Raw genomic sequence first — 109,053 nt, forward strand, 5'->3', positions numbered from 1 at the left:
ACAGTCTCAAGCTGCGCCAGGGGAGGCTTAGGTTGGACATTAGGAAGAATTTCTTCACAGAAAAAAACGTGATTAGACATTGGAATGGGCTGCCCAGGGAGGTTGTGGAGTCACCTCCCCTGCACGTGATTAAGCAAAGATCGGACATGGCACTAACTGCCACGGTCCAGCTACCATGGTGACGCTCGGTCATCGGCTGGACGCACTGATCTTTTCCCACCGATGAACTCCGGGATTCCCACCGCCCCCGCCCTGGAATTCCGCGCTGCAATTCCGCCCTCACCCAAGATGGCCGCGCGGCACTCAGCGCCCGCGTGACGTCAGTCGCACGGCCGCCGACGCACGTGACGGCGGTTACCCCGGCAACCGCCACGGCTTCCCGCGCCCACCCACCTCTGCCCCGGCTACGGCGAGCGGCGAGCGGCAGAAAGAGCCGGTGCAGGCGGGGGGCGAACCGCCCCCTGCCCTTCCCTACAGAGCCGGGGTCAGGTGAGGAACAGTCCCCGCCGGGAACTGCTCCCCCCGCTTCCCTGGCTGCACCGCCCCGGCTCGCCCTCTGCCCTTCCCTGCAGAGCCGGGGGCAGGTGAGGAACAGTCCCGGCCACGAACCGCTCCACCGCTTCCCGGGCTGCACCCGGCCCGGCCCGGCCTCCCACCGCCCACCGCCTCCCTTCTGCACGAAGCGATCCCCGTTGTCAACAACCCGTTGTCCCCAGGAACAGCACCCTCCTTCCCAGTTCCAGGAGGGTGAACGCAGCTCCTGCTCCCCCTCGGTGCTCACTCAGCACCCCGCATCAGGCAACATTGGAGCAACCGGGACTCGGTTTGGAAGAAAGAAATAGGGCAAGACTGCCAGCACACAGTCACAGGTCTAGGGATGGGAGTATGGGGCATGGACACAGCACAGTCCACGGCCAGCTGCTCAAGGGGTAGATGGGTAAAGCTTGCACAGATTTCAGCTGCTGCTGTCAGGGAGCAAACCTGGAGCTGGAGCAAGCAGGGAATGAGGCAGGAGCTGAGGGCAGCCACAGTGCAGGCAGCGTGCACATGAGGGGTCACCAACAGTCACAGGCAAGAAAAGGTCACGGGTCGGGTCTGGGATTCATCCAAGGGACTTCCATAGACACAAAGCTACCTAGAATATGCACTCAGAGTGACCCTAGGAAAACTAATCAGTGAGGATCAGGCACAGATACAGCTGCTGCATAGTTTAGACCAGTTCTGAAGGCTGTGGCCAGAGCTTAAGTCTTAAGTAGAGTTCCTGTGATCATACAGAAGGTGCAGGTAGGGCCAGTCACAGAAATAAACCCTATTAGCGCAGGCTTTAAGTGTGGCTGCAACATATTTGCAGAGGATGGAGTAATATGCTGTGTCTAGTCTGTGGAGGTAGACGTTTAAAATACTCTTGTTCTTTATCTGCTAAATATTGTAGCAAGGGTTCGACGATCATTCAGAATCTGAAGTGGAGGAATTGGAGGACCACACACCTATAGTTGAATCCCCACCATCTCTGGATGACTTACCTGACGTGGAAGCACCGGCATCTGCAGCCCAGCCATCTGTAGTGGAATTGCCAGTGTCTGCAGACCAGCTGGCTGTCAAGAAGCCACCACCTTCTAAGCACCACTTCCTGCTCATTGTATAGTCTGCATCCAGGGAAAGCTCACCTGAGATCAGATCACCTGTGGGTGAACTTCCAGGCTTCAAAGTCAAGATGCACACCTCTGAATCCACACAGGATGGCAGTAACACCGTTGAGACTGTGTTGTCAGCAGCAGAGATTACATTTGAATCATTGGAGAATCCAGAGGCTTTTGGAGACCCCTATCAAGTTGCCATGAATTATGTGGAGGAACATAAAATTCTACAGATATTTCAGGTGAAATACATATTTCTCATCTCCTTCCAGAGGCTTATGTGAGGAGCTTGGCCTAAAGTTAGCTTGAACCAAATTATCCCTTCCCCAGACCCCTCCTTGTCCTGTGTTTCTTAAGTATAGACTTAAGAAAAAGCAGTAGAAAAGGACCCTAGATCATCTTTGGTGTCTGAAGAGATTCTTGCTTCTTAAAATGCAGATGGCATTGGAACAGGAAGTGCAGGCACCCATCTTTCCAAAGATCAATAATTCTTTCCTCCTGTTTGTCTCTGTCTCAGGATATCACAGAAAAACTGCTGATCCATAAGCCTGATGACCCCTTGCAGTTCATATTGCTGGAGGTAGGGTGCACTGCTGGGGCTCTGTTGGGGACAGGGTCAGCATTGCTGAGCACACCAGAATCATGGTCAGCCCAGGACTGTTTCCCTGCCTGTGTGTCTGCTGTCTTGGGAGGAAGAAAAGTACAGGCAGCAGCAGAGTGCCTGGGGTGCAAGGGACCATGTGTGCCCTGAGAGAAAGGAAATGTATGGGAGGGTGGGGGAAGAATGGGATGAATGTGCCCTGGAATTACCTGAGAGGTGAGGGAAGCTTAATGACAGAGATCTCTGTGACCCTTCTCTAGCTGCCTCTATCCCAAACTGGGAGGGAGCACTTTTTCTGCCCACACCCCCCTATTCAAGAGAGCTGTCTCTGCTGATCCTGAAGGGTATTAAAACACAGGTAATTCAAAGTCAGTGAGGTGAGACAATAGTTTGGGAGCGAGTTAGAACTGTGGATTGTTTCTTGGGAGAAGGAGGAGGTTAGAAGAAAGAAAGCAGACAGAGGAAAAGAATGCCTTCATTGCCCTCCAGTCAGTCAGGAGAGGCACCATCCTTGAGGTTTGCTGCTGGGTTCATGGTGCACTAAGCACAAAACCTCCAGAGCAATGGCAGAGTCAGTTCTGGGCATCAGTGTGAAAGCAAATAAGCTCCCAAATTACTCTCTTCCTTTTCCTTTTGCCCAGGTGCAGTCTATGATAAATGCCAAGCAAGCAGAACCGGAGAAACTATCGGAATAGAACCAAAGATGTGCAGGTGTTTCCAGAAGACGGCTTGTGCACTCCTTTTCGCCCCCATTGACCTTGCTGTTGTGGTATTGCCACACCATGCCTTCAAAGCACCATGTAGTCATTAGCAATAACTTGGAAAAGATGTACTTGTCTGTCTCTTGCCTGGTTTCTCTGTTTTGTGTGCTTGTGCTTCCCCTTGGGTTTAAATCCTGCAACCAGGTTTTGGTTTGGAATCACAGACTGAGATCTAAGTATGCACGGATCTGCGTGCACATGTGGCACATCTTGAAGAGGCAGGTCTGCTGAACTTCTAGGCATATAAATATATAAATCTCATATTTAGGCCAATCCACACTCTGCCTTTCTGTGCAGAGAAACCTCACAGCTCAGACAGTGCAAAGACAAAAGCAAGTAGAGTTAAAAAGCAGCCCTGGACAACCCACAGCCTTTATTTTTCATGCTGCATTGCTGGTTTGCTGTTTCCAGTTATGCAGCAGCACCAATGCCTATCTCGTACTTTGATAGTTTGTGTCTGGGCTTTGCCACTGCCTCCAGAGCTCCTCTAATGCAAGAAGCTGTCTCTCTGCCTCTTCCACACACTGGATACAGCTGTCTCAGCCTTAATCATGCCTGCTGAACACTGATCACTATGCTTTTTGGGGTGGCCCTGCCTGTATTATTGTAAGTACAGTGTATAACCAGAACAGTAAAGCAACAGTTGCACACACCCTTTATGCTTTCAGGAGACATTGTCACTCAGGAATGTGGGAGGTGAATAAAAGCAAACAAACCAAAACCAAGGACTGGTAGCTCAGAGAATTAAGAGTCAAGGTACATTTCGCAAGCACATCATTTGAGCTGTGTTTGATTTTTGAAACACTTACAATCCAAGTTTTCATATTATCCAAGTGTCTGCTTCTATCCTGTAAAAAAAAACCTTTTTCTCTTTTTTGTCTCTTGCCTGACAATTATTGAAATTGTGCAACAGAGCATACTGTTATTTTGGCTTAATAGCTTGTCTTATGTGCAATAGATGCCAGAAAGAGTTTTCATGTCACTACAGGCTTTTCTCTTTTTTAGGCAAGTGCTCTAATTTCCTGATGAATGGTGGTGTATTCCCAAATGGCTGTTTCTATGGCTATGAAGAGAGCACCATAAAAACTTCCATCTGTCTATTTTTTAAAAAATAGTGTATGATGTTTGGGTTGTGTGATTCTACACAGCACAGCTTGGGCACCAAAAGTCTGGGAATAACAGAGGGGAAGTATTTGGCGTACAAATTCCATGTGTGAGATGAGTTTTCTTTCTATCTGAGTTTCTCAAAAAGCATCAGTTAACTCATGTGTTTCAAGATTGAAAACAGGTAAGCACCCAGTCATTCATAGGGAAGGGAGTTTTTCAAGGTTATAGTGAGCCTAAAGATGGCTCAAGATTCAGATTAAATCTTCATTGGTTTTATAAGAGTTTTAATGTAGACTTAGGCATCTAGGTCCCACTGCCAGCAGTGAGATGCTTTTGAAATCCCTACTTATCTCCAGCAACTGGAAAAATCTGACACTGAGAATCTGAGATTGATCTGCTTGCAAATTCTTGACCAAAAATGTATCAGGCTGAAAAACATTACATACATGCCCTGTCCTAATGTATCTCTGTGGAACAGGAAATGTATGGAAGATGGTGTTTGAAGCCTTCTCATCTCTATGGTCATTTGTCAGCACATTGTCCCAGGAGACGGAGAAGCTGACATGTTTTTGAATTTTGTTGTAGAGCAGGATTAGGGTGCCTTGGGGTACAGCCTTCACTGTGTATTTCCTGTCATTTGGGTATTGCAGTTTGTTTTTGTCTTTTGCTTATGAAAAGCTTTTCACCTGTAATATGTTCTCAGACTATAAGTATATGCCTTCAACTTCATGTCAGCATTAAGAGAGTTATGCAAGGGAAGATCCTTAATTCCTCTCTCAGGTAGGTTGAAATGAGCTGAAAAGGAGTCTTCTTACAGGTGACAGAAGTTTTGCAAGAGAGGCCGTACCCTGTGTTCCTCAGTAATCTCAGGGCTACCATTTTTCCTTTGTAGCCTGGCCACCTCATCTCATGCTAACAAAGTTGCTGTGTGGCAGCAAGAATTCCTCCCCAGTACACTTAAGAGAGAACATCTGTGTTGTCTGTTTCTCAGAAAAGAGAAACAGTGTTTTCTGTTCTTTTCTTTCTATTAAGGAGAGGTCTTTCTCCTTTGAGGAGCAGTTTTCTAGAGATGAATGAGGCTGTACCCAGGACAAGCTCTGTGGGCCTGGAGTTGCATTTGTAGATGGCATGAGACTGGGGAAGGCAGTGGGCTGAGGAAAATCCTTCAGCATTCAGAGTTGGGGGGATGGGGGAGTAGATATATAATCTCTGAGCAAGGACTTAGATCAGAAATCTCAGGGTCCTTACCATGAGCTAAGGAGAAATGTCACTTCCTTCACCTCAAGCTTCTCAGATGATCAAACTTAATTTTATGAAAACAAAAAAGCATCTTCCAGAATGTTTGCAGGTTACAGTGTTTAAGGTGGTGTCACATAGCTGTATTTTTGGATCCGCTTCAGAATTATTCTGAGAAATACACTCTAATTCTAGAAAAAATCTACTTCACATTAAGGCACTGGTTTTTGTGTATAGGAAGGCTTTTCTGTGCTGAAGAAGAAAAGTTAGATTTAAAATGGAAACTTTTACTGTAGCCTTAATTCCAGAGTGACTGTCCCTTTTCCACAATTTCTTTCCAAAACCATTGGATCCTTATTTCTTCTTTGTAAGTGGACATTTATCAACATGACATTAAACTGTCATTAAATTTCTTGCCTTGAGTGCTCAGAAGGAATTAGCAGTTCCTCGTGTGTAACCGAAACTCTTCCATATAAGTCCTTACAGCACACTAGTCACAGCACATTTGAATGCCCTCCAGAGTGCTAAGCAACGTGACTAACATCTGCTGTTTGCTCTTTCTCCTCTCCACAAAGGACATGGCTGTGCACTGAAGCGCATTCTTTTAGAAAGGGTGATTTGGGGTTTTTTACCACACCTGTGTATCTCTGTGTACTTCCAATGGATAAGTCATGAAGTGGAAGGTGTGGAAGTTGGAGGTAGTTTGTAGTTCCCAAGGATGATTCCTCTGCAGTATGAGCTGGGTACTGAGAAAATGCATTATTTTCAAGGAAAAGATTTTTTTGTTCATCCGTGGACAGGCACAGAGGTGCAACACCCAGTTAATCTGCCAAATGGCATGGTCTTATGGGGCCCAGACTGTTTCTGTTGTGAACCTTGCGCTCTGCCAGAGCAGGATGCAGAGGAGCCAATCAAGAGGAAAGTGCAGTCCCTTTAAAATTGGTCTCTGGGACCAAAACATCCATTTCTTCTTTCTGCCATCTCTGTGCGGAACTTGAAAAGAATCAGCTGCCCCAAGCAATACTGAAGTTGCCTGTGTACTGCTTACATCTGATTAAAAATCCTTTGAAAAGTTCACACAGCCTCTGCTCTGGTTCTTAGGTGGAGGGCACAGGCAAGATCTCCCTTCAATGGGCAGCTGCTTACAGCATGAGACATCTCATTGTGACTCACTGGATATGAATCACTGCTATATAACACCAACTTTAAGCTAGTTAAATGCCATTGATTTCAAAGTTTCACAATCGTGTGGAACTCATAGTAGGCAGCAGCGACTGCTTTCATGTCTGAAATGGAAGAAAATAGCCTCTGGGTAAAGTCCAACAAAGAGCTTAGCTAAAGAGAGCTCCAGCTGAAGACTGGAGAATGTGGAAGTGCTTGGAAAGGGAATATACTGAGGCAAATTGATCAAACCCTGTCTGATGTGCCTCCAGGTTGTATTCCAGAGAAAGCTTCTCTTGACCATTCTTTCATCCTGATAAAATGCAGGAGAAAATGAAGAAACATTTCCTTAAGGTCAGGAATTATTATCCATGGCAGTATTCCTTTTTTGGGGACTGTCCTTATGGACAACACTGATGTAGCAGCATCACCAAAAGCTCATGGCCACAGTTTGACATACAATAATGAAAAGAAGAACTTCGAGTTGTTGAAGAGACATGGGTTGGATGAATAGCCATTCATCATCTCCTGGAGAAAGGCGGTGGGCTGGAATGTCACTGCAAAACAGATGAATTTAGGCAAAGCAGATGCAAGAGATTTCTGTATATATAATTCAACACTGGAAACTGACTGTGGACACCCCAGTCAGTGTGGTTGGTCTGTTTTAGAAATTCCTGGTATGAATGAATGGACTGGCTCTTCTCCCTCAAGGCTATCATCTCAATTCCCCATGCAACCTCTCTCACAGATGGGAATAGCTCACCCTGCTTTGTCACAGACCCTATTGTTCTCAAGCACTATGAAGGACATCTCCATGGCTTATTTATCCAGGAGTCTGGGGTAAACTATCTTCCAGGGCAGAAAAGAGGAGAAACTGCTGGTGCCATGTCATAAACTTCAATGAAATAATACCAGGAAAGAAACAAACAATGAGATGGACTCATTTTCTTTATGACATTGTTACTTTGAGACCAAAATGAGCACCTTTTCATTGTCATTAAAGAGGCAAGAGGTGGAGGAACATAGGGCTGCACAGAGCCAGACTTATGAAGGTGCACAGCTGTCTAGTTCAATTCTCAAAATAAAAAGTAAGCATTGGGAGTGCAACTCTCAGTTCACTCTTGCCATGGAAACTTCGTGGTAAGCTTACAAGTCTTTAAGGCAAATACCTTATTTAGAAACATGTGGTCCAGCCTTAAAAAATATTATTAACTGGGAGGCAGGATCCATGTTAGGGTTAGGGAGTTGGTAAGGAAAAGAGGTGACCTCTGTCCTTCCTCCTTCCTGTTCCTCAGTTTAACTTCTAGCATAAAACAGGAAATGGGTGAATAAAGGATGTGTAATACTGCAGTTGTTTGTTAATGCAAAAAGCACATGTCATACCACCCTTTGAATAAAAACAGTTCCCACCTTGAGGAGTTTTTGGAGTTTAAACAAGTGAGAAGACATTAGGGGGAAGGCTGTATTGTATGCAAGCAAATGGTCAGAGACTCAAAGGTTTTTAACAGTGTCTCAAATTTACATAAACATCATGAACACCACAGTCCCTCTGAAGAGCCAGATCAATCCCACTATTGTTTATACAATGTATATATAAGTATACCCTTGGGTCTAGCATAGTATCCTGCCTCCTTGCAAGGAGATTTAGTGAAGGACAGCAGTGCCAGTTCGCTGAAACCCCACAGTATTGAAAACAAGCACTGCCCATTGGAGAACCCAGCTTTTGGCCGTGTTGTCTGAATCCTTGGTAGCGTAAGAGAGCTATCTTGAGAGACTCCTTGACCATGGTGTGAAGCCATGATGACAATATATGTTTGCCTTGGCAGATAGGAGCACATATGGGAAAAGTTTAGTGACAGCTCCCTACGTTTTGCCCCATTAGATGATTAAATCTTTGTCAATGAAGAGCAAAGCCCTTTAGAAAGGTAGAAGCTGAGCAGGGTCCAGCACAGCTTTTCCTAGTTAGCTTCCATAGACCTCTTAGTATTTGTTCTAAGCCTTCCTGGCTTTTCAGAAATCACGTGTGGGAAAACGGCGTTGGAATAGCAGGTTAAAAAGCATCTTGAACGAAAAAAAAAATTTAAAAAAATTTTTAAAAAACCATAATAAAACGTAACCTTTCCTATGTGTGCCCATGAGAGGGCAGCACAGACTAGCTGTAAGCAGAGGCGAAAAGATCTGTATAGAAGGGTTAGATGGCTTAAAGCACAAGCTCATCCGTCGTCCTCCTGAAACTGAAACCCAGGTGGAGCTCGGTACAGACTTAACTGGGTCAGACCCCAGGTGCACGGCAGGGTCTGCATCTCACAGATTTCTCAGGGAAGTTTCCCGTTAGGTACTGGAACCTTGAAAGAGTTTCAGTGGAAGAATTTTGGACAGTGCCTAAAGTTCTGTTAAAGCAATGAGTCGGTGTGAGACATCAACCACACCCTTGCCGAGGCAGAGGCTGTCATCCCGGAAGGTCTATAAACTCGCCCGAGGCGGGTGCTACTTATTTCCATCACGGTGTTGCACCAGCCAACACCCCTCTGCTGCTCCCGTTCCTCCCACTGCCAAGACTGTTGTGATGCAGCTTTAATTGACTGTCGTCCTTCTTTCTGCTGGGTGCTCCAGCCCTCTGGCAAGGTGGAAATGCTGAGATAAATGAGACATATGCTTGCAGCAAGTGTGTTGGAAACTGGGTACTGACAGGCAACCATATGTAGATGGCAGTGCTCCACTGCCAGCCCTTTGTGGTCTCCTGCATCAGATGCAGCTAATGCAGAGGAGGCAAGCAGTGGGTTTGGGAGGAATGAGGTATCCCCAAACACTCTTCAATAATAAGCTGGAATCAATATGAACAAGTTTCTTTGGCCCCTTGCAAACAAGCAGTAAACATTCCCAAACAAGACCGCTTCTTTGAAGCATGTTGTGGCTTATGACTGACAGAGGGGGTTTTGGAGGAGGATTTTTAACCATCAGCAAGAACAATGCAGTCACTAGATCCAGACAGAACAGCTTGTTCCCAGTCTGTTAGGGGAAACTCAACTGAACCAAAAGTAGTAAAGGACCATCATAGTGCCAAGGCCATTTGAGAGTGGGATCACATCCTAATGGCTGTATTGACGCTGACATATGCAGCCTTTCAGAGGCCAGGTTTCATAACCAAGAGCAATACAGAGACACTGTATAGCAGATCTTCCCTGGACAGCCTTTTAAAGAAGATATCTAAAAGGCAAGCAGAAAAATTCTGCCTTCTGAAAAGTCTTTTCTCCTGCCAAAGATCTCTGCAAATCCCAGGCAATTGTTTGCCAAGGCACAATGAGATTTTCTGTCCTCCTGTGAGCCTTCCCTGTGAGCTCCTCCCCTATGAAGACAGGCTGCCAGAGGTGAGGTCGTTCAGCTTGGAGAAGAGAGGTCTCAGGGGAAACCTCATTGTAGCCTTCCAGTACAAGGGACTTATAAAAAGGAGGGAGAAGAACTTTTTATATGAGCAGGTAGTGATAGGACAAGAGGCAATAGCTTGAAACTGAAAGAGGGCAGGTTCAGATTACATGTTAGGAAAAAATTCTTTACTCAGAGGGTGGTGAGGCCCTGGAACAAGTTGTCCAGAGAAATTGTGGATACCTCGTCCCTGGAAGTTTTCAAGACCAGGCTGGATGGGGCTCCGAGCAACTTAATCTAGTGAGTGGCATCCCTGCCCAGGGCAGGAGGGTCAGAACTAGATGATCTTTAAGGTCCCTTCCAACCCAAACAATTCTGTGATTCTGTGGTTCTGTGGTTGCCTGTGGCCAGGCTCCTCTTCAGAGTGAGTGGCCTGCCCTCATCTGAAGATGAGATGCAAGAGAACACCGTGTCCCTTTTACTGACCCCTTTGTGCCTTCAAGGGTGTTGGCTGTGGAGCGTTACGCTTGGGCTTGGCTCCCCTTCCCTGCCGGGAGAAACTCCTGCTGGTGCTAGGGGAGTCAGGGCAGAGCTTGACCTCTGCACTCTCCCATGCTCCTCCATGCTTATTTTATCTTCTGGTTCTTGTGTGTACAAAAATGTGACCTGTGGGTTGCTGAAAGACCTGGGTGAGATCGGCAGCTCTAAGATGCAGATCCTTTGGTCTGGATTTTCCTTTGCAGAAATTGGCCTTGGGCATGTGTTAAGGCTCTGCTACAAATTCCCTTCATAGTCAGCACAGTAAGAGACATCCTTAGGGTGAGATTTAGAGCCCAAATCACTCTTAGTGAGTACAAGAAGGCACCCTGAGGGTCTCCTTTATTAACAGTAGTAGCAGCCAATAAAGATTAATCTTTACAAGAATCTACTACTTCTCTATGTTTTTGAGTTAGGACCACTGAGGAAGGGAACAAGAGCAGCTGGTCTAATTGTTAGCAGTGGAGTACCAAGATTTAATTTGTTATTGCCTTTACCCACATGTGCAAATATTGCTATGAATACTAGCCCAAACCTCCCTGGGGAAGAGCTTCCCTGCCTGACCTTAGTTCTTTACCAGACAGAGCAGCTTTCTCCAAGTTGTTTGTCCTTTCTGCTTGCTCACATTCAGGAGAAACATTCTCTTCTGAAAGGCTGGAAGTACAAATTTTCGTGCAACCTCATAATTGCAGTAGCTTGGGCTTTATGCAACTACCCAAAATTGCAAGATTTAATAATACCAAAATACAGATGTGGTTATAAGCTCATGAATAAAGCTACGCTACAAAATTGGAAAGATAAGGTGCATCCCTCTCCTAACCCAAGATATTAAAAAACCCCAGTCCTTGACAGTCTGCCCTATGAGCACTCTTCTTAGGAATGAAGAGTGCAGTGTCATATTAATTGCTAGATGCAAAACCCTAGGATTGCCATTATCACAAAGATGCTTGTATCTGTGTTCTCTCTAATACTTTTCGTCAAGGTAGCTGAGGTTTCTGACAGAAGTTATTGACTGCATTCCACATCATACTAAATATGTATATATATATATACAGTTCTGCTTTTCAGCCTGTATTTTTGCAGGTTTAGCTGGGGTGGCCAGCCCATTGGCCTGGTGGTTTATCCTAACCCACTATAATTAGCCCATGGCCGTTGCTCATGGTATGCCATTTGTCTCCCCACACTCAGCACTATTTGGTAAACAATTTCAGAGACAGAGTTGCTCTCCCCTGATCTCACTAGGTGGTGTTCACTTATTTATTCTCCACACCCCACAGTTATTCCTCTCTCTTGAGGTTGTGAGGTATAGAAGTGGCAAAAAAGGGCAAAAATGTTGCCAAAAGGGGGAGGCAGCTGTAGCAAAAGACACGACTCAGCTGGGGAGGGGGGATGCAAGGCTGGCAGGAGGCCAGGCCAGCTGCAAACCCAGGAGGCACAGTGGACATCTGTCCCCCACCGCCTGCATCCTTACCTCCTGTGCGGATGCACTGAGCTGGGAGAGGAGGCAGCCATTAGGAATTCCCTTCTTCTCTGAGGAGGAGCTGGCTCCTGGCCATGGCATGTGGAGGGCTTGGGTGGCAGACACAAGCCTGAAACCCAAATCTGGCCCAGGGAAGGAAGGTCAAACTGTGGACTGGGAAGCAGCTGTTCACAGCCCTCCTGGGAATGCAGGAGCAAAGCTGGGTGGCAGGAATTGGGGCTGGGGCTACTGGGAGCAGTGCTCTCAAGGAGGAGGTTGCTGACCCAGCTGTTGAGGTCAGGACTCTATCAGGAAAAGTGGCAGCTCCTTCAATCACAGACAGCCCCTCTGCATCACGCTGCAACAGGGATGTGTGGCTTTACTCCCAGCAGTGCTGCCATGAACTTGCCACCATATACTGGAGGGACAATCATTAAAAAAGTCCCCTCCCTGGGACAAACAGACAGTGTGTGCCAAGCTGAACCTGTGCATGGGAGCACAGACTTGGCCAACACTAAAACCACATTGGTATGGACAAGGGATTTCCCAAGCCCAGTCCCTCGACCGTGAGCTTTGATCTTACTGTGCAACTCTGCAAATGCAGTCAGGAGCCTCCTGCTCACGGATGGCAGTCACTCTGTCATGACACTGACACGAGGGGGGTCACAGAGATGACTCCTGGGAGTCTGCTACTTTGACCACAAGCTCCTTTTCCTCTCTGTGTGCTCACTCCCACCCTAATTCCTCCCTCTCATATTATCTCAGCCTTAAATCTTTATTTCCATGCTATGAAGAAAAGAAATGCAAAGGACTTGGGAAGGCCGGAAAGTATTCTTGAAGGTGAAGAGTGGAACCAACACACTGGAACTAACCACAACATCTAATCAGCCCTTCTCAGCAGCTTTGGGCATCCTCTAGCATGCCTTCCATACCAATTTTGCATAAACACAGCATACTTTGTGACAGGCATGTTCTAACTTTGCCCTGTCACCCACTGAGCACATTACAATAACCAAGTGATAGATCTCCTGAGAAATCCATTTTCCATCTCCATCTGAAAATAGGCCAGGCTGTGGCCTCAGCATCTGGCCATCCCTGCAGATGAAACCCCAAATGGCAGCATGTCTTCACTCCCAAGTCCCACTTTGCCTTTAACTTACTCCCAGCAGAGGTGTGCACATATGTGCACACATGTGGCTGGATACACAAAGCACACACGTGTATGGGTTTGTACCTGTGCATGTACACACGTATGGTTCTGTGCAGGATATGCACACTCAGCAGTCTGGAGCTTTCCCGAGTGCAAGAGCATGCACAAATGGCTGTATAGAAGTGTTGGTCCATCTGAAGTAGGCCAGCACAGACACAGTCCTACAGGGGAGGCTAAAACAGCTGCAGGCACCCCACTGGAGGTACCCCTGTAGGAACGGGGGCTTCCCAGCCCTGGCTTGTCAGCCCCACTGTGCTCTCTCCCCAGACAAGTTCTCTGTCTGACCCTCTGCTCTGCACAGACATTCATTTAAACTCATAGTCTGACCTTCTTGGCACACACCAAAAGTAGTTCAAAGAAACAAACAAAACCCCCATCCTCAGCCTCTCCTTTCCTATATCAAATTTCTCTCCAGAGATGATAAAAAGATATTCTTACCCAGATTCCAAAACAGATTGACAAACTGTGAGAGCCAAATAGTGATGGCAGCTGAAAGGTGACCACCACCAAGTCCAGCCTGACTCACTCTTCCAGTCCAAACAAGGATTGACTCTAACAGCTTTTTGCAGTGCCCTGGACAGGGCTACAGAGCTGCAAGAGCTCAGCTGCACCTGGGTTCTCTCCCAGCAGCTACTTTCAGTGCTGGTGATTGGCAAGACTATGAACTTCCCCTTCCCTCTCCTCTCTTTCCTCGTCTTGTTTTCCCAAGACAGTATTTCCACAGTTGCAGCCTCTTTTCTCCTCTCAGTTGAGATGTGATGGGGTGTTTTGCCATGGCAGGCTTTTGTCTAATCACTGCCCCAAGATCAGCCCAACTGTGATGCTCAGGAGATGGAAGCACTGGTTTTTCTCCTGCCAGCTGCTCTGAATGTCCAACGATGATGTGAGCCTGCCTTCCTAGAGCCCAGGACACCAGCTGGTGTGAAACACCTGGTGCCACCAGCATTCCCAAAATATGGCGTGGCAATTGCACCAAAATAGACTGCATGGGTTGTAGGAAGCAAAATTGGTGGGCAAGGAGATCTGAGTCATTTGAGTCTAGACAAATCTGTATCTGTGTTCTTGAGGACCCGAGGGACTATTTTCTTGTCCCTTTCTACTAGATCAGGCTGGCTGCAATGGCTGTGTCTCCTTTTGCTTATGGCTGTGGTACCTCATGGAACTGGAAATGCCAAGAGTACTGTCCTTTCCTCAGGGTTAAATCTCACACAGACCTCATGGGAGAGAAGGATCTCTCTTCAGTTGTCTACAAGTACCAAGGCATCCATAAGACTTTAGAACCATTGCTCACTATTTTCACACAAAACATTTGCCAGGATGGTCACCGATATGACATATACATGTTATTTTCGTGCTTGTTTTTTGACTTGTGAGGGGCTCTAACATCATGGAACTCCCATTACCCTTCCCAAGCCTGTTATTTATTTGGCTGGTTTTTGTATCAGCAGATGAAGGACAGCAAGTACAACCACCTGTGCTTTTGCCAGACATGTTCAAAGCACCAGTAATGTGAATCTTTAGGTAAACTTGTGCTGGAATGAGGGTGAGAGGGGAAGGTGAGAGACATTCCTTTTCTGTTGAATTCCTCAGCCTTAGCTGTTCTCAGTTCATCACAGGCCAATTAATACATATATCTGTTCTTGATTTTGCTCTGTCTTAATAGGAGTGACTACATGAAAAATCCAGAGTGCCCAAGAAAATGGAATATTTTCCCCACTTTTCATGTCATCCACAGTGTCCTGCAGAATAGCCAACACTTACACTTCTGTTTCCAAAAAAAATCCCAAGCTGAATGAAACAAAAATGGATCCAACCCAAACAACTGGATCTTTCCCGTGCTACATAATTAAACGAAAACATTAAAATTAATTTACTTTGTTTCTCTATTCAGTGCATTCTTCTTCTACCTACGTTCATACAGTGACCCAGCAATCCTCGTATATTTACGTCCTTCCAACTTGCCCATCCTCTTTAAAGTTCAAGTGCCTCATATGAGTGACTCACTCATCCACCCTTTTGAGAGTATAATAATAGAAATTCTTTAAAGCTTTGTGTTTTCAGCACAACGACATTCCGATATGATCTAAGAATCACAGAGACACCCTTTGGTCCCAGGAGGACTGGGGAACAGGTTTGGCTAGAAAAAAAAACGTTTTCCTCATGTGATGGGCACCCCACCAATCACGCAGCACGCTCCTCAGCAAACTGGGCTCTTTAAAGAGCAGCGGAGGTGGGAGAAAGGGGCCTCCTCAGCTTTGCAGGTGGGTTGGGATTTCTGCTGGGAAGCATCACAAGAAGAGAGTGGTGAGTGCCTTGCTTTGCTCATGGTCTTCTTCTTAAAGAAGCATGTGAGCCAGAAGTGTCTGTTAGGACAGAAGACAGCTCATATGTTAAATGTTTTTTATTGTAGTCCCTGGACTGTGTTTGGTATGTGGGAGTCTGGTACCTGGATAAGGTTAACTGCATGAAATTATTAAGTATTTCATTTTTCTTACCTCAGGCTGTGTCTTCTCTATGGCTATTTTAATTTGTTTCATATTTTTTCTCCTAAAGACTGGGGAGAAGGGAATCGAAAAATTAAATCTGTTGTAAATCCGAGTGTTAAAAGAAAAAAAAGGAAAAATTGTTGTAGAGGAAGACGAATCTTGTAGTTCCCCCTCACTTGTAAAAATAGGAAAGTTAAAAAAACCTGCTTGTTTTGGCTGTGCTGAATTAACAAAGGAGAGAGGAAAAACCTACCTCCCAGCTCTACTTACGAGGTAATTATGCTTGATGATGATTTACCAACCACACCACTGTTCACACAGGCTTCATTTCATAGCAGTCTCTTCAAAAGGAAACTTAATTAGTCTGTGACCCCTGCTTGATTCTGAGCTATGTTTTTGCTTTATTTTTCTCCTCTGGTAGCAAAAAATAATTGTCTGCCTCTTCCATTTCTAAGTGTGGTTGATTCCTAGTGCACCAGCAGTTTTCTGTCAGCGGTGGAGCACGGGGGAAAGTCCAGCAGGGCAGGAGTAGTGCATGAGTTTGTGTCCACTGGAGGTGTTTGCTTTAAAATAAGTAAATAAAGGATGAACTCACATTTGTAAAACATTTGGCTTCTTACAGTGGAGTTCAAGCGATTCATCATTAACATATTGAATTACTTCCTCTTAAAAACATTGTAATTCTCAAGGTGTCCCAAGCACTTGGAAAATGCCTTCTTTTTAAGCCCCTTAGGGGTTAAATTTTCCATCATAACCAATTTGAAAAAACCCCAGAAGTAAGTTTCTTGCTGATGCATCGGGGTCCACAGGCGGTCTGGATGTGGGCAGGTCTGTGGCTCGCGGAGGCTTCCCATGGCACTGGCACTGGCCTTGGCACAGCACCTCCGGCAGCGGTTCCACCTGGATGATTTCCCTCCATCAGCACCCCAGGGCTAGCCTGGGCATCTTGTTCCTGCCTGTAGAGACATGCTCTTCAGCTGGGCTTGGACAGGAGGGGTGGTGCCCAGGCTTCTGCCCCGCAGGGCTGTGCGGGCAGGGACCAGGATTCTGCTGCTGAGCAGCCGGGTTTGCTCAGCTGCGCTCGAGTGGCGCAGAGCCCTTCAGCCAAGGCGGGCAGAGCCTGTGAGTCATAAAACAAACGCATCCTTTGTCTCTGCCTCCTTGCACCAGGGCATGAGAATGCAACGCCCTGAGCAGGGACGCTGAGGGAAAGGGGGGTAGCAAGAGGTGATGTGAAGCCCATGCAAGCCCCACCACCATTCTGAGAAACCTCCAGGAGCAGGGTGTAAAGCCAATGATGCTCCCAGGGATGTTTTGGGATGTCCCTTTGTCACAGTGCTTGACAACTAGCACAGAATGCAAGGCAATCAAAATGCCACCTAGATGTGGCACCTTGGTTCTGTGTTGGGCAATGCCAAATTAATTCTTATCCATTGGCTTTTTTGGGTAGACATGCAGTAGAGCTGGGCTAAGAAGGGGAATTCATTTGTAAGGCCACTGAAATCCTGTCTCAGCCTATAGAAACAGGGTGTTCTATAGGCTTCAAAAGATTGACCAGCGCAATGTATACAAGGTGTACACAACAGACCCTAAATCCCATTTGAATCCAGAAATTGTTGTCAGAAGAGTGTCCTTTCAAAGCCTGCATGAGGTTATCACCTAAAACACAAGGGCAGAAGCCAGTCTCTGCAGAAAGGAGCTTCCTTTTTGTCTCCCACAGTTGTGCTGAGGGTCTCAGGGATACTGAGAGTAAAGGAAGCGAGGGGAGGTCAAGAAAGCTTCAAGGGCATGGAAATAATAGATTGTCTGCAGCTTGGGGGGTACCAGGGGTAGGCAAGGCTACCACTTCTCCTGGGCTCTGGCAGACTCCGCTGGACCCCAATGAGTGTAAGGAGTGTTTTGGGGGTGTGAGGGGAGAGGAGAGGGGAGAAGTTACAACCAGTTGTACTGATTGTGACCAGTGTCAGGAAGAGTAAGAAGTATGTGCCTCAGGAGGGACACAGGAGTTTTTTGGTACAACGAGAGCAACAGACACCTTTCCAAAGCTGCTTAGAGCATGGAGCAAAGTCTGTGGCAGTGATAATTGAATACCTCAGACCTAGATAGGTCACACCTAAATTGCAAGGTTTCTAGGATGTTCTGAGGAACACAAGGTCAAGGTTGAAATTCCAGGACCTGGCTGCCTTCTTAGTGGAAGTTTTGGATAAAGGTTGCAGCTGAAGCTGCAGTTTCCTCAGGGGTTTCCTTGAAGCCCCAGGAAACTGCATTTGGGTCATAAAAATAATTTTAACAGGCCCAAGAAGAAGGCTTCTCTACATCCAAATGCATTTGTGTCTGTGGGCAGAGGCTGCTGGCAGCTGTGTCTCTGGGGGTTGGGAGGAGGGCTGCCCACCACTCTCATACCCTTGGGTGCCTGTGAGTTGCCTCTGTGCACAGCCTGCCTCAGGCACGCCAGCCAAGTTTGCCTCATGCCTCTGTAGTCACGCACCTGTGCTTAGTGCTGTGCAATCCGCTCTTGCTAAATGCAGCTCACCTCCAAGGCATGAGGAGCAGTGGAAAGCTCCTGATCTTCCACAGCTTCTCCTCTGGGACATGTTGGAGGATTGGCTCTCCAGCTGCCCAGCTGTTGTCCAGGCCTTGGAGCACCTGCCTGGTCTCTCATTGCTGATGGTAATACTGGACCACCTGCAAGGGAGAAGAGGTCAGACAAGGGGTTGACCCACGTGGCACAGGTTAATAAAGTGGACACCAAGAAATGAGCTCTTTTGGCACCTATCACTTGGAGGCAGAGGGATAATTCATAGAAATATGGCAACAGTGGGGTTTTTTAAGTCTAGAGTATATCCTTTTTCCCTTGCCTTTTCCTGGTCTCTCTACTTCCCCCTGCACTGCAATCCCATTGAACTCAGTTAAGGTAAGGGAGAACCTTAGGCTGTCTGGAAACTTGCCATTTTCCAGCTGATGCCTGTGGTGATGATTCTGTCCAGCTTTCCTCACAACCATAGTAGCCCACTGGAGGAGGGCTTACCCCAAGAGCAGGAGCTTGCTTTCTCCAGCTAATGTAACTGCAATAATACCTGCCCAAGGGGAGACAGGAGTGAGCCAGGTTCTGCCTGCCAAGGTGGAGAAGAAAGCCAGCTTGTGGAGAGGCAAGAGCTTGGGCTGGATGGACAGCCCATCTACAAGGTGTCAGTGCTGTTGTAACACTGAACAGGGTAACACATTCAACTTTGCTTTATACAATGCAACTGGAGCAGACCCACTTTTCCATGTAGCAGTCAGAGTTCAAGTGCCTGTGTTCAAGCAGGAAAGAGTTCCTTGCTTTTTGGATTGCTGCCTGGCTTGCGATGTCTCTTAGATGGCAATAACTAAAAGGTTTTTAACATCTCTGGAGTTTGCAGCACACAGGTCCATGAGCCAGGCAGTGGTCTCTCCAGCTCTCAGATGAGTGGGAAACCAGGATTCATCTTAGGTTTGGCAGACTCTGCAGTGTTGTATTACAGAACACATGGCTGAACACTGCTCAGACTCAGATTTGACCTGCAAGACAGCCCCTGGACACCCCAGCTTGTCAGGCAGGGACAGAGATCCAGGTTGACCTCACGAGCCTGCCATTTTCAAATACAGAGCCATACGGTTTCATTTATACTGGGTCTGGCTTCCAAACACCCAGCTGGGACTAAAATGTCTTCTCAACTTAAAAATAATGGCCACATATTATTAAAAAATTCCTACACATGCTATCATACAAAAATACTTAGGCACTGCTGATATAATGGTGAGAGCACTGGAGATGTCTGCATGTCTAACCCTCAAACCACTGCAGAGAGAGTGGTACGAAGTGACTGGTTTTTGTCTGTCGCTGTCAGAGGTCCTGCATACCCCAAAAAGGGCAGCTGCTGAGGAGGCAGGAGGTGGCATTTTTAGAGACATCTCACAATATTCTGTTCCTCAGAAAGCTCCCCTTCATTGACAGCTTTTTCTGCTCATATTTCCCAACATCTTCTTTGAAGAATCGGGAAGTCAGTGGCCCCAGCAAAAGAGAGGCACAAGTGCAGGTACTCAGGCAGAAGAAGGATGTTCAAGCAGTTTTTGCTGTCGTCTGCTCAAGATGGGCTCACTGCAGCCTTTCTTTCCTGGCTTATATTTTCTTAAGCACCTGGAAAATGCAGTTGTCTCAGGGTTGGGGCTTTTTCCCCTTACCCTCCCCATGCACATGTGCTCCATTCCTTTGAAAGAAAAACTTGGTGGGTTCTGGTGTCTGAGCTTCTTTCTTCAAGAGGTCTCATGCCTCTGATTGATGCCTTTATGCTGCTCTCTCTGGAAGGGGATGAATTTGATGCAGGGCACCTGACTCTAGACTGCAGGATATAAGCACTCTCAGGAATTTGGTAGGAATGCTACTTGGCCTGGCTCCCCTGAGCCAGCTGCAACCTGAGCTACCCCTCCCTCCTTCTCTTCCTCCCTCACACCTGACTTGGGAGATTCAGCTGCCATTCCCAGCATGGGTGGGAGATGGGGCTGCTTGTAGTAAAGCCCTGTGCTGTAGGTGTGTGTGGGATACAGCCAGAGCACCATAGTTACCGTGGTTCAATCCCATGGTGGTGCTGGTCAAAATGGCCCAGGATAGCATACCCTGGAGTAACACTGGCTCCTTTGGGATAGGGGTGAAGTGAGGGTGCTGGACTTGTCCCCTCTGCATCCACCTGGTGTTTTTGGCCAGGTAGAAGTGACCCACCATGAGCGGAGGTTGTTGTGGGTGCTGTTGTGAGGATGAAAATCCTCATCGAAAGGGAGCTGAAGAAACCAGCTGTCCCCAGAGTGGTCCCAGTCTTCTGTAGCTCAAATATCAGGGAGAGTTTGAGTTAACAGATTAACACCCGGGGAGGTCTCCTCTGAAACTACTATGAAGCAAGGGATGGGAGGTGTACAGACAGGCTGGGAAATTCTGTCTATCCTTCTCCTCATGGATAATTTATGTTTCTGAGTGAAGCATACTGTACTGGTGATTTGATTGAAGACTGTATTTGTTGTTTTCTAGGTTGCATGAAGAATTAAAGATGGCAAAAAGTGATGATTGTGTACACATCTTGCAGGGTCTGTTAGTCTTTGGGAATGTGGTCATTGGGGTAAGTGAAGTGGAACAATATGGGTGGAGGCTTCCTTCCAGTATGACACTTGTTAAAACAGCAGTTCTCCCTCTTCACTTGTGAAGTCCACACATACATGGTCCAGTAAAGAATGAGAGAAGAAGATAAGGAGAGCTGTCCTAGATGATCACTTGGGTGGGAAAGGGACAGCAGGGGCAGATCCACAATACCAAGATGGGTGCTAGGGGAAAAGCCTTAGAACTGTCAGCAGGAGCAGACCATGATTTTTCCAGCCACCTCCCTCCATGTAGTAATGGAATGGCTCTGTTCATTCTTTCTCAACATCCCCAAGTCCTAGGCCTGACCTCTCAAATCAAGGCTGGATGAGATTTGCCTGCAATTCTTCTGTGAAGTCCCAATACAAGAGATTGTAGAGCTGGACAGAGGGAGTTGGATAGCTCCCACTTGGCAGGAAGCTGAATTAAAGGAAAGCAGTCTACACCTGTTTCTGCCAGGTATTTCTTTGGGGAACCTTGAACTAATGGATTTCTTGCGCTTCCCAGATGTGCGGCATTGCCCTGACAGCAGAGTGTATCTACGTTGTGTCTAACCCCCATGGTCCCTACCCTCTGCTGAAAGCCACAGAAAACAGTGACATCTACGCTGCAGCCTGGATTGGCATCTTTGTCGGCCTTGCACTCTTTGCCCTGTCTATCCTTGGTATCATTGGAGTCGTTAAGGCCAGCAGGACCTTGCTGTTGGTGGTAAGTGTAGCAAAACTTACCTTCCTATTGCTGCCAAACTGAATAAACGATGCCTTAGTATCCCTGGTCACCTTGGGAAAAAAACAATGACCAAAGACAGCTTTTATACTGATAAGGAGCCAAAGGTTCTTCTTGATCATGGCTGTGGTGTCCCAGAAGGTGACCCCTGTGAAGACTCATGCACCAGAAGCTCCCAAACCAGGCTGAGGGAATAAATGGAGATAGCCACAGTGAAGGTTTGACTGGCTTGACCCTGACCTTGCCCTGAAGCAATGCAGGAGCACTTGTGCAATCATATATAGTTGGGATGTGGTTTAGATCCTTGTTTCTCCCCACCCCTTACTGCTTTTCAGCTGTCATACAGTATTCAGTTTAGGAGCTGATAAGTAGTGACTTCTGTACAAGGCATTAGTAAGTGTCAGGATACCAAATATGGGTGCAACGAAGAACATAGGACATGAGCAGGCAGGCAGAAATTACAGGGGTGGGGACAGAGCTTTGGATAAGCCAAAGACAGCGTTAAGATGTGGACAAATCTCTGTACAATGCCTTACTTACTCATTTAGTATGGCAGTATGGCAAAACTTAATTGGTGTTTGCATTAACGAAGGGTAGAGATGAAAACTGAAATGAGCTCTCTTGTGGATTACTGTGGGGTTGCAGGGTGTCTGTTTTAGACAAGAGGCACTCAGAGATCTGAACTCTTGAGCCAGGGAATATGCCAGAAAACAGCTGAGGATACAGAATTCCCTTAACTTTGAATTTTGGTGTCCTGGCTGAAACCCACGGCTCTGGTTTAGGATTTATGAGAGGGTACAAGGGACAGAAGCTGCGGTAAGTAGGAAAAAATGCTTTAAATCAGGGAAGAACATTATAAAATGTGGGAGGAGGAACAGATACATGAGAACTCCAAAGAAAATATGGAAACTGTCAAAGGGATTATGCTGGAAAGGGAAACAAAAGCATGAAAGAGACTATGAGAGGTGATCCCTGTAATCTGTTTTCATGAAAGATCTTTGCTCACAATGTAGGAGTGTTCAGGAAATCTGATATGAAAAATCGGGGGGATCTGAATGATGCCCTAAGCTGCACCTTCACTTTCCCCAGAGTACAATCTCTCCTTCTAGGAGTGAACAGCTTCCTGCTGAAAAGCTTAGAGCTGGTAAGTGGAAGTGAAAGGAGGACACATGACACAAACATAGGTTGCCAATGAGACACAACAAAGAAAAGGACAAAGTATTTTCAGTGGAGGCAGGGTAGTCTTAATGCCATCAGGTTCTGATGAAGTCTTGTCTGTGAGATGGAGAAGAATTCCAGTCATTCACCTTCAAGAAAGCAGATTGCAAATTGGAACAAGCACTGGGAAGGGCTGGCCACCTTTGCATCAAGCAGGGTTTCTGGCTTAATCTTGAAAAAAATGCTGAACTGTTTCTTCAAGAACTAATGCTGCTGTCTTTTTCCCACAGTACCTCATTCTGATGCTGATCACTTTTGCATTTGAAATGGCTTCTTGCATCACAGCAGCAACTCACCAAGACTCAGTGAGTATTTCTGTTCTCATGCATTCTTTTAACTTTGCTGGGAAACACAACTTCTAGGGCACACAGTCACCCTGTTCAGCGTAGTAAATATGATAATACAGTGTAAACTCACAAGACTACTGCTGAACAGAAGACAACCCCACAACAACAAACTCCAACATCATTATTCTAATCAAAGAAATAGCTTTGTTGTTTCAAACGTAGTTTTGTTATTTTTAACGTTTAAAAATGTTTAACACCTTGTGGTTAAGGAAATAATAGCGTGGGTTAGTTGAATCATCAACACAGTGTTTAGTCTTTCAGCTACCAACTGATTAATCTATCCTACACAGAGAAGACAATTCTTCAGTGTTGCCCCAGGCAGTGGTACCAGTGAGGGAAAGATTACATGGATTATAGGAGATACTGTGGGCAGGGAAATTATTTGTGGTGCTTTAGTTCCAACATACCAAATGCAATCCATAGCTTCTGCACAGCTTTTGTGATATACATCTAGTAGTGGCTGCTTGAGATCTTCATCTTTGTTGCTCCTGCTCCTCAAATCCTGCTCTTTATTCTCATGTGTAAAACCAGAGGAGAAGCAGCATTCCTGTTCTCCAGCAGGACTCTGAAACAATACAACAAACCCTCCCCAAATAACCCTGTATTTGCTTTACATGGCCACTTATTTACATATTTTCTGCATTTTTCTCTGTTGTGATTTTGTTGTTGTTGTTTTTCTTTTTCTGTAGCTCACTCCAGAGCTCTTCCTGAAGCAAATGCTGGAGAGATATCAGAAGTCAGAGGCAAACAATAACAGTGACAATGAGGTCACAAAGACATGGGATGAACTCATGCGTCAGGTAATACACTGAAAAGTCACTAATTACTAAATGCTCTGCAAGCCTCGAATTTCAAGTCTTCCTTGGGGCTGCTGGATAATAAAGAGGATGGCATCTGCCTTGAACCTTAAAGAAAGTTCTGACACACTCCCTGTTTAGCTCGTTTATCAGATAGCAGACTGTCAAAGGCAGGCACTTCAAAAATCTCTCCCATAAATCTGTGATTAATACCTAACCAGTGTTCTGACATGTGCAGGGCTGTGACCTGGGCCCACAAAGACCCTTCCCTTCTCTGTCCCTGCAGAACCACTGCTGTGGGGTGAATGGCCCCTCTGACTGGCAGGAGTACACATCTGCCTTCCGCCTCACGCACAGCGACGCCGACTACCCCTGGCCACGGACATGCTGCGTGCTGGATGCAAAAGGGCTTCCTGTCAACCTTGATGGCTGCAAACTTGGAGTGCCTGGCTACTATAACAGCAATGTAAGATCATCTCTGCTTTTTCCAGTTAGCATACATCAGTGCCTTGCTGGAAGGGAAAGAAACCATGAATAGCCTTTCTCCTTCACTGTAAGCTACAGGTGTTCAAAAGCTTTCTGGATGAGAAGAAATGCCTGTAGAGTCCTGGCCATATTGCTGAACACAGGACAGGATTTTTTTTTAGGATAATGTCTTTCCTATTGGAGAGAGAAATCTCCCAAGCCACTGCTAATAAGTGACATTTCTAACATGCAGATGGACATAAACCAAACTTAGCCCAAAGATGAGAGTATACAATATGAGTAGGCAAATCAGCAGTTCTCCTCCTCAAGGAAGAACTTTTCAGTAGACCATTATGTCCTATTCACTAGGTTGCTGGGTCACGAGCATCAGCTTCTGCACTAGCTTGCATTTCTAGAAGGCATTCAAGCTTCCAAATTTTCTTGATGCTTCTTGATTCTGGAGGTCAATTCCGTGTCAACTGTGTTTGGTTATCTAACTGTACTTGGCAAGTGGATGGCACAGCAAGTTGTCCTTGAAGTGTTTGAGATGGGTCTACTTTGTATTTGGAGCCAGAAATAGTAGGTTATCTGCAAGATGTCAATAAGCAGTGTAGCTCTGGCTTGATTTTTTGAGACCCTCTGAGCTACCCAAATTACAGTAGGAGAGGAGCATGCCACCATGCCACCTCAGTCTCTCTCGGGGGTGTCACCTTGCAGTGCAGGCTCATTGCTGCTGTTGAGTCATTGCTGGTTGTCTTTCAGGGTTGTTACGATGCTATTTCTGGGCCAGTGAACACACATGCGTGGGGTGTTGCCTGGTTTGGCTTTGCCATCCTCTGCTGGACTGTAAGTACTTAATATTTGCCTTTATTTCCTCTTCTCTCCTCTTGCTATTCCACACCCAGTTGGGTGGAGGTGGATGACAGGACTGACGCATTTAAAATGTCCATATATTATCGTCATTCATTCATCACAAATCTGCCTGTAGCCTGCTCCACTAAGGGCTACATTTAGAAGTTCCCTTCCATTCTGGCTTCCAGAGGTGAGGGATTAGATGGCCTTCCAGTCTGCCATGGCCTGCTGCAACCTGCTGCTATCTCAGCAATACAACACAGCAAACACAGCTTGCAGATGCTTCTTTGTGGAATGTATTGGATCATCATGATAGATAATTGAGCTTGCAGTTTGAAGAATTTGTAGGAGTGTATTCAGTACTTGGGGTCCAGCAGCTTCATGACAGAAAATCCCCAGTGAGAAGAGTGATATAGTCAAATAGTTATAGCTGCACGTGTCTTCGTTCTTTACTATGTAGTTTCTGTGCAGATAAAAAACTTTAAGATCTTCTGCCTGAACAGGCTTTGCTTTTCAAGACTTTCTTTTACTATCTCCTACCAGTAGGACTAAATGGGGCTGGGGGAGGGGTGGAGAGCAGGAAATGGGGGGCAGAGAAACTTAATAGTGTTGTCATTTCAGTTCTGCGTCCTCCTTGGCACCATGTTCTACTGGAGTGCAATTGAATACTGAAGGCCTGGTGTCCTTAGTGCTGTCCTGAAGAGCCATGTGAAACTGCATCTGTTTGTCTCCCACTCCATTCTCCTCAGGCCATGGAGGATTTGAAGTTTTCCCACTACCTCTCCCATATGTACTTTTGCCCCTCCAAAAACTTGACACAAAGAACTGATGACTGCAGGAAAGAATATTCTTGTCCCTGCTTTGCCCCTTGTTCTGCAGCCTTAATGCCTCCTGGCTGAAGCACAATCCTTCTTTCACTGTGCAAGAAATCCTGGAGCATAAGATGAGAAAAAAAGTGATCTGTTTTTTTCTCTGATGACATCAGAAAAGAAAATGTCCATATACACTTGGTCTGGAAACATGTCTCTCTAAAATTAGTTTGAATTTAAATTATAATGCTCCAGCAAGGGCTATGTGAGCAAAACTGTAACCTCCTGTGACCAATAAGGACAGATGCTGCAAGGGAAAAGGCTGCAGACTTCTCTGTTATATTCTACTGATCAACTTCTCTTGCTGGTCTCTGTCACCCTTGCCTTAGAATAAGGCAAATTCTCTGAGCATTTAAGTGTGTCAGCAATAAAAACATGTCACAGATAGAAAGTCTGTTGCTAGTCAAGCCCAATAAAAGGCTAGCTCACTCCTCAGCAATATGCTGCCTATATGCAAGCCTACCTCCTGTCACTGATGAAACTACTGCATGTGCTCCTACCTTCAGAAGTGCAAGTCCAGGAAAAGCTCCACTTGTGAACAAGCAACTCCTTCAAAAAAGCTGTTATGTACTTTGCACAAGATTTCATACATCTATGGGCTAGAATTGGTGCAGAATACAGGGGGTTCTGTGCTGTAGTTTCCTTTGCAAATGTGGCTGTCCCATGCTCCTGGTTTATTGTGCTTCTTGCTTTAGCTACCTGTGTGTAAATGGTCACACCCCCTGTGTCACTCCCCTTCGACATCCCTGGATCAGGTAGGACAAATGGCAAATAATGGCAGTAACTCTTGGGAAAAATGCAAGCAAAGAGCTAACTGAACCAAACCCAGTCCTTGCATCAGCGCTTGCAGCTTTTACTCAGTTCAATAAAGGCTGTTTACTTTGGCCCAGACTGAGCTGGTGTCTTTCCTAGTGAATGCTTCAGTAGTTAAATGTATTGTGAGACATGTGTTCCTCTGTAAATTGTTTTAAAGTTAAGCCTCTTCCAAAGATGTACTGGTTCATGTCCTGATGCTTGCCATCTGCCTTGATTCTTTGTTTTTATATATTCACCAAAATACTAATTAAAAAGAAATGGAAGTGAATTTTTTCTCTTGTTCAAGATTGTGTCTTTGGGAAGGGAAAAAAATAAAGGTCTGTGTTTGGGACATGTGGGGCAGCACAATGACAGGATTTAACATCCTGTAACAGAGATGCTAAAGCACCAAGATGCAGCTACAGAAACTCAGCAGCCAAGTAGTTCCTTGCCAGAGTGCTGAGGGAGAGGAGGAGGCAGATATAAGGGTGAAGAGATTAAGGAAGAAAGGTTGGGTCCCTGCAACACAGAAGGAGTTTTCTGTATGACTGTGCCTTCAGAACTGATAATCCTCATGGATCAGCCACTCCCCTGGTTCAGTGGTGTGGTGACTGTCTTGGAGACTCTGGACTCTGAGAAATTCCATAAGGAAATTAGTCTTCAGCCCTTTTGTTGTGAGACTTGAGTCATGGATTGACCACGCAGACCATGTATGTCAGTGGTTAAGGTTTGGTTTTCAAGGGGGCGAGGGGGAGGTTTGGTGGAAGTGATGCCTTGGGTTTTAGCTTTCATATTTTTCAGATTCTGTACTGCTTTAGTGTGTAGTTCTGAACTTCATATTAAGGGATGGTAAGCTCTCTTCACAGTACAGCTAGACAAAACAATTCCTTTCTTAGCTTGGGACCAAGGACAACCGACCCAAATTTCAGGCCCAAGAGCATAAACAACGTGGACTGAAGAGAGGAAAAACAAGCAGGATGGGACTTCATCACCTAAACCTATAAGTGAACAATTAACTCCAATATGCAAATGGACCAGAATTTATAAAAGTGAGAGGCCCCGTGACCAGTCATCCATTTTTGTGACCATTTTGGTTCATCTTGGGTGTAGCCGTGGCTGGGCTCTTGTACTGCCCAAGGTGCATCCATTGAGTCCTTTTAATAAATACCTGCTTTATTCTTTAACTCCATCTAGCCTCTGTTCTAGGTCAGCCTTCTCAAGGCATCAGTAGGGTTGGGTGTTTTTATGTTTATGCTGCTGAAAGCTACAGTAATACCTAAATGTAAAGAAATCTAAAGAGAATCAGCATCTGCCAAAGTTTGGGAGCAATGGCAAAGACTAGGTTCTCTGCTACTTGCCAGAAACTGCAAATTCCTGCCAACTGCAACAGCAGAGAGAAGAAGAATGGAGCAGGAAGGACACAGCAGGCACAGAGACTCTGTCCTTGCTCAGCCAAATGCCTCCAATAACTCTTGGCTGTGGATAGCTGCCCTCCTGCATAAGGGCCTCTTGCTTGACTTTTTCCCTGAAACTCAAGCAGCTCTGCACATGGGTGAAACAACTGGCTGTGGGACTTTCTAGAGCCTAGTAAGGCCTTCGGAATATGGAGGTCACTGGACATTCTGCCTGGAGAAAACTGTAGGACCACAGAAGCAGGTGAGACCAAATATTATTTTCCTCCTCTGGTCTTTTTCTTCAGACCTTTCTGCTCCATCTAAGTATGGTATGATTACAGCACTGCATTTAGTATAGAGGAAAATGCTGCAGGATTTTGAAGGAGAAGAGAAACTGGCAATACTTTAAATAGACTGTTACAGTATTAACTGCTCCAACCAGTTGCAAATTATACCATTGACCTGTTACATAAAAGGCAGCTCAAGTCAATTCAGTTTGGGTTCTTCAAATTTGCTTTCTGCTTCTTAAGCCTTTCCCTCCCATTGCACTTTATGATTTATGTACTAAAAAAATAAAAGCTGTGACCAAGTAAACCAGGCAATGGTGGATCTGTTCAGAAGTGCAAAACATGCCAGAGTGCATCCAGAAAAACCCAGGTTTATCTGCCTGAACTAAGGGGGAAGGAGAGGATTGAACTGATGACGGAATGATGTTGATCAGGGTCATGAAAAATCCTGCTGAAAATTCAGAAAAAGCTGTGCTTCTGAAGGTTAATTCCAGCCTCTGAAATTGCCTGAGGTGCCAGGGAAAGGGTGAGGAAGGGATGAAGTCTGTGACAGGAATGGTGGTGACCAGGCTTAGCTGTCAGCTGACACTTGTAAAAAAAATCCTGGTCATTCTCAGCTGTTTGGATTGCTTCCTGAAGGCATGGATGTATGTGGTCTTCAGAGCAGGCAATATGCATATGTGAGTGAGAACTGCTGGACTAAGACATCCTGCTAAGACAGGATGAAGGAAAAAAATGCTGCAGGTGAAAGTCATTTGGTCTGTTTGCAGATTTGCTCTGTGTATTTATTCTTTATAGGTGTGAATATTCACAGTTCTCTCGTGGCAATAAAAGCACTCTTCAATATCCCATGGAGCTACCAAATGTAATTTTAGATTATTAACTTACTGCAATACTCCCAGCTCTGAGAAATCAAGAGTCTCGCTGAGAAGCACCCTCTGTTCATAGCTGATGGAGTGCTGTGTCCTCCAGTCCAAAAAGAATCCCACATCCTCAGCTGCTGCCCTCCCATGCACACAGAAGTGTAACCTGGTGCTTTTCACACTGCTGAATGTTTGTTGCTGGCAGTACTGAAGGTGTCTATTCCTTCAGGCAATGGGGCATTGTGGGGCTGCCATTGTGTATTTTGTGCCTCAAGCCCCATTTTTCCAACAAGTTTTCCTGCCCCTTCCTCCTTTCCCCTCACTTCTGCATGAGACCTCTTCACACAGACTCTTTCAGGCCCTGTTTTTCTTTACCTTGCTGGTTCGTGTATGACATACAATGGCCATTATGTGCCATACTTACATCTGGCTACCCACCTCATTGGGAAAACTAGCAACCAGGCTGACAGTGGTGTTCTGTATCTTCTGATGTGGGTGATTTATTCCCTTTCCTGCTCACTGCCCTGGCATCTTAGTTTTTCACATTCCCTACAACAGGGACTCATGCCATGTCATTGGGACCAATGACCTAAAACCAGCTCCTAAATTAATCCTCCTCCTCCCAACCCTTGGCAGCCCTGCCCTCCTTTGCAAATGGGGAAATCCCCTGCAACGTGTGGTATGCTGGGAACCTCCTGCAAGAACTCTCCCTGCAATCTCAGGCATATTTAGGAGATCCTGCTTTGGGAGGAGTGGATTATGACTGCTGAGGGTTGATCCTCAACAGGAAAAAAGGTGAGGATGTTTCTGACTTGCTTCTGAGGTGAAATTACATCACAGGCAAGGTCATGTGCAGTTCTTGCATGATCACCAGTTGAGATAAACCCTGCAAGAGAGACAAGTGATGAGCAGTGAGCTGCTCTAGCTACCCAGGGTTGATGCTAACTGTGAGCCAATGCAGGACTTCTCTATTTTTCCCAAAGCAATGCTCACCTTTAGCAGGGTACTGTGGCTGGCACAGAGGCTGGAGACTGCAAATCCAAGTCACCCTGTAAATAACCAGCCTAGTCCTTTTGTACTGTCTGACTCTTGATATTTAAAGTAAATTATCTCTCAGTGAAAAAAAAAAAAAAGTAAAGCAGTTTGTGAGCACTGTTTTTTCTGATTTCTTCTTCCTGATCCCTGTGAAGTAAGAGGAAAAGAAAATGTTACCTGATATTCTTCAGACTGGTTCAATTTAATCTCATGGCTGTTGGGTGTTGGTTTTTTTTTTTTTTCCTTTTGGGGTTTTACTTATCTAGAAACTTCCTCTGTTGAATAATCATCATGTGTGCTATTCTCCTTTCTCCAGTTCTGGTTGTTCGCATGTTTGTTTGCCTTGTGGTTCTTTCTTAAGCAGCTACAAAGTTGTTTTTTTTTTAAGTCATTTCCTCTCACTGAATTCAAATAATTCCTGGTCTTTTCAGATAAGGAATTTAAATGACAGAGAAATGTACCCTCTGCAGCAGATGTGCTATGCAAGAAAACAGGTCCCATTTTAAGATGGATCTGGACCCAAACTGCAAACATAATTCCTAGGAGTTGTCTAGATTTGCAAAATGTAGCTCATCTCCCACTGCACTTTGCTAATAAGACATACAAAAATGTGTTTAATTATGGAGTGAGACAAACATTCAAGTTTTAACACTCACACTTTGTCTAACTTCTGAGGGCATTAAGACTCAGGCAGATCTGAGCTTTGCAGATCCCATTCATTTCTAATCCTTAACACTGAAACTGTTCGTCCTTTACCCATGTGGTGAGGCACGTTCTTTGAATAGTTTATCCTGTCCAAATGGAAAATGAACTCCGAAATCTCACTGCCTTTCTCTATCTTGGCTGTTATAATCTGTTATTTTTGTTGGTGGTGGTGCCTTGTGCCAGTCTCCCTTCCCTGCACAGCCTGCCTCCCCTTTGCTGCCAGCTGACCTTTAGCCCCATCCAGTGGGATATCAGTGGGATGTCCTGCTGCCCAGAGCTACTGGACTCCTGTGTTGCAGAGGGGATGTAAGAGACACCAGTGTCAAATGCTCCTTGGTGCTGGCTAAGGTTGATTCCTGGTTAACAGCCAGGTTGGGAACTTGCTTAATCCTGGTTTTGGCTTAGCTGAAAGTATCCAAAATGTTGTAGCTGTGGCTTCCAAAACAACCTACACAGGGTATTGCCCTGAGTCAGGCAGGCAAAAGAAACTGGCTGAAAGAGTGTTCAAGCACTGCCATGTGTTTAAGGACCCTGATTTAGGGCACAGTGCCAACTGCAGCAGGAGCAGGTCCGCAGTGTCCCTTTGGCCTAATTTTTGTAACCATGGGAATGCTGTGGGGCAGTCTGAGGTTCTCCCCTTGCCTTATGGCCAAGTCATTGCGAGACTCTGTGGCACAAAGAATGGGAAAATACTGGTCCTATACAGCAATACAGCAAAAGTTCTAATAGAGCACTAATGATTGGCTCTGGCTAACAACAATTCCAGAGTTCAACAAACACGGTTTTCTCTCTCAATTTGTATGCCAGTTGCCATGGTAAGCAGGAAGCACAACCCAGGCATTTTCCTAAAGGGAAACTGAAGTCATGAAGGAGTTAGGAAAGGGAATCAAGCCCTGAGTTCAGCTGCTGAGTAGGAAAAAAAATATTTCATTTAACCTGATGATTCATCTGCCTTTTAGGGAGAACAGTGATCAAGCTGCACTGCAGATACATCCACTGAGGCTACAAGCACTAACATCCCTTTTTTTTTTCCTCTCTTTGATCCCAGGATGGAATAAGGGACACATAATAACAAAATTTATTTCCATGCTACAGCTCAGAGATTGGCTCAATGAGAGCCAAGGAACTAAATTAATAATTTGTTTAAGTTCTTGCTTGACCTTTACAAATCAACAGAAGTGCATACGTGATGCACCAGCAGCCTTCATAGTAACTTCTACTGTTCCAGCCTGACTTGTGCTGTACAAGAACTGGGATCACAAAGTTTTTTCATACTCTACTCTGTGTTGCTCTGCATTATCACAGGCAAGGCAGAATTCTGCAGGAGATGTGCTAAATAGGAGGACATGGTTGCACATCACTGAAACTTCAGCCTGGTAGAACTAGCAATGGTAAGAGAAAAGATTATTTTACTCTTGAAAATTTTAAAGCATTTCAGAGAACAGTAATTCCACAGAAATCTCCAAGCTTTCACTTAATTTTCAGAGCTGCAGAGCAACTGCAGCTCCCATAAACTCCAATCAGAAAAGTGTGTGGTCAGAGCCTAACCTTCAGTCCCCACCATCAAAGCCCACACAAATACAGATCAGTACCCTGGCCACTCACAAAACAAAAGAGGGGCTCAAACTCCATGTCAGAGGATGACAAAAGCATTTGCACTGTATTCATAAACAAAACCCAGAAAAAAAAATTAAATGCTCCACAATATCACTAGGGCACAGATCTGTTTTTATAAAAACTCCAGTTTAATCTCATGGCTGAGACCTGGCAAAACATCTCTCTTTTGCGGCTGTTATTTTCTTTCTTTTTTTTTAAACAATCACGCACAGAGTCAGGCAAGTCCACACAGAGGAAAAAAAGCTTAACAAAACTGCAATTCATCAGAACTAGCAGGAAAAATAATCAGAAAACCAGGGCCAGTGGGATGGAGACAAGCCTCTTCATAGTGTCCAGCTTCCAGCCCTTCTCTTGACCTGGCAGCAAATAATATTTAAAGGGGACTAGTGCCTGCAAGCACAAGATCCAAGGTCTGGACTGCTGTATGGAGCCCTCAGAAAGTTCTTGCCTTCTGCCATCCTTCCATTCTGGGGCTGTTAAAGTCCTACTCCATCTCCAGTTGAACTCAGTGGGAAGTTTTCCATTCCTTGCTTGGAGCAGAATTGGTTATCACCAGTAAGCCTTTACATCAGTTAGGAGCAAGCAAAAGTTAAACAAAATAGGGATCAGCTGCAGCTTCTTCCCCATCCCTAGAGATTTTTATTCTTTTTTTTTTTTCCCAGAGATGGAGAGAAGCAAAAAGGACAACTGCAAAACCTGGGCATGCCTGAAAGGTTGTATATGCTACAGTAGATTGTCTGCATTTTCAAGGCCTGGGGAGAAGCTCCTGGTGGAAAGCTAAATCAGCCCTTGAATTCTGGCCTCCCCTGGTCTTGTTCCTCCTTTCCCAGGACAAGATCCTTCTCAGGAAGGCACATTCAGGCCTTCTGCCCACCACAGATTAACCAGAACTAATTAGCTACTCTGTGGGCAAAAAGCCACTTGATCTCACACTCTCAGTGCTGCAAATGTAGCAGCAGAAAGCAGTTCCACGCATCAGCCCAAGTTTCACAGATGTGTAAAATAATATTTAGGCAATTCCTTCATGTTAATTACATTTCCTTTTTTTCATACATTTACATAGAATGATTTTATATATATATATATATATATATATATATATATATAGGTGTATATATATATATATATATAATTTTAAAATATTCAACATTGCAGGTGTTTCAGAATCCATAAAAAAAGAAAAAATATTTTGATTGCACCATTTGGATGCTGGATGAGGGAAAATGTTGCAGACTTCACAGATGCTTTCTAATACAGACAAGTTCCTCTGAAGCTCTAAAGGTGAAAAAATAAGTATTCAGTCTTTCTACAGTGATAGCATGAGAGGTACAGCCCAGAGGACTGGGGTTTATAAGGTAAAATATAACCTTCATTTCTGTTTACTCTCCTGCCAGTGAGGCAGCTCCCACAGGAGCTAACATTATCCATGTCCCTGTTTTCCATCAGGGATTCTCACCTTTGCCAGCTCAGCCATTTCACTCTGAGCCAGTTTAAGAGAAGCTGCACCAACCCTTTGACTACATGGGAAGAATAAGTGAAATTCACTCACTGTTCTTCCACTTGTAAAAGACCACAAGCAACACATGCTGGTGGTATTTTGTCATGTCTGATACTGGGGCCATCTGCAAACTGGGCAACAGCCTTTACTTTTCACAGTCTCAGGAGAATTGAAATGTACTGCAGGGTCTCTGAAGTGATCCTTGTGGAGCTGCAGATGATGAGCCAGTCTGTTTAGGAAGGTCCTTTTAATAATACCAAGAAAAACCAGCTTTGCTCACCTGGGCCAGACTCATCTCCCATAAATCCAATCTATCCTTCTTCATAATGCTTCACAGATAAACGAATGAAAAACAGAAACAAAGCCTCCAAACAAACACAAACAAACAAAAACAATGAAAAACAAACCCATAACCAAGGAGGAAAAACACAAGAAAGAAGAAAATCCTTTCTTGAAAAGATCAGGTCTGACCCTGCAAATGACATTGGGGGTAGCTTAGTAAAGCTGGATCTCAGGAAGCTCCTGCCACCCAGCCAGCACCATTCAATGGGAGATGGCATCTGTCTTCTGGCCCTGTCCAACTCCAGGCTCTGGTCCTTCAAGCTGACTGCAGGTACCAATATCAGCATGGATTCATCCTCAAACTTTACAGACTCTGCAGAAGGCTGAATCTGGAGCTGAGAACAACAGGGCACCTTGCAACTAAGAACATGCTTTCATCTCTGCAGGACCTGGGGCTATATTTTAAGTGTTGTGGATACATCAGCGGAAGCCTGGAGATTAAATTGTAGATAAGCAATGGGATCAAGCTACAAAATAGAGATATCATTGCAGCATCTCTGCTTAATTAAAATCCAGGACCCAGATCTGAGTTCAAATTCTGAAATATCCTTAAAAGTATAGTCTGGATACAGATCTTACTTGAGGCTGATCTTTAATATCAAGTAAAGATTTCTAATATTTCTCTTGCAGGAGTTTCACCACTTATGCCAAAAGTGCTATTACTTACTGAAATGCTGTTAAGAGTTGAGACAGTGTATTATATACAAATTGCCAGACCTCATTTCTTGTTCATAGATCAGCTTATATGAAAATAAGGAGGTGAAAAAAATGGTTGTACATGTGCCAAGGTTTCATCACATTTTCTTTTCCTTCTGATGCATTACTTCATAAGCTTCTCTAGCTCCCTTCCAGCTGCCTTGCTAGTCAAAACTTCTAGGACCTGAGAGACTATTAGTCCTTGTCCAAAGTAAACTCTTTTGTTGATGCCAAAAAACCTGGGCATCACTTCCACAACTTTTACTTCCTCTAAAGCCTTACCACAATACCTCATATCGCACCTTCCCTTTGTCATTAACCCAGCCATGGTGATCAAAATATGCCTTTCTCAGGAGGCAGTGACATGTATATGCAGTGTGGAGCTGTGCTAACTATGAGGAGCATGAAGGACTGGAAATTCCCTAGCTTTAATAAGAGGCTGCACAGGCATATTATGGTCTGGGAGTAGAATAATACAATTGTCATGAAGCTGCATATTCTGGGCCTGCTGTCCACAGCTTGCCCAGGTAAAGCATAGGCTGCTGCCTGTGAAAGAACATGGACCCAAACAAGAACTCCAGGCTCTTATCTGGTTTAATAATTTCCCTCAACAAAACTGACAGCACAGACTTAGTTCTCTGCTCTGTTCCCATGTGGTACTGTACAAAGATAAAGAGTGTGGTGGGGAGGATCAAAGACTGCAGCTCGTGACAAGGAAAAGCCCTCTTGTTTTTCACATTCCCTTTGGAATTGGAAGGAGAAAATTCTGCTGAAGATACATTCCTTGCATTTGTGGGCCCATAACTTCTCAAAAATACTCTGGCATATCTCTCCTTTTGCAATCAAAGAGTCCAGAGAAAGCACTGCATGGGGGGGCTCAGGGCCCTCCAGCCACAATGGCACTAATAAAGTGACGCAGTCTGTACAGACTAGGAGCTCATGGGTTGAGTTTATTAACCATTGGAAATTGCCAGTACTTCACAAAACAAAGCCCTAAACACATGTCTTTTGGGAAATTCTGGCTGACACTCATTGTGGTGGCTGTAGCACTTCCTAAGAGTTTACTGCTTAAACTATAGCCCATCACACCCACCTGAGGGCCTGCAGACTCAGACATCTCCAGGAATGATGGCCCCTGCAAGCACATTACAGGGACAATCTCAGTGCTGGCAGCAACACCTGTGTTCCCATCTCCTCTCTAGTCACCAGTGACACTTAAATTGCAGAGACAGCACAGGCTGTACCTGACTTTGCCATACCCACAGTCATAGATCAGGCAATAGATGAGCCTGTGGTGAATGCAGAGTTAGAGGTGTTATAAAGGAAGCTTTAATTCTATTCCCATGGCAGCTGTTGCATATCTGAACACGTATTTGCCTGTAACATTAATGTTTCCTTCAGGAGAGAGTTTAATTCACTTCAAATCCCCCTCTCAGGACTTGTTCGTGATCTGTTCTGCAGTCCCACAAATCATCCTCTTTACCATATTCTTAATCAATCTGAAAGCACTGAAGTCCAGGGAGGTGGCAACCAGCCACACTCTCAAAGAAACAATATAAAATCATAGGAGAGGAAATTTAAATGAAGAAGAAGCACCTGGGGACATGCCACACAGTGGCAATGAAATACCAAGGGTCAAAGATATGTCAGTCAGGGTGCAAGAGGGCAATAGCCCAAGGACATGGAGATAAGAAGATCCTCTTGCTTTTGTCTGCTATTGGCAGTGTGGAGTTTAGCTGGAGACAGCTGCAGAGGTGTCATCTGGCTTTAAGCAACAACGAAAATGGTTGCTACTGGCCTTCAGTATGACCTTGCCTTCGCTTTCCCTGCTTTCAGCCTGAGGGGTCTCTACCACTGAGCAGCCAGCTGCACACTCATTCCTCAGCCACACCTATCTTGTGTGCCCAAGGAAGGAGAGACTGAGCACACAAAACTAGTGAGCAAGACCTGGAAGACTGAAAGAACAACTAGGCATTTCCTGTCCAGCTGTTTTCATTCCAGCCCTTGCACAGGCTGGAAAGAGCACATCTCTGATGCAAGGAGAGAGCTGGAGGCAGCGTCTTCAGGTTGTATGTTTATCCTTGGGTGCCTCATGCCCTGTATGATTTGCTCATGCCAGCTTAACCTTCCTCTTCAGCTCCTCTTCCCCCAGCCTCCTGCACTGTTTATTTACACTGTAAGATACAGTGAAAAAAAAAATTTACACTGCGTAAATCAGAAAGTCCTTCATTGGTGTCTGGAAAACAATGGTAGGAGTTCTCAAACATCTGGACTTACCTCCTCAGCAGATGTTGCGCCCCTGCACCCTGAGCTGCAGTGTTTTGTAATAATGTTTCCTCTCAGCTCTATATTGTAATTATACAGAGATTTACCTTTCCTTTTTTCCATAGGGAGGATGAGACTTTCACAGGGCTTGTTAGAGAACAGGTGTGAGAAATGCAAGTTCCCTGGGACTAGCTTACCATAAAAAAATAGACAGTGAGGGACTAGGCAGGAGCAACAAGGGGAATAAAAAGCAAGACAAAGATACCATGACCTTCCATAGCAAAAGCTTTGCAGGAAACCATAAAGGATTCAGGTCCATCTTGCACAGAATAGTTTTAACAACAGCAAAGTGGCAAGAGTTGGTCTTGGACACTCCCATTCTAATCATCACAGAAAAGGAATAGGAGGAGCAGCTGCTACTCAATCTGTCTCCCACTTCGTCCATCCAGAATCACAGAGCGCCTCTGGGGCTGGTAGAAGCAGCTGGTAGAGGTCTCCAGTCTCTGGCCATTCTTGGGGATGGTCATTTTGTTCCGCAGCATCACCCCTTCAGGCGTTGTCCGCGCAGGGTCGGACAGATCGCCACAAATGGGGCTCAGAGAGGTGGTCTGAGTGGGGCTCCTGATGGGTGACAACAATACCCTGGAGTCTGCTGAGGACGTGGGGTGGTCCATGATGGGGAAAGGGGGACTGAAGAGAATCAGACTCTGGGGCCTCCCAGGCCTAGATCTGTAGGAGGGTTTGGAGAACCCTGATGGCCTCTCAATCTTTGAAGACTGTGGGTTATCTCCAGCTGTCTCCCCGCCAGAGGTGCGCTTTCGGCGCAGAACAGGGGCATCCAGAGCAGGGTGGTGACTGGACTGAGATGGCTCCAGTGGAGAGCCCAGGCTGCCATGCCAAGGGCAGGCTGAGTCCTTTTGAGCAGGGTCACTGTTTTCTTTCTCTGCTTTGGCTTTCTTCTCTGTCAGCGGGCTCTTGGGGGCCTCCAGGTGGCTCCAAGCCACCCGTGGAGCTTGCCTGATGGCCTGTTTGGCTTCTGATTCCTTCTTCTCAGGGGCTGGAGCAGTGTTCTGAGCCTGCAGGGGCTGGGGGATCTGGGTGTACTGAATCTTGGGTGGTATCACGGGCACTGCTCTAGCCTGGCACATCTTAATCATGAAGGAGGTCCTGACTGCTGACACGCTGACAGGGGCAGAGTTACGACGGCCACTGGTGGCGTGGGCCACTGCCAGGTAATCCAAGTCTAGATCCACGGGGGCATTGAAACGAGACCCCCAGGGAACACCCCTAGTGGCAGCAGGGCAGTGTGTCGGCAGGGATGGGACAGAATCACTGCTTTTTACTTCCTTCTGCCCATATAGGAGGTTCCCAGGGGCAGATGGCATGGACAGGCTCTCAAATGTGAAGAAATCTGGGGCTGGGAGGAGTGAATCCAAGTTGAGGGATGAAGGCCTGGTCTTTACTTTGCGAGGTGTTTCTTCACCTTTATTACTCAGCTGTGACTCAGCAGCAGAGCACAATGCTTTGGTGACAGTGTCTCCTCCCAGGGCAGTGTCCTGAGAGATGGATAACTCCTCCTTTGTGCTCTTAGTCTGTGAAGAACTGCCTGGGCTATTATGGTATGGCAAAGGAAACTCAAGCTTTGGGCTCCAAGGGTTTTCTTTGCTCATATGCGCTTTTTTCCCCTCTGTCTCTGAAAGAGGGACTCCGGAGGGTCCTGCTTTCTCACCTGGTGCTTTCTCCCTGATAAGGGGATACTCAGGATTTGAAGGCTCTTCTGGAGGACTTGGGCCATTCTCATCTTGCATAACTTTGCCCAAAGTAGAGGGGGACATGGGTTGTGTTTTGGACAGCTCACAAGTCACTGAATGCAGAAAGTCACCGCATGGCTGCTGCTGGTCAGTGGCATCTATGAAAGAGAACGGGGCAGTCCACAGACTCAGCACTGTGTCTTTACTGTCCAGGGAGAGGCTGCGACTGAACCGTGGCCTAAGAGAAAGGCTTGTCTCTGCTTTCTGGCTCTGTGGGTGAAACTCCTGGGTCATCTTCTCTTGAATGTCCTTCAAGGTTGGGGAATGGAGAGGGCTTGTAACCCACTGGTGATCCTCCCAAGGCTCTACAAGTTCTAAGCTCTGCACATTATCTGTCCAGGCATCCTCATCATCCTGGTCAGCAGCATCCTGGGTTCTGCTGACCGCATTGCCTTCCTTCACCTCCTGGATTTCAGCTCCACTCAGTGCCTTGGAGGAGAATGTGTCCCTTCCATCAGTAGTCATTATCTCATGTTTCTCCCTCTCAATTTGGACTCTGGTAAGACCATCCTTTTCCCTCTGGAGGTAGTAAGTGCCATCTTTTTCCTTCTCTGATTCTGGACATGCTCCTTTGGAACAAGATAATCCATCACTAGTGGCAATCTCACTAAATTCTGATTGACCATTAAGCTTCCAGTCCAGGGTAGGAATGAGACATTCACTCCTGCTCTCCACCATTGACTGGTGGTTCTTTGGAGTGGCTGAGCCTGTTGGAAGAGTGCCCAGTTTGGGTAGGGCTGAAGCACCACTCTGCTGTGCAACTGCATCAGACTGGCAGCTGGGGAGGCTGTCTTGTTGCTCCATGCCACTGGCACCACATAAAGGCACCTGAGTTATCTGTGATGTTCTGCTTTCAGATTTCTGCTCAGCAAGCATTGGACTCTGTCCTGGGCCAGGGCAAAGACTATCTGTTTGTACTGAAGAGGGGGATTCAGAAATTGGGCTTGTCTTGGGAACAGCTGCTGGCAAGAGCAAGAGCTCCTCTTCAGGTTCAATGATTTTCAGTTCCTGCTGTATCTCTGGCCACAGTGGTTCCAGAAGGGCATTCGCTGGGTCTTCCTCAGTCTGAAAAACAGAGGAAATGCCATCACCTGGGAGCTCACAACTTCCCAGTAAATACCCTTCCATTTTCCCCAAACAGCCCTCCTAGAATAGCCAGGCTCCTGGATGAGTACGCTCACGGGTACAGAAACACAGACACACAGACTGCTACCAGTTCAAGGAAGAAAATACATCTATAAACGAGTGGGTTTATGGAGGAGAAAGCCTGAGGTGCAGCCAAAAGGAGGCCTGGACAGACATACTGAAATAGTGAGCTGAATGAGTAGCTGGAATGTTCCAGCCCATTTCTCAGCAATTCCCATTCAGGCTCGCTTGGCCTTGCCAGAGAATATGCATTCCCAAACTGCACACAAACTCGAATGAATAATCTATTCAAGGAGATATGCCAACAGATCTTTAAATAGCTGTCCAGAGATGAGTATCGCTGTAAGAAGCTTGGTGAAAAGGCTTTGCTAGAGATACAGAGGAGGCAAAAATAGTAAGAATTAAAAAAATAAAATTGTGTGTAGAGAATGGGAGTAAAAAAGGACTGTTCAGGCTGTCCAGGACAAATGGGACAGCAAAAATAGAAGGGGAATTCAGAGACCACGGGTCAAAATGTTCAGACATCCGGACAGTCTCACATCTGGACAGTCTCAGAGCAGACAGATGGTACAGACTGAAATGCTACAGTTACAGGAAAAGATGACCAAAAGGGGACAGCAGGTAGTTACGTAAAGGTAAATCACCACATGGTGATTTCACAGAAGTGAAATAAATCAGTTCATGGTCAATTATTGGTGCTGCTTGGCCTAAGTTACAGTCTGAGTTTTCACAACTACAGACACACAATAAAACTTTAAACAACCTCCCAGTCACCACCACAACATGGTCCCCCACCTTTCTCATGCCTTCTTCCTTACCATATCTCTTAGGTGCGATCCTCCTTCTGTCTTAGCCATCTCAATCTCCTGTTGGTCACAGCTGCCTTCTGAGGAGACATCCTTCATCTTGAGTTGTCCTTGCTCTGCTTTGTCTCCTGGGAGTGGTCCCTTATGGAACTCTGAAGCTGGTGTTTGTTGCAAGGTAGGACTCTGCTCGGAGGACTGCTGGGGGCCGCTGGTGCTGCTTGTGCAGCCGCTTTGTCCACATGTCTCCTGATTTTCTGCTGCTGGCTGTGCCATTTCTAGGGACTCAGGTTTCCCAGCTGCCACCAGCTCCTCAGGATGAGAGCCTGGATCAGAAACACAAATGAATGTAACTACTTGAGACTGAAAACTTGTGTCCCGGGACAAAGCAATGCTGCCAAGAGCCAACATCAACTAACAATGCTAGAGAGCTCCCTCCAGGCACAACTGGATGTTTCTGGGAGGTCACCTACCTCCCCAGGCTCCTTACTGCGCCAAGCACCACCCTGACCTACTATCAAGTCAATACCCACCCTGCTATAGGTTAGTTTCTTTCCTGCCACAAGCTCAAGCTGGAGAAACCTCCACAGCACCAAGCTGCAGGGCACTTCCAGCAGCCCAGATGAGGATCCATACCCCTCTCCTTAAGAGACAACTTACCTCTGGATGCTGCCAATGGCAGAGCTGGCCCCGGCTGTTTCTCCTTGCACTCTGCTGCCTGCTCTGTCCTTGTGTGGGTCCCTGGCTCCAGAGCAGAGGGGCTTGAGCTCTCCACCAGAGAAGACAGCTCCTCTAGACTGGAAAGGGAATGCTTCTCCTTGGTGGGCAGGCGGCAGGGTGTGCTGTTGGTGCTGATGACTGCCGACACCCTCAGTGGGACAGAGACAGCAAAGGGCTCCGAGATGTTCAGGGCTTTCCTCTGGTGATGAGGAGAGGCCTCCAAGGGAAAGAGGCTGCTTGGGAAGCCTGACTTGGTGGCTGTTTCAGAGGTGTAGAACATGAGCACTCCTTTGGCTGAAGTCTGCTCATTTTCAGCATCCTCTGCTACCCGGAAAACCTTCAGCTGCTCAGGGGGTGACTTCACCTGCAGTGTCCGGGGAAGACCTCTCTCCCCACCCAGCTCTGAACCTCCTTTGGCCCCCATGGCAGATCCTTCCCGGTCCCATTCATTCTCCTTGCTGAGGTCATATGAGCTGCCTGTGCCTCCTGTCCGTATCTTGGTGGGAACAAAGAATCCTCCAGTAGTCACTGACCGTTTGAACCTGCTTTTGTCATCCTCCCCTAGAGACGGGAACATAGGAGCAAGTCAGTGGGAAGCAAAGAACCAGCAAACAAACTTCCTCTGTGAGAAGCCCTCCTCAATCCCTCCAGGGATGAGTCCTGCCCTGCTGAACACTCACATTTCCCCAGATAGATGGAGACAAGTGGCACTGAAGGCTCTCTATGCTCTAGCCCTAGGGCTTCCTTCAAAACAGGCAGGCAGCACAGGACTGAATGCTCTCCAGTGGAAATCAGCTCAGACTTTTTTTAGACACCCTTCTCCATCAGATGCAGCCAAGTCTAGGGCTAGAGCACAGAAAGCCCACAATGCACATGCCAGGCTTTGTCACCTTTTTGTAAGCCTTTTTCACCTACAAATGGGATTTTTGTGCCCAGAATAACCAAGAAAGGTATCAAATCAGTCCATCTGCCAATAAAGGTGTAGCTAAAAGTGGTAACTCTCAGGTGGATGCACTGAGATAAACAACACAGAAAAGAGTCAAAAATGCACACACACAGAGGTGGGGACACACATCAGCAGCCATGGCATAAGTACACAAAGATACACAACTTGGTGAGATAGACACAGACTTCTCATCCATTGAGGGTGGTGAGACACTGGAACAGGCTGTCCACAGAAGCTGTGGATACCCCATCCCTGGAAGTGTTCAAGGCTTGCTCAAGTGTTGGTACCACCTGGCGCAGTGGAAGGTGTCCCTGCCTGTGGCAGGGGTTTTGGAGCTAGGAGATTTCAGAAGTCCCTTTCAACCCAAACCATTCTGTGATTCTGTGATCCATGCTGCTGAAAATGCAGAGCTGCAATCCTTCCCCCTTACAGTACAGGCAGGCTATGGATGTCTCACCTTCCACTGGCAGGGAACACAACGAGTCCATGCTCTTTGCAGGCCGGATAGTTGCTTTTTCTGTGGAAAAAGAGATTTAGAAGCAGGTATCAGATCCTGTGGCTTTGCAGGCTTCAGCCCATAAAGATCAAAGGCTGCAAACATATAGACAGGCATGCCAGGCAGACATTTTCCATTTCCAAGCATTCCCCCATGTATCTAGACCACATGGCTTATTACCCACAACACTTGTCCACACAGCTGGGGATCTGCTAGTGCTAACAACAGCTTTGCACCTGCTGGACATGTGGAGAGCTATACTTAACCCAGCCAGACAACACCACCTCCACTCTGAAGCAGTTAAGCACCCCCAAAGCTGTCATGTGCCACTCCCCTCCCCAACTTAGTCAGGCTATTGGTTGGGGGGGACTTTTTAACTAAACTGACATAAATGCCTTATCACCTCTCATTCCTGATAGCAAATGTTGGGTTATTTTTACGTTGCACTCCCAGCTCTTTTGCTGATGGGAGCATACCCTGCCTCCAGCAAGAACTCTGGGAAATTTCTGAGAGCAGTGAGCGACCTATTTTGCTGGCCATCCTCACTGGACTTGCTTGTCCAGAAACAAGCTGTCATTTGTTACTATACACTCTACAGGTCTGCTCCTGAGAGGTTTTGGAAGCTTGTAGCTGTTGCTGCTCTGAAAAAGGAAGGGAGGTGGGGAAATGTAGCTGGCAAGGAAGACAAGTTAGTCTCTGGCAGCCCAGAAAGGGTCCATGGAGATCTGGAAAATGTCTGGGAGTAAAGTTTGCTGTTTACAGAGTTGCACAAAGTAGGTAAAACAGAAAGTCAGCAGGCTTGTTGGACTTCATTTGTTTATATAATTGAAGCTTCTGGCTCTGACTCTCACATGAGCATAGAGAAACTCCAGCTACTTTTTACATTTATATGGAGTCCTGGCTACTTTTTATGTTCATAAGATGTGATGTCTTGAGCACTGTTTCCACTTTTCAGGAGGAACAGAACTCAAGCTGGGGAGCTGTGTAAGTCACATTTTATGTGACTTACAGATTTGTGTGCACAGACTCAACCTGTGCTGAAGCATGTGCTGAGTTTCAGCAGCAACTTCATCTGTTTCCTCACATTAGGCTGTAAGCAGAGAGCACTGAAAAATGTAACATAACAGCAGAGAAAGGCACTTGAAGCAGTGCCTTTCTCTGCTGTTATGTTACATTTTTCAGTGCTGAAAACTCTGCACAAGACTGTGCATTTGTGTGTCCTGCTGGTGAAAATGTCCAGCCCCTTGTCACTCAGTACTGTCCTTGGAACAAGGCTCAGCCTCCACGATCACTGGGGCTGCCATCATTTCTGGGCCTCCTTGGGTTAGCGCTATTTTGGGACAGAGTATTCCTTATCAAAGTGAGAAGGTGATCCCATGATCAAAATAGGATAGAGAGCTATTTTGAAGTCTGTCAAGACCACACTGTGTGACGCCATCTGTACATGCAAAACATGGGGAAGGCAGGGGTCCAAAAAGAGCTGGATCCAGCATTTGGCTTCACACTCATTTCTGATCCGAATACAGCCTCTCTTATATGTGGTTGTAGCTAATGTTGCCAATATTAAGTGTTTTATTTGAAGTCTTACAATGTTAGGCAGTGGTCCTCCAAACACCAGCTCCTGAAGTCATGAGATTATATAAAGAAAAAATCCACTTTCATCTCTCTATAGAAAACAATTCCTTGACTTGAAGATACTAAAAAAAATCTGGAACATATAAACCCAAAACATTTCTTTATGAATTCAAATTTAAAGGGCATGCCTTCTTTTTAAGAATGTGATTACTTTTGAGTCAAGTTCATAATTTTTAGAGCTTGAGTCATCATTTCTTAACACTGGGAACTGGCACTGCCATGTGATTTTCTAGGAAGCAGAGTGTTTAAGAGATTGCAGCCCAGGAGAGGTTAGAACTTGGGATTACAGCCAGAAGAAAACACAACTTTTCTCTTGTAAATTCTGCAAAAGCAATGGCTTCCCTCAAAGTGCTGAGAGCCAGAGCTGAAGGCACTCCCGGTGCCTCATTTTTCACAAAGACACTGAATGCAGTGGGTTCTTTAAAGTCCTTTAGTGAAAGGACAGCCTGGAAGGACAGCCTAGAAAGACAGCCATTCACCCAGTGCCATGTAATGAGCCTCAGGAGACAGAGACTGGCTGGGCTGGAACAGTGGACTAATCCAAACCCACATAACACTTCCTAGTCCCCAGACTTGACAGCTGGACAACAGGAGCCTGTTTATCAGGTACCAAAATGCAATGTTTACTGTAGCTGTCTGTCCAATCCTCCTGGAAGGGTATTTCTTGCCATCACAGGAAAATGAGATGTGCATGAAACCAGGCAACAAGCAGGACCCCATTAGGCTATCTCAAGTCTATGGCATTAGTGGCAAGTGGATACAGGCTGTCCCATGCTACCAATAGCACAGGAAAAAGCCTCAGAGAGAAACATTCAGCTGTAAAGTGTGTTCTTACCAGACAGCTTCTGTGCCCTTACAAAGACACTCCCATTTCGACTCAGTTTAGACTTTGATTCTGAGCCAGAACGGCCCAAATTAAATATTGACTTCCATTTCTTGGACTTGGTGGATAATTTCCTCCTGGAAGGAAAAAAGGCTCAGATGGTCATCAAACCTTAGAGACTTTTGCCTTTTTAATACCCTCCAAAGACCTCTGAGCTGTCTCCCCTCAACACTTTCAATTTTTTTCTTCTCACACCTCTTTTAACTCTAAAGCATGCAAAGCTTAGCTATACAACCAACCCTTGTTGGCTACATAGGTAGCAATCACGCTGTAAATTATTTATCTGTACTGCTGATTTAACTATTTCATGGATGGAAATACACCTAAGCCTTCAGATAGTTGGTTCTGGCATCATGCTACAGCAACAGTGACTGAGCAATCAACCATGCTTGCCTCCAGAAAGGAGTGGTTTTCAAGGCTCAGACTATCCTGCAATAAAGCAAAGAAAAATTGCCTTTTTTACAGGTTTTAATGACACAATGTATGATAAATTCCGGGGAACTGATAGAACTGGTACCATTTCTCAGTGCACAAAGTTATGCTTAAAGGACCATGTCTTATGGGAAAAATAAAGGAATTCCTTAATGAAAACTAGCTATTAATGCTTCTCAGGCCAACATTAATTTAATCACAGGTCTTATATATTCATATGCAAGTATAATGTACAAACCAAAGAGGAGGGAATTAAATCAATTTCTCATAACCCTCCGAGGAAGTAAGACACCAGTTCCCTGCGTCTCTTTGGAAATCCCAGCTTTTGCAGAAAGAAGCTTCTTGTCCTAATGCATTTTTTTTTCTTATATACATATTTATTCATGAAGGTCTGTTTCACTTCCTTCATTCTCATTCTGACCCCTCCTTCAATCTCCCCATCTTTCAGAGCAAGAATTCTCTTAGCTCCTTGTCTTGCTCTCCACACTGGGCTTTCTATCCCCACATTTCTGCTTTTCTTTCTGATAGGTACATAGAGAAGTACATATCAGTCCTACAAAGGTGATTAATATTTGGGAAGAGGACTTTTCTCTTCAAATTAGAAAGGAGAAGACTCTAGAGGGACAAACACATTTTTGTCTTAAGCTGGTTATCCTCTTGCCAGTATTCTGTTAGATGATTCCTTTTTGCTTTAATATATCAAGTGCCAATAAATATCTTTGTTCTGGAGCTTTCTGGGTCAGTAAATTAATGAGCCTCCTGCTGCAGAGGCTATAATCTATCTGAACCAGGCAGTAGAGTGGCTATATATTAACAGTTAGATAGACCAATAGATAAATACTTATTCTGGGCAGCTGTGCCAACAACTGCAGCAACCTCAGCTGAAATCAGACTCTTCTCCGGGCACAGACATAGCTGGCATAGGTGCCACTATGTAAATATCTCTCCATTCAGGGAGTGAAAATGAGCCTTCCTGCTTGGCTGTAATTGCAGAGGAACCAGGAGAATGGAGACTCTGGAGCAGGTCAGTGGCACCAAACGTGCCCTGGACCAGCCACCAGCAGGTGGAACTCGTAGATGAGCTGTGCCCCAACCTTCTCCATGCTCCCATATTTAGCCAACTTCTGAGCTGGCACAAGGATGCAAAGACAATTCATTCCTCCTGCAGGAGGTCTGTGAGGATCTGCCCTGATGGAGAGATGAGAACTAGTGAAGCCATGAACCCAGCACCTGAAATACTTCTCAGGAATAGCTCTGCCTCTTTTAAGGACACTGAATTTTGTTTGTGTAGTGGCAGTAGATTGAGATGAGTGCAGGTGTGGGGGTATCACGTTAACAAAAGGATCATTTCCGATCACACTGGGGAACCTGCACTTTTTTCTTTATGCTTTGCACTTTTCTTGGCACTTACTTGCTGTCAGGAAGATCAACAACTGTGTGGAAGAGGGACCCAATTACAGGCACGATTTCAGGCAAGCTGTTCTCTCTCCTCTCCTTCCGAGCAGGATGGGATGCAGACAGACTCCGTGCCTGGGCTTCTTCCAGGCTCACCAGTTTCATTGGCAGGGAGGCCGAGGGGAGGGTCAAACTTTTCACAACTGATGCGCTCTCTGAAAAACAAGAAAATACATTCCAGCCTGGGGTGAGGAGAGACGAGAGCAAGAGCTTCATGACTTTATTTGACTGGAACATCTCCTGTGGAGGGGGGAAAGAAGTGGCACGTGCAGGGAGAAAGGCTTTTTGTCAGATAAGCCTTTCAGCTCCCCAGCAACCTTATCCATCTGAGTACATTCCCAGCAGGGGCCATGCTTGCCAGCCAAAGGCTGTGTTGTGTGGATTTGCTTCCTCTGCTGCAGACACTTCTGTGTGAAGGAGGTGTCTCTGAAAACCACCAGGATTCACACATTCCCTTTACTCCTCCCTCACTCCCTTCCTCCATCTCGCCCCTACCCTCCCCTGATTTTGAAGCAGTTCAGTCCCTGATCCCAATGTGGTACCTAGTTCTTTCACTTCCACATCTTTCTCCTTGTCTTGTTGCAGGACCAGTATTATTTTAACTTTTTAATCCATTTCAGGGCCACAGAAAGCAGTCTCACTGATAGCCCAGAGAACTGAAAGTGTCTGTTTATAGGGGCAGGGGCAAAGCCATGTTAAGGTAAAGATGGGCAGAATGAGCTGACACAGGGCTGCAAAGCAGAAAGGTGGATTCTGCCTGAGTACTGAAGGTATCAGAAGTCTTTTGAATGTGTAAAATGGGAAGGTACATATTTCTGCAGTTATGTGAGGTCACTGTGGATCCATGCCTTCTCAATTCTCAGTCTTTGCCAACAAAACCATCACTAAACAGCAAAATCAGCATCTCTGAAAACTATTGATGTCCCAGGAAAAAAAAAAAAACAAACATCTCTTTTATAAAATGTTCTCAGGAACAAGATAGAAGTTTTTGGAGCACAAGATGAATTTTTTTCCCAGGAGTGCCTGGGAGTGTGACCTCTAACTTGGGTGGAAATAGTGGCTGCAGGGCAGGTATTGTTGGTATGAGGAATTGTAACTGGGGGAATCTGGCAGAAGAGCTGAGACTGTGGCTGATGGACTTACAGAAAAAGCTTAGATCAATATTGAGAATCAATCAGGTGGTCTTCCTTTTGTGGAAAGGCTTAAGCCACATGAGATCATGCAGAAGATGAGACATAAGGCAACCTGAGAAAACACCAAAGGAGGCTAGTATGGAAAAAGAAAATGTTTAAGATAGGGATAAAGAAGATAAGAGTAATGAGATATTGGGCTCAAGGTGTCTTTGGGGAAGTCTGTGGTGATAGCAAGGGTTACTGTGCTTGTAATATTAGTTGAAGGGAGAGCTGAACGACACGGCAAGTGACATGGGAAGTGGCTCAGGGAGGTTGCTACCAATGTTCTCTGCAGAGCTGGCTTTCCTGTTGTTGTTGAAGATCTGATCCACGTGGTTCAGGATGAACTCAATCACCAATTGCTGCACTCGCACCTCCAGGAAAGCTGCATCCCCATTGCAGCCAACTGCCTCAATCTCCTTTGACCTGCATGAGGAAAGAGGGGTACCAGTAGTGAGCATTGCCACACACAGCCCCTGGCAAGGACAGACCACATTTCTTCCTGCAAGCAAGGCAACTGGGATGATTTCCCACTCTTGCTGTACCTCTTCCTCTCCTTCCTTCACAGGCCCTCATCCCCTCTTTGTCTTTTCAATATTTTAAAAATTATTTCTGTTTTCTTTGCCACCTCTGCTACTTCCTTTCCTGAATGTGTTATTTGCCCCACTTGGCTTTTACATTCTTCAGCAGGTAAAACTGTGACTCTCAAGTTCTGTTCTTCTCCCTTTTCCCTATTTTAGCTATTTCAAGGCTGGGCCTGAAAAACAACACAGGAGGCTTCAAAGGCTGATTCTAGATCCCTACTCAGTGCTTCAATCACCTCTCAGTGAAATCCCTTAGACCCTGCTCAGGTCTTCCTCATGCCAATTTCTTCTATACTTTGCTGTGTGCCCCAATAGTCTCTTCTCTGCACCCCCCCCCCTCCCCCCCCCCCCCCCCCCCCCGTGCTCCCACATTCTCAATCTTGCTCTCAGCAAAGGAATATTCCTTATCTTGACATGCCAAAGTGTTGCTGAAGAAATTATCTTTGGGCAATGGATCCTTTGTAAAGTTAATGACTGGTGTGTTAGATAACAGCTTGGGGCATTGCCAAGAGGATAACCCTGTAAGGAGACAGCAGTTGCATTGCTTGCGCCTTTCTTTTCCTCCCTGGGACTTGTACTTATGAAAGATTGCAAAGGAATAACAGACTTCATTTTTTTTGACAAGGGCAGATGCTAGAATGAAAATGTCTCAGTAGTAAAGGCCCAATTTATGATATTCAATGGAGTCAACATTTGATTCATTTTCAGAACCTGCTCTGCCATTTTTGGGATTTGGAAGGGTGAGATAACTCTTTAGAACATGCTTTTCAGCCTGTACCTCTCTAGCCAACGTTCTCTGCCAGCCCAGGGCTACCCTGATGGCTCTGCCATCACTCCTCTCCTGCCCAGCTGCAGTCCTGGACTCTCCTTGCATAGTTCATTCCTCTAAATGCAGGGGTATTGGATGGATGGAAAGGGAATTTTGACAAGATACAAAATCTTTAATTTTTTTTTCCCATATGCTATTTTTCCTTGTTCTGCTTAGCTCTACAACATAGCAGCCAAACCCCTGCCTGCATCTAATCCAGGCTTCTTCACAGCAGAGTGCCAGGCATAACAAACATGAAAAACTAGCTGGTGGTCTTGAGATCTGACACTGGCTGCCATTTCAAGCCCAGCAAGCTCATCTCAATTTTGCACAAGCAGATCTGGGAACAGGTCTCTAGTATTATTGCCCTGTTTTTCTCCCTTCTGATCCTTTCTGTCTCTCACTGCCCTGCTGCAGAAGCACTGGCACCATCAAAAATGCCATTAACATTCCCAAGTGATGAGTAAAGTCCTCATTTCTAAATCTATGCTCAACTTGCAAATAACAACTTTTTTTTTTTTTTTTTTTTTTTTTTTTTTTTTTTTTTTTTTTAAATAAGAAACACACAAACCCACAAGCTTCCTTGGATGCTGGCAGTAAAACCTTAGATTATTCAACCTGGAAGAAAAGCTGTTTGCTCTGCTATGCTCTTCTCTTTAGTTGCTCAGCTTTTCCCCATCTTTGCATTTCCCTCAGGTCATTAAGCTCAGATGCTGCCACTCCCCTTGGAACTCAGCATGGTGCTCTGGATTAGAAGAACCTCTACTGTACCTGAGGAGATTTGGAGCCCACACCAAGGCCAGGTTTCTGGTGTGCATGTTAGTCATGTTGCTGAAGGAGGCCAGGTGAGTCAGGTGCTTGATCAGGTATTCCAACGTTCTGCAGTGGTTTCACACAAAGAAAGAAAAATGTGTCACATTACCAGTGTCTGCCTGCCTGGGACAATGAGGCTCAGGGCCAGCCCTGTCCCCTCCCCAGGCGTCTGCAATGGCACAACAGAGCCCATGGGGCAGAGGAGGCACAACACCAGCATTTGCACGGGATGGCAATGAATACCTGAACAGCTGAGCTCTGGGGTGGCCAAGAGTGGGGCATGAACCAAACTATTCTTAGCATGCTTAGGGAGCAAAGAAGACAGGAGATGGATGGAAGAGGGAATGGGATGCTGCAAAAACTGAGCTCTTAGCTCTTGCTCAGGCACCTCCAGCAAATCATCTTCTCCTTACTACACCCAGGACACTGCCCAAGGGTACCTCAGTGGTCATACTTGGGGAAGGAGGATGGTAAGACTGCAGCAGGGAGACCTTGTTCTGTCTCTTAACAAAGGTTTGTTCAGTGATATTTAAATGCCAGATAAATTGTTGCCAGATTTGGAAATGCTGAGTCAGCTTTTGGAAATTGATTTCTGGAAATTAATTCCAGAGCTATTTCAGGCAATATTCCCTGATGAGGGTGAGGTCACCACACTGATCCTCAGCACCTTTGTGGACACAATCTTACCTGTAATGTGATGGTGGGAGCTCCTGGATGACATTTTGAATTCGTGCCAGCTGCTCGTCCTCGGGGAAGCGTGACACTGCTTCCTGCAGGGACACAAGGAAACAGTACACCCTGGCAATGGACTCAGGGGAAAAGGAAGAGGGATAAGAAGGGTCACACGAGACACCCTGTCTCAGAGGGAATGCTCTCTTGTTACCCTACAGAGCTATTGGAAGAAGAAGTTTCTTTGTGTCCCCAGCACAGCAGAGATTTCCTGCACTGTTATTCCTTGTCTCAGCACACCATGCCCCAGACATTCAAACATGGTGGTCAGTATTTATGGGAGAGGGTCAATCAAGGACTTAGACTTTCAATTACAGATTACAGGGGCGGGGGGGGGGGGGGGTTGGCTTGTGTTGGTTTGTTTTGCTTTGCTTTTCGTGGGGTATTGTTTTGGTTCTTTTCACTTTTTTTAACTTGTGTAATGATGGATGAAACAAAAAGAGAGGAGAAAGAGAGAAGTGAAAATAATGGAAAAAGCAAAAATCAATGACACCCCCCACAATAACCTGTTAAAACATGTTTTTCAAGCTGTGTTATGAGAACACCTTGGATACACATGTTCCATATTCTTCAAAATAAACAACATTTTGACTGTCATAACAACATAGCTGAGGGGATTATTTTTCTGGGTTTGCATCTTTCATGATGGAAGAAGCCTTAGCAGAATCCTTGCCCAGCAGATTAATAAATTCTTATACTTAGGGTTAGACAAAATCAAGGTTATACATGTCAGACTTGAGCAAATCTCTACAGACCAAGAGCTCAGAGAGCCATGAGAAGCTTTTGTCAGCATTCCTAGGAGTTCACTGCATTGGCATTCATCTGTTCAGCTATTCTTTTTCAATATTTGTGCTGGGGGAGGACAAGCCACCAGCCAGTTCAAACAGTGCATGACTGTCTGGGAACCTCCTCCTACCCACCCGACTGCCACTGGAGTTTGGAGCGAGTTCAAAGGAAGATGCTGCGACCCACACAGACAGCACAAGCTTTGCCTCCAGACAGATGTCAGCACTGACAGGGGAGGAAAGGAAGGAAGCAACCCTTCCCAAGCCACCCATCGCTTAAACATCATGAACCTGAAATTACCAGCCACCACTAGAGAAGCATCTTCCTGCAGCAGCCACTACAGCACCCCCGTGGTGATGCTACCACCGCTGGTTTTGTCACTGCCCCTTTCCCTGCAGATCACTTCTCATCTGCAACCATCAGCTAACCAAACACTGCCAGTTTCCAGGCCAGAGAAATAGTGGCAGATCAAAACAAGTGAGCTCTACTGAGCGGCCAGTTAGGTATATATGAGATGCACACGTATTTGGTTTGCCCAAATTAAAGGCAGGTTAACTCCTTCTAGTGATTTTACACGTGGCTATGGTGCCCTAAACAAACAAACAAACAAAAACAACAGAAATCTGAAGCATAAGAGCTCTTGCAATCTTAATACAGTGTTTCCAGTTGAATAGCCTTGTCCAAGAATGGAGACTGAGAGAAATAAAAACTTTAACTGGTGCACCTAAAGCATTACATTTCAACTAGATTGTACACAATATTTTCTCCCCTGGTGCACATTTTCATTGCCATATTCAACCTTCCAGGTCTCAAAGACCTAATGATTAGACAGCAAGTGAATACCAGCTTCTCTGAGGTCACGACCCGTTCAGTCCTCCGAGCCACATGTCTGACCCACACGAGCTGTGCTTTTGAGACCTGAGGAGCCCTCCAAAACTGCAGATTGCAGCAGCAGAATACAAAATTCAAGGAAGAAACAATAATTCAATTTCTTGCATACTGTTCATCATGGTATGAATTTATGCCATTTAAGATTTTTTTTAACTCCACTAGTAATTCTGGGAGTCCACAATTCGTGAACCCTTTTTAACAAGTGGAATACAGTCCAGAGAGAGAAGGTAAGCTTGGCCTCCTCGAGCTAGTCCCTCTATGCCCAGGCTAGAACAAGCCAAGCAGAGTCAACTTATCTGTCCTGAGAAACAACCATCCTTTAGACAAGATGGCAATCATTTGGCAAAAATTTATAGCCAGTGAGGTCATGACCAGGATGTTACACCTGTGAACTTGACATAGTGATGACCAAGAGGACAACCCTTCTCTAGTCATTAAGAATTTGACTTTCCTTGGACAGAAATCTCTGAATCACTGTGGTGACTCAAAGTGCAGCCTATCCCAGCTCAGAGCCAGCTCTGGCTCAGTCAGGCTGGGATTACCATGTGTTCTTTATTCCTACCAGCACTCGTCTGCTGAGGTACAGCTGCCACTGTTCCCTGTTCAGACACCCCACGCACACACACACTCCTAGTGGGTTTTCTGCTCCTTGGGGAATTGGTCTTTTTTCTTTCTTTCCTCCTAGTATCTGACTGTGCTTCCTGTCAGCTGGGTTACCAATTATAAATCCCTTCTGAGCAGGCTTACATGAATAATGGATTTTGTGGCTAAGTGGAAAAACTGAAAAGCCAGAGATTTTTAAAACAACACCCTTTTAGGTCAACCCAAAGTGATAACATTTTGGGAAGCTGGCATAAGATTTTAGAAAACAACTGTTCAAGGTTAACCAAAAACATCACACTCAAACATTAGTTACAGAAATTATAATTAAAAGTTGGAACTATTTAACCCTTTTCTGAAAGACATTTTATATCAGTTAGATGAGTTGATGTAACATTGAAACATTTCCTTTAGAAAGTACTTGTAAAAGAAACACTCAGACGGTTACAGAAATGTTTTCCCTTTTGTTTTTGAATAAAACTATTTACCAAATGTATCTACTGAAAATCTGCAAGTCATCATCCCAAAACTTCACTTTTCAGCAAACATTCTTTCCTAAAAGAAGTTTCCATCTAAACCTTAATGTTTCCTTTAGAGCATTTTTTCTTCCATAAATCAGTAGTGATAGCCAGGAAGACACTGGCCAAATAGCTCCAACAAGAATGAGACTCATCAGTTACAGTGAATGGTTGAATGATACCCTGTATTTTCAAGATCCTATTCATCCTGACTGTCTCCAGCAATCCTACCCATATCCCCAGAATTCTTATATCCTGAGGATACAGGTCAATTTTTCAAATTGATCAGGATTTTCCCTGAAGATTTGACTATACATCACCTTGAAACAAAGACCAATCTTATTTAAAATTTGGAACAGCAAGACACCTAACATTACTGCACGTCTGTCAGGCAGCACAGCAAGCCACTACCACCCCAAAATCCCCAGCACAGTTGTGTTCCTAAGAGCTACCTGACTTCTTACAGCAAGTTCCTGCTTGGCTGGTCCCATCTGGCTTTGCCCCACAGTAAGCACCCCTTGCACTGTCACCTCTTCCCAGAGCAGGCAACAGGGAGACTTTGGAGAGCATCTCCTTGTGAGGACCCCGTGGATCTCTCCCAGTGCCTCCTGTGCCACAGCAGTGTCACTTGGAAGTGCTTGATTTGGGATAGAGGCAACTCAGACAGCAATACCTGATTTTGCAGAACTTCTCTGCAACATCTGACATTTTTGGCAATGGCTGTCGCCTCCTCCTCCTAGCAAATGGGAAAGAGCAGGATGACAGAAATTCTTAACAAAGGACGGATGTTTCTAACACTGAGAAAACAATCTTTCCCATCCCCCACAGTTATCTTAAGAAGTTGGTAAATTCTTTTAGCTGAAAGTGCATACCTTCAGCACACAAGATTTCAGCCTCAATGATGGAATGTAAATTTGCTGGTGTCATAAAGAACTGAGAGTAGATTTAGAGTGCTAAGAAACAGGCACCTTTAATAACAAGCATAGCTTGCTGTGCTACCTTTTAATAAAATATTATCTGTCATCAAAATTAGCCAAGTCTCTTAAAAATTCAGGCTTTTTGGTCTTATATTTCTGCTCCCCCGCAGTCTGCTTCTAAGTTCCAACTGTATCCACGTATAATCTATGGCTGTTTTCCAGAATCAAGTAACTACTCTTTGAATTGTAATCTCTTTAAACAAAATTAGAGATTTCTGCTTGGCCAGTTGCCACTTTCCTCTGCCATTTGTATTTATAATGTGATCATGATGGACCTGATATGCCGCATCTGGCATAACCAGCATCCTCATCTGCAGCCCTGCAAACAGTATGAAAAATGTGACAGATGCAGAAAAGTTGATGCTTTACACATGGGCTGGGCAATCAGTCTGTGCAGGTGTCAAGGACAGTTGGAGGGACAGGGATGAGGAAACCACACCCCTGTGATTATGATCACAAGCCCAGGTGACCCAGAAGACTCAGTGATGGACAGTAATGAGGAAAAGAAAGAGAATTAGTAGTGCTGGGAGGAGGTGCACAATGGGGAGAAAAAGAGGCAGCGGGGAAGCAATGCAGTGAAAAAATGAGCAAGATGAAGGGGAGGAAACAGCAGACAAACTGAGAGAAATAAACATGAAATGGTGAAAAGAAACAAGGACAGGGAAAGAGAGCCAACATGAGATGAGAAGGGAAGAGCACTGAGAACTGTTTATATGGATAGATGCACCAGAAGCCAGGACATTGGAGTGAATCCCAAACAGCTGTCATGGAGGAATCTGCAGCACATCCACACTTCTGCAGAAGAACAAGAACAGCCAAGGGTCTTACCGTGAATTTCTTGTAGAGCTCATAAGTGAGGAGAGGGTTGGGCAGTTCCCTGAAGTACAGCTTGCAGAGTGACCCCACACAGTGGATGTCCTGGAGGTAAACTTCCCTTGTCAAATCTGGGCATTGGTCAGAAACAAACTCTTGTCTGAAACAATATGGAAGCATAACAATATGGGCGAATAAGAGCTGTAGCAGACCAGTACTCCACCCTAAGTACTCATTTACAGCTAGAGAAAAAACAAATGGAAAAGCAGAGATGTCTCTTCAGGCTGGCCCAGATTGTGTCCCAAGTTCAGGCCCTGAGGTTTCAATTAGTGTCCATTATCCCTAACACAGGGAGTGGACCTCAAACTGATATAAAGAGATTGCTTTGTCCCAAAGTGAGAAAGAGCAACTCAATGCTTGCACGGAGACCCTCCTTGCCTTTCCTACTAACAGATGCAGAAGGAGACATATGGTTTTTTGGGCTAATCCCTAAAGTATTGTCTTCCTGTTAGGTACTTCAAAGACAGTTTATCTTCTGCATCAGTGTGGAGCTCTGTTGGCCACAGTCTGTACCTGAGGGACTAACACCAGAAAGGTACTGAGCAACGTCCCTGAATCCCTCTGACACTCCCAACATTGCCTTTACCTCAACTTCTGTATGTTGGATGTCACTCCTGAGAGCCGGTAGATCCCATCCACGATGCCATGAGTCTCAATGAACTCCGCGCAGCTCTTCAGCACGTAAGGGACTACGAGAGGAAAGCAAAGCAAGATGTCCAGTGAATACACACTGACAGCTCCCACAAGTCATCACAGAGGAGACGGTTCCATGAAAAAAACAGCAGAGGCTCACTGTGGATGCAGGGAAGGGTACAGCAATGGAAGAAATACAGGGCAAATCAAAAATAACCCCTGCAAAGTGACCGTGAGGATATGCTGTGGTTGTGCCATGCAATGCTCATTGACATGTGACAATGACTGACCCTGAAGTCACAGTAACATAGCAGAAAGAAAGGTAGGGTTTCCCTCTCTTCCTTTTTCTTCCAAAATAAAATAAAAAAAAGCTCTTTCATTCTAATTGAAAGCATGTGGTAAAGCATGAGGTCCTGGGAACCTCCACCCTCCTCAGTATAGAGCTCCAGCCTCGCTGAATTGTGCCAAAAGGTCTCATTGGCTAGGATAAAAATCAGAGAAGCATTCACACTTCCATATAAGCCTACATACCCACAGTTTAGTGCTCATAAATCCCACTGAGGGGGTATAAAGTTCAAATATTGACTAGATCTGCACACTGACAAAACCTGACATCGGCTTCAAAAGAACTCCATCAGCATAACTAGACAAAGACTTAACCAGTCTTAAAGCTGAGAGAATCCTGAGGCACAACATTTACATCCAGACTTGGACACAAAGTATATGTTTATTTTTTTCCCCATTATATAGGCATAAGAACCCCCCCATTCTCTTGGTCAGATCAAGGCTCCCTGTCCCCAGTACTATAACAACCCAAGCTATAACACTAACAGTAAGAAAGCCCTTCCTTATTAGGTGCTAGAAACTACTGTGTATTTAATGCAATGCTTCACACAGCCATAGGCACAAAAGTCAGTAAATGCACAAGTCAAAAGTTCCCCTGCTGTAATGCTGACTCTGCTGCACTGTACATTTCAAAAGCTGTATGGAGAAAAACCAACTAAGCCATAGATTTGACTGGAAAGCCAGGCATAGCAATTACTGCATCTTTGTGACACCCTGGAGACAATGCCTCTGGCTGGACATTCTCTGAGTCCTTCTGCTCAAAGTTCAGGACTGTAATGACATGTGCTTCATCAGATGGCATCCAAAGACAACCCTCCAATGACAGCCTGAATAAAAACAGTTTGTACATTATTATTTTTCATTATTTTATTATTTCTCATGGGAGCCACGGAGGCCAGAGCCGGCTCATGGGTGGACCTGTCCCTGCCAAGCACTGCAGGGTACAGGCTCTGGTGAGAAGGGCTCTAAGCTTGCACCCACCTCAGGGACACACTGCTACTGAGCCAGTCAGTCTGGGAAGTGCTGCCCTTCTGCCTCCTCACTTGCTGAGGGAAGTAAAGAAGAAGTCCTTTCATGTGTCCCTTCTCTTGTCATTTGGCCAACCCAAACGCAGGTGTACACAAAGTCCCAGTGATTGCTTGGAAGCCTGAACGGTCCAAACAGACTAATTCTTCTCAGCCAAAGGAGCATCTCCAAAACAGCAGGGAAAAATTGACTTTATCAGTTTTTTGAGCAGGCACTCATAACATGGGTACATTGGTCATGCTGTGTCACACTCAAAGCCCTTGTGCTGATTTTCAAGACCCTCAAGCTGTTGGGCAGAGCTCATGGCAGAGGCCCCAAGCCTACAACAGTGTTCATGAAACCATGGAATTGCAAAGAGAACAGCTGAAGTCTACAGAGTGAAAGCTTTGTCCACAACAGTCACAGAGCTATGGTATTCTCTCCTCAAGGAAATTGGTAGGAAGGTGGATCAGAGCCTTCCAGAAAGGAAAGAACCTGGGAAGCATTCCTTTCAGTGCATGCAACACCTACTTGCTATGCAAGCTGAATGTGGAAGGAGACAGAGCAAAAAAAAAAAAAAAAAAAAAAAAAAAAAAAGAAGCACTAAATTTCCTTAATATCCTTCCAAGAAAAGTCCAAGTGACACATCAAAAAAAGAGGACCTTCATATCTCTGAGTAAGTCCTGATTATCTGGAACTGCAGTAGGGAACTCAGATCATATGATGATGAGAAATGCTAAAAAAAGGGAAAGACAAATTACTTCAGGCCTCATTTCCATTTCTGGAAAATCAGGCTTTAACATCTTTATGGTAGAAGCTATGCACACATGGCATATTGAAATTTCCTTCTTGGTAGGGGTCTTGGAATAATGACACGTAACCAGCAAAAATGAAAGGCAGATCCATGTCCACCTCAGACCTATCTGCATGAGAGAATAGAAACCATTGAGCTCCATGCAACCCAAAAAAAATTAATTGAACAGAAAACATATTTGATCACGACAGCCACATGACAAGGTTTGTCCAAAGGTTAACAGTCTTTCACGGAGACAAGCCTCATATGATGGTGCCTGGCTGCCAAAAAATGGGGTACATGCACAAAGCATGCTTTATTAGATACTTTTTAAAACCTCAGTATTAAGAATAAGAAAACCAACTAAAAATGCAGATAGTAATGTTTGTTGTGACTAATTTGACCTCTTGGGAGTAAGACCTATTAAATCACACCATTTTTTGGCTGAGTTCTAAGTTTTCTTGGAGTAAATTAGGTCAAGGGGCCTTAGGCAGGTAAGCAAACCCCCTATACAGAAGAAGAAGAGAAGGCTAGATCCATCTGTTGAGGACTGGTAAGCAAAAAACACCGGCCTGAGGGGAACAATCTGTAGCAAATGTATAAAATTCAACCCAATTTTAAAAGTGGGTGAAAACTCCACAGCAAAGACAACTTGTAGATTGCAAATAGGCAATATAACTGAGCTCTGCCAGCATTTCTTACTGCAGCCCTGCATTTTCCCTTGCTTTTCCAACCCTGGGTTTCTCACATATCTCTGCCAGTGCCCTCCACTCATCATGAGCATGATTTCCTGCCATACCAGGTCTTTGGCTCATAGGAAGAGAAACAGTCAGTTATTCCAAAATTTGTGGCAGTTTTGTCATGTCAAAAAAAATCCCATAGAGGACACTTTTCACTTGCAACTGAAAATTACAGACTTCAACCTCAGATCCCTGGAGGTGAAGGGACGACATCGACTTCCTGCAAATCAAGCCTCTAAATGCAGCACTTGTATGGAACTGGAGCACAATAAATGTTTTCTTTGAGTAGGACCTGCAGCTCTGGCATTCCTGAGCAGCTCTGATCTCCTACAAAGCTTAGTCTTTTGGGCTTTTGGGGGTGGTGAGGTTAGAGCAGCAGTGAGCAGCTGTCTTCTACTTCCAGGAGTTTCTGAGCTGGTAGGATTATTTCAGACGTGGCTCCTGATGAACTGAGGCTGGCATCAACCCTGAATGCTGGAAGGTACAGGCTCTGGCATGTGCTTTACAACAGGTCTCTATCAGAGTCACAGGCATGTAAATCACAGGGCTGGGTGTCTCCCAAAGGAAGATCAGATGTGGATGGGGATTTGCAGCAGGGGCTGTACGTGCAGGCACAGAAAGGAGATGGGGGCAGGGAGTCCAATCTTGACACTCCTATAATTAACACTGTGCTGGAAGCTTAGGAGGCTTAGAAGCTGGAAGGGGCAGCCGGTGTCACACAGACCCTGCTTGTTCTGCCAGACAGCCAAACTGTCCTCATTTAAAACTACAATAGAAACCAGATGGAGGAGAACGAAAGAGCGTGGAGCAAGGCATCAGTCAGAAGGGAAATTGATTTATAAACATACTGCACACAAAAGACAATACTTCTCTTCCCCTAGACAAAAATAAACCAGAAGAGTAGTCACAGTAACTCACCCATTCCACTCTCACTGGGTATCACCTCCAAGTGCAGTGTACACAGACATGCACCTTCACCAGGGTCTTTTCCAAGACAACAGCCCATGCCACCTCCTTTACACGTGTCTGCTACTCTCACTGGGTCAGGCACCACTTCCCCTCCTTCTGATCCCCCCAGCTTCTAGTGGCAGCGGTGAGCACTGAAATTCCCACCTCCCAGCACTGCTGGCTCTCCCTTCTCCTGTCTCTTCCCAGCCATGTGCTGCCACCCACAAAACCTCCCCACCAGCAAGCAAGGTGTCCATTCTTTGCTGGCCTGACAAGGGATTCATCTGGCACTGGACTGAGATTTTGGATCCCCAAGCAGCCCAAGCTGGAGAGGTCACTAACAAAAGAGGGAATGATCCCCTCCAGTGACCAGTGGGAGGATGGCCTCCTAGCTTCCCACCAAAGCCAGCAAAGAGCAAGGAAGATTCTGGTCCAGCAGGAGATGCAGGCAATATCCTGTGGCTTTCAGTGCCACCTTCCAGAAGAAACTCTTGAGTGTCCATGGGGTACAGAGGCACCCAGGGAGGAGATTGCTGAGTCAGACACCCTACCCAGTCAGTCTGAATAGTGCCCAGTTAGACAGTAAGTTAGCTAACCTGGGCTGGGCCATGTGCTCCGGGTACACTGCACTGAACCCGACTGAATAGCAGCACACTGAATTTTCTACTTTATCCTTCTGTTATTTTCTCAGACTACTCCTTGTAAGGATAAGCACTGGTGACAGACATGCTCAGGGCCTCCTTGGTAGTTGGTTTCTGCCACATGGTGGAGGTTTTATGTCCTCTCTAATTTTATTTTAATTTTAGTTCAGCTATTGGAAGGATAAATGCAGACCTTTCATTTCACCTGGAACACCAACTTTTTGATTTTTGACTTGCAGGAAATAGTTTGGATTTTTTTTTTAAATTTCTGCCCACTATGAGTCCTGCACCATAAAAAAAAAAGTTTAGACATTTTTATTTCATCATTTTGGTTTTGTTATACATAAGTATTTTTAAAATTGTCTTCAATTACCCTCAATAGTAGTGCATACTTCCTATCCATGCTAAGTCAATACCACGACAATAAAGGTCAAAAGTCTCCTGTTTCAATTTAAATGACTAAAATAGGAAATACTTCCTTTTAAAAAGTGTTTCAGTCTGTACTAAGTGAGAGTTGTTATTTTGTACAAAAAAATAATGAAACAGAACAAACTAATATACTCAGTTGGCCTCCTAATCACAGGAAAGGAACAACACTGTACAAATGGCAACATATTTGATCATCGGTATCTCTGATATGATATTTTTCTACATTTCCTGACTTTCTACTGTAAACCACGAGTTTTAAAGCTGATTCGCCTTTTTTTTTTCCTTTTTTGCTGACATGGCCTGGTTTTCACTAGGCATAAGGTTGGTTGAGAAACAGACTTGAGAGCAGATCAAACAGTGCTCTCCTCCCTGCAGCTCATCCGAGCCCTGGTGCAGCACAAAAGTCACGACACCAGATGTTCTCCCAGTGCATAGCCCGAACCAGTGGCAGCTAAGGATAAATCCTGCCTTCCCTACACGTAGCATTTCCTTTGCCTTCCACTGTTTCCTTGCCAGCAGCAGCCAGGGATGGAAGGGACCACAGCATCCAAAATCCATGCAGAAGGTCTCTCCTGCTCAGAGATTAAATTGGCAGAGCTGGGAAAGGGGATGGTCTGCCCTGTCAGGACATAAATGCTAGGACAAAGCTTCAGTTTCCAGGATGTCTGTGCATACTTTTCACCAGCACTAAACTAATTTTACAGAGTCAAAAAAAAAGAAAAAAAACCAAACAAACCAAAACCTGTTTCACTCTCAAATTCCAGTGTTGAATTTGGCTGTTAGCTGTGGCTAAGCTGCCACAACCCCTCCATACACACACACACACCTGTATTTGAACAGCATGAGACAGTAAACAGCACCAAACAGGCTTAAAACCAAACCAACTTGTTACAATTCACCTTGGCTTTTCTCCTTTAGCTGCCATAAACACAGTTTAAAAGGATGAATGGTTGGCACCAAGGTGATCCTGTCCACATGGGCAGCACAATTTATTCACTGTGTAAGTCACACACTTCATGTGTTTTTTCCCTTCTGCTGCTGTGAGAAATGGCCCTGCAATGTCACAAAGGTTATCACAACAGTGCCATTCCCTGTGATGAAAGCACTGTCCTGTGCACAGTTGTGATTTGGTGGGCAAAAATGTAGGAAAAACAGATCTCAAATCTGTCAGATGCTGCAAGCCATCACCCTCCATGGCCTGCGTGGGAAGTGGAAACACTGAGTGCTGTTTGGGATGTAGCCTTCTGATTTCAAGCACATGAATTTCAACACAACCTGCAGGCTCAGCTGTGAGTTTGAGTGAAGCCAATGGCACGACCATCAAGGATTTTTTTTCCCCATTGATATTACACCCAGCTTACATCTAACACATCTAAATAAGACATGTAGGAACACCTGATTTTCCAGAGCAGATCTGACAACTGTGATGTTTGAAGCAGGAATGAAAAAGCCCTTGGCAGACCTGGCCAGCTCATAGACAGCACACATCAAAGAAAGCCTAAGAGAAAGCACTGCCAAAGCAGACACTGAATGCTGACTCGCAGCCCTGGCGGTCACTGTGCCCCTCTGAAATGTGACTTTACCTTGACATAGCTGGTAAATTCTGTCACACAGGCACTTTTGAAAGAGGTTGTACTAAATACTAGAATAGATTTGTTAGGAAAACATCCTGCTGAGAATTTCCTGAAAAAAAAAAAAAAAGGGACTAGATAACAGAACAGGATATCTCCACTCCTAACTTTTATGACTCTGGTACAACCACCTCGGAAAACAGTGGATCAGGTTCTGTATGGCAGGTCAATGAGCTGTGCACGTCCTCAGCTAACCATTCAAATCCTAACAACCCTGATCCACAGGAGATTAGGGTGGATATTGTACAGCATTTTGTTTACTATATCACAAGCAATCGGGATAAATAATTCTGGAGATGGGAGTAACTGGACAATTTACGCTGTGTCTGGAAATGGACTCCGGTGTAAGTATAGAAAACATCAGAATAGTTTTGAAGCTGCGTGTAATTAATTGACCTCTGTCTTGGTAAATGCCTAGATACTGTGATGATAAGCAAGCTGTAAAACAGGAATTCTGCCATGGACCTCAATTCTGGTGATATTTACTAAAACACTAACAAATCCAAAGGCTGCACCAGCTGATGGAGTGCAGGAGAAGGGTGATGTCGATGCTGCAGCTCAAGGGAGCTGGGAGAAGCAACCTGCCAGGGAAGAGCCCAGGTAAGTGTTGGGTGATGGGATGGAAAGCCAGTAATGTGGACTTCATCTGAAGCCTCTTGAGAGCCTACTGTCTTTCATCCAGATTGATAAACAAGCTTATGGCATGTTTTCTGCATCATGCTTTCTTTTCTTCACCTGCTCTCCTTTTAAGTGTAGAAATCCAAGTAACTGCTGGCAACAAAGCAACAAAATTATATGGACTCCATAAGTTTTTTCCTCCTCTCATCAGATTTTGATCTACATATTTTTATTTACAAAAGCTTCAGAAGAAAGTTAAAAATCAAGCATCTTTTACCTGGGCCTTCCACCTGATGTAGTCCTGCTCATTTTCTTACACTCCCAAAATTACTCTGGAGGCAACTTGTAAGCTTTAACACATGCTTCTTGACTGTTGTAAGGGTGTAGAAACCAAAATCTCCCTTGGCACTTTGAGATTCCTACATGGGATTCTTAGGATTCCAGAATCAGGAGAGCAGCAATTCAAGGGGTTCAATGCTCAACTAATTCCCAAATAAATGCTATTGGAAGGCTGTGGAAGAGACAGAATGAAGCAAGGAACTGGGTTGTTTTCTCATGAACACCTGTGCTGCAGCAAAGTGGCCTGCTCTGCAGTTCTCTCTGCTGTTCTTTTCCAGGAAATTTCTGGAATGTGCAGTTTTCCTTCAAATGTGCAAGGACAGGATGGAGGTACGCCAGCACTCATGGTTCTCCTTCCATGCTTGCCACACATTCACAAGCATACATGACAGCCACTCCCAAGCTTTAAAGCACACATCCAGCTGTGCCAGCTAACTCAGGATGGCAGTGCCAACAAGTTCAGGTGTATAAAACGGAGAACAGGGGCCCATCACCCCACTGAAAGCCCAGGTTATCATTCGGTGGCAAGGTACAAACTAACAGAGAAGCTGGGCCTGGACCAAGGTCTCATGTGAAAGGAAAATGGCATAGTTGAATGTCACAGAACTTACTTATATCTTCTCCCTTCTTTTTCTTTTGCCCTCTGTCACACTGATGGACTGATGCAGACTGACACTAGGTTATGCAGCAATGTTCTTTCACTCAGGCCGCTCCCTGATCTTGCCTCTAGGGCTCTCCTAGTCAAGAGCGGTACAGCAATTTCCAGAGGTTATTCCAAATGGGCTGTTTTACAGACAGTCAACAACTTAGGGCAAAGAGCAGGAAAAATCGCTGAGGATCATTACATATCACAGGCAGACAGATGAGGAGCCTGAATGCAAACCCATAACGGCTGCAAATGAGAAGTGAAAGGCAAATGAAAACAGACTTTTGCAAAAAAGTAAATAAGGCTTTGTGATGTCAATCTGATCGAAAACAAACATGCAAAGGCACTAGCAATAATCAAGCATTATAATTTGTAGCCATGCAGCATCAAATCCATTCCATCTTTGCTCAGTTGCTGAGCATATATTTAGACTGAGTGTTTTCATTGCCAGGTTGCCTGGGCCTGACCCAAAGAAACACACTCATACAAAAAAAAAAAAATCCCATTGGACTCATCAGTATGTTCCACAAAAGAAAATAAGATCAATTTGTTCTACACCCTCTTACCTTTTACTGTGACATGCAAATACTAGCAAAGGAGGCATACAATAGATAGAAGCATTTTTACCAGCTTTACAGGAGCACAAAATGATGGTGTGAGTTTCAGCACAGGGTGGAGAATTAAGACTTCTGCTGGCAGTGGAAGGTCACCTAGAAATGCTCCCCCCAGACTTACTCAGAGGAGGCTGAAAACAGGTCAGTATTTCTTTGAAGAGGATTAAGCTGTGGGTGACTCGGATTGCTGATGTTTTTCTGGTGAAACAAGGTGCTGTTCTACCCATCCTAAGTCATGTCCAGGGTATGCAATCACAACAGTCTGAGGGCTCAGTTTCTGTGTCCGAAAAACAGGGGGAAAATTCTGCCAGAAGCAGCATCTGATCAGACACACATAACTCTACACAAAAATAAATGCATATATCAGCATATAAATGTGTATGCATACATATACACAGATGAATGTATTTTTACACATACAACTATATTTGCTTATGTATGTACGTGTGTGCGTGTGTGAGGTTTCATGTGCATTACCAGGAAATTCTTCTTGGAGAAACATGGGTTTTATTGAGTTGTCAATCAAAGCCTAACAAAGTCAATAGATGTGAAAGTCATGCTAGGCCAATGTCATAGGTCTGAGGGACACATCATGACACGCTGGTCCCCTTGCTTGTTGTAGCATTGCTCTGCTTGTTGCTGCTGAAGGCTTTGCTGGGTGAAGCACTCACAGCCAAGGAAAGCTGTTGGTCTGGGAGACTGTTCCTCAAGCATGCACGGACATCTGCATCAGCAAGTCCAGAACCAGTCTCAGTGTATTGGTTTCACTCAGTAGTTTAGTTAAGAAGGGCAGCCCATGGGATATGGGTCATATTGGCTACACCTTTTCATCTTCAGAGGCTGCAGTACTCTAAAGTGTATTCTTACAGCCATGCTCACAAGGATCTTGTTTTCTTTTCCATACACCAGTGAGGGTAAAGAGCTCAAGAAAAAGCTGCTGAGCAGCCTGGCTCAAACATCTGCATGTGGTGCTGCTCCTTCAGGGCTTCTTGCAGCAACAGCAGGGAGAACAGCACTGCTCCATCTGCCAGCCTTGTGGCACATCAGTGCTCACAAATGTTGCAAGAGGGCACTTTGCTCACTCTCCAGAGCCTGAGAGAATCAGCAAGGACAGCAAAGGAGGCAGAACAACATTTGCAGATGTGTTACAATGCCTCCCAGCCTTCTAGAGGCTGAGCTGGGCTAGGATTGTTTAGAATGTTTCCTGCCATGCTGTTTGTGTCTGTCCACCTCCACCTCAGGACGTCAGCATGCAACTACTGAGATGCACCCAGAGGATGAGGAATGGTTTCTCCAAGGCTAAGCTGCAGGGACTGGACCTCTGCAACTGCCTGCCAGAGGTGGAAGGGCATCAGAAATAGAAACTAATTCTGTCAGATGGTCAGTGATGAAAGGAGGCACAATGCTGCTTTTAAAGATGCTAGTAAAAGAGGAAAAGAAATAAAGCTGAATAAAATATTCTGCATGATGGTATCTCCTTACTTCTCAAGAAGGCTTCTATCCCCTCACCTAGTAAGGACAAGTCAGGAAAGATATCTATCTACACAACATTTTTCTTTGTACTCACAAGGCCCTCCCAGTGGTAGCAACTGTCCCCATGTCTTTCTGCACAAAAAATCCTCCCAGTTCCACAGAGTATACAAGCCTCTCTTGCTCCCTTCACCTACCAATAAATATGCATGCCAGGGGTTATCAAACTAAGGGTCATTCTCAGTGCTAACAATGGAAAAAAACCCAATATCAAGCAGTTACTAAAGCAGTAAATCTAATCACTTGACAACTGTGTTCCTCGGTTTCCAAGCCCCCCAACGGATTCCTGATATATTCCATATTTCACACTTTATTTTGTTTTCCATTTCGCAAAGGACAGGCTCTGAAGCAGTATGAAGAAAAACAACTTTCCCGCTCCCCCTCCCCCCCTTTTTTTTTCCTCATGCTATCTGTGCTCCAAGTCAGGCCAGGTAGTGCTTATCATTTCCTCTGCACAGCAAACACCAGAGTGCATGCGTTTCCTGCTGGCCAGTCCTAAACTGCGAGCTGACATTGTTTTCAAGGCCCCCCTCTCTCAGAGGCAGGAGCGGCTCTGCTGCACAGCTCTTCCTGTTGATGTCAAGCTCCTCTTCCTCCTAAAGCAAATGGGCTTCCTGACGGCATCTGTGTCCTTTTCCATGAGGACTAGCAGGAACCATTTTCCTACCCAGTGGCTGGTAAAGAAAAAAATTAGTACTGGAGAGAGGGATGTAATAGGGAGGAGCAGGGGTGGATGATTTTTTTCCAAGTAGTCTTGGAGAACATCTGGGGTCCCTCTCAATGAGGAGGAGGGAGAAGAGATAAGAGGTCAAAACACTACAGTTATGTCTTAGGGATACTGGTATTTGCAAGTAGCAGAAAATCACTTATTAGCAGAGAACATCAGAGACTAATTACAGCTGCCGATTTCCCACTGCTAAGGAATGTAAGCTCACAATAGAATAGCTACAGCCACAGCCCCTGCGTTCCAGCAGTGCTGTCATAAGCTGTGGGAAATGCCAAGACCTTTACACCAGACTACTGCCTTCCTCTTTATTCTCTCAAATGGAGGAATCACTACCACTGCCAGTGCTGTTTCATCAGCAGTGGAGAAAATGGGCGACAAATGTGCAGAACACAGCTCACACCAAGCTGAATCACTTGAGCTCTACAGACTGCCATTGTGTGTGTCACTGCCACAGCAGAGAAGAGGAAACCTAACCAGACATCATTTCAGGCCTTCCCCAGCCCATGGTACTGAAGGTTTGCATTTGTCCTGCTAGAGAAGCCAATGGGCTTGTCCCATCTCCCACCAGGAAGTCTGCAGTTTGCACCACAGTATAAGAAACAGTCGTGGAGCCTGTGGCTACAGGGACACACAGCAGGACAGAGGGTGAGGAGCACAGCCAGAGGGTAACAGTGCTGCCTGCCCTTCACAGGATTTCAGCCACAAGTGTCCCATGGCCTCCCTCATAGAGCAAGGAGTTGGGTCCCCTTAGGAAATGCACCCCAGCAGGAAAGGGTTTCTCTTGACTAGGGAAATAGAGCCCCCCAGCATTTCCTATACCACATCCATATCACTGTAGTCAAACAGATGGGGTGGGGAGTGTGTTTACTAAGGGGTGCGCAGCAATAACCGGAATAGAATCGGTCCCTTAGCAGATTGTCTAGAACTAGGGCTCCTAATGGTCCTCTGGGATGAGTCACAGGTATATGTCAATAAAATACATTCTTATAATGTGATTTTCTCCTTTTTTTCCTATCTGTGGCCTAGTCACTTTCTGGTGACACTGCAGTAACTAAGCAAAGGACTATGTCTCCAACCTCTGTCCATAATTTGCCACAGAGGCCAACAAAATTATTCCAGCTGTACGCAACTATAGTCAAGAGCAGATGTGGCCCCAAGTCTGGCAGAGCCAGCAGAGCTGCAAGAGAGTGAACCGGGGCTTAGTTTTCCTCACCAGAAGAAATTCTTACTCAAGGTGCAGTTGCAAAATCTTGAAGGCTGGTGAGGGTGTAAGACGCAAAGGAAAAAAAGCCCACCTACATTCTTCCAGCAGGAGTTGGTCAGGGCTGCTGAAATTTGCAGTGCTGACACTGGAGCAAGCATTCCCAGGCACGGAGGGTGTGCCCCCCGTGGCTGGAGCCGTGCCAGTGCTCACACACGACAGTGGGATGGGGGACCACGAGTGCTGCGGGAGCAAAACCGCCCTTGGCTGAAGGGTGGCGCAGGAGAAACAGACCCCACTGAGCCCATATCTTCCTGTCGCTCTCTCCCCCTCTCTATGTACCGCCTGCTACTCGTGAATGAATTACCTCAATCCCTCTTAAGCAGTGTACTGACCAGGAAAAGGGCGTGGGGATTATTAATGGAAAAATCCTTGAGTCTTTCAGCCCTACAGTGTGGCTACAGTTACAAGGAAAACAGGATACCATGCGGCATATGGGGAGGAGGAAGAGAAAAGGAGGAGAAACTCTAATAACCTACAAGGATTAACTAGCGAGGAAGAACAAAGTGCTGGTGGTAAATAGGAACAGCTGGCCCAATGAGCAGGAGAGAAACCAAGGCACACAGCAGTGGTCTGCACAGGGGAGGCACAACATCCAGGGAAACAGCTGCTTCTGGGTGATCAAGCGCTTGTAGCCATGAGTGAATGAAACTGTGAGAGAATATTAAAGAGTAGGGAAAACCTCCTAAGACTGAGACATAGTATTGTGAAGAATTGCCTTCTCAGGGACAGGGTGGGAGGCAGGCTTCCTGGATATTCAAAATCCATCAGGAGATTACTCTGAATGGAATGGTTCTGCACCAGCCACTGAGACAAAGACAAAACCATCTCACTAGCCTTCGCATGTCATTACCAGGTGATGCCTTTCAAGCCACAGAAAGATTCCTTGGAAGAGTTTGCTGTGTTAAAGGAAAGCATAAGTGCCAGTACTCACTACAGCAAGGGACGACCATAACCAGCAGCTGGAGTTTAAATTGGATACTAAAGCATGTGGGAAGAAAGGCAACTTGAAAATCAGCCAGCTGAAAGATTTTCCAGTAGGAAAGTGTGTGTTTCACAAAATCAAAATGTTTCAACAGAATGCATGGATTCTGTTCAATTTTTCAACCAAACACTAAGATACACTGTTTCTAGAAGGTGAAATATATTTACTCCTTTATCATTATTTTTAACTTAATCAAACCTTTTGGAGAATTTTTATTTAGGGGTCGTTTCTCCTTTTTTATTCCAGTTCTGGATGAAAGGAAGTCTTGTGGTAGGAGAAGATGGAGTACAGTACAGTGCAAAACAGGAACCAGCTCTAATGGACATTGAGTGATATCATCAATGTCTGCCTAGTGTTTGCTCCTCTCTGTACACTTCTGAGGACGGCAGCACTGCTCCTTGCAAGCTGAAGCCCAGAATATTGCATGTGTTTCTTGTCAACGAATAAGAGAAAAAGGAGGTGAGTGTCCTGTAGTTTGCTTTTCAACCCTCAGGACACAAAAACCCCTCATTTGAAATTTTGCTTGTATGTCACGTCCCCCATTGTGAGGATAAAACCTCAGCACAGTCTCACAAAATGTGCTTTGCTTATGTCAGCGAAAATCTAAGCCCTCGGCAAGGAGTCATGAATTAACAGAGGCTAAGGATCATTCTCATCCCATAGGTGCAAACAGAAGAAACAGAAATTATTTGTCAGCTTGAGTCATGTACTGAGATAGGGGAAGACCTAAGATTAAGAGCCAGTTTTCTTCCATCTGAATTCCTGGCAAATAGAAACTTACCTTCAAAAATTCAGAAGTTGGTAAAGCATGCAGAAATTGCAACTGGTTTGTTGTTAGTTAGAATCACTAACCCAGAAAGTTGAGTTGAAAATGTCACACAAATGTGTTTTTCTGGAAGAGGATCAATTTCCCCCAAGCTTCCACCAAACCCAAAAGAATCTCCCTAACCAAAGTTCTATCCTAAACCTGAACATACAGGTTTTAGCCTGTATGAATCAGAGATCACGGATAAGATGGTCAAAGAAACATTTTGGGTTGTTTGTCCTGGAAGTTAGTTGGTGCCAAAAGACCAGACTTCAGTAGCCCTGTTCCTGGGAATGTTTGGAATTGGTCCTGTGCTTTGTGGCTTGGTGTCACTTCTATAATTCTTTTTTTTTTCCTCTTGAATGGTTGTCTCATAAGTGAATACCACAATAATAGCAAGACTGTATCAAGGGGTCATCTAGGGAGAAACTGCAATATTTCTGATCATTTCAGGGAAGGGAGGTTGGGGGTGGAGGGTGGGTGAAGACAGGCCTACATTCCTTGCGAAATATGCTCTTTTTGTTTACATATCAGTTATACCACACTTCTTGCATTCCTTGTCTACTGACTTCCTCCATCTCCTCAGCTACCCATTGTTTTCCTTTTCTTACCTTTCTTTTTGATTTCACAGAGCACTCAATTTTCAGCATAATTTTCCTTCTCTGGAATTCATACTCAAGCCCCACCTTTGGGAAATGAATGGAGGTTTAAAATCCCTCCCAAGCAAAAAGGCACTTGGATCTGGCATTTACAATTCAGGCCCATATCTTCCAACTGCAGCTCTAAACTGCATCAAAGACTTTTGTTCCTAGCTTTTGTTCCCAGCTCTTGTTCCCTTCTCTGTTCCCTTAAAATGTCAGCAAACATGATGGCTTTGTTGGTGCCGTCAGGGTGGTCTGACCGCTTCCCACGCTGGGCATGCGGATTGGCTAGCCATGGAGCAGTCAGCAGTTCACTGGGTGTCTCCTCTAGGATGTTGTTGTTCCCCACACCAAGGCAGTGGCCTGAAGCAGCAACAGTGCCATGAAATCAACAGAAAACAAATCCACCTCCAGCTGCCCTGGCTGGCACAAGGATGTGCAGACTGTTCCAAACTAGCAGCTGCTGCTGCTACCAGGCACACAGGAAAACCGTGCTGGGGGACCAGGGCTTTCCTTGGATATTGGGATGGATATCCACCCATTCAGACACATTCCCTGCTCTGTCTGGAGGAAGATTCCAGATTACTGCTGCCTCCTGAGCCAGCTGTCAGAACTCAAATCTCATGACTGTTCTAGCTCTGCTGACTTCTCTCAAATCCAAGGGTATGTGTGTCAGGGTAGGGATAGGATGGCCAGGCCTGGCCTTGAGACCTCCTCAGATGCCCCCAAGACTGCTCTGAGATAACCTGGGACCTTCCTGACCCATGTTGCTCCCAGTAAGATTGCAGGAGAGTCTGTACTGACCCCAGCAAGCTCTGCCTGACCTCAGGAAACTGCCCATAAAAAAAAAAACAAACTGTCTTCCTGCTGTCACAGCATCCCATGGCAGAGTTCTTTGGGAGGAATGGGGAAAATAAGCTGAGACAACTACCAACCACAGGCCATTTCTTTCTGCCCCATCACAGGAAACACTTTTAGCCTGCACTCCCCAGTAAGGGCTGCCCTAGCATTGCTCTTCAGCCCACCTGAAGTGTTTGTACCAAGGGGGATCTTCAGGGCTTCCAGTGCTTTTGTTCTGCTCTCTCTCTCCCAGCATTTGCCCACCAATATGCTGCAAAATTTTGGTCATGGCCTCTCAGTTGTTCTGAAATAACATGTTTGCCTTCAGTCTGAGAAGCCTGAGCAACACTGCTCTACTGCACTTTCCTGGGAAGCATTATGGTAAAGATGTGATCCTATTTAGGAACGAGCTGAGGCTCTTCCTGCTCTCTACTCTGCATCTCGCAGGTTCAGTTGACCTTTTTCCTATCACAATGCTTTTTCCACTCTTTATTATCCATTAATTTTCTTCAATTACAGCAAAAAGGGGACCCTGAACAAAGAGGAATTTTGCTGCAAGTCTCACAAAAGATTATATTTGTCTGCAGCTTGGTTTCATTCAAGGAAGGTCATTCTGTGTCAAGCACACTCAAAATAGACAATACCTTGTCTCCAGGTCTCCAAAACCTCCTATCCAGACACTGTCATCAAAGCTTTCAACTTGGGCACTCCTCTGATCCATATCCAGCCTCATCAAGAGTTTCTCAACAATCTGAGAAGTGTTCTAGGCCAACACAACCTACTTCTCTTGGAGCTGACGGCACCACAGTCTTCAATGTCAACTGCAGCAAATTACAGCAGTCTACCTTCTGTTGACAAATCCACCTAAAATTTGGTTCTTTTTTTCATTCTTGGCATCAGTTGAGTTCTGGTGCATTCCTTGGACTTCCTTGGAATTAATTCATGGCTCACTCTGGTAGTAACAGGGAAAGTGTGGACGTTGCAGAAACACTTTGTCACAAGAGACATTTGCAAGTATCCCTATCACATAGAAGTTGCCTTTGATCTGCTGTTTCATTAACCTAAATCATAAGCCCCTTTATGGCTGGGAATACTTTCTGTATATTCAGAGCTGAGTACTTCCATACTAGTTGGCTGCAGTATCCCAGATTTATACTAGTATCACTGAGGTCAGAGGCTGGCCCCGTGCCGTGCAGGCGGTGCCTCTGGAGGAGCTCAGTGGTAAAAGGTAGCATGCTGAAATGGAGGCAAGGAGTCAAAGGGCTACAAGGTGCTGAAGAAACCTTTCACAGCCACAGTAACAAAATGAAGACATTCTTTTTCTGACAGCATGAAAATCCTTTAAACTGCTTGTGTCCCACTGTAAGAGACTCTGTGCATGGAGTGCTTGAAAGGACACACAGGGAGATGTGAGCTCCATGCTAGAGAAGCCTAGCGGCACAACATACAGACAAGGGGTATGCTCCTAACTGGATCCCTTGGCTTCTACAGCCCTGTTCCATCCAACTTTGCCACACTGCTTTGCACATCTCCTTCTACTCCACAGCTTCATACACCAGAGGATGCCGGGCAGGGGACATTCAGTGAGGCCAGCTGCGCCTCTGGCCCAACTGAGCAGCGATGAAAGGAGTTGCAAGGAAACACATCAATACAAATCCATGAAATGCAGATATAGCTGCCAACATCTAAAGACCAGTGCCCTGGTCCCCTAGGCACAGATGGCTCCATGTAGCGACTGGTTTCACACACAGCATTCGGGTCATCCCAGTTTCTAAGACGGCTCTGGGCAGAGATGGGAGACATTTGTATAAATCCTATACATAATGCACTTCCCTCGATCTGAAATGCTGGGCATGATGGCATGATTCAGCTGCATAACCTGGTTCATAAACCAGTTGGTTTTGCAGTATGCAAGAAGATATTTGGGTGGATTAGGAATGAGAGATGGTAAACTGGGTGGGAGTCACAGTCAGGTGTACACAGGCAAGCTTGTCCTGCTCAGAGAAAACTAAGGAAAAGTTGCAAAAGATAGTGGTGTTCTCAGGAAATCCAGTTTTGAATCTGGCTTTCCTCACCCTGACCTGAGACTCCTTTATAAATTACATCAGGAAGGCAGCACTGGCCAACAGAACACAACGGCTAATCATAAAATGTGAAGAATATCTATTATGTGCTCAGCTAGTGACATTTTAAAGCCTATAATTTTTTGCATCTGCAGTCTCCTGGCCTGTAGTATTTATTCTCTTTTCCCTTGGAGCCAAGCTAGAGACAGACTCAGATAAAAATCCTGAGATGAACACCCTGTATTTCAGGGAAATTGAAGTCAGGCATCTGTACTTCAAATTCAGCCCGGATCAGAGCAATCTGAGAAGAGTAAGTTCAAGAAATGAACAGGGCTTCAGAGAGGTATCTTCATCTCTCATTTTGGCCGAGACACAGCAAAGGCTCCAGAGAGCTCCAGAGTGTAATCCAGCAGGCTTTTGAGAAATGCAAAACTCAAATGCAACTCAAGTCAGCTTTGTGGGCCTGTAGACCTTTGTAGACAACAGGCACAAGGTCTGTTTCTTCTGACTTCAGGTTTTGTTGGGGAAATTTCTTAACTTCAGTTTGGTAGCACTTGGGTAACATCCATCCTCCTCTACACAAAAGCCTGGGCACTCCTGATAGGAACCTTTACAGAGGGTTTGAAAAAAAGCCATTGGAAAAACACGAATTCAGGAAACAGGAATGTTATAACCTTGCTAGTGCAAAGGCAAAAGCCATTGTGTGCACACAAATTTAGAAGCAGCAATGGCAAAAAAACTTTGAAGGAAAACAGCAGTGATTTTTATTATTGCCTTATATGAGTTCAGAATGTTGCAAAGTTAAACAAAGCAATTATAAAGCTGGGTATTTAAAAATACCTAATGTTTCACAGTCTTCTTTGAGATGAATCAGGTATCTAAACATCTGGGGATTGCAACATCCATCAGGAAACACAGACAGATGAGACACATCGAGACAGGAAGGTTTAGGGCTGCCATCGGAGAGACAAGGAACAGCAGGAGATTCCCGCAGCTTCTTTTGGGTCAGAAGTGTTAGTTCTACATGAATGTGTACACTAAACAAAAAGAGGAAGAAAAAGAGAGAGCTAAAAAAGGTTTTTGCAAGTCTCCTGCTGTTCTGTGTCTTTCGCACTTTGCTCTGATCTCTCTGTACATGTCACTGGCTGGCAGGATGACTGCTTCCTGATTCATGATTTCATATTTAATTCTTTCTATATAAAGGGAATTTAAAGGAAATTATTACAAATAGTTTGGCCACACTGCATCAAGTCACTGGAAACTATTTCTTTATCCCTGATGTTCTCTTTTTCTTTTTCCCTCTTTTTTTTTTTTTTTTTTTCTCCTTTAAGAGAAAAGTTAGATGCTTTCCTAAACACTTTCCAGACTTGAGCTATTCACAGATTGCATGTGGAAGGCAAACACAGCCCAGGCCTGGAAGAAAGACTCTCTCATGCTGGTCACCCCAGTAGCCTGGGGCGTTGCAGGCGGTGTCCTCAGCAGTGTTTCCTTTCAGAGGGCTGTGGCTGCATGAAAATGCTTTGGGTGTAGCAATCCTGTGCTCATCCCACAGGCACTTCATGAAAGAGGCAACTGTTCCATGTTGGGAATTCAGAGAAACCTCTGGCCAGCAGTGGCTGCTGGAGGCACCCTGATTAAAGCCCCATTGTTTTGCCCACTCCAGCTAAACTGCTCCCTAATGAAGCCCCCGTCTGTCCAGTGGTTTGGGAAGAAGCAAATAAGTAAATAAAGTCGTTGCTGGGAATAACAAAGACTGGAGGAAGCAAGGAAAGAGGAAGCAACCAAAGAAAAAATCCTTTAATGCACTACATTTCTCAAAGGCATATATCCAGGAATTGGGTTTCTGGACTGTGTTTCTTTTGTCTTTCTGACTCCTGGATCTTGCTGTACTAAGGGCTTTGAGACACTAACAAACACTTTGCAAACACAAGAAGGGGTGTTGCAGGAAAAGGGCGTTGAGATCATACTTAATCAAACTTCCTTACATTTTGATAGCTACAGTACTGCTGTACAAGTCCATCATCTCTTTGCCTTCACAATTCCCCACAGCCAACACAGCTGAGCCACACACTTCAGTCCATGACCTGTATCCTGATTATAGTACATGGCTGACATGTTTCAGAGGGAAGAAAACTCCAGGCTAAATTCATATTCTTGCACAGGTGCGTCTCAAAGGGCGATGAACTGAATGATCTAAAAGCAGGACCTTGCTGGACACTGTAAAATCAGAGAAGTTTTGATTTGTAGCACAGGCTCCCAAAGCAAAGGAAGCTGAAGCACCACATCCTTCAGGAGGTGATGAAGATGAGCACATTTAAACATTAAGTACTGAGAGCTTATCCAAGCAAGGCAAAGCTGCTCTTGTTCACATCCATAGACTTTGGAACTAGTCAAAGACTGAAGCTCATTTTAACATCAGTTAGGCGCCAAAAGGGGAGTGAAAAAATGTAGTGAGCTGATTAAAAAAAAAACATCAGTTGCAATGTAGTAACTCAATGGCATCTCCTTTGCACTTCATAAAACCAAGCTTGTTCCAAGGGCTGAAACAAGTCAGAAATTATTCTTTTACCAATTGCCCTGTCTCACTTTTGGGTAAATATCTGGAAGAGGAGTTTTGGATAACAAGACACTTTGAGCATGTTCCTATCCTTCAGCTGTCTGTACCCAGAACAGTGTCTCTTCTTCTATTCCACCCCTACTAACAAAGCTGCCACGATGTTGAATTTTCTTCCCACTTACAGCCCTCTCTCTTCCACCATTCATTAGCAGTCTCCATTTGTTCCAATACAGTCAGTTTTGCCTTCAGACTAGTTTTTCCAGCCTTCACCTCCTCCCTTTCAAGCATCTTGGAATTTCCTCACATGCTTTTCTCCATACTACTTTTGCCCTTATTCCCTTTTCGAATTCATTTCCTCTGATGTCCTTTTCCATTTCTCTGCCACACTTCTTTCCTCCCAGCTGTTTCTTTGGATGCATTATCATTAACTTCTATCCATAAATTAAGGTTGGGCCTGGTCCCAAAACCAGAATCAATTGAAGTTGCTGCAGGCAACTTGTAAGGGGCAGTCCTATCCATGAGTCAGTAATGAACCCATCCAATGGTGTGCAAAGGGAAAGCTGTGTTATTGCATATTCTCCCTTCTAAATCAGAAACTATAAAATGAAGTCTTGCAGAAATTCTTTATAGTGTTTTTTTTAATTTTTCTCCTTGGTTTCTTTTTTTTTTTTTGCAAGATTAGCAAAAGCAGCCTGGCCAAGTTCCAGTCTAGGGTAATCTCTTCTGCTATTTCAGATCCATGCTGCATTGTTTTTTCCATTTCCTAACCCCAGAGGTTAGATGGTAAATAGCTGTCATGTTCTCTTCAAAGCTAAATTGTCACGTATTGGGGCAGAAACCTCGCCAAGTCAGAATGAAACACTCTGGGCATGTAATGCCACCCTGGTGCTCCTCACATCTCCCTCAGAGGCTCTTGGTATGGAACCAGCTGAGACAGGCAAGCTGGGTGAGTCCAATCCTTTCCTGCCCTCACTCTCACCCAATGTGTAACTCCCCAGAGCTGCAAGAGCCCACTTTTCAGTACTGGGTGTTGAAAACAGCTAGGACTCTTCCCATTTAATTACAACACCACTGAGAACTTTGCACCAAAAAGAAGGTGATACCAGCATCATTAAATCACTGAGGGAGGTGGGATGTGGAAAAAGAAGGAGTAGCCTAAGGTCTCTCATTGAGCCAGGCAGTGGCAGGAGCAGAGCTTGCCCACGGCACGCCATGGATGGGACTCCTGCCACCTCCTTCATGCAGGTCAAACTCCAATCTGAGCAATTCAGCCTTCACTGGTGCACAAATGCTGGAATGCAGAGAAAAGCAAAAGGTGTGCTTTTAAGCTGCTTACATCTCCAGCAGGTCACCAAACCAGATGAGGGATACAGGCAGCCAAGCTGAGGCTGCAAAATCTCCCTCTACATGTGAACACCCAAGTAAGTTCCCTTGTAGCCACCAACCCGGCCTGAGCACAGGGCATGGAGTGGGCGGCACTGCCCAGGGCGCGCGCAGAGCTCTTCCCAATATTTCAGGCAACTGTGTTGCTGGTAGCTCACGAAAGCACTCAGCCAAAACTGCTGACATGTGTCAAATTCCCCAGGCAGCGTTACTGGGCCAGCCAAGGGAGTTTGAGGAGCCATCTGGCCAGGGACATGGAGCCCACGTGTCAGGGAGTGGCCTCTTGCTCCCAGGGCTGGGATAATTGGACATTGTTCGGCATCTGAATTGTCGCTCTGTTGGGCTGTGGGCTTGTCTGGTAGGGACGAGCTAATTACCATGCAAACTGCTGAGGGAAGGAGAGGGTCAGGGATGGCCCTCACCCTTCTTCTGCTCCACAACAAACAGGAGGGTTTTGTGCCCCCACAGCGCCCTGAAGCAGAGAAGGGAGAATGGGTGGGAAAGCAGAGGTGAAGGGAGAAGCCTCTTGAACGCTTCCCATTCAAACACAAGCACGGGATCCCCCCGTCAAACCTGGGAGCAGATTTTCCTGCCATACACAGAGTTTTGTTCGCAGTCGGTTCACTGGAAACCAGCAAGCAGCCGTCAAAGTTGCCCAGAGATCTCAACAGCTCATGGTGCCACGTTTGTTACCTTCCCTTCCTTGTCCCACATCAGCCAAGGTGCTGTTTTTCACCACCACAGCCCAGCCAAAGAGCTGACGGTACTGCAGAGACGGAGCTGTACTGGAAGTCCCAACCTCCACCCTGCCATCACCATGAAGTTAAGTCAGCAGCGCTACTGCTGCCAGACACTTTTCAAGGAGGCAGAACTGGGGAAAGGGATAGGAATAAGGCATGTTACAAGATACAGTATCTTTCCTAAAGCACAAGAATTGATGTCAGGTGCACCTGCACTGTTCCTTGAATCACAACTATTCAAAATCTTTTCATACCCTGCAAACATGTTCTGTCAAGAGGCAGGAACACATTTTTCTAATTTTTCCCATTCTCCTAAAGAAAACATGCACATGTCTTTCCCCTTTTTCTACAAAAGCTCAATTAGATTTGCTTCACAGGTATATAATGTTGCAAAGAAAAGCCTTGCAGTCACCCTTTGTCCATCTGCTAAATCCTTCCACCATCCTGCAGTGAGTTCAAATCTGTAGTAAGAGACGCATGAAAAATCCCAAACAGGGAACCATCATTAGGGCAGGGATAAGCCTCTAAAGCCCTTAAGATCCAGAGCTGCAGTTCACATCTGTTTAATGCCCAAGAGCTAACATCAATAATTTAATGAGTGCCTTACATCCTGAAATATTTCACAAACTGCAAAAACAAGACTCACTCCACCCACCTCTAGGCTGGGAGGTGGCAGATGTTGAGCCAGGCAGAGCAGCACTACGTGACAGTTTAGGACACTGGATAAAAAAACAAATCCTAGCTCCAGCAGAAATTGCTTCTGCAAAGGAAAAGACACAGCACAGCATGTGCATTTGTAAAAGAGATCCTATGCTCTAGGAAAGAAAAAGATAAACCAGGGATTTTTTTAAAATATTGGGGTCCTTGTTTTACCATGTGCCCAAATGGCAACATTTCCCCAAATGATGCCAAGACAGCAACTTGACAGAGCTGATACTATGCTTGCCATCTTCTGAATCACCCACCCCATTCCTGTAGCAGATTTTTTTGGGCCACTCCCATGCAAGCACTAACCAGACATTAAAAACCTGCTTGGGGTGTAATTGCTGCAAGTGTGGCTTAAAGTTGAGCAGCGGCACACTTACTGAGCTGCCATGCTGAGGGGCCTCAGTAGTATCCAGTTAATCTTCTCAAATCTCATTATTGCAGCAGAGTGACAGATGGGTGTTTTAGCAGGATAGAAATTAGGACTAATTAGGACTCCTAGCCCTCCTTTGTGTTTGTCACATCGGCTCCTCCCCACCTCAGGCAGGTTTGTGAGCAGTGATAGAGAGCCGCCTCTAGCACCGTGTTCTGCCTGCCACCCTGAGGAGGACAGCAGGCACTGGGTCACCTACGCCCACCTGATCTACAGACGGGGCTGCAGATTTTATTCCTTATCTAGGCTCCGGCAAGTCTGGAGGGCGACCCCAAACTGAAGTTGCTGGGGTATGGAACTGAATTTCCTGCCTCAGCCCGTTTGTGGCTTTACACAGCGAACCTCAGGCAGCAGTATGTAAGTCACTATCGAGCCAGGAGGGAAGAATGATGGACTCAATGGATCAAGACCAGCTCTTCTCATTTACTGCTCCTGAGCCTGCCTTGGGCACAGAGCTTGATGTATTGACTTTGGCAACATGTGCATACTGCCATCCTGGCAATAAAGTTATCAAGATGGAGGGAGATGGGGAGGGTAGCATAAGGGGAGGTAAAAAAAACAAACAAAAAAAAAAAAAAAACCCACACCAAAAAAAAAAAAAAAAAAAACCAAAACAGCTAAGTAGAGGGAACTGAAAATACTTGAGAGAAGGGAGAATCCTCCTTGCCCCCTCTGCACCCCTGAGCCATCGCCTCAGGCCAAAACCCCACACTCTTCTTAGAGATTCCAGGACATTCGTTTTAACAGCTTCTTCTTTTTTTTTTTCCTGCATTCCTCCTTCTTGTACTTCTGGTTTCCAGTCAGGACTGGAATGGAGAGAACAGTATTACAGAAGGAAGTCTGTTGCTCTATTTTTCTGGCTTGATTAGAAGCAGAAGATGCAATAAACCTCACAAGAGAGTTTGTTCTCATTTAGCCTCTCATGTATCTGAAATTACCTGACCAGAACAAGGGTAAGGAAAATGCACTACCAATTGGAGCACACTGAGAAGATAAAAACAGAAAGAGCAAAACGGTGAAGCTATTTCCCTCTCTGATTTTACACAAAGAAAGTAAACAATTCAGTCCCACTGACAGCTTATTTATTTCACACAAATTGCAGCACAGATGCAAGGGCTCAAGAAGGAAGCTCACCCTGCCTGCTCACACCTCTGAACCTCCTGAGGTATGACTGCTACCACCAGCAGCAGCACCACAATGGGAGAGGAATAGAAAAACCAGCACTAGTTGTATGTGCAGCAAAGGGTTTTCCACATGCTGGATGGCTCTGTTGTGCTGCCAAGCTGCCTGTCTGCAACAGGACTGACAGTCACATTCTCTGCTAAGATGGTAAATGCAGAATGTCAATGTATCAAAAATATCCCAACTGAAATATTCAGCTGCAGATGAACACACACACACACACACACACACCCTTCCTCCCAGTGTTCTGTCTGCTAAATCAGCATTTCTTGATGAGCCAGTGAATACAGATGGTGAGTACAGGCACAGATCCAGACTGGATTCTCAGCCTTGCATCCCATGTGTATAGAAAATTTGTGAGTGTGTTCAGCATCTTTCAGGTAAAAAGGCAGTATTGATGCTGCTGTGTTTAGTGAAAACCAGCAGTGGCATCCTTTAAATGAAGTTTGTATCGGAGAAGCTGACCTAGTCTCCTGTCTGCTGCTCTTCAGGAAATAAATTACACAACTTAGTTATACCAGGAATGTCTCCTGGCCATTTGGATGTTCAATCCCTGTTCTAGAGATGAAGGTATATCTCCTCTAACCATTTCCTCATGTGATAGTATCTAATGGCATGACAAAACAAAATACATGCACGTTCCCAGATTGGGGAGAGCAAATAAAGGGCATGAGATTTAAAGTGAGTTTTGCATTGGGTTTGGCATTTATTTTTTGTTCTTTCTTTAACTCTTCTGTACTTTATAGAACTAAACAAAGCCTCCTGTTCCAGATGATCAATCTTCACGCTGCTCCTGGCCCCAGAGAGCACAGGAGATAATAGCATTTCCAAAGGCATTTAGTTAGCTGAGCCCTGAGTGTAGAAGAGGGCAGTGAGGAGCTGGAGACAAATTGCTATGAACCCAAGTCAGCTGCTCAGGGCATATTTCTAAGAGCAGCAGACACAGCTGAGAATCCTGCAAAGGGATGTGAGTTTCCCCTCCCCTTGCTCGATCCCCGTGCTGGAGATATAATAACAGCTTCTGCTCCCCTTGCTCCCAGTGCCTTTGTGCTCTCCCTTGTTGCCATAGAGGCTGGTATCTGAGACTCGAAATGTGATGCTCCACTTGTGAGAGTGGGTGGAGAACAAGCAAGGTTTGCATTATTAATAATTTCCCCCATGGTATCCATTTTGGCAGCAGTTTCTCACTCTCCAGTCTGCCGGACACGCTTTGGCAGGAAGGAGCTTGGCCACAGTGCCCTGGTTCTGTGCATGGTGGCTTTGGGGGAGGAGAGGGGGAGCTCTTACAAACACCCCCTGAGAAAGGTGTGCTGCTTCAATGCATTTTTTGTAGACTTTCTATTAAGCCAAAGCTCTTCATGGCTTTCAGAAGATGCAGCATAGCAGTGTATTATATAAATTAATTTATTTGAGCTGACCAGCAGCAAAACTTCAGAAACCATTAAAGAACTGGGGCTCTTTATGAAAAGACAATTCCTTTTGGGTCTTAACCAGGGCAGAAAGAGCATTAAGCAAGGAAGAAAGGATCCTTTACAACATCCTGATTGCACATTACTTATTGATTGAATTGCCAGCAAAAACTGGAATACCAAGGAAAATCTCTGCTAGTAACTGTACAGATTACTAAGAACATCAGAAGAGTTAGGAGGTGAGTTGCCAGCAGGTTGAGGGAGGTGATCCTTCCCCTCTGCTCAGCACTGCTGAGTCCACAGCTGGAGTCCTGTGTCCAGCTCTGGGCTCCACAGTGCAAGAAGCACTTACTGGAGCAAGCTGAGCTTAGGGCCACAGAGATGACAAAAGGACTCAAGCAACTCTCATGTGAGGAGAGGCTGGGATTGTCTTATCCTGTATAACAGAGGGATCAGGAAGGATCTATCATTGTGAATGAAGACCTGCTGGAAGGGAATGAAGAAAAGGGAGTAAGTCTATTCTCAGTTGTGCCTATTGACAATACAAGATACATAAATTAAAAACCATGACACTCCATCTGAACACAATATTTTTTACTCTGATGATAGTCTGAGGCTGGATCAGTTTGCTCACAGAGGTTATATCCAAAATTCTGTGGAGATATTCAAAATTCAACTGGACACAGTCTTAGGGCAACTGGCTCAAGCTGACCCTGCTTGAGCAGAGGATTTGGTCTAGTTAATCTCAAGAAGTCACTGCTCAGTAATTCTGCGATTCTGTAACATTTTCTACTGCTGTTAAGGTCACTCTTCCTACATGGACATTAACTCACCTAAGTCCAGGCAGCCATCCACCCAACCTGACATTGCCTGAAACTGTCACACATATCTTCAGCTGGTGACACCAGGGAGGAAGAAGGCTGGTTTGAGCCTAGGCCAGGCGGCTGCTCCCAAATGGGAACACAGCAACTGAGGTGGAGGAACTGAAGGCAACTGCAAAAAGCACGAGTTTTGCTCTTTCCCTTTTGGTGCACTGTTAAAATCAAAAGGGCCCCCACTCAGGTGAAAATGGGGAATCTAATCCAGCTGCAGGGTCCTGCCCAAGGCAAGGGGGAGTGGAACAGAAGAGAACTGGCACTCCCCTGTGCACTTACGTGCCACAAGACTTGTAGCATTAGGGACTGAGCTCCTTGCTCTCACACACAGGGGTAGCAGTGATCTGGCAACTTGAGTGAGGGTGAAGGTTAGTGTTGGTGTATATAACTTCATTGTATGCAAAGGCCCCAACATCTGACAAAAAGGTAGGTCTTAAGTCCATGGTTAAATACTTTGATATCTGCAATCACACTAGTGCAGAAGATTGGAAAGTCTGCTTGTGGTTTCAGATAAATGTAGAAAACAGAGTCTACATTATTGAATTAAGTATGAAAGTTATAATAATGCAGTCAGCACAGTTGCACAACGTAATTTCATTTAACAATAAATTCAATTTAAGTTACACTGTTGTCTGTGTGCATTGTAAACATACCGCAGATTTTTTTTGTTGGTTTTTTGGGGGTTTTTTTGTGGGTTTCTTTGTTTGGTTGGTTTGTTTTGAGTTTTTTGTTGTTGTTGACAATGCAAAACACATTAACTGAAGTTATCAGCAGAGAAGCTGAAGGTTCTGGCATGCGAGCAAAGGACAGCTGAGGCTTGAGGCTCTGGGAATATATGGAAAGGAGAGACTAGTAGGTGGCTAGGAACACTAGCTGCCATTGAAATAACCAGCTGTGCAGCCATTTAGCAGCCTTTGCATTTCAATAAGATATCTGTAGGTTTCCATGTCAGAGCTCCAAGTGTATCTGGCACCCTGTTGGTGGTGCTGGACTGGAGGCAGATGCTGGTAGCTCTCCATCCTTTAATCACCTTCCAGACAGAGATCCATTCCAAGCCATGATGTGGGCAGTCAATCTGCCACCCCACCCCATCCCTTCAGAGCAGGGCTGGTTATACCGTTACTGACAGGCTGTTTTCATTTCCCTTATTACCGTTAAAGGAGAAACACTGGAACATACATTTTTGGCACATCCCTGACTGCCAGCAAATGTTGCTGCTGTAGAACTGCGTCATATATGCAAAGCCCAAGTTACAGATGTGTGCTTTCTGAGCTCTCCAAACTAGAACCAGGCCTACACCAAAGCGTGGAACCCAAGAACCCCTGACCAATGGGGACCTCCCAGACTTGCTCATCACTTGCTAGATCAGTCTGTGTTGTACATCCACCCCACGCACAGCCAGTGTTTCATCCACTAAGCCGTTTCCCTGAACCTTTGAGAGCTGTGACACCACAAGCAGTGGAGTCCTTACTCCTTGGTTTCCAAGTTCAGATGAAATCAGCTGCTACCAACAAAGAGAAAACATTTGCTAAATCAAAATACGTGTCCTAATCTAAGATCTGCAGGCAAGATGTGATTCATGCTGTTTGCAGGGGGTGGGGGAGAAGGCAGGATCAAAGTGGGGCTCAGAGCATGCAAACCACACATCTGCCTCCTGCAGTGCTCAGTAAGGGAAATGTAAAGCAGGAGGCAACATGCAAGAGTTCTCTGCTAATCACACAGTGCTAGCAATGGAAAGTCAATACAGAACAAGGAGCTGAGCTTGCAACATGAATGTTAAACAACAGTAACATCGTGCCACAGAGACACAAAAATCCAGGTCTCAGGAACCAGAAACAGATTGAGGAAGTAACACAAACATAATCCAAAACAAGAAGAAACAGCAAAGTAACAGAAGCAAACAGATGGCTTCTGTTCCCGTTGTTCCCAGTGTCTTTTTGCTCTCACTTGTTGCCATAGAGGCTGGTATCTGGGACTCAAAATGTGACACACCACTTATGACAGAGGGTGGATAAAATGCAAGAATTTACATTATTAATAGTTTCCTCCACAGTATCCATTTTGGCAGCAAAGCTGCTCATGTCTTGTCCACCGGACATGCTTTGGCAGACACTGAAAGGCCACGGAACTGTCTTTCCCTCAAAGCCCAGCCTAGCTCCTCCACCTGCCAATACATGTACTCAGCTCCCAGACCCCACTGCCACAGCTCTCCTTCACTGTACAATAACACAATCCCACTTCTTTCCCCCCAAAACTGCGGAGTTCAACTATCCCTTTTGCTCCTGTCACAAGGAGGAGGGGATGCAGCCTTAAAAATCCACACAGCCTGCATGACTAGAGCCACGAATAGACCCCACAGAGTGCAGGCCATGTGGCTTCCCAGCATATCAGCAGTGTGAAAATGTGGATCAGACCCCAGCAGCACACCACACACACAAAAAAAAAAGAGGACTAAAGCATTTCTGAGCCAGCCCAAGAGGCTGTTCTTGTCCTGTTCTCCTCCCAGCCCCTGCCGCTTCCTTTCTTGAATGGAGACAAGTGTTTGCATAGCCACAAAGTAAGGGAGGTCAGGAAAGAGATCTAGATTGAAAGCAATTTGGCTCCACAAAAAGGTTTCTTTTCAGCTTGATCAGTTCTTGAGACAGAAATCCCCAGTGCCACAGTTTCTAATTTTGAGAGCGGGATGAATGCAGCTCTTCATTCTTCTGCAGCAGATTAAATGAGCGTGTGGCATTTTCATTTTTCCAAGGGGACTTTAAAAATAAATAAATAAAAACTTCATATTTTTCCTCCAGTTTGCCTTTAATGATTCTTCAGCAGTTTTCTCAGGACTTGTTGCATGCATCACTAACCAAAAGTGCCTACCTAAAAGTATGGGCATGCCTTCACTTTGAAACATCACTACAGGAAAGGCAGCTTAAAAAATGTCCTAAGTGAACACAAATGCAGCCTTGTGTGGCACACACTTACTTGTGCTATGGACTTTCATGTGCACCCTCGTGCTCATCCCAGCATGCTCCTATCCCAAAAGACATGCAAGGGTGAGGAAAGAAAGCCACAGGGCTCAGAAAAGCTGTTTCACATCTGTGTGGCAGGTTTAATGATTGACTCAAAAGGGAGTCTGTTCTTGAAGCAAGAAATTTTTTTCCTGAGTGACAGGTCTCCTTATCCAGTCACGTATGGACAAAGCAGCTTCACAGTGAAAAGCATGATGACAAAATCACTGTGCAGAGGACAGTGTGCTTAAGAGGCTCTACCAAAACAAGCAAGCAGTATCCAAGCCCACCTTTCCTTTGTACTCAGCATATTACGGCTCAATTATTGTTACTGCTTTCCCTCTGAACTCCTTGCCTATGCTACAGCAAAGTCTTTGCCTATGCATTTAAGAACCTGCTTGTGAAGCCTGGGCTGGCCAGAGCCACCAGCTTTTTGAGACCACTAATGCAAAATGAAAACTTTCCTTATTCTTTCATTCCAATGCAGTTGTGACCAGGCAGAAGCAGCCACTGCACAGGCACACAGTAAAAAAAAGATTGTCATATGGGCTAGCCATGTTGTTGTCCCCTTTCCCACACTACAATCAATGGACTTGTAAGGGTTTCCTCGCGTCTCCCTGTCTACATTTGAAGACAACAGCTCCTCTTCCCTCCCCAGCCTCAGAGAGTGCTGCTGGCTGGCCTTGCTCTCTCTCCCCCCATGTGGGGAGAACACGGGAGTTGGTGGGTGGTTTCAAAACTTTTCAAACGAAGTAGCCCTTTTTCTAAAGCAAGTAACAAACAAAGCAATAAGCCGCATTAGATGAATAGATAGAAAGGGGTTTGGGTGCTACAGGCTCAGGGTGAGAGCCATTGAGGAGCTGTGGGGAGTGTGGGAGGGGGTTGAGGGGAAAAGCTGAGCTCATTGCATCCCAACCAGACAACATCAGGCAGGAAACAGATGTGGAAGAAACCACAGAGGGGTACAGCAACAGCAGAATTAACTCTCCAGCAAACAGGGGAACCTCAGACACACAGAGCTGACCTGCACCATAAGAACAAGGCATCAAGTCTGAGGTTTGGTTTTATGCACACCTGGTAGCACCCCTTAGCCCAACATCTAAACACCAGCATACCAAAGAATCACAGGACACATTCAGCCTTTTTCCAAATTCTATCTGGCTCTAAGCATATGAAGCAAAGGTAGGTCTGGATTGGTAGCAGTTCCTATACAAAAGACTGGATTATCTTTTACCATCACAATCCAATTCTTGTCGATGCTATGTGCATTTCCATTTTAAAGAGTGAAAGTTGTACCTGTCTGTATACCTCAAATCCCAGCTTGAATTTCCCACAGTTAGAAGCACTAGGAAAATTAAAATTCCTTTTGATTTAGTTCCTCTCACTTTAACAGCTTTGACTCTTACAACAGCCTCCTCTTACAATACTTTTGTGATATAACCAGAAGCAAGACTGTTCTTTGTGACTGTTTTCATAAGCAGTTCAGAGTGTCCTACCCCAGCTAAAGATGATGCACAAACTTGTGTCTTGTCTTCTTTGCTGGCCCATTCGTCACCAGAAAATTACACTGTTGTTATTACAGTAACTGAGAGCCTGATGTGCAATTCCCACTGACTTCAGCAGAGGCACAATGCATTTTTTTCGTCTGGAAACCAAGCTGGTTATCAAGAGGCCAGAACATGACCCTAATGTTAATCCTTCAAGACTACTATCTGTCAGCCCCACTACACTGATATATTTCAATAAAGTTTGGCACAGTAAAAAAGTTTTAGTAGAGGGCATTAGTACTGACTTCCTTCTGCATGGACACCTATCCATGTCCAAAGTCTGGGCATGGACACTGTTTTCTAGTGAAGCTTTTATATTCCAAAAGACCACTTGCCTTCAAGTGTGGACTCAGTGCTAGAAGTGACCCAGGAGGGACTATGTAAAATTAGACAACTTTTCCTCATTGGTATTGCCAGCCATCATTCCTTTATGTCTGATGTGAGCTTGTCCTCATACATGCTGCTATTTAAGCCATTGTTTGATAATTATGGTGAGAAGGAAGAGAAGTTTATTTTTCCCCAAGCTTCTGGCCCTTTTACCAAAGAAAGACTTGAAAAAATAACCCAGATGCACACTGAAATTTTGGAAAACAGAAAGTGGACAAAGAATCCAGCACAGATTTTATGTCGTGGTTTTTGTGGCCTGAGTCATGATTTTAAATGCTCATGTGCACTGATAGCAGTCTGCCCCCATTAGAAGTGTGACCAGTGTCTGTACAGAGACTGCCAGCAAGAAAAGGCCAAGTAGGGTCAGATGTGGTACTGACAGGAACTGACTTGAAACTCAGCAAATTTAACACATCTGTGTGTCTAACCAGCCACCAGACATCCACATCTGCCCATCACCACTGACCTGTGTCAGATCTGAAAGAATCAACTAACAGCTAAAGGCTTTGTATCACGTTTTTGGCTCCTGAGCTGCTTCACTGTACCTGCTAAAGTCTTCCTATTTGATTGTTTTTAAATACTTTGTAGTTCTGCTGCATCTTTTATTGCATTATCATAAAGTTCTTTCTAACAGAAGCTTAGGTACATGGATCTGGTAAGGGAGACAGCAGGATCTTTGGCTGTTTCTGAAGAGAGTCATAGTAAGTTATTAAAAGAGTTAAATGGGAAGAGAGGAAATGCTGATACCTTTAGCAGAATATAATTCTCTCCACTGGAATTTGGCAACAACACAGGGACTAAGGTCCTTACAGAAAGCACAAGCTGCTCGTCAACAACCACAAGCATGCAGGGACTCAAGTTGTGCCTCTCCTCCACAAAGCATCGCACAAGTAGTGCAGCACCCCCTAACTGTAAAGGTCATGTACTAACCCCGAGGGGAAAATTCCAAATTGAATCGTCTTCACTAGCCCTGGCCATCCTCTGTGCTCCCTTGGCCAGCACCAGCAAAGCAGGCCTGGGCCAATCCTTGCCTGTGCAGCTCCAGTCACACACAATGGCAATGCAGGATGGCATAGAGCAAACCTGAGCACGGAAAGCACAACCAAGATGACTCACATCCTGCTGGGCCCACAGCATCTTCTTTTCCAGTTAACCCTTTTGGGTACATTTTAAAACCTGCTTCCAGAAAGGCCCACAACAAAATGTTTGCTGGACAGCAGCCAAAGACCTCTCCTGCTCCTCACCACTCTCAGATACCAGGAACAGTCTTAGAACTTCATTGCTTCATAGTAGGGAACAACCTGAGCCTGTAGTTCCTGTAGGGAACAACATCTCACCAGTTAAACACACAGCACTGAGAAGAAAACAAAGCAAAAAGAAACTTAGAGCTTCATGTCCCTATAAAACCTGCTGCTTACAGGAGCACTGACTTGTCACTGGAAATAATTCTTAGCAGGACAATACAACTCTCCCCAAATCAACCATCTCTCATACCCTGAATGCTCTTCTAATTTAGCTGCAAGTTCGTCATCCTGGTGACATCTCAACCTTCCTTTTTTTCCCCAAGACATGACTTCAGCATTCTTGGTCATTCCTATTTATCCTGAGAGTCCTACTACCAACAAAATTAATATCTCTAATACTTAAATTTCTTTTCCCCTTGTTCGGATGAACTGGAACTTCCAATCCAACTTACACCCTTACCAACAAAGATACAAAACTGAGTCTTTCATTTCTGGATCCCACAGCACTGGGATATGTGATGTGCTACTGAACAAACAGCAGTACTGCATAAAGGAAAGGAACTTCCTATTCTCCCCACTGCTCCTCAGCATGGAGAGATAAGTACATTGGAATTGTGAACCAAGCCACAAATAAGATTTGAGAAGATGTCCTTCTTTCTTGTTCTCAAAAGACTATTTTTAAAATAAATAAAAAACAAAAACAAAAACAAACAAACAAAAAAAAAAACCCCACACCAAAAAAACCCCGAAACACAACATTGGGATTTTAGGTGATAGATTTTGCTCGTCTGGCCTAATTTCAACTGCACTAAGTATGTTTTTGCTTTTAAAACTTCCCTTGCTGCTTCAAGTGAATGTACTGCCTGTGCCTGCCTTCCCTGTGTTGTTTTCCAGTGCTCCTGTAAACAGCTGTAAATAGTTCCTCCACCACAGAGGTCCATGGTAGCACTGGATGGAATTTATCTGTCTGCACCTCACACTGGCAAAAGGACATTAGCTCATTAAGTCTGGTGTTTTTTTTTTTTTTGACACTTAATTCAGTTGCCGTTAAGAGGTATGGAAGTTAAAAGGTCCGATACCTGTTGCAGACAAGCCACAATGCAATTAAATGGCTGGTTTTCCCCCATACCTAAATAAATGCACATATATATAACAGTTAATCCTAGTGATACATTTACTGCCATCTTCACTGTGCAATGGAAAGTACTCCTGATATGTAGCCCATCCCTCTGCCCGTGCAGTTCCACACTGCACTTCATCAGCCATGCTCATCAGCAAATGAAAGACCTGATTGTACAGCTCTCCCTGTACAAAGCTGACATTGCTGCTAGAAGTCTTTTTTTTTCCCCTTGAAATAACCTGACATTGGTAAAATTGGTCAATTCAAATTGGAACATAATGCTAAATCAGGATCATAATGCTAACATCACAGATGGTAACAGGCATGTATTTATCTTTTCCTCTTGCTAAACTGCAGGTCCTTCTGCTGGCCAAACTCACAACCACTTCTCTTGTCATCCAACCCACTTTAAGAAAAAACATTCTGCTCCTTCCCTCATCAAGGACTGACCATTTCAAACCCAGGACTCCCTTATTTTATTGGAGCTACCTCTTGTCTGAGCTGTTGTGTTCTCATTCAATACCTGGGAGCATGAATGTCAAGGGGAGAAGGAGTGAAAGCCAACAGGCAGGGTGGTGAACGTGTTAGCTCAGATGTCTCCTTGTCTCCTACACCACACACCGTCCTCCACCCCATAACCCAGTCTCTGCCCTGTCTCCATCCAGCAGTCCAAGGACAACATGGGAACTGTACTGGAGTCCAGTTCTTCCCTAGAGTCCTCCAAAATTCTAGTCTCATGGACTTAGGGTGAATTTTGAAATTCTGGAGGAGGCAACACTGAGCACAGTTCAGATTTCCAAACCTGACTCCCTAAAAGCCTGTTACTCTCTTCCACTGCCAGGCAGATGGGAGAGGACATCACAACTGATGTCGGGCTGTCTTTGTACACACTTAGGCAGCCCGAGAACCCCAGCCCAGTTCTTTCCACACACGCAGCACTACTCATGCAAGGGTCATGCAGATGCACCGCCAAAGCAATCTTGCGATCGTTCATTCATTGTGAGTAACGGGGCAGTGACTCCACTTCCCGAGGATAAATCAGCTCCAGGTTGTCTAACCCTTAGCTTTTGGAAAGGTCTGGTGTGCAGTCCTGCCAGTAAGAACAGGGGGACACGCGCTTGGCTTTTCTGCAACCAGAGCGAGAATAAAGAAGCATTTACCATCCTGCCCAGAGCTCTCGAGATACTCCGTCAGGTCGCAGCCGAACGCGCTCGCGGCTCCCTTCCTCTTGAGTTTCTGTTTGGCTCCCTTGTTCTTCATGAGGTTAGTCCCAAAAGAGGTTCACCCCCCTCCTGCCTTGCCCCCCTCCCCCCGGCCTCACGCTGGGCGACAAAATTCTTGCTCTTCTCCTCAGACCACCGCCCGTGTCCCGCTCCCAGGGAGCAACATCGGGGGTCCCGTACAGCGTCCAGCCAGAGAAGCAAACATTAATCCCCACCAGATGTTGGGCTGCTCCTGTGGCAGAAGAAGGTCAGGGCGAGAGGAGGCTCCACAGCCCGCAGCAGCAGCGATCATAGCCTGAGCCCAGAAGGGTTCTCATCAGAGGCAAGTGGGTGGTGGATGGGTGCCCGCATCAGAGCTGGCAAACTGGGGGCAGGAGATGGTGGGGGGACGTCTTTTCTCTCAGCGCAATCCCGGGACCCTCCACAGCCACCTTCTGGGTTTCGTCAGTCGCGCTGTCGCCACTTCCAGCAGAAGGCGTCCCAGTCTGGTCGTCCTCCTCTTGGCTTTCGGAGGAGACTGGAAGTTCAAACGGACTAATGAAAAGGGACTGGGGAAGAGTCTGCACAAGGCTCCTCTTTGGCTCCCCCCCCTTCCCCTCCTCCTGCTTTGGACAGTTGGAGGAATGAGAAACCAGCTTCCTGTCCTGACTCTCGCTCAGTCGCTCTCTCCTTTCCCCCGTTTTACAAATCCTAGGATAATCCAGCTCAAAAAAATGCTGAAAGGAAGTTAGCTGAGGAGGGGGGCGGAGGACGCTTTTTGGCAGTAAAGTGCGTGTGTGTGCGTGTGTGTGTGTGAGCGAGAGGCTGAGGGAAGGCGGGGAGAGGAGTTGGGGGAACAGGGATGGGGATGGGGGAAGGAAGAGGGAAGATTTGCCCCGGCGCTCGGCAGATAGCGGACTGCCCGGGAGGAAATCACTGCGGGGCTCCGCCGCCCCTGGCGCGGCCAGGCGCTTCCTGCTCTAGCAGCCCGCCGCTCGGCAAGGGCCGAGCAGGGTCCGGCGAGGAGCGGAGAGACCGGGAGCCTCTCCAATAAATCTCTGCCTCTGCTCGCCGAGTCCTGTGCTGCGAGGCGCCTTCCTGCCCTCCAACATGACTCTGTCACTGCAGGATCTGCCTTCCTCTGCAGAGGTGCGGGCTGGAGCTGCTGAAGTGCAAGGAGGGGACCGAGAGTTGGGGAATTAAAGAGCGGGAGAAGGAGCGGGAACCTTCTTCTCCCCCCTCCCCGGCAAGCAGAAACAGATGCTGTCCGGGCATCTGAGTTCACATACTTTCGAGTCAGCTCCCAAAAAAGGCTCCCCCTGACCAACAAAGGGATTTAGATAAGGAGCTGAAATGACTTAGTACAGCAAGAAGGGAAATGGGACGGGTCTGCCTTCAGGCCCTGAGCCTTGTCTGTGTCATCACCCCCTTCACACCACAAACACTTTTCTGGTCCAGTTTTCAGTACCCGCGTATGTCAGCTCATCAGAGCCGTTCCTTGCACTTCGCATTTTATCCTAGAAATTCAGATTTCTTCACAGGGCTGGGTATGCCCACCAGCATACCCAGGGAGGCAAAATTAGCTCTCCTAAGGCTTCACTGACCCCTCTTACTCTGTTCCAAATGTAGCTGTATGGGTCTGGGTTAAAAAATGAACAAAAAAATGAAAAACAGGACATTACAGCTTTTCACTAAAAGTCTGGCCAAAGACAAGGAAAGTAGTTTTGGTTTGGAGGAAAATTGGCCAGGAAATGGGGCAGAGGACACCCTTAACCCACCTCCCTTCACAAGTCTCAGTTGTGCATTCTCACAGCACAGAGGAATCCCTCTGCAAACTCACCACCTCACTCACTTGAGAGTAGTTTTTCAGAGAAATCAAGCCTCTGTCTGAGATCTGACCACTGCCAAAATCAATTCAGGTTCTGTTCGTATGGTGACTTTTTTTTCCTTTAGAAGTGTTGCATGTTACCACTTCACACATATGAAAAAACACCAAGGGACCTGGTGAGGGACCTGGCACAATTATAGCTCCGATTGTGCAGTTTATCACTGCAATTATCATAATTATCCCCATTTTACAGCTTGATGCCTGACGGGTTGAGGGGAAGGTGATTTGCAGAATGTGTCGTAGAGATGTCTGGCCTGCCACCTCCCTGCCTTCTGCTCCCACTCACAGGCTAAGGAGGAAAACTGAGCTCTCACCACCAGACCAGTGGTTGTTCTCAGGAACCCTCAGTCCTCATGAAACACTTCGAACTTCCTTGAATTTATTCTGAGCTTCTCACAGCACCTTGATGTTGAGTCAGAGCATGGGATCCCTCCCCGCACCGGCGTGCCGCCAAAGCCATCGCGTGCCACAGCGCATCCTGCCTGCCTGCCAAGGGCCGCACTTCACACAGTTCGCACAGACAACAGGACGCTCAGACCTGCATGTCTTGCCAGCCCATCCTCCTACTGTCTGGGTGGCTGGAAGATGAAGTCCTGTCCTAGCCCCCTCAGGGAGGAGGCATGTCCTGCTGCATTCGCCAGCCCCTTCCCGCACAGCTGAGTCCCCACACAGGACCAGCGGTAAGAGAACGAGTTCACCATGGCGAGTAATCACACCAAGTTCTTTGAAGTCCTGAACTCCCCTCTACAGACCCCTACCTTCCTCAGCTAAACAAGATGTTTAATCTCACTGTGCTGGTCTCCTCCACTGCTCTACATCAGATGGACGTCACATCACTAAGAGGGTCTGTGTCCACCTATACTCTCGTCTGGTGACCCTCTACATCACACTCCTGCCCCATCTCCATTGCCCTCCCTCACCTTAGATATGGTTTCTCTACTCTCTTGCAAGTCTATCCAAACAGAATGTCTTCAGAAGAGGATGTCTTCATTTCAAAATAAATAAATAAATAAACTCAGTGAATAAAATCACCCCCTGCATGAGTAAAGCTTCCTCATCACACCACTGAGGGAGTTCTGGCCCCAGGGGTGGGGGAGAACCCTGTGCAGCATGGACCTCCTCCCCTTCCTTGTACAGCCCTGCTCCAAGGCTCACAGTCCCAGAGCATGAGCACTCAGCAGCACTGCTGGGTCAGGACATCACACTCACCCCGTGGTGTTTATTTCAGCCCAGCAGGCACTTTCAGCTGGAAGCACCATTTCTTGGTGCCATCTTTGGAAGCTATGGTGGTGGGTCCTGCTGGCTGATGAACACTGCTGAAATTAGGTGCTGCCATCTCATTTTGGTTATTTGGGGTCTGTAGTCTGCTGCTCTGATCTCAGCCAGGACCCTGGACCCTGAGTGTCCAACACCAGGTTGCAGGACCCACCAGCAGCCATCACCACCATGGTACCCTAGTGGGGAAAGCAGAGAGTGCCACCCCCATGACAAGAAAAAAACAGTATTTTAAGCACAAGTAGAGGGAAGAGAAGCTAGAAACAAAACAGGGAATATTCCCACTTTATTCACAGAAGATTTTTCAGATGCTATAGGTTGGCTGCCCAGCTCCTCGTTCCCATGGAGGGAAGAGAGCTGGAGAAAGGAGATGGCATGGCAAGCTGGGTGAAAGAGGTGTGTGCTGCAATGAGAGAAAGAAAACCATGAGGAGCTCCAGGAGAGCTCTTGCCAGGCAGGCTGGGCTACAGGGGTGGCTCTTCCCGTGCCAGGATAAGGTTCAGCAAGAAGACAGAAGGGAGGTCACTACAGGACTGCCCAGGGAGCCTGTGGCCAAGAGGAGGAAAGGAAGAAGGAGGAGGAGGAGGAGAAGAAGGAGGAGGAGGAGGAAAAGAAGGAGGAGGAGGAGAAGGTCAGGCAAGGTGAGCAGGAGCCAAACAAGGGAGGCTTTACAAATAAAGCACTTCATATCGGAGCCTGAAATCAGTGCTGAGCCAAGGGATTTTTCTGAGGGAAAGGGGCGATGTTCTCCAGAGAGGAAAAAATATGAAATCTGGATTTGCGCAACCCAGGAGGCAGGGCTCTGAGCTAGCTTGAGTGAGCAGGGATACGGAGTGAGCCAGTGTCCCTCCTCTGAAAGCTTCCACAGACAAGATAGGGCAAACCTGGAGAGGAAAACTTCTCAGGCAAGAAGTATAGAAAGCAAAACAGAATTCAAGGTTGAAACAACTGGAAGAGAAGGGGGAAATTCTCTCCCTCCTTAAAAAAAAAAGAAAAAAAGAAAAAAAGAAAAAAAGAAAAAAAGAGAAAAAGAAAAAAAGAAAAAAGAAAAAAAAGAAAAAAAGAAAAAAAGAAAAAAAGTGAGTGCAGAATAGGAGCAACACCAAGCCAAAACAGGGTTCTCATAGCAGCTATCTCTCCCTAGAGATTCCTTCCTCATCTCTGCCAACATGTGCAGAGTGTGATGGCCAGTGGCCCCACAGTGCCACAGCCCAAGTCTGAAAGCCATGACAATGACTTTAATTCCTTCCCTTTGAACCTGTAAATATAGGTCAGGATTTTAAGTCAGTTACAAAGTCAGCGAGGGCCACAGGTTCACGCAGGAAGGTGGGGCACCTTCCCACCCCACTTCATTGCTGATCTGCCAGGCCTCACCCGCCCTTCAGCTTGAGAACGGATGTGGTGAGCCAGCCTTGTGTGTGAATGAACACAGCATGGATGATGACTTTACAGTTCTTTACAGTTCTCTCCGTTCTCACAGACAAGGTATCGGTGACACAAGGAGCACTCCGAGGGCCTGGGGAACAAGCTTTGGCCATTAGGTCTAAGTATTTCTTCCCCTTCCACTAAGAGCTGGGGGCCGTGGCTGAGGTGTTGCACAGGCTATTTCTGGGCACCCATCTCTCCCCTCCCTGCTGCATTTCCTTCATTGTGTTTGAGCTCTTTCCTATCTGTGGCCTTTAAATCTCCACCAATCTGCCAGGCGCCACTCAGCACAGAAGAGGGGGGCAGGCAGACTTAGAGAGGGGGAGATCTGAACCCCTAAAAATAGCCCTGCCGAGTACGTCTGTTTTCCTGACACAGACAGTTCATTGTTAGACTCTGACACGCCAGTTCACCCTCCCTCCCCACCCCTCAGCATACTCTCTTTCCTCTCCTGCCCCTCTCCAGAGCAGTTTCCTGTCTACTCCCATTTCTGTGGCCAAAGCTGGAGTGTATTGTGAAGCTGAAGGCTGGCATGGAGTCTTTTGTCTCTCTGAGTACATTTTGGACCACAGACTATGGGGTTGATCCTTGTCACAGGGTACCTACCACTCTTGGTTCCTAATTCCACCCATTCCCAGCCACACAAGCCCTGTCTCCTCAGCTCCCAACTCCCTTTTTTACCTCCCACCCTCTTGACCTACACCCTGACATACCTTGTTCTGTGTGTCTCTGCCCTATGCAGCTGTTTTGTCAGGTACTTTGCAGATCCCAGCACCTTGTGAACAAAGGAAGGAGGCACCCCACACATGCTACCGAGTCTCCTTGCTGCTACCTGCCTGCCCATGACACGACAGTGTAACCAGGGGCAGGAGGTCTGGTGGTGGACTTGGCAGTGCTGGGTTAACAGTTGGACTCAACGATCTTAAAGGTCTTTTCCAACCTACATGATTCTAAAAGTAGCCCAATATAACATGATAATTCAGTACTGACCATACAGAGCGCAGCTACAAAATATGCAACTATGTTTTTAGCCATATTGCCTTCTCTCACTGTTCCTTTCAGAGATGTCTTGGATACAGAAAACAGGATGAGAACTACATCTCCATTCTCTAACTCAGAGCACAAACTTGTTTGAACCATGATATTTGCCTAATTCTGTGTTTGTCCAGCATCTAGCACAGAGGATCTCTAATTCTTGACTGGGGACTCTTCAACTGTTCATTATTTAAACAACATGAAGACCATTATAGAAAGGCTTTATGTCTCCCTGTGTAAAACTCTATTGATAGCTCAGTAATATATGACAGTATTGTAAAACAAACATTCAGAGAAAATAAATCTATCCAACAAGCCACACAGCTAGCAAAACCTTCCTTCATCTCAGAGGCATGGTCTGAACCTCCTCCTAGCATCTTACCAGCACGATGACCCATTTGGTGAGGCGGGAAAGACCACAAGACTTCCACAATGGAGATATTCCAAAGTCACACAGGCCTTTTTGAGAGCATCCTGCCAGCAAATTTTTGAATAACTTCGAAGAGACAGCTGGCAATTTTATGCTGAGTACAAGCAAGGTAGTTTGTCACAGAGGGTGATTCCTTTAACACATTGCCTCACAGCAAATATCACCCATAAGGATTCCCACCAAACTAGGAAATGTTTTTGCCTGCTTTTTTTCCACCCAATCAGCTAACCAAGGAGGCCCACATAAATTAAAAAATATGCTTAAAACTACGTTTAGACTCTATAGCACAGCAAAAAGTCCAATCAGCTACACCTGTGAACATGGGGAATATCTTAACCATAAGGCCATTTCTTCTTATGTCTTAACAGTCTGTGAATACAAGTGATAATCAGAATTTTCAAGCACAGACAGAGTCTCTAGGAGCTGAGAAAATTCAGTTGGGGAAGACAATCATGAGGAGATCTGTCTAGCTATCCCTTCAGACACCGCTTGCTTTGTCACTTTTTGGCAGCTTTACTACCACAGCCTAAGAGATAGAAGGAAAGTTTCAAATATCAATCTCTTCCTCCACATTTGCAACTCTGGTTTCATGGCAGTTTCCCCAGCCCTTTAGCCTATAAACACTGTTCTAACAGTAATGAAAAATCTGTTGAGCCAGAGGCCTATTAAAAAAAACCAAAAAACCAAAAAACTAAAAAACTAAAAAACCAACTATTTTGTCTCTCCTGTTCTCATCTCTCCTCTGTCAAACAACAGCATTGGTAGCACTCTGTAAAAAACCCCATGTGCATAATTTCTGATTAGCCCAGCTCACCACCACGCAGAGGACACCGAAACCAGCGCCCACTTCACTGCCTGTATTTCCACTTTCAGATGTACCTCTCTTATCATCCATTCTGCTAATCATGTTGCCACAGGAGAAGGAAGTTGTGGGTTAGCATGACTGCATAAAAACAGCAGCCTTGCATTATTTTAATGGTGACTCAAGGCTAAGGGCTGAGAATTAATCTCTATTGTAAGGACTAAGCTGGAAGGGGGAAAAGAAGTAGGTTTAGGGCTTCACTCCAGCAATCACCCATTTTGGTCACTTTCTGTAGAAGATAAGGGCTGTTTCATAATAATCTTGTTGTTGTTGTTGTTGGAAATAAAAACCCCAACAAATAGCTTGGGGGACACTTACTATTTTAGGGATAAAAGCTAGCCTCTTACATGCTAATTTTAAAAGTCACTTAAAACCTGACTTCTTTTATTCTGAGGTCTTCTCTCAATCACTTGCATGAATCATCTTTTGTATGAGAGACTTATATCTTGTTTTAGCACAAGCTTTCAACTAAGATTCCTTCTATTGTGCCTGAACATCCAGCACAAGGATGAGTTCCTATGACAAATTACCAGCTGAAGATCATGGGAGTGGTCTTCAGCTAGGACAGTCTGCTGCTTCATACCTTCTCTCTGTCTCTGACAGGGCAAAGCATGATTTGGTGGCAGGAAGAGGAAGAGAGGAAATACAAGTTTGCAAAAGCCACACACTCTCTTTGCAGACACCTCTTAACGAGAGCTGGCAGCTGTGAGGGGTAGAGAGCGCTGGCAGCTGCGTCAGGCAAGGCCAGGTGTTCCTGCATGTGGCAGGCTCTGGCACATTTGTTGTTTCTTATTTCTGCTTGCTGAGCTACATCCCTGTAGGAAATGCTCTGGTGGGTCTGCACAAATGATCTCCTATTGTCTTCTCTGCAAGGCTGATCATATTCCCTCTTCCTTCATGTTTTTTCTTCCTGCCTGTCCTTCCTCACACCACATCTCTCTTCATGGTCAGGCGTGCCCCTAGGTTAAGTGGAAAAACAACTTGCCTTTCTACTGTGCTCTCAAATGTTGAAGGTACTGAGCAGGAAAATCAGCTCTGTGGGGAGATTCCTTCTGCCTGAGATTTGAGTGTCCCCTTGCTCAGGATGTGTAAAATTAAATCCCACCTCAGGAAAAGGCACGTTTCTCCTTTAACATTTCCTTACCTGCGCCCTGGCTGTTCTAGCGGGATGTGTTTTCTGTGGGGATATGCCAAGTTAGGGAGGATGTTTTTAAACTCCTTTAGCACACTTGTTTTCTCTTTTCCTTTGCTTTCAGAAATGTCACCAGCTCTGCAGTGCTGTCAGCAAAATTATTTAACTTGAATCCTACTGAGTCTCAGCACCTCCAAGCAAAGGTGGCACAAAGTTCTCTTCTTTCCATCACAGGTCGAAGGGGCTTGGCTTGCCTTCATTCTGACACCTCGTTGCCTAAATCTGTAGCTCAGATTATTTCCTGACTCATGCTGAAGTTACACTGGGTGTAAATTATAACAGAAACTACTCAGAAGACTTCAGGCTAAAACTGGTTATATTCTCTTTGTGCTTTGCAGTTACTTACTCAGCTTAACAGGCTGCTTTCAATTTTTATGGCTAGTGCAGCATGGTTGTGACTGGCCAAGAGGACTGGGACATCTAGAGAGCCCTCCCCTGTGTAACTGGGGTGCCTACAGCAGAACTGGTGTCTTTTCTGTAGACTAGCAGAGCGGGTTTGTCATCTTTAGAGTAAGCTTTGGCTAGGAAGCCTGGCTCCCTAATGCTGCCCTGCTATATTTAGACCCTCTTTTGGTGTGCCCACCCAGTGCTGTTCCCCTTGTTTGTTTCCTACCAAACAATGAGACCTGAAAGAATTGCTTGGAAAGGGGCCAAGGCTCTTGCAAACGAAACTGTCAGGCGGCCAAGCTTTGCAATGGGCCCCTTGTAACATACTGTACTGAGAAATGGGAAGCAATTGTGCCTCTTCACTCCAACTCCACCACGGGCTTTTTCCCCTTGCTAAGAGCTCTGTGGTGTGACCCTGCCCCAGGGACTGTCTTTGAGGAGGTGTCAGAAGACACGGGGACAACGCCAAGAGACAGCAAATCAGGATGGCAAGGAGCAATGTAAGATCTGCTCTGTGTTCTCCCTCACCCCTAATCCTGTATTCCTGCCAGAGCACATTTTAGCAGCAGGTTGTTCCTGGAAAGCTTTTGCTATCTCTGCCCTGATTGTAGTAGGAGCTGCTCATGTACATATAGGGTTACAGGTGTGGTCAGATGCCCTTCTTCCTGGCCCAAGTGTTCTTTTCTGTGCTTTTGTGGTGTTTTGCCACCATTCTCTGCTACAGCAGCACTGGAAGGGGAAAGAAAAAGCAGCCCCAGCCCTGCAGGTGTGCAGAGCAAGAACAGGATTACTTCTGCTTGTATGGAGCCAAAGTAAAAAACAAAGAGAGGGAGAAACGAACAAACAAACAAAAAAAGCCAATAAAGGGAGAAGAGAGAATGAAAGTATTTTTTAAGACTGAGAGGTCTGCCTCATCCCCAGCAGCCTGAATGACGAGAGCCTGGAAATCACAAATTTGCATCCAAAATAGATTTGTTCCATAACCTTAAGTTCCAACTTTGCTGCTTCTTTTGGCCCTCTGCGCCAAAATATCTCTAGCCAGAAAAGGACACGTTCCATGAACATCCTTCAGATGCATCAGGTTTGGGTCTTCCTTTAAACCCATAAGCACTAGAGAGTTAAAAAAAAAAAAAAAAAAAAAAAAAAAAAAAAAAAGATGTCAGCATTTCCAGCTGTGTAAGAAAGTAAGAAAGGTGCTGAGTACCAGAATGATAGCAAAATTTACAGAAATATAAAGACTAGCTAGAAAAGTATCTGCATAACCACACAGACATCTTCTAGTCCTGCCTGAGAAGAGGGGTATAAATCTCTTGTGAGGAGGAAGGCAGGAGTGCATGTGACCCCAGTGCCAGTGTCATACTCACAGTCCACTGATCACCCTATACACACAGTTCTCTGGCAAATTTAAGAGATGCTGGGACAAATCCAATGGTTTGAGTTATATAGCATCTTTTTGTAACAATTCCAAGTATTTCCAACTTGAAAATGGAACCAACTTCTAAGAACAGCTTAGGAGAATGCCTGCTGTCAGGAAAAATACAGCTGGGGCAAAAATAAGTAGATAATAATATTTTGAGACCATGGGCACACAACGCTGATTCATGGGCTTTGTAGGAGAGCAGTGTCACGGAGAAACTGTAAATGAATGGAGGGTACAGGGAACTACCCAAGTGCCACAATCCATGTTTTACAGGTAAATCAGTAAAAGGGAGAAATTAATGCATCAAGGAGAGAAATGCATCTGCATTTCAGACTGACCCCTAGCAGACAGGGTCTATAGGACCCTACAGTGTTGCACTTCAACGTATCACAGAAGATAATTTGAGTAACTCAAAGGCCTCCAATAAACTGAGTCAATTGGGAATTGCCTTTGTCATAGGACATAAGAAAATCCACTATGTGTCGGGTTTCCTGGATTGTAATATTATTGTCACACAGCAACTGCCATGAAGTCCCAGCTCCTGGTGTCAGGGGGTTTCTTGTAAGACTCTCAGATTTCAGGATAAACCACTACCAAAAAAGCTACAGCAATCATTAGTGCATAGAAAAATTCTAAAGATACAAACCCAAAAACCTTGGAAAATTTTGGATATCAAGCTGAGAAACAAAGGCCTGTCTCTGTAGCAGATTTAGTGCACACAGGCTGGACAAGAAATCTGTGATCTTGGTTTGTGTTGCAATAGAGAACGAGGTTATTTCATACTTGCTGTTTATTGCAGAACACAGATCCACTGTGCTCCATGACTAAAGATCATTTATGGAGCCTTAACAGTCAACAGGAAATTATATTAGCATTTTGCCAAATCACTTTATCATTATGCCATTTTGAAAAGACTGTTCATCTATTTCAGTGGTTGCTTAGGAGATGTGACAGGGATTGGTCCGCAGCCACATCCTTTTCTGACTCTCCAAGACAGCGCTGCAGCCCCTTACCTGTAAGAAAGCTGCTGGGCAACTGCTTGAATTACCAGGGAGATTTTGTGCCTGGGGTCCTTTTGTGACCTGTTGTGGCAGCACAGTCGGGAGGAGGAAGTCCTGAGCTTCAGCTGAACATGAAATGGAAAAGGTTGCCAGCAGGGAGAATCAGAAGAAGGTGGATTAATAACATCTTCAGGGCTTGGGGATGGCAATGAAATGGCTGCAGAGGTAGTGCTAATTGTTTGAGGAACATGCAACAAAAACCTGTGTTTGACGATTGCAGAATGGGTCCTGTTCTGGGAGGAGCCTCTTGCAGAAACTTCTGTTTAGATGTGAAATGAGTAGGATCAATAGGAGGACTGCTAGGGGTGCAATCATAGCTGGTTTGGGGTTTTTTAATTGTGTTCTTAGCTTTTAAATTAAATGGACCTTCCTTTCAGAAAATGAAGCTGTTTAAGAAATCTATGGGAAATTAAAGGTCTAATCGCACCCCAGCAATGTGAGGTAAGTCACCAGTGAAAAAACTAGAAAAATCTGCTGAAGTCCAAGAGCTCCTTTCCCTACAATTTGCAGACTTTTCTGAAAGTTCTAGGAGGTTTTCTTAAGTTTATTCATTATTTATTATTATTTTTCTTCAAGAACTACTGCTCTATCAGCATTACCAAGTTCATAGCATGTTGGAAAACCAAGGAAGACTAGATTTTCTTCTTTTGTCCCGCCATAAGTGAGGCTGGAAAGGCTGAGATCTATTACCTCTAAAACCTTGTAAGTCACAAGAACCAAAAAAAAATAATTAAACTCACAACTACAGATATCATTTCCTTTCCTTGCCAAATCAGTTTTATCAGCTTCTGCGTCCTGCACAACTACTGGGTAGCTCCATTATCAAATAAAAAGTAGAATTTAAATGCTGTCTTTCTGCATCTTAATTGAATTCCAATTTTTATCTAAAAATAGCTTGACATAAATCAAAGCTAAAAAATAATTATCACATAAATAAGCAAAGCCATTCACTATTTTCTAACATAAGTAAATGCAAATTGTGGATTTGAATAAAAGTGAGTGATTAGATTGTTCTATTTACATGTGCAGAGAGCCCAGTCTAGCAAAAAATTACCAAATTTAGAGGAAGGGCTATATTTAGTTTCAAATCAGGATGTTTTAACTACCAGCTAACAGGAAGCAACCTTTTTAGTTTAGTTTTGTTTTGTTTTCTGGTAATTTTTATGGAGTTTTAGAAAAATACTAAAAATATGAAGCATAATTAAAATAGATTACACCAATCATCCTTTTTTTGCTATCTGATATTTTTAAAGCACACCATCTCAAACAGATATAATCATGTATCAGTCATGTGGAAGCTACAAATGCTTTTCTAAGATACCCCAATTTGTGCCAACTCACAGTTGCCTCCCTTTTGAACTATCTAGGCTACCCACAAATTAGTTTGAGCTAGATCATCTCTTTTCAGGTTTACCTTTGCAATAAGTAGCATGATTTCTCACATGCTTGCTGGCTTTGCTCATTCTTTATGGCCAGAGAAGAAGTAGATAGCAGTGGAGACCCCCAGCACTCAGTATGTGCTTGGCAGCCTCCAAACAAAAGAGAAAAAAATTGCAAAATGCCGTTTTTTTCTGGTCACTCTCGGCTAACACTAGCTCCTGCTTATTACAGGCGTGTGAAACCATAGCCACTCGATACCTGAGGGTTGTGAACACTTTTTGAACTCACTACGAAATGCCACAGCACCTGAGCCCAGCTCTTGCATCAGGGACAGTTAGGCACCACATTTCCAGGGGACCTTGGAGTCTCTGTCACCCCTATGAGTCCTCCTGCTCTGCCCTTTCCGGGTACAATGTTTCCCAGAGTTCAGCTTTTCGTGCCGTCCTTGGGTTCCCAGAACCCATTTGGAGACTGCAGAACAATAGCAATTGCTGAAAATATGAAATGAGAGGGGAAAAAAAACCATCTTGGTAAAACACTCACACACTGGGAGTAGGATATAAAAATAAGATGTGACAGCTCAGCTCTGGGGCCCCAGGATCTATAGGTTGTGGATAAAAATGGCTTCTGTTTTTCTTTTAGAGTCTTACCTCTTCTTGTGCTTCTGAAAAATGCCAATAAGGAGACAGACAGATCCTCTTTGTTATCTCTCCTAGGAAGTACATTCCTCCTGTGCCAATACCATCATACCTTCTATTACCATAAAGCATTCTGGATCCTTCTCCCTCCTTTTATTTGGCTTCTAATCTCAATGAATATTTTTGCCATGAATTGTTTATTCAGCAAATCTCACTTCTTTTTCTACTTTTGGAGTATCCCAGAGCAGATTGAAATTTCCTCAGGTTTTTTATTATCTTAGGCTATCTGGCAAGTTTTCTGCAGTTTTTTCCTCTTGTCCATGGATTGACTGTGAACTTTGACTAGTTGTGGTTTCAGGCATTTGGGCCAGCTGTGACAAATGAAACCACATGGCCTGAGAAAAATCAAGAGCACAGTCTCATGCTAATGTTTGATTGTAAAAAGATCATCATTATTAATTCAGGTGCTGTTAACTTTTACACCTGTATCTTTCACTTAAGGAGGATGCTGAAGGGAGAAAGATTCAAGTGTAAGACTGTGTGCCATCAAAGGGGAATAACTTTTTTATTATAGTCAGAACAGGACACAGCCTCAGATCTACAATTCAGAGAGAGCAATGATGACAGAGAAATTACGTTGTCAAGCTGCCAAAAGCCATTTCATTGCTATCCTGGGGCACCTTCGTGTTCTCCATGTCCCCATCCCTGCCCCAATAATCTGTTGTGTGGTTGCTGGAGGCAAGTGGAGCAGGTAGTGACACAGGGATAACCCCAAAATGATCCTTCTTTTAAATACTGTGTGGGTGTGGGTTGCCACAGTAAGGAAATCCCATGAAAGGGTGTGCCAGTGTTAGTGTAGTAGGAAGGAGGGCTCTTCGAAGGGAAGTGCTTCTCTTGGCTGGCCTCTGCTGTGGTGTGCTGGCCACTCCTTGCTCTGATGAGAAGTTTGGTGCAAAGCTCCAGCTTGCTGCTCGCTCCTGTCATCCCTGAGCTCCTTTGTTTATCTTCTGAGTGAGGGAAGGAGAGGCAGGGAGTGGAGAGGAAAAGCGACGTGGTTTCTTTGGACCGTCACTGTCCAAGAGCCAGAGCACTTTGTGGAAAAAGAGGAAAACAAGGGAGCTCCACCCTTTTACCACTGAAACGTCTCAACCACATCCCAAACCTCGGCTAGCTAGAGATTCCTTCCTCACACTGAGAAACAGAAAGGGAGCCAGGAGAAGGGGGATGTACAGGGACCCAGTGATATTTTTAAACATGCTGGAGGTCTGATTGCATCGTTTTGGCCTGGTTTTGTTGGCACAAGGCCCTTTCTTTACTGGTTTGGATAGAGCATGCTTGCTGAGGAGGCCCTCCTCATGTGTTAAAATGAAATTTTCTGGCTGGAGAGACAGCTTTGGGGATGGGTAACCAGACCCAGCAGCTTCCTTAACCATGCTTGTTCTGCAGCCTGTTTTGTCCAGAAGACCCTCCTCTCAGACTTGCTGTTCCATGTAATAAAGCAGGAGTGCCAGAGAGGACCTGCTGTGGGCCTTGACACAATGTCTTCAGATGAGGACTTCAGGCCCAGACAGCCTTTCCTTCCCACGCAGCTCTTTGGCCGTCCCACAGCCAGAGCCTCCATTCCCTGTGTGGAAGGCAGACAGCCACCATGCCAGGCTGGACCAGACCCTCAGTCCTTACACATCTGTGCCTCGGGGCCTCTTACCAGCTTGCCAGCCACAAAAGAGGAGCACAGGAGGAGGGAATTGAGGAGGAGCCAGTTAGGGACATGAGCCATGACTAAACTTTGCATGCAAGTATGTGTGGAAAATGGACAGGGAAAGAATTGAGGCTGTACTCAGGGGGGCAACTTGGGTGCCTTACACCTTTCAGAAGTGCCACTGCTAAATGAGAAGGTCAAAGCCAGATGATTTAATCCTCCTGACTAGGCTGTGGAGGGAGGCTCTGCACCCAGTGTACTTGATCATTCTTGATCCAGTAGGAGATGATGACAAGGAACTGAAGGCAGGAGAAGCCCAGACACTTCCCCACACACGGCTGATCTCAGCCCATGTCATGCTGTGGTGATGTGGTATGTTGTGGTGATGTGGGACATCCTGTGACACAACTTGTGACAAAGCCAAGAAAGTTTAAAAGTGCTATAGAAGAAAAGCTTCGCTGTGTTTATTTTTGGTAGAAACGGGAAGGATGCTGGTGAGGCTAAAAAGAGCCCAAGCCATGTCCTTTCAGAAGCCTACACCTAACAAAATGTATTTTCCAACACACGGTAAAGGCAAGAGCTCATCCTTTACATAACAGCTTTCATGGAGAAAGCATTCTGTTAGATGGGAATTTCTCCACCTCCTGTTGAGAAACAACCCTATCTGGGTGGTAAAAGAGCTGTCATTTAAACCTGAAGGTAACAAAAAGAAGCACACACCTGAGAAATCAAACTTATGGTAGGTAGGAGTTCAAACCTGTCCAGAGTAACAGCACCATAGGCCTCTCCAGAGGAAAGAAAAACAGGACTTGCAGTTAACTCTCTTCATTAGGGGCTTCAGTGTGCAGCTCATCTGCAAGGCAGCGCCTCCATCACTTCCAGATTAAGCTGCTTGAAGGAATAAGCTGCTCTTGTGGGCTTTGTTGCAGGCAGGGGAATCCTTGATCCAAATGCTGATCATGATTTTTGAGCTTCGTGTACCAATGCTTCTAGAGCTGCAGTCCTAAGCTAAGAACTCCTCAGTTTTTCTTACTGATTTTGGTTTTAAAGCAACTAAAATTGCCAAGAGATAATGAAGAAATAATATAGCCTCACTTTCTGGTAAATTAACTTTTTCCCCCATGGATCTATATTAGGTTTTTCTTTCATAAATGATGCAAGCAGGTAAATTTAATTTTTGAACAAAATCATAGTTAGTAGCTGTTAGTAACACCTGATCCTGCCTCTTTGGGTAAAGTACCAGTTTAGAAATCCCTGTTTCTGCAGTAACTAAAGCCCCTTAATTCAATCATTTTTTCTACCATTTTCCTCTGCAATAGAATTAAAATCTGTTCTGACACGGTCGCTGCAGCAGGAGCCGCACGTAGGGCCCTCCATCACTTGACGCTGGAGGCATTTGTGGGATTTGGGACACAGTTTGACATCTAGTGGTAACGTGTGGTATAATCCCAGAGCTCATACAGCGAGCGCAAGGGACACAATCCTGCATCAGCAAAGGTGAGGTGTATGCTTGTCTTCTTGTCCTGCCCTCACTTTTGACCAAGGCAGAAAAACAGCTAAGAGTAGACCAGGTCACATTTCATCCAGAAAAGAAACATCTTTTAAGATTTGTGTTTTAATCTCTTTGCTTATGATCCCTTAGTCCATTATGCAATAGCAGGAAAGTCTTAACACAAGTAAAACAGCAAGAAGATGTGCAAATAGTTAATTCTGAAGTCTGGCAGGAGGCTGAATTTAAATAAATTTGAGGCATTTCAGCTTCAGGTTTGATTGGTGCCATTAATGATTGCAACC

General features: G+C 45.4%; 3 protein-coding genes across 6 annotated transcripts; 2 read left to right on the forward strand and 1 right to left on the reverse strand.

Annotated features, from left to right (window-relative positions):
* The first annotated feature begins 354 nt into the window (after window positions 1–354).
* On the forward strand, window positions 355–3,076 carry TEX55 (testis expressed 55). Of its 2 annotated transcripts, none has more exons than XM_038157799.1 (4): window positions 355–489; window positions 1,433–1,879; window positions 2,155–2,217; window positions 2,880–3,076. In XM_038157799.1, the coding sequence occupies exons 2-4, from the start codon at window positions 1,715–1,717 to the stop codon at window positions 2,931–2,933; spliced, it is 282 nt and encodes a 93-aa protein (XP_038013727.1). In that variant the 5' UTR covers window positions 355–489; window positions 1,433–1,714; the 3' UTR covers window positions 2,934–3,076. The 2 variants fall into 2 exon arrangements, with proteins under 2 accessions (XP_038013727.1, XP_038013738.1); XM_038157810.1 differs by having other exon boundaries at window positions 429–584.
* A 12,152-nt stretch (window positions 3,077–15,228) lies between these two features.
* Window positions 15,229–27,062, forward strand: UPK1B (uroplakin 1B). Of its 3 annotated transcripts, none has more exons than XM_038129382.1 (8): window positions 15,229–15,376; window positions 20,600–20,687; window positions 21,212–21,412; window positions 22,879–22,953; window positions 23,685–23,795; window positions 24,079–24,258; window positions 25,020–25,103; window positions 25,731–27,062. In XM_038129382.1, exons 2-8 carry the CDS (start codon window positions 20,619–20,621, stop codon window positions 25,779–25,781), a joined length of 771 nt encoding a protein of 256 aa, XP_037985310.1. In that variant the 5' UTR covers window positions 15,229–15,376; window positions 20,600–20,618; the 3' UTR covers window positions 25,782–27,062. The 3 variants fall into 3 exon arrangements, with proteins under 3 accessions (XP_037985310.1, XP_037985320.1, XP_037985327.1); XM_038129392.1 differs by having other exon boundaries at window positions 15,251–15,333; XM_038129399.1 differs by lacking the exon at window positions 15,229–15,376 and adding an exon at window positions 15,383–15,831.
* A 5,719-nt stretch (window positions 27,063–32,781) lies between these two features.
* Window positions 32,782–93,788, reverse strand: ARHGAP31 (Rho GTPase activating protein 31). Its single transcript, XM_038129412.1, has 12 exons — window positions 92,526–93,788; window positions 57,140–57,242; window positions 56,509–56,653; window positions 51,867–51,949; window positions 51,138–51,245; window positions 49,255–49,400; window positions 47,759–47,957; window positions 45,868–45,992; window positions 43,359–43,418; window positions 41,896–42,516; window positions 41,251–41,561; window positions 32,782–40,351 (listed from the first exon to the last, which is right to left on the reverse strand). The coding sequence occupies exons 1-12, from the start codon at window positions 92,623–92,625 to the stop codon at window positions 37,892–37,894; spliced, it is 4,461 nt and encodes a 1,486-aa protein (XP_037985340.1). The 5' UTR covers window positions 92,626–93,788; the 3' UTR covers window positions 32,782–37,891.
* Window positions 93,789–109,053: the final 15,265 nt, after the last annotated feature.

Source organism: Motacilla alba, chromosome 1 (assembly GCF_015832195.1).
Source record: "Motacilla alba alba isolate MOTALB_02 chromosome 1, Motacilla_alba_V1.0_pri, whole genome shotgun sequence".
Lineage (NCBI taxonomy): Eukaryota > Metazoa > Chordata > Aves > Passeriformes > Motacillidae > Motacilla > Motacilla alba.

What these genes read in the sequence shown, in the direction of transcription:
- UPK1B (XM_038129382.1), top strand. Translation starts at nt 20,619, where the DNA reads ATGGCAAAAAGTGATGATTGTGTACACATCTTGCAGGGTCTGTTAGTC. An exon ending in TTGGGAATGTGGTCATTGGG is followed by an intron (nt 20,688 to 21,211) that starts GTAAGTGAAGTG and finishes TGCGCTTCCCAG; the next exon opens with ATGTGCGGCATTGCCCTGAC. An exon ending in GCAGGACCTTGCTGTTGGTG is followed by an intron (nt 21,413 to 22,878) that starts GTAAGTGTAGCA and finishes TTTTTCCCACAG; the next exon opens with TACCTCATTCTGATGCTGAT.
- TEX55 (XM_038157799.1), top strand. Translation starts at nt 1,715, where the DNA reads ATGCACACCTCTGAATCCACACAGGATGGCAGTAACACCGTTGAGACT. An exon ending in AAATTCTACAGATATTTCAG is followed by an intron (nt 1,880 to 2,154) that starts GTGAAATACATA and finishes TCTCTGTCTCAG; the next exon opens with GATATCACAGAAAAACTGCT. An exon ending in TGCAGTTCATATTGCTGGAG is followed by an intron (nt 2,218 to 2,879) that starts GTAGGGTGCACT and finishes CCTTTTGCCCAG; the next exon opens with GTGCAGTCTATGATAAATGC.
- ARHGAP31 (XM_038129412.1), bottom strand. Translation starts at nt 92,625, where the DNA reads ATGAAGAACAAGGGAGCCAAACAGAAACTCAAGAGGAAGGGAGCCGCG. An exon ending in CGAGAGCTCTGGGCAGGATG is followed by an intron (nt 57,243 to 92,525) that starts GTAAATGCTTCT and finishes TTCCTCTCGTAG; the next exon opens with TCCCTTACGTGCTGAAGAGC. An exon ending in GATCGCACCTAAGAGATATG is followed by an intron (nt 40,352 to 41,250) that starts GTAAGGAAGAAG and finishes TCTGTTTTTCAG; the next exon opens with ACTGAGGAAGACCCAGCGAA.